Source organism: Tamandua tetradactyla, chromosome 5 (assembly GCF_023851605.1).
Source record: "Tamandua tetradactyla isolate mTamTet1 chromosome 5, mTamTet1.pri, whole genome shotgun sequence".
Taxonomy (NCBI): domain Eukaryota; kingdom Metazoa; phylum Chordata; class Mammalia; order Pilosa; family Myrmecophagidae; genus Tamandua; species Tamandua tetradactyla.
Window position 1 is genome coordinate 122266167 of NC_135331.1, and position 137029 is coordinate 122403195.

The window sequence follows — 137029 nt, forward strand, 5'->3', positions numbered from 1 at the left end:
ACTCTGCTTTTTTGTTTATAACATAACTAGACATCCATGACCTTACCCTGTGAGTTTGCAATGCCTCCCACTAGAATACCTAGACTAAAATTCCTTGCTTCCTTATTTGTTGGGCTTCTGATTTCCTTTCTCCAAAGAGATGTGAGTAGTAATAGTACACATGAAGACTTTCAATGTGGTGAGAGATTTGGCTTGGCTTTTCAGAATTTTTTATCTTGGCCTTGAACAAAGTATATCGCAAATAACCTTTGCTCCTTCACACTAGGTCCTGGAATAAAGGACTAATGAAATAAGCCCAAAGTTTCTTCACTATTTTTTTTCCATTGTCACTCCTCCTTAATGAGACATTTTAGGCATTTATTTTTTTTCTAATTATCACCTGATCGTGAAATTTTAATGGCACAGATAAACTCTATATTTGTTTATATTAGTGGAATTTGGCTGTTACTCATTCTATTATCTAAAATTCTTTTGCCCTCCCACCTAGAACCAATGTTCACCACATGGGGGTGAAATTGCAGGCATTAAGAATGCATAACCTAAACGCAACCCTAAGTTCAGAATCCAGCCTTGCGTACTCAAATCCAGCTGAGCCTCATTAAAATCAGTTAAACCATTAGCAATGTATAGAACCAAGACTATGAAATAATATTTTGTTGTAAGCCATCGAAATTTTGGAATTGTTTGTGATGCTGCGATTTTGCAGGAAAACTGGGTAACATATCACTCTGCATTATTACAATACTGCTTTATTCAGTAAATACTTACTGAGAATCTGTAGAGCACCAGGCACTATGTAAGACAATGGATTCAAGGTAAAGTTTACAACTTAGAAGATAAGTAATAATCACATAAATACAATGATTGTCAGGAACCAAAAAAGTACAGTAGAATATGAATCAGTCTGGGAAGAATGTTTAAACAGAGGCCTTTATAATCTGCAGGAGGATTTGGATGTTGAAGAGAAAAAAAAGAGTTTCAGAAAATTGTATTTAAAGAATCTGAAGTTAGAGCAGGGCTCATTCAATGAAAGGGAAAGTAGTGAGATATGAATGAGGATAGCATGTGCAGACTTGTTAAGACATACTGTGGAGTTTTGATTTTATCCTATGAGCCATGAAAAACCATTGAAGAAGTGATTTTTCAAGTAAGTTTAAAAATCATGTACACATAAATAGGTCAATATATGGGCCTTGAATTCACGAATATCCTGGATGTTTATATAAAAGCTTGAGACCTATAAGTGATCTTTAATTTTTTCTTGGGGGAGGAGAGGTCCCTAGCTTTTTAAATATGCATTCATATGGATCTATGACTCAGCTAAGATTAAGACACACTATAAACAAAGTTTTTGTGGGGAGAAGTGTCATATAAAATGTACATTTTGGAAACAATGTTCTGTCCATATTATGCAAAATAAACTTAAAGGAGCAAAACTAAAGGCATTAAAATGAGGCAGTAGCAAATAGATGTCAGGGGAAATGGCAGGAACTATGGAGGTGACAATAAGTGGACAGTCTAGAGAAATATTTGGGAAACAGATTTAATAGGACCTGATAACTTTATGTCTGAGGTTATTTTTAAAATTGGAAGGGATATTCCAATTTTCTGGTTTGGGAGTGTTCCATGTTTCTGCATTCTGCATTGGGAAACTGGGGGGACATAATACAATTGATGTATTTAGGAATTTCTGAGGCTAGGATGTTAATGACGGGGCCAGAATAAAAGCCCGAAGTGAGGAGACTCAGGATGAGTTCATGTAGCCCAGTCCCTAGCCATATGGGCTATTTAAGCCCTAAAACCCCAAGGAAATCATCCTTGTGGATAAAGAAGGCACTAGGAAAACCATCCGTTCTTTACCATCAAGTGAAATATTTCTTCTAACTAGCTAAAGAATATCCTTCTATTTAAGTGAATATTTGTATACATGTGCACCTCATTTTTGCTGACCTTTGGAATCATGGGCTCCACAGAAGCCCAGGGTGATCTTTTTCATGCCTACCTCTCCCATCTTACTTCTCCAAGCCACAGGACTTGTACTCTCTGCTCCGCCAACATCGTACTTCTTACTTTGATAACTGCACCATGCTATTTCTAAACCATGTCTTTGCCTTCTCAGTTTCTCCTTCCTGGATTGTGACTAAATTCATTTAACCTGTATTATACCTCTGAAAATCTAATGTGACAACTTTGATGTGTTTACAAGTTTCACCTCTATCTACTAATAGTAGTTCATCTGTATTTGTATGGCTGAAATGAAAATGCATTGTTATTTTCTGTTTATCTGGTATTCACTCTAAACTGTGATATCCATATGTGCAAAACCCTTCCATAATTTACTTACTTTGGCCTCTCTAGAACAAACTATACATTTTGGAATAAAAATGATAACTTTGTCTTGTTAAATGAATGAATGCATAAGCTGCTGTTAACTGAATGGCCTAAAATGGCTTTCACACTGTGTTCTCCTTCTAAAACCTACCCAAACTCATCTTTCTCAAGCGGCTTTCCAGCCTTTCCTTCTTAGAATCAATCTCTTCTTGACTACAACCTTATAGAAAATTTGGATCCTATATTAGAATTTCTTGCAGTCTTATCTGTTAAAAAGATGTCCTTTTTTCCTTCTCTAGATTGCCAAGTTAAGAGTATGTTTGGGCCTGCCCCTTAAATAGAGTTTTTGGGAGTATATATTGTCAATAGTTAAAACTCAATATACATAATTTCCATGTGAGAATTAATCATATATTGTACATTTATTTTGAATTATTTGTAAAACTATTTTATTTCTATTAGATAAAGTCTGTTAAAAAGGTTCTGATTAATTTTTCATTAATAATTTGATTCCTACCATGCCACTGATTAGTGCTATCACCATTTTTAATAGCATTGATAATACTGTCACCCCTTTATATATATTTCCCTTTTTTATATTGGATTGAAGTTTTGGTGCTTTGTATTTTTATGATAGAAAATGGGAACCGAGCTGATCCTTTTGTTATTTCCAATGTCCTTTTTTATTACAATTGGTTACAGTATTCTTAACTGCAATAAATTTGTTACAGAAGTTTTATTCCCCATACCTGTAATAGGGAATTCTTAATAAAAGTCAAGAAATACATGAAAATTTTCTTTCAGTAGTAAACTAGTATCATTCCAAACTTTCCTGAGATATTCTAACTGGCACATTTCTTTAAGGACCTTTTTCTTCTATTCTTTCTGCAGACATTTTCCCTTTCTCTTTGGTAAATAAATCCACCTTCTCATGCATTACTTAAATTTGATAGTTCGGAAACGAGTGCATTTCTCACAATAGGAAGCTGAGTTTTCCTGGAGGAAAGGATCTATCCTATAACATTAGCTTTGTGAAAACACATAACTCCTTCAAGCTCAAAACACTTAATGACTAAAACATGAAGCTCATAAAGAGAGGTATACTGCCCTTTAGCAGGGACTTCAAAACCGTTGTTTTTAAGACACTACCATTTTTTTTTCTAACCTTTTTGAAAGACTTGCATCTGTAAGCCTTTCTCCTCTTTAGTCTCTTATTTCATTTCAAACACTGCTTAATTTAATTGCATCTCATTGTCATAAATAAATACCAAATATAGTTATTGCTATATTTTCAAAGTATAGGGGGAAAGAAGGATCTTATTTATAACTATTAAAACTCCATTTGCCCTAATAGCCACAAAAAGGGAACTTTCTTTGAGCTTGCCTGAGAAAGGTTTTGTGACTTATGCAATATACTCATTTACAAATTTCTTATTTTTTCTTAGTTACTATTCACATTTGAGTCTTAAAAGAAATGTTTTAAAAAGCATATTTTGGCATATTATTAGAGAATCTATCATTTGGAATAGTGATTAAACTCTTAAAGGATATAAAGGACTCAACTGTTAATGTGTGTTCCTCCACAAAACCTCCCTGGGCTCCATTCTGACAGTTATACTAGGCTCCATTAACCATTAGTTAAATTAGCCATAACTTTTTAACATTATTGGCTAATTGCTTTGTGATTCTGAGGTAAACTCCAGAGTATAGTAAAACTTCATACCAATACAATGCACTTTTACTACACAGTGGGATATAATGCTATTTAAATCCTGATAAATGATCAGCCTTCAGGATCCCAGAGATTGCCCTTGCAGAATCATATAATAAGAACCACAGAAATTAGTGAAAACAATTCAATATGTGATTCTGGCATAAATGAAAAAAATTATACTTAAAGATGACTGCATTTAAAAGCACTCTACGTTTACCTGCAGAAAAAAAAAGGCAGATCTCTTTACTATTAATGAGGCATATTTTTCATGCATTGATACTAAATGTAATTATTCTCTTTTGAAGTATACCTATCATTCAAAATTCCATATAGAAACCATATTGAACCCAGAATTAAAACTCTTGCAGTGCAAAGAATATAAATTTAGTTTTTAAAATTCATTCATAAATATTTACTCATCATTCCACAAATAATTGCTAAAGGCATACTATCCTCTAGACACTGGTTTGTACATTCCAGATGTGTTCAACTACACTTTAAGGGTACAGAATAACTATAAGTGTATATTTAAATGATCTTGAAAACTATGTTTCCTAGTTTGTTTTGCTAGATAAATTAATATGCTGAATATAAAATGGAAAATAAATGAGCTTAATTAGAAGATTTCTTAAAATGTTAAACCTATTCTTTCTTAATAATTTTGCAGAAAAATCAATCTACGTGTCCATTCACTTATTTGTTCAACAAATATTTATTGATTATCGACTATATGCCAGAAAAAATTCAAAGATTTTTTTTCTGGATTTTATTACTCAAAGAGACGTGAGACTGCAGCCAATTCCTTAAAATTTATATTTTATTTTTCTTTTCTAAAATGCTCAAAGTATTTATTTTATTTGACCCTCTCCATATGCCCTGAGGCAGAATAGATGTCTCATAGATACTGAGGTTCTGTGACTGGAAGGTCACAAACCTATGTCAAAGGCAAATGCAGTAACCGACTTGTACTGAATAAGAAAGAACCACTACCACTGAAGGCTTTGTGAGAATCAGAAATCAATTTCCGTGTCTCATAAGGAACTCTTGTATACCACCGGCCTGGGGAAAATAGCTTGAAATTGCTCCAAAAGAATGAGAGTGGGTGAGGAGGAGGGTTTTCAAGTCTTTAGTTCTTCAGTTGAAAAAAAAAAAAAACGATTGCTGTCACAGAGTAGCAGAAGGAAAAATAAAGACATATAAAAGTTCTTACTTAGATGTGGACGGGCTCAATGAAGAGAAGTAAAGGCGTATAAGGGGAATGGTGACTGCTAGTGGAGCTGTATGGCTGAGTATTTTTTGAAGGAATCGTCAGATGAAACCTCACGCTAAGGTTGCATTGGAGCAGAGATCTGTCTGAGGCATATGAAAAAAAAAAAAAATCCTGCAGATAACTGAGGGAGGAATGTCCCAAACAAGTGCAAATATCCTGAGACCTGAGCACATAGTGGTGTTAAAAAGCAATAAGAATATCATTTCAGCAGAATAAGAAAATGAGTGAGGAGAATTGAGTGGTGGATATATTGATAGATGCTGGGAAAAGGTAAGTAGACAAAGGCAATTAATAGAGGTGCACTGAACTAAATTTTTTATTCATTTTTTATTAAATACATTGTACTTTTACAAAAAAAAATCAGACATAAAATACAGATTCTATGTACTCACGTATACTATCCATATAGACCATGTGCTACCCCATTATTAGCATCTTGCGTTAGTGTGGTACATTTGCTGCAACTAATGAAGGAATATTTTTGTAATTGTATTGTTAATTATACACCATGGTTTAACTCTAGGGATCACTAATTGTGGATTTTCTTTTAAACTTGCATTCTTATAATATATATGCAACCTAAAATTTCTCCTTTTAACCACGTTCAAATATATATTCCAGTGCTATTATGTTCACAATATGGTGCTACCATCATTTTACATTACCAAAACTTTTCCATCATCCCAAATACAAGTTCTATAAAATTTAAGCATTAACTCCCCACTCTCTATCCCTTCCCAGCTTCTGGTAGCCTATATTCTAGTTTCTGACTCTATGAATTTATTTATTCTAATTATTTTACATCACTGAGTTCATACAATAGTTATCTTTTTGTATCCAGCTTAATTCTCTCAACATGAAGCCTTCAAGTTTCACCCATATTGCCACAAATATCAGAACTTAATTCCCTTTTATGGCTGAATATCAATACATTGTACATTTATACCATATTTTATTTATCCATTCATCTGTTTTATGCACACTTGAGTTATTTCCATCTTTTGGCAACTATGAATAATGCAGTTTTGGATATAGATGTACAAATATTTGTTGGATTCCTTGCTTTCAATTTATTAGGACATATTACTAGAAGTGGGATAGTTGGGTCATATGGTAATTCTACACTTAACTTTTTGAGGAGCTGATAAACTGTCTTCCACAGAAGCTGCACAATTTTACATTGCCACCAACAATGAATGAAGATTCCTGTTTATCCATATCCTATCTAACATTTGTAATATTCTTTTTATTCTTTTTTTTTTAATAGTAGCCTTCTAGTGGATTCAAAATGGTATCTTGTTTTGATTTACATTTCCTTAATGATTAATGTTGTTAAACATTTTTTATTTATGTTCTGGTCACTTGTATACCTTCTTTGGAGAAATGTTTACACAAGTATTTTGCCCATTATTTTAATTGGGTGCTTGTCTCTTTATTGTTGAGTTTTAGATTTCTTTATATATTCTGGATATTAAAACTCTTATCAGATATGTGGCTTCTCAATATTTTCTTGCATTGAGTAGGTTGCAGTTTTACTTTTGTGGTAAAGTCCTTTGAGGTGAACAGATTTTTATTTTGATGAGGTTCATTTATCTATTTTTTTTCCTTTTGTTGTTAGTGCTTTGGGCATAAAATCTATAAAACTATTGCCTAACACAAGGTCCTGAAGATGTTTCCCTATGTTTTCTTCTAAGAGTTTTATAGTATTATATAGTATATGATACTATAATACTATATATAAACCTAAGTTTATACTTAGTTTTTTGTTCAATATTGACTTGATTTTTCTATATGGTGTAAGGTCTATTTTCATTCTTTACCATATGGATGTCCAGTTTTTCCAGCACCACTTGTGTTTCTGGGTGAGGCATTTATGTGTATATATATGTATATACATATATATATATATATATATATATATATGTGTATATATATATATATATATATATATATATATATATATATATATATAAGCTGCAAGAGAAAAGCAATGTCATGTACAACTGAGTCCCAATTAGATTAAGTTCTAATTTTTCTAGTTGGTTTAAAGTATTATTCAAGTCTTCTATATTCTAATTGATCTGCTGTCTAGATACTCTATCCAATTTTTAAAGTGATGTATTGTCTCCTACAATTTATGAAGAAATGCCCATTCCTCTCTTCAAATCTGTCAATATTTGCTTCATGTATATTGAGGCTCCACTGGTAGGTTCACACATGCATTTATAATTGTCAGATCTTCTTCGTGAATTAATCCCTTTATCAGTGTATAATGACCTTACTTGTCCCTATGTTTTTGACATAAAGTCTGTTTAATTTGACTGATATTAGGATAGCTACTTCAGCTTTCTTTTTGTTACTATTTGCAAGGTATGAATTTTTCCATCCTTTCGCTTTCAACCTACTTGTATCTTTGCACTTAAATGAGATGCTTAAGCTATCTTATCCATTCTTCCAATCTTTGCTATTGACTGGAGAGTTTAATCCACTAACATTTAAAGTAACTGATGATAATGTAGGACTTTCTTCTGTCATTGTGTTTTTTAGTTTTGCAAGACTTATAACTTTTCTTTGTGACCCTCATGATTTATTTATTTTTTTGTATAATACTATATTAAGCCTTTTTCATTTATTTCTGGATGTAATTTTCATTTTTCATATTTTGTGGTTATTAAGAGTTTAAAATTTACTGTCTGAAATATGTAACAATCTTTTTTAAATTTTATACCAACTTAACTTCAAAAGCGTACACATACACCAGTTTTTATACTTGTTACAATTTATATCTCTGTACATTGTATATCCAATACCATAGATTTATCATTACTTTTTATGCATTCGCATTTTAGCATCTTCAGGAAATAAGAAGTGAAGTTACCAAAAAATACAATATAATGTTATTGGCATAAATAATTATGCCAAATAATTATAATGGTCACTTTTACTGGAGGTCTTTTTTTTTATATTATTTTGATCCATTTTTGATTGTCCATTTCATTCTGAATAACTCCCTTTGGTATTGCTTATAGGGCAAATCTAGTTGTAATGAAATTCCTCAGCTTTAAGAGGTGTCTTAATCTCTCCCTTATTTTGGAAAGAAATTCTCACTACATATAAAATCCTTGGTTGGCATTTGTCTCCATGCAGAACATTAAGTATTTCAGCCTACTGCTACATTGACTCCATGACTTCTAAAGAAAAATTGGAATTTAATCTAATTGGGACTCACTTGTACATGAAACGTTGCTTTTCTCTCGCAGCTTTCAGAAATTTGCATTCAACAAATTTACCACCATGTGTCTGGGTTTATTTATCTTCAATTTTATCCTGTTTGCTGTTTAATGGGATCTTGGATGTAAATATTAATGTCTTTGACCAAGCTTAGGAAGTTTTCTGTCACTATTTCTCTGAGTATTCTTTCAGCCTTTTCACTCCTTCTTCTCCCTCTAAGTCTTTCCTAAAGAGTATATTAGTATCTGTGTTGGTGTCCACAGATCGCTTTCGCTATTTTTACCTTTTCTAATTATTTTTTTTATGTATGGTTTTGATGATTTGGAGATGTATGTAGCTCAGAAAATCATGTTCTTAAAGCTGATCTATTCCTGTAGGTGTAGACCTATCGTAGGTGGAATATTTGAATTAGGTTATTTGAGTTGAGGTATACCCCAGACGGGTCATCCTGCTCTTATGGAATCTTTTATAAGAGAATGAGAGACAGAGAGAAACAACAGAAGCTGAGAGAGAAGGTTCCACAGAAGATGAGAGAGGAGGAGACAGAAAGAGAGGAAGCCACTGTAGCCAAAATCTGGAAGCAATGAAACCTGGGAGAAATGGGAGAGACAAGCACAAATCATGTGCCTTGCCATCAATGTCTTGATTTGAATATTTTCATGGCCTCAGAGCTGTAAGTTTATAAGGAAATAAATCCCCATCATTGTCTTTCCATTGCTGGTAATTGCATTTCAGCAGCTTTAGTGATCTGAAACAATGGTCCTCAGCTTGACTCATTTTAACTGTCTTGTCTTCAAGTTCACTCTTTCTTCTGTTTGCTCCAATATGCCATTAAAACCCTCCTTGGAATTATTCATTTCAGTTATTGTGGTCTTCAACACCAGTACTTCTGTTTTAAATTTCTATCACTTTATTGAGGTTCTCATATTGCTCATTCATTGTTTTCCTGATATCTTTTAGTTTGTTCTCTGTATTTTCCTTCCTGTCCTTGAACATACTGAAGATCACTTTTAAGTCTTTTTCATGTATGTCCACAAGCTGCTACTGTTCATTGATGTGTTCTGGAATTTTATCTTCTTTCTTCACATGAGTCATCGTTTCCTTTTTTTATTGTAATCCTTTGGCACACACTATACATAAACCTATCTGAAGTTTTTTCATTAGATTTTTTAATCAGGTGTGCTTTAGACATGTTAATTTGAGATACCTATTAGAAGTCCACCTGGAGTTGTTTTATAGAGTTTAGTGTATGAGTCTGAAGTTGAGTGTCTATTATGTAGAAAAGGTATTTCAAGTCTTGAAACAACCTGAGGTCATCTGCATAATAAATACAGAGCAGAAGCCCAAGAACTGAGACTCAAAACACTCCACAGGTGTTCTAGTTTGCTAGCTGTTGGAATGCAATATACCAGAAATGGAATGGTGTATTCCTTTTTCAAAAAGGGGAATTTAATAAGTTACAAGTTTACAGTTCTAAGGCCATGAAAATGTCCCATTTATAGCATACCTATAGAGATGTCCAATCTAAGGCAGCCAGGTAAAGATACCTTGATTCAAGAAACCCAGTGAAATTCAGGATTTCTCTCTCCAATGAAAAGACACATGGCAAACATGGTCAGGGTTTCTCACATCTGGAAAGGGACATTGCAAACATGGCATCTGCTGGCTACCTCTCCAGGCTTCCTGCCTCATGAAGCTCCCCAGGAGGCATTTTCCTTCTTCATCTCCAAAAGTCGCTGGCTGGTGGACTCTGCTTTGTGGTTCTGTGGTATTCTGCAGCTTTCTCCAAAATAGTTCTTCTTTTATAAGATTCCAATAAACTAATCAAGACCCACTTAGATGGGTGGAGACACATCTCCATCTAACAAAGTTTAATACCCAAAGTTGATTGAGTCACATCTCCATGGAGATAACCTAATCAAGCTTCCAACTGATAGTGCTGAATAGGGATTAGAAGAAACCTTTGCTCCCACAAGATTGATTAGGATTAAAACATGGCTTTTTTAGGATACATAAACTTTTTAAAGCTAGAACAACAGGCATGACCCCATTAATTAGCAAATAAAATGTTGTGATGTGTTAATATGATACCAGTAGAATCAGTTTATTTATTTAATAATTATTTGCTGACTATTTAAAGTGTCCAGAAGACATGGTGAACAAGTCAGGAAAAGTCTCTCGTTTTGTGACACTTGCATACTAGTGATAGAGAATACAGAATACTGTCAATCAATAGTGCCTAATTATTAACAAGATAACATTACTTATAATTGCAGTGATGAAAATGAAAGAGGATAAAAGGGAAAAAAGTGATTATATTGTCCATTAAGCCCTAAGAGGGTGAACTTAAGCTGAGACCTTAAAAGGAAGAAGAAACCAACTGTGAGACGATGTAAGAGAAGACTCTTCTAAGAGTTGGGGTAGACTGGTGTAATGGTTTTTATAGAGTGCACATAATTTTAGATTCCAACACATCAACTTCTAGTAGTTTATTGTATGAATACAATCATAAGAGCATTGAGATGCATATACAAGGATTTTTATGGAGGATTTTTATTATTGGAGGGAATAAATGCAGAAGCATGTTAAATTTTATCAGTATGGTTCTGGCTAAATAAATGATGATTGCCATGCTAATGGGTTAAATGGTAGCCATTCAATAGGATAGTTATATTTATATGTGTTAATATGAGTGTATTCCTCTTTTCTTGGCATTATGTACATTATGATTTCATCTATCATAATATTCCTTTTGCAAAAAAATATTATAAACTCATATTTCTCAAGGATCAAAAGAAACTGTTAACAATGATTATTGAAAAAGAACAAGTTTCTTTTATTTCACTTGACAGCATTCTGAGCTGTGTGGAAAACCCCTATGAGTATATATTTTTAAAAATACAATTCCAAAAAGATTGACTAAAATAAATAGTACTAAAACTACCTAATGCAGGAGCACCAACATTCGTCGCTAATACTTTGTTTCTTTCTATACATTTGTCTTCTTTTCCTTTTTTTTTTTTTTTTTTTGACACACAGTCAGAGATCAGTCCATGGAAAAAGCCTCCTATCCTCATGTCCACATCTTCAAGCGAATAAAATTTAATGGTCCTTGTATTATTTAGATCCAATTTGATCATGTCTGTGATGCTAATGGGAAGTGGTTTGTAATTTGTTACTGAGTGATGGAATGGGCTAGTGCAGTAATCTAGGTGTCATGGCCAGGTTCATGAGTCAACTTGGCCAGCTGGTGGTACCTGTTTGTCTGGTTGGGCAAGTGCTGGCCTGTCTTTTGCTATGAGGACATTTCATAGAATTAAATCATGTTCACGTTGGCTGCATCCACAGCTGATTCCATTTGTAATCAGTCAAGGGGAGTGTCTTCTTTAATGAGTGATGTTCAATCCAATCAATGGAAGCCTTTTAAGGAGGATTCAGAAGAGACAGGCTCTCTTCCTGCTTCGGCCTGTGAGCCTCTCCTGTGGAGTTTGTCCAGACCCTCCATCAGAATCATCAGCTTCACAGCCTGATTTTGGACTCTACACTCCCACGGTTAGTGAGACATTTTTATAAATTTTATATTCATGAGTATTTCCTGTTGATTCTGTTTCTCTAGAGAACCCTAACTAATACACCAGGTTTTCAGAGAAAGCAATGCTGAACTGAGCATAGACGTTGAAATTAAAAGCAGAAACATAAGAAGTAAAGGAGTAATTTGAAAAAAAAAAAAACTAGCAGAATTTAAATTGACAACGAGTATATATATTAGGAATGTCTGGCTAGTGACTGTGTGTCACCTGTTAGATGCCAAGGCTGCATCCCACTGCCACCTTGCCATTCAGTGGCCACTCCCATCAGGCGTTTTTGGCTCTCACTTTCTGGAGTATAAAGAAGAGACCCAGAATGAATAGAGATGTGGGGTATAGAGAAAGAATATGTTAAGGTATTGGGAGTTTCAGAAAATAATGCAATTCAAGGAGTCCAAGTATACAATTGCCAAAACGAAATGTAGGTGATTATCTCTGCAACTCTCCATCCAGGAATGTAAAATGCATATGTTCATGATATATATAATATCCATTTCTCAGGGAGGATTGATAGCAACCTAGTTATATGAATATTTTACTTTTGCAACAATTAGTTTTCATTAATGAAAAATCATAATTTTTCATAGTAATCTTTTTTTTAAGGGAACATTGGGTTTCATCTTTGAAGCTCAGGATTTTGTAACAATAGTGGCATTTTGATTTATGGACATATTTTTCTAATACACAAGGTACAGTTTACTAAACTAATATCTTTTTGACCTGAAACATTACCCAATATTTCCAATGAAAAGGAAATGTACATTAATTCCCTAATCCTTCTAATAAGAATTTCTAGAAAATATATTACCAATTAGAACCCCGAAATTCATAATTTATTGAAATGCTGTCATTTCGCTTAGGATTTAAAAAGGAAATTGTTTTGCCTTTCATTTTCTTATGGTATATTCTCTGATTTGTTCTGTATTTTGAAATATGTGTACTATATTAAAGAAGTATAACCAAAGTGTCAGTAGCTGTTTCAGTGAAACACATTACTTATTTCAATAGTTATTTAGCTACTGTATGTACAATCTCTTATAATTCTTAAAAAGTGACAAAGTATTTGTAAAACTAAAAGAAAACATAAAATGCTGAGCCTTATTAATAGGATATTTTATAAAAATGTAAAATGTATTTGAATCATAAAAATCAAATGAGAGTTTTTCATGTGATGGAATGTGTGACTTCCATAATTACAAAACCCAGTATTCTTCTATGTGCAAGGAAAGCATATCCATAACTTAAAAAGTACTCAATAATATGCTGGAAATCTAAAACATGGAGCAAATGGTGATCCATATGAGCATCATCAATCAGCAACACCTATTAATTTGTTAGAAATACAAGTTCTCATGTCCGACCCAAGGCCTACTGAATCAGCACAAGGGGTGAGACCCAGCAATTTAATGCACACTAAAGATGAACAACTTTTATCTACAGAATAATAACTGAAGGCAATTCAGATTCTTTTTCCTAAAATAACCCAGGAATGGGTTACATAGAGCTATAGGATTAAATTCAATAGTACAAAGCTTTCATTCTGAAATAGTCCAACAGTGTCAGTGCTCCACCCATATCTCCTTTAGACACCTTTATCATTTCCAGCCTTTAGGATGTATTCCCTCTCAACAACCAGCACCTGTTTCTCTTTGTCTGAGGCTATCCTTCAGGCTGCCAGAATTTGTCTGCCTCACTCCAATTGGACATTTATGGGAATTAAAGACACCTGCTCTAACTTTGAGCTGCCTTAACCAAGAACTATAGGTTATGGCATATAAACAGTCCATCCCCTCTTGCTTCTCTATAGACCATCTGGAGGAAGAGCCACAATTTCCAGATCTCTGCTGAGGGCTCAAGCCAACGTGAACTTGCATAGTATTTCGTTTCATGCCCACCCTTGCTTGTTTTCTTTTCTTTCCCCAATCTTTTTTTCCCTGTACCAGTTCTCCTCAGAGTAATTCCTGGCAACTTTCTAATATATGGACTCTCTTCTTTGGGACAACTACTGCAGAACCCAAACAAACCAATCTAGAACCTTATCTCCTGAACTGAAAAAACACAGGGTTTTATGTTAAAATGGTCAAAAAGCATTCTCAACATTGTTTTATTGTTTTGCTACAAAACTGGTTTTCCACAACTGTTTTATAGATAACTTTTTCTGTAGTAGAGAGGTTGTGGATTCACAAAGCAATCATGCAAAAATACAGAAATCCTCTATATCACCCTATTAGTAACACTTTGCATAAGTTGGTACATCTGTTAAAATTGATTATAGGACATTGTTAAAACTGCATTAGTGACTATAGTAAATGATTTAACTAAAGATTCATTGTGTTGCATAGTTTCATGGATTTTTTTTTTAATTTTTCTATTTTAGTACCATATATACAACCTAAAATTTTCCCTTTTAACCACATTAAATTATATCTTTCAGTGCTGTTTATTAGGTTCACAATTGTGGTACCATTAACATCCATTACCAAAACTTTTCCATCACCCCAAGTAGATACTGTAAACAGTTTAAGTCTTAACTCCTTATTCCTTAACCTACTCTGTCCCCTGTTAAACTATATTCTAGATTCTGACTCAAGGAGTTTGCCTAATATAATTAGTTAATATCAGTGACATCATTCAATATTTGTCCTTTTTGGGCATGGCTTATTTTAATCAACATGATGTCACCAAGGTCTATCCATGTTGTCACATGTATCAGAACATCATTCTTTTTTCTGGCTGATAATATATACCACATTTTGTTTATCCAGTTATTGGTTGATGGGTGCTTGGGTTGGCAGTTCCTCAGAAAGTTAAGTATAAAATTACCATAAGACCTTGCAATTCCACTTCTAGGTCTATACCCAAAAAAATTAAAAAAGGGACTTGAACAGATATTTGCATTACTCACAATTGCCACAACCATTTTGTATTTTATAATAGTCTTTATTTTTAGAAAACTTTCATATTTATGGGAAAATGAGAAGGTAGTACGGAGAGTCCCCGATACCCTGCTCCTCATTTCTCCTATTACCTATATCCATATACTACATTTGTCACCATTAATGAGCCAACATTGATAAATTATTATTAACTAACAAAGGACTCCAGTTTTGGTGAAATTCTAGTCATTCTTCAAGACTCAGTTAATGGCCAGCTTTTTTGTTTTTGAGATGAGAACAACAGTATTGCATGAGTGCTCGGTAGTTACAACTCAATTGTACATCTCAGAATCTTATGTTCCTTCTTTTCATAATAGCACTACATTGTAGATGTTAAATTAACTGATTAATAATTAATCACCTTGAGTTTCATTCCTTTAATATGTATTTATATTTAAATCCACTTAAATTTAATTTATTTTATAATTGTACCTACTCATGAAATTTAAGCTCAGGGAAGCTTACTGTATGATTAACAGTTTATTTTTTGGCAAGCTAATAATTTGGATACATTTTAATTGTACTATATTTTATAGTATTAAAAAAGTTCTTGTTGATTTTAAAATTCAAACGTATTTTAAAAGCAAATAAATACCACTAGCTCTTTCTAGTTTATTCCATTTAGATTCCATATAGATCCACTTAGCTGGCCTCAGACATATTTCAAATAAGAGACTACCAGGACTCAATAATCTACTAATTATCTTTATCCCTTCTGAGGTAGCACACTTCCATTATTCATTAGCCATGGGACTGATCTTTGCATAGAGTATGTACTTCTGTAGACAGAAGAATACATTAGTAAGACCATAGCCATGCCTTAGTTCTTTTCCTCAAACGAACTTCCCCAAAGAGCATTTTATATTACTTGCTGAAGTAAGACTATGAGTATTAATGACTTTCTTTGAATTTTAAAAGTGTTGTCTAGAATTTTAAAAATATACTCAAATATTGATCATCCACAGCCATTGTAATAGGAATATATATCTCCAAATAATAGCAGAGTAGCAGAGGTTTTAAATGGTACTTTAAATTGTTGATGACTCTAAGTTTAGGTTACTCTTTTACATTTATATTGCATTTGTAAAATGCTAGAATTGTGATGAATAAAAAAAAAACCTGAACTTAGAAAGCTCACCTTTTTTATGTGGCTAAGCAGAAAACATCCTATTACATATGTATTCTCAAAATATACCTCATGTACTTAGGACCAGAATAGGGTTACATTTTGCAGTGAGGAGCTGCACACATACACCTTCCCCCCTGCCTTGAAGTTATGCTCTTCTCTTCCCAGGAACCTGGGAGAGAGCTTCCTTGCTTATATTCCAAAGAAATGCCTTCCTTTCTTGAGGAGAACTTCTGCTGTGTTGAAATTTGCAAGACGCTTATTTAATCTTTTGTATTCATTTCAATTTTACATACACTGCAAAAGGACAAAGAAGGAGAATTTGTAAGTTTTCTAAAGTAAATACTACGATAATTTGTAGAAGGAGAAAGTAGCTTCCTTTGGGTTCAACAGGGGAAATTAAGCCTTTCTTATTTTCTTATTTTTTATTTGTATTTGTACTTATAATTTTCACGTAGTATCATTGCTGTTGTACTAATATATGTAAGAAAAGTTTTGTGTAGCCAATCACATGATTTCAATCTCCATTTAAGTGAATTTTAAATCTTGCTTCTATTTAACATAGTGCAGTAGGCCTAAATATATTCTCTCTAGAACTGTAAGTGATATAACAATTAAAATAAAAAACAGACCTTTATTCAATGTTGACAAATCTATGTATTTAATATAAAGTTATAGTTCTGTATTAGATAAGGTTCTCTAGAGAAACAGAATCAGCAAGAAATAGCTATAGATATGAAATTTATAGAAATGTCTCATGTAACCACAGGAACATAGAGTCTGAAATCTGAAGGGCAGGCTGTGAAGCTGACAACTCCAATGTAGTGTTCGGACAAACTCCACGGCAGAGGCTCACCAGCCAAAGCAGGAAGAAAGCCTGTCTCTTCTGAATCCTCCTTAAACAGCTTCCAGTGTTTAGTCTGAACATCAGTTATTGCAGAAGACACTCCACTTGGCTGATTACAAATGGAATCAGCTGTGGATGTAGCCAACATGATCATGATTTAATTCTATGAGGATTTAATCCTCATTGCAACAGACAGGCCAACACTTGTCCAACCAGACAGACAGGTACCACCAACGGAACAATTGACCCATGAACCTGACCATGACAGTACACTCCTTGTCAACTTGGCAGCTATACTCATTACCTTAGACCATACCTAATTTCTAAATAGAAAACAATAAAAAACACATTTTTCCCCACCTAACAATACTCAACTGTCCTGTGTCCAACTGGAAACACATTAAATCTCTCCAGAATAGGTTGTGAGTCCTTGGATAATATTCATTCTTAAACTTGATATCTTACAACTTAAAAAAACTATAACATGAACAAAATTACATTACAGCCCTCATTTGTGTAACTGATCATGTGGTTGCAGTTCATATTTATCACTGCCTTCTTCCACTACCCATTCCATTTTCCCATTACACTCAGCAAATACTTCAGCTGGCCATGGTTCTTTACCTGGTAGGGTGACCCAAACCTTCATTCCTGAAGTTTCAGAGCTACTGGTAGTTTTGCCTGGATTGAGTTGTTGCACTTTTCCATTGATTTTAATCACAGGTCATGATAGTACTAAAAGACACCCTTGGGGATCTCCTATATTCTAGGAAAAGTCTTCTTTACCTCCATTGCGTAGTTGCAGTCTTATTTCCTCTGATAGTCAGGGTCAATCACTCCAGCCAGTAATGTAATCCCCTTCTTGGCTTGTTGATCCAGGGGCATGAGTAGCCCAAAGTGACCAGGTGGTAGTCTTAGATTCCAGTTCAATGAAATCATTGTAGTTTCTCCTGGTGGAACTAAAACCTGTATGCTGGCAGAGTTCAAGTTAGCAGGGACAGGAAGCAAAATTTTTCCTAGTGGATCACTAGGGGTGATAGTGAGTGGTGCTATTCCCATTTCCACCCCTTGGTTCCTGGACCCATGTATCCTGGCTATGGGAGAGACACCACCATACAGCGGATGCTGATTCAGAGCATACACAGCTTCCTAGAGAACATTATCCCAGCCCTGCAAGGTATTCCCATCTAGTTGGCACTGTAATTGAGTTTTCAGAAGGCCATTCCACCATTCTATCAATCCAGCTGCTTCTGGATGATGGGGAAAATGGTAAGACAGAGAATTCCATGATCATGTGCCCATCCCCACATTTCATTTGCTGTGAAGTGTGTTCCTTGTTCAGAATCTATGCTGTGTGGAATATCATGACAATGCATAAGGCATTCTGTAAGCCCACAGATGGCAGTTTTCACAGAAGCATTGTGTGCAGGGAAAGTAAATCCATATCCAGAGTGTATGTCTATTCCAGTTAGAAAAAATCACTGCCCCTTCCATGAAGGGAGTGGTCCAATGTAATCAACCTGCCACCATGTAGCTGGCTAGTCACCTGGGGGAATGGTGCCTATAGGGTGCACAGTAGGGTCTTCAGCTGCTGGCAGATTGGGCACTCAGCAGTGACTGTAGCCAGGTTAGACTTTGTGAGTAGAAGTCCATGTTAGAAAGTCCATGCATAACCTCTGTCCCTACCACCATAACCACTTTGTTCATGAGCCCATTTGGCAATGACAGGAGTTGATAGGGAAAGAAGCTGACTGGTATCCACAAAATGGGTCATCTTATCCATTTGATTATTAAAACCATACTCTGATAAGGTCACTCTCTGGGGCACAGTCACATGAAACACAAATATCTTCATGTTTTAGCCCAGTTAGAAAGGTCTATCCATATAATTCTTCCCAGATCTCTTTGTCACCAATTTTCCAATTATGTTCCTTCCAAATCCCTGACCATCCAGCCAAACCATCAGCAACAGCCCATGAGTCATTATACAAACACACCTCTGGCCAGTTCTCCTTCCAAGCAAAATGAACAACCAAGTGCACTGCCCGAAATTCTGCCCACTGGGAGGATTTTCCTTCACCACTGTCTTTCAAGGACACCCCAGAAAGGGGTTGGAGTGCTGCAGATGTCCACTTTTGGGTGGAACTTGCATATCATGCTGAACCATATGGAAACCAAGCCCGAGTTTTCTCTTCCTCAGTCAATTCACTGTAAGGAACTCCCCAAGAGGCCATAGCTCTGGTCTGGGAAAGAGAAGGTAATGTGGCAAGAGTGGAGACCATGGGCATTTGGGCCACTTCCCTTCATGCAACTTACTTGAGCCTTCAGGACCTGTTCTTGCCCTATCTTGTATACACCATTTCCATTTTATGATGAAGTACTGCTGTGGATGCCCAACTTTATGGCTTTGTGGGTCAGATAACGCCCAACTCATGATAGGCAACTCAGATCTCATGGTAACTATGTGGTTCATAGTTAAGCATTCAGTCTCTACTATGGCCCAATAGCAGGCCAAAAGCTGTTTCTCAAAAGGAGAGTAGTTATCTGCAGCAGATGGTAAGGCTTTGCTCCAAAATCCTACGGGTCTGCATTGTGATTCTCCTGTAGGGGCTGCCAAAGGCTCCAGACAGCACCTCCATTTGCCACGGACATCCCCAGCACCATTGGATCTGCTGGATCATATGGTCCAAGTGGCAGAGCAGCTTGTACATCAGCATGGACCTGTCACAGAGTCTCCTCTTGCTCAGGTCCTCACTCAAAATTAGCAGCTCTTCTGGTCACTCGATAAATGGGCCAGAATAACACAGTTAAATGAGTAATATGTTGTCTCCAAAATCCAAAGAGACCAACCACGCATTGTGCCTCTTTTTTGGCCATAGCAGGGGCCACATGCAGCAACTTACCCTTCACCTTACAAGGGATATCTTGACATGCTCCACACCACTGGACACCTAGATATTTCACTGAGGTGGAAGGCCCCTGTATTTTTGTTGGCTTTGTCTCCCATATTTTGACATGCAAATGCCTTACCAATAAGTCTTGAATAGTTACCACTTCTTGCTCACTAAGTCCAGTCAACATGATATCATCAATATAATGGACTGGTTTGATGTCTTCTGGGAGTGAGAAATGATTACGTTCCCTGTGGGCAAGATTATGACATAGGGCTGGAGAGTTGATATACCCGTGAGGTAGGACAGTGAAAGTATATTGCTGGCCTTACCAGCTGAAAGCAACCATTTTTGGTGGTCCTTACTAACAGCTATTGAGAAAAAAGCATTTGCCAGATCAATAGCTGCATACCAGGTACCAGGGTATGTATTGATTTGCTCAAGCAATGATACCACATCTGGAACAGCAGCTGCAATTGGAGTTACCACCTAGTCGAATTTACAATAATCTACTGTCATCCTCCAAGACCCATCTGTTTTCTGCACAAGCCAAATAGGAGAATTGAATGGGGATGTGGTGGGAATTACCATCCCTGCATCCTTGAAGTCCTTAAGAGTGGCACTAATCTCTGCAATTCCTCCAGCAATTTGGTATTCCTTCTGATTTACTATTTTGCTAGGTAGAGTCAGTTCTAGTGGCTTCTGTTTGGCCTTTCCCAGCATAATAGCCCTCATTCCAAGAGTTAGAGAGCCAATGTAGTGATTGTATCTGTTGCTCAGTCTATTCCAATTATGCATTCTGGAACTGGGGAAATAACTATAAAATGGGTCTGGGGTCCCACTGTGAGACAAAACTGAGCTAAAACTCCATCAGTCACCTGACCTCCATAAGCTCCCACTCTGACTAGTGGACCAGAGTAAGATTTTGGGTCCCCTTTAATTAATGTCACTTCTGAACCAATGTCTAATAATCCCCAAAATATCTAATTATTTCTTTTTCTGCAATGCACACTTACCATAGTGAAAGACCATCGAAATCCTTGGGAAAAGCTTGGAGGAAGATTAACAGTATAGATTTGTGGTAGTGTAATAGGGTCCTCCCCCAATGGGACCTGGCCTCCGCTTTATTCAAGGGGCTCTGGATCTGTCTGAAACATGGAAATTGATTAAGGGGCCCTGACTCTCCATTTTTGTAATCCAAGTTAGACTTCTGTTCACTTGACCTACAACTCTTCTGTTTATGCAGCTCAAACAAAACTTTAGTAGTCTGCCCATCTATTGTACTTCTAGGTACCCCATGATTTACTAGCCAATGCCGCAGGTCTCTGCATGTCAGATTATTTTGACTCCTGCTTTGAGTCTGCTGTCTATTACAATAGCCACACTCATTTTTTCTATGGTGATTAAGTGCCACCACCTGGCTTCTGCCAACTTAGAATCTGGTTGTCCCCATTGTGTTTCAGGATTCCAGCTCAGTGACAATAGTTTCCCTAGTAATATCTGACCTACAGAGAAGAACAGCTACAGAACTCTTCAGGCATGATGGCTCTAGTCTCACAAATTTATTTCTCACTGTTCTGGTAAAAGATGAATCCTCTGGATATTCCTTGGGTATAAGAAAAGGTTTTGCCTGATAAATCCACTCTAACATTCCAATCTCTCTGAGCCTCTGGATTCCCTCATCTGCATTATACCAGGGCAGTTCTGGCATTTCAATCTCAGGTAATGTTGACCACCTTTTGATCCATGTTTCAGCCAACCAAACTGTTAATTCCTTTTCTGACTCCTTGAGCTATAACATTGAATGCAGAATCTCTGCTTAGTGGGCCCATATCTATAAATACAGCCTGATACAGCTTTATATTCCTCCAACCAATATCCCACACCTTTAAAATCCATTGCCACACATATTCCCCTGATTTCTGTCAACAAAAATTGGAAAATGCACACAGTTCTTTTGGAATATAATGCACCTCCTCATGGGTGGTATTTTGCACCTTACCTTTAGGGTCCTGTTGGGACTTTAGTTATCGTTCTGGAAGAAATGAGGTGTGGTAGGTATGGGTCATGAAAAGATTTAGAAGTATCTTCCAACCCATTTGCTTCAGAGCATTCATTTGCAGTTTTGTCTGGTGAGACATGATTAATCACTCTAGAGCTAATCCCTTCAGGTGGTGGTTGGGTGGACCCCTCTTCAGGGCAGGCTGGAGGTGGGGTGGCTATGTCCTCAGGGCAGACTATTATAGAGTTATCTAGAGAAGACTCAGCATGACCTAGGATTTCAACCTCTCCATGAACATCATTGTCAATCCATATGTCAGCATCCCATTTTTCAGCATCCCACTCCTTTGCAATCAATGCCCTCACTCTAACAGCAGACAGCATGCAAGATTGAGATTTCAGTTTATGTTGTAAAGTTGCTGCTCTAACAATAAGATTCTGCACCTGATTTTCAGAGTTCTCAAGTCTATGGCTACAGGAAATAAGATTTTCCTTCAGGACACTCACAGAAATGCCTACATCTGTCAGCACTTAATCTTCTCATTTGAAACCTTATGCCCATCCCTTTCATTCATTAATGTATACAGTGTATTTAACAATAATCAGCCAACATCCCTATACATTCTATTTCCATAAAACTCCTCAAAGGTGTCAAAAACATTATCCTCCAGAGCCTGGCTTCGTACAAGTGAAGCATTAGAAGAATTTAATGGTGATATTTTGATTATCTCTTTTGCCAACTCATCTCATGAACTAGCAGCATCATTCTGATTACAGGAATCAGAGTTCTTAGTGCCTTTGGGTCCAGTATGAGTAGAGAATCTATCGTAAAAAACATTTTTAAGATTCTGTTTCTTAAGAACTACCCCACTCTCAGTACCAAGCTGCATTAGCTATGGTTCTCTAGAGAAACAGAATTAGCAGGAAATAACCATAGATACAAAATTTATAAAAGTGTCTCACATAACCGTGGGAACATAGAGTCTAAAATCTGTAGGGCAGGCTGTGAAGTTGACGACTCCGATGAAGGGTCTGAATGAACACCACAGGACAGACTTGCCAGCCAAAGCAGGAAGAGAGCATGCCTCTTCTGAATCTTCCTGAAAGGCTTCCAGTGATTCAATTGAACATCGCTTATTGCAGAAGACATTCCCTTCGGCTGATTACAAATGGAATCTTCTGTGGATGCAGCCAACATGATAATGATTTAATTCTATGAAATGTCTTCATTAGCAACAGACAGGCCAGTACTAACCCAATCAGACAAACAGGTACCACCACCTGGCCAAGTGGACACATGAACCTGACCATGACAAGTTCTTTCTCTCATCAATTAGTTTTTCCATGTTGCAGTAAATAAATATTCACACTTGTTGAACTCCAAGTGTGTGCCTTGCCCATTAAAAGTTGCTGAAAAAAAGCATTTTATGCAAAAGAATAATAGAATTGTTGCTGTTAAAAGAGATAAAAGTCCTTTATATTATACAATATGCATGTGTCTGTATATGTGGATAGATTTATGATATTCGTTTGACATCCAGTCTCTTTAAAATGCAGAGGAGGAATGATTTCATAAGTTTGAGGGGTGCCCATCAGGAATAAGGAACATCTTTTGTATTGACGTTAGAGAAAAATCACTGTATCTGAAGTATGGAAAATGGATTGGAGAACAGTGGAAAAAACACTATCAGGATCACAGTTAGGAAGTTATTGCAATAATCTAAGTATGGTGGTGGAAATAGATGAGTAGAATTGAGGATGAAGTGCACAGACTAAAGAGCCTTTTAGGGGGCCAAACCAAAAAGGGAAATGAAGGAAGACAGAAAAAGTCAAATTACTTTAGCTAGTTCTTGTTACCTGGGACTATCAAGGTAATGCATTTTTCAGTTTACATTTTTATCTCTCCTTTAAAATTCTGTGAAATGGAAAAATCACTCACCACTCACATGACAGTGATTTCTAGGTCCTGTTTTGTCCTTAGCTTGTGCTGTTAAATCAGGTCTTCACTAAATTTCAAAGGCATCACCTTGAAAATGCCCTGAGCATTTTTACCAAATGGATTCCTTGAGCATTCTGCTTTACAATATGGGGAGGTTCAGTGAAATGATGTTTGTGACTTATATGCATGTTGAATATAATTATATACGGTTGTCTATCTCAAAGCAGAAGAAAATTTAATAAGATAAAGAATAAATTGAATTACATTCTAAAAGATTCTGAGGAATAGAAACTCGTAAAAGATCTTAAAAATCCAATTGTACTCTTCCTCCTTGTGTTCTCTGGGATATTTTTCTTCTTCTAACATATGCTAATTTACTCTAGTACTTTCTTGCATGAAAAATGATCAGAGTTATTTGGATAAAATGTTTTGAAATATATGCATGGAAATACATGATTATATACAATAAGTGTATTACTCTAGCAGAAAGGTAGTAACACTAAGCATATTAACATTAGAAAATTTATATTTGTCTTCATAAATGGGTATATTTCATTTATTCTTTTAAATAAATGCCATTTATTCTTTCTAAAAGCAAGTTAATCTTTGGCTATCCAACATTTACACCAGCATGATTTGAAAAAAATATATAAAAGAGAAGAGAAATGTATATCAAATTTGGACTCCTGAGATTGAAATTTGACAAATTTATGATATTAATGAGAATACAGAAAATTCTATGAAACCAAATCAAGGAAAGTTTTTACATTGGCAAATGTTATAATAGAAGACTAGATTTATAGTTAGGCATAGTTCACTGCAATCTTGAAGTTAACAGAGCTTATCAATGATTTCTAGTACAATTTTATATTTATGTTTCAATAAAATAAGCCAGAGCTATATAGCTGAATAGAAAGTTTTTAAAAAATCTTTCAAATTATTTTTTAATTCTGTATTTAGAGAATTATTATACTAATACCTGGGGAAAAAACCTCAGCTTGAAACCCTCAGAAGATAATACCTTCAGAATGTGATTAATAAAAACAATAAGAAAATAGCTGTCAATATTTGAGACTGACATACATAGCCAAGAATTCAAAAGGCAGAAGTTGATGCTGTTGCCTGACAAACAATACTCCGAAGCAAGGCAAAAATATAAAAAGATTTTAAAACACCATTCATAGACACGGTGACTATAAGAAAAAGGAAGAGTTTTAAATTCATACATACAATGCATAGAAGATAGGAAATATTTTATAAAATTTGTAGTGAAGAATGATTACTGAAGAAATGGTTGATTTAATGGAAGAGAAAAATCCATTTCCTTGTAAAAGAAATAATAATATACTCATTAAGTTAATTTTATTTCATTTTTACTTTATTTCAATTGAACCAGGGTTGGATTTAGAGTATATAACTATCATTTTCAAAATGCAGATCCATCATCAATCATTGGAGAAATAATACAGAAGTGGGGAAATGTGGGTCATAGGGGGAAATTTGTATGCATGGCTAGAAAGACCCCATTGCATAGTCTGAGTCAAATTCAATGTAGTAAACTAATTATGAAAAAAGACAAATAAAAACAAAATTGACTGGGGCCACTTCTGCTTTCTAAGGTGTTTCAATAAATTCTCAAAGGAAAATAAAGCTCCTTTGGCATCTAAATTAGAATTAATGACCCCATTTATGTAAGGATATTAGCTATATATTTTGGTTAATATGTGTATAAGAAATAAGATGAAAAATACTGTGAGCAATTGCTTTGTTTGGTAAAAGGTATTGACCTACTGACATTATATTCAGTCTATGAGATCCTTAATTTAAAACTGATTATGGACATTGACAGGAGAGCAATAGGCTAAATGCCATGCTTCATTGGTTCATTGGTACCCCTTGCTGATTATTCAAGCCATTTTCCCAGGTCTCATCTCTTGCTTGTCATTTAAACATCCCTCTTGGGCTCTACTTCTGTATCTCTCAAACTCTAGGATGAAGAATTTGATCCAGACTCTCTTCCTATTAGAGTGAAAGATCTTTATAATAAAGAGCTGTGTATCTTTCATTGCTTTATCTCCCATGAGATCTGTCAAATAACTTGAATGACAAATACTTAATACATAAATATTAAAATTGAATTTCTACCTACTCCTTTATTCTAGCTTTAGGATTGTTGATGTCCAAACACATGTTTATTTTTATAATTGACCTGCCTACTTTGAGAATGACAACTTCACCTTACCATGTTCTCTAAACCTAGCTTTAAATGACTTTCTTCTTCTGATATACCCTGACTTTATTTTGGCATTTTTTGAGACTCTTTTTTCACATGTATTGAAAGTCCTGATGTTGGCCTTGTCTCTGGCTTGTCTCTTGAATTCTGAATAGTTGCCAGACAATCAAAGAGATATGTGCAACAAGCCCTTGGTAATTAGGTAACTATCAATGATTATGAATTTGTATTCATAGATTTGAGATGCTGTAGGCATTTGGAAGGTCATATGATAATCATCATCACCATTACTGTCAGTCTCACAGTCATCTTCATAATTACCATTGCTAGCTACCATTTATTTAGCACTGGCCATTGTCTAGGTGATTTGTTAGAGATTTTATACTCAATTGCTTTAATTCTCAGAAAACTGCGATATAGGTATTTCCCCATATTGAAAGAGAGGGCATGTAAGTGACAGGCCCAAGATCGTTAAAAGAAGCAGATACAATATTCAAAGACAAGTCTCACACAACCCAGGTTTAAACCTAAGGAAAATGGAAAAAAAAATAATAACAATTTAAAACAGTTTAATTGCTTAAAGGAAGTTACCTACTTACCAAAGTGCTTGGAATGAAAAATTACAGCCACGCAATTAATTTCATTAAAAACATAACACGTTAGGCACTGTGTAAAACAAAATCTTAAGTAAAATAATAAATTAGAAACTTACAAGAATGAAGTAAAATAAAATAAGAAAGTGGTACACACTATTTCTTGTGTTAAGAATAAAGGCATGAAAATTGGAATTGTTTCCTTTCTTGGGATCATTCACACTGATTCAATGAAGTATTATTTCTAAGTAGTGCAAAAATATGACGTCAATATAATTAATTTAATGTAAAATTTGTCTATGCCTCATGGTAAACTCTATTATCTGAAGAAATCTGGATGTAATTAAATGAAATTTCAATGTGTTATGTGAAGAAAAATAATATGCTACTTCACATTTTATTGAATGTAGAGAAGACAACATAATTCAAAGAAATATAACAATGAGAAGATAAGGAGAAGGAGAAAAGGAATAAGAGTTAAAAACCAAATGCAGTTGAATGGTTAGACTGTGGATTTAACACATTCTATTTCTCATAGAGATCAAATATGACAACCAAGCCTAGGGTTCAAGTCTTGGCATGATGATCATTTTTTAAAGCAGAACACAAGTCCAAACCAATGAAAAGATAGCAACTATTGTTGGAATAAGTTTATCATTTGATTTACAGTTGTGAACTGAGATTTACTGTCTCAAATACCACCCATAACTACTTACCTGACAATTTAAAGATTATTTAATCCACAGGTATTTTTGTGGCAGAGGCAACTGTGACCCTTTTACAGAAATTTTCTGAAGAATGCAAGCTGAAACAGCATTCTACAACTTATTTATATCAGAGATGTGAAGATTTGGCTTGGAAAGTCCTATCAAATTCAAGAGAAATCAATACCCTATTCTATTCACATGAGTGTGAATAAGAATTTCCCAAATTGGCAGCTTCTTCATTTTGATGTAGGCATAACATGTCATTAAAACAATTTAAAAGTGTTTTGATTTTATTTGTTTGTTTTTGATGCTCTTTGTGGACTGCCAGATTACTTCCTGCTTATTAAATGAATGGAGTTATTCATACAGGAAAAGTCACTTTCCTATTAGTATTATCAAAGAAGAACTGAGGAACTTGAAAAGAATATGGCTATGGTATGAAAAGTCTTGTAGATAAAAAATATTTTATTTAATTTTAGGCAAAGATATAGGTTAAATATTACCAAATGAAATATTTTTTGTATTTTTAATTCTCATCAATATCATAGATGCATGAGATTTAGCATGAATATAAAATCACCTGAAATTTAAATGCTTGAATTCAGTTGTAATGGAGAAAATATTTTACAACTTCTGTTTAACAACCAGAAAGAGGATTATTTGAGGTTCAGAAATTGATGCAATGACAAGGGATTAGCATACTTGAGTTCTTATCTGTTTATGCCTTTAAATTGTTATTTAGCATTCAAAAATTAATTTTCCAAATAAGTTAAATAGAGAAGTTGGATTAAAGGCAGTTCACACATTTTGGAGTTAGAGTCTCTCAATTCAAATTAAATGGAACAGAGTTTCAGTTCTGTTGGGATGGTGTCTTCCCAGCAATCTATTCTTCCCACTGATAACAACTACAGACTGGGAAGAAATAGAAAGTAAAACTGATTGACAAATCTGAAAAGTAAAGAAAAGCAAAATTGTGGAGAAAAATAAAAATTTGGAGAAGTATTCTGTATATAAGTATGTTTCTTTTTCTCTCTCTCCCTTTCTTTTGAAGCTTTGCTCAAAAGACAGGCTACAGTTGTTATGTACTGTGGCATAGGAGGCTAAAACTCTTAATAGAAACTACATTGTCATTTTGGTTAGATACATCTCAGAAAGAAGTGTAAGGATAGAAACTAGATGGAAGAAAACCAGAGAATAAAACTTGCACAAGTCTATCCTTCCCTTTCACTCTCTCATCGATGATTAGACCCAGACCAGTGCAACAGGATTTGAGAACTAAAATGATATCTAAATCACTCTACTCAAGCCAGTAAAGGAGAATGCAAAATGAAGTATCATTTCATCTATTTTTATTGCGATATCAACAGTGGAAGATGATACTTGAAAAATAACGAATGCTTATAAAATTAAGGAAGAACTATAAGAACATGGAAAAGTGTTTAATTACACTGGGAAAACTCTAGAATAGTTAAAGAATGAAGTCCGCAGGTATTAAGTATGTAAATCTCAAAAATAATATTAAGGTCTTAAAAATATATAAACAGTTTAATAATATATGTATATAACCTTATAAACCAACAAGACTTAATGTTAGGGATAATGACATATGTAGTAAAATTGTAAAAATATTTAAAATATACAAAGGAAGAATATACGCTAACTTCTGTAAATGGTGAGGGTGGTAGTTTAAATGTTTGTGCAAAATATGTTCTTAAAGCTAATGCATTCCTGTGGGTGGGAACCTGTTATAAGTAGAACTTTTGATGAGATTACTTCAGTTAAGGTGTGATTCAGCCCAATCAGTATGCCTCTTAATCCCATTCTGGAGTCCTTTATAAGCAGAATAAAATTCAGAGAGAGAGAAGCCAACAGGGAGCAGCCAGAAGCTGAAATGCGTTGGAACCCGGAAGAGACCAGAAGAGACCGAAGATGCGGCCACGTGCATTATAATGTGACAAAGAAACCAAGGACCAAGGATCTGCAGCAGTCAGCCCCAGAATGCCATGTCTTAGGGGACAAAGGCTTGCCCTGATAATAATGTTATTTGGACATTTTCTCAGCCTTAGCACAGTGAGCTAATAAACTCCTTTGTTTACCCAACCCATTTCATGGTACTTGCTTGATCAGCCTAGAAAACTAAAAACAGTGAGTAATAGGATGACAAATATCTGTTGACTTCATTTATTTCTACAATATCTTTGCTTTTAATTTGGCTTGATTTAAACAATTTGTAAATTTTGATGGTGGTACACAGGGCATCTGTTTTGTTTTTGTCTTTAGATTATGCACATTTAATTATTTTATAGTATAAAAAATAAAAGAACTAGAATCCAAAATGTGAAATGAAATCCTTGGTAATGGGTTAATAACATATTGAATTATGTGATCTGTACCATAGCAAATGCAATCAAATATACCTAAACTTCTGGATATTTTAGTAAGAAAATGAGCCATTTTTTTAAACACTGAAATATCTTCAGGAAATGCTAGCATAGCTTTTTGAAGACAGAGATAAATAATGATAATGGTCTCAAATGACAATGATACATATAACATTTTTACATATAACATAAATAATAACTCTGGGTAAAGTATATATTAACTATAAACTAGCAATATATTATAGGTGTCTTCAGTTTATCACCAAACCTGTAAAATTAATGAAAAATCAATGTTACAGTATTTGAGACTTGAAAAATATTCAAAATATAAGATTCAGAGGTCAAATTCATTCAACATTCAGAACAAAGCATTTGCATCCACTGAGATTGGATGCTTTCATGTTCCATTAAATAAATTTTGGAGTTAAATAGAGTGCCATTCTTTTCACAAGATAGAAATTGAGTGATTTTTACATGTAACTATCACTGAAAATGATTTAGAAACTTGGACCTTTTTGTAGCTTACATTGTTATTTACAATGCTTCCATTTAATGATGCTCCCAAATCAAACATGCATTTTTGAACTGAAGTAAGAAAGGGATAATTTGAAAATAGGATGAAAATCCAAACAGAACTAGAGCCTACGTGATTAACTGTTGCCATCTATCCTGAAGGCGAACAAGATGTCTGAGGTTCAAGCTGTAGAAGAAAGTTACTGGTGTTTATGATCATCACCAGAGCTCTTTAACTACGCTGTACAAAAATTTAGTTAAATGTTTTTCTGGTTATTTTAATGACCCAAGATTAAATTCTCTCAATAATTCCACAAAAAATTTTGATGCATCGTTTCTTCTACATTTTTGGTCTCCAGTTTTGCTTGGTCTAGAAAATGTTGACCGAAAAGAGAGAAAGAAAGGGAAAGAAAGAAAGAAAGGAAGCAAGCAAGAAGCAAGGAAGGAAGGAGGGGAGGAAGAAAATATAAGAGAAAGAAAGAGAAGGAAGGGAAGAAAGAGAAGAGAAAAATAGACAAACTTGCCAGCATTTAAAATTTAGAGGTGCCACATGAGCATTTGAATTTCTGGCTTCTCATGAAAAAATTGCAACAACTGTCCATACTAAGGCGATAGTAGTAAGAAAGGAACAAGCAGCTGGTCCTTCATATCTGAGAAGAGCTTTTCATGACTTTATAGAATGTGCTGTTAGCCATTGTCTGACTCACATGTATGTTTTTCAATTTCCCCAATATGATGCCCTTTGGGCTCAGCTGGTATTTGTTTACGTGAGTCATGATCTCTATAAAATCACAGAGACTTCTTACTATTTGAAGTCCTTTATAAAATGAAAAGATACATATCAGTCCTTCCTTCTGTCTTGCTCCCAATGATCTTCCTTTGAGCTTGTTTCTGAGTTCAGCAAAGAAGGCAAATCATGCTTGCTTATTTTCCTTTTTTAAATTTATGAAATTTACAATCAGCCATTGTTATGGTTTAAATAAACCCAATTATAAAACAGTAGCAAAAACTACATGAATAAAACAAATGCTCAGAATTATCAGTCCAAAACAAAATCCTGGATGAAGCAATGCAGTGTGAAAATCGTATTAACTCTTTCAAGCTAAAAGCTATTCAGTAGCTTGCTTCTGCTGTACTCTTATTACATTGTAAAAGGGTTAAGCTAGCTCTGCAGAGTATAATATATTTGACCAATCACAAGGCCAATTAAATCAAATCTGCATTTAAAACAATTTAGTCCAAAGTTTGGGATAATTTAAATAAAGTAACTCGTTCAATTCTCAAACATTTCAATAGGTTTGATATAGTGAAACTAAATCCTTAGCCAACTTGTTACAGATTTAACAAGTACATCTGAAAGCAAATTTGACAGATGATTATAAAATCGCATTATCAACATGCACAATGCAGTTAGTTGTTTTATGAAATATGAAAATATTCTGGTGTCAGCTTTTTTTTAAATCATCGATCTGTGCATGGGCATAAAAATGATGCAAATAAAAGTGATGGGAGGAAAAAAGTGTCAAAGATACAGCTTGCAAAAGCACTACTGCTTTATTTTCACTAAGCCATTCTTCTTGAAAACTGATGACATATATCATTAGTTTTTAAATGAAATAACTAAAAAAAAGATGTGGCACTGAAAAGTACTTGTAGTATGAAAACAATGCTATTGCATAATTTTGATATTATTGATAATGCATACACAAAATAGATTCTAATGTTGATTTTAGTTGTGCTAGTTAGACATTTTTATCTCCCCCAGAAAAGCCTCTTCTTTCAATACTGATTCAACCTTGTGGCAGCATTGATGTTCTATAATCCTGATTCAATATCGTAGGGCAGATCCTGTAGATCAGATGTTTCCATGGAGATGTGGCACACCCAATTGTGAGTGTGACCTTTTGATTAGATGAAGATGTGATTCCATTCATTCAAGATCAAACTCTTGATTAGTTTACTAAAGTCCTTAAAAGAGCTGGCAAAGAGAAACAAGGAAGATGTCAGGAGCTGAGAACCCACAGAAAGCTAGACAGGAAACAGAACCCACCAGACGTCACCATGTGCCTTTCCATCAGAGGCTAAGCTAAGAGATGAAACCCAGAGTTTCGCCCCAGAGCAGCTAAGTCAGGACCCACAGACACCTAAAGAGAAAGCCACTGGAAACAGAAGCTAAAGGCAACAGAACTAGGAACAAGTACCTCAGACATCAACCATATGTGACAGACATTGGCCTTTCTTCAGAGACAAAGGCCTAGTTTGGATATTTTTAAAGCCTTAGAACTGTAAACTTGTAAGTTAATAAATCCCCTTTATGAAAGACAACCCATTTCCAGTATATCGCATTCTGGCAGCATTAGCAACTAAAGCAGTAGGTATGACCGAATTTAAAAAAGTAGAATCTGGAACCATTTTCCAAATGGCCTAAATCAAGAGTTAAAAATATGTTTGTGACATAAGTTGGAGTGCTTGCATCACATAACTAGCATTTTTAAATCAGGAATAAAAATGTAGTTTAATATTTGATATATTATGTATAATATATTTATGTTCATTATAATAAAGAATTGTACCATATATAAACTTTGATATTAAAGGCTTATCCTTGGGTGCCTTGCCAGCTCAGGATCCCTATTTTCTAAGAAATGCGTTGTCTCTATTCCCTGCTCACTGCTTCCAAAATGGGGAGGCCTCAGAAGTCTTGTTATGCTATAGGTCCTTGTTTCTAGACTGTTTCAGTGGAGAATAATTGACTTAAGTCAGAGAGTCTTTTTCCAGAAAAATGAAATTGAGTGCCAGGGAAGCTACTCGGTCTGTTTAATCGCTAATTCTGGGGTGCACGTGACTATATGGTGTGGTTAGCACCTTTACAGAAATAGGCACTGCAGCCCTGGTGGGAATAAGAAACAGGTAAGAGCCTAAGAGAGTCTAAAATGATGACAAAAGAGCAGTATGATACACAAAGTTTGTAAACTCGTGAATAATCACACCAGTCACTGATCTCTATCAACTCAGGAGGAAATGGGCATTATGTAGGAAAGTGGGCTCTGAACACACTAGCCCTCTGGCATTGTATCCATATATATTATCTGGCTGTGGATAGAGGGTAAAGTGTTAACCCATTGGAGAAGAGAGAATGTAATTTTTGTTGTGAAAGGGGTTTTTCAATTAGATTAAATTTCAGTTGTCTCTAGATATTAAAAATTGTTAACTGCAGCCAAGGGGTCCATGGTACTGCATAGTCAAATATTTGCATAATTGACTCAACCCAGTTCTTTCCTTACAAATTCTACAATTACCTTAAAGGAGATGGGCTCCAGTAATCATATATTGTCTATATGACTAGCTATTCTAGCAATAGTTGATTGAATAAGGTGTAATAAGTTTTTCACGATTAACCGATGTGATTGTCTTTCCTGAGAATTTATTTTGGGTTTGCGAATGTTAGTCTTTTTTTCACTTATTATTTCAACTGCAGACTTGTAACTTTGGGAGCTGTGAGGGCAACAATATAATGTCTTGTATAGAGAGAGAACAAGTGCTTATAAATTCACAGATTCCTGGGTATTCGAGTTAAAACTATTTTTTTTTTAATTGGCAGTTTTTTTGTCTATTGAAGTCATAAAAGTTATTTCTTGGTCAATTTGGAGCATATATATCAGGGTTTTCAAGTGTGGCTTGGGTTGAAACCAAATTGTGCAAATTTTTATTTGTTTTTACCTTCTCTCTTCTGGTTTTCTGGAAGATAAAATGAGGAGGAAGAACTACCCTGAAACATGCATACAAGCCTTATGGAAATCTTTATTTAGGAAATGTCATCACTTGTTCTCCAGTTGCACAATAAGAAACATGGAATTCATTTCCTCTCCTTTGAATTAATTCACTTTCCTTTAAACACACATCCAATCATTCACAGATCCCTTTCCTAAATATCTTACCAAGCTGTCTAATTACCTCCCCTTCCACTGGTACTAATTTTCACCAAATCATCATTAGTTGTCACCTAGATTACTAAAATATCATGAAATATTTTATATATTAGCCAAAATAATCTTTTAGAAATTATGTCACTCCTTTGCATAACATTCTTCAATTATTTCCCATAGCTTTCATCATGAATTCTAAAATGATGTGGTTACTACCTAACACTCCAGCAACATTTCATATCTTTCTTTAGCTCTCAACACTCTAGGACAACATGGGTACTGCTGACATTTTGAATTGGTTAATTCCTTTTCGGGGGAGTGAGGCATCATGTTCCGCATTGTAGACCAGCGTATTTAGTTTCTGCCCACTAGAAGCACTGGATGTTAATAATTTCCTCCTACTTGTGACAAAATGTCTACAGATATTACCAAATGTTCTATGAGGTACAAAATTGCTGTAGTTAAAACCACTGCTCAATGTGTATTGCCTTTCTTTTATATACTAGAACAATATTCTTCTTTTCTAGCTCAAAACTTTTGGATTTGTGATGCCTTATGTCTGGAATGTTGTATCTGCATTCATACAGAAGATTTAGGTCACTGATTTAAAGTAATTTCCCCTAATGCTGTACACCAGGTTAGTTTTACTCTTATTTTTGCTTTTTCTAAAAAAAATGTTTTAGAGAAGTTGTGGGTTTACAGAACAATCATACATAAATTACAGGATTCCCATACAGCACCGCATTGAGACCAACTTGCATTGGTGTGTAACATTTCTTATGATTGATGATAGCACTTTTGTATAATTGTATTCTTTTTAACAGTATTTACCTTTGTTACAACTGAAGAAAGATTATTAAAATAGTACTATTAACATTGTCCATAGTTTACACCGGGTATATTTTTTCCCATATACCACCCTATCATTAACAATTTGTATTAATGTCAATTAATATTATACGAGGTGTTATTACATCTGTTATAATTCACGAAAGAATATTCTTTATGCTTGTATTAATAACTATAGTCCGCCATCTAGAATGTGCTTGATTGCATTATACAGTCCTATGTTTTATATTTGAATTTTTATTTGAGTAACATATGTGACCTAAAGTTTCCCCTTTATCCACATCAACCTACATAATTCAGTGCTGTTAATTTCACTCATAATGATGTGCTGTCATCACTACCATCCATTACTAAACCTTTGCAATCAATCTCAATAGAAATTCTGTACAAATAAAGCATCAGCTCTCCATTCTCTAAACTCAATCTATCCCCTGGTTACCTATATTCTAGATTCTAACTCTGTACTTTTGCTTAGTATAATTAGCTTACATCAGTGAGATCATACAATATTTGTTCTTTTATTTTTTGTTTGATTCACTCAGTATGATTTCCTAAGGTTCATACATGTTGTTTCATGCACCAAGACTTCATTCCATTTTATGGCTGAATAATATTCCACTGTATGTAAATACCACGTTTTTGATTATCCATTCATTGGTTGATGGACATGAGTTGTTCCCGTCTATTGGCAATTGTGACTAACATTGTGCTGGTTTGAAAGGATTTATGTACCCTAGAAAACCCATGTTTTAATCCTAATCAATTTTGTGGGAGCAGCAGTTTCTTCTAATCCCTACTTAGCACTATAGGGTGGAGACTTGATTACATTATCTCCACAGAGACATGACTCAATCAATTGTGGATATTAAACCTGATTAGATAGAGACTGATCTCCACCCTTTCTATGTGGGTCTTGATTAGTTTACTGGAATCCTATAAAAAAGGAGACATTTCGGAGAGAATTCCCTTTGAGAATGAGGAGAGAGCAGCAGAACCACCACAGAAAGACAAAAGAACCACAGAGTTCACCAGCCAAAGACCTTCAGAAATGAAGAAGGAAAACACCCCTGGGGGAAGTTCATGAACCAAGAAGCCAAAAGAGAAAGCAAGCAGATATCACAGTCTTCACCATGTGTCCTTCCAACTGAGAGAGAAACCCTGAATGTCTTTGGCCTTCTTGATACAAGGTATTTTTCCCTGGATGCCTTAGATTGGACATTTCTATAGCCTTTGTTTAATTGGCTTTAGGACTGTAAACTTGCAAATTATTAAATTCCCCTTTATAAAAGCCATTCCATTTCTGGTATATTGCATTCCAGCAGCTAGCAAACTAGAACAAATGTCAATATGAATATCAGTGTACAATTGTGTTTTCACACATCTCTGCTTTCAGTTCTTCTGAGCATAACTCTAGAAGTAGAATGGGTGGGCCATGTGGTGGTACTATACTTAGCTTCCTGAGGTACTGCCAAACCATCTTCCATAGCAGTTGCATATTTTACATTGCCACTAGCAATGAATGAGCATTCCTCTTTCCCACATCCACTCCAACACTTGCAGTTTTCTGTTTTGTCAATAGTAGCCTTTCTAGAGGATGTGAATTGACATTTTATTGTGGTTTGAATTTGCATTTCCTTAAAGACTAATGACATTGAGCATCTTTTCCACTGTTTTTAAAGTATTTGTATATTTTCTTTGGAGAAATGTCTACTCAAGTCTTTTGCCCATTTTTTTTTTTAATTGGGCTGTTGGTTTTTTATTATTGAGTGATAGGATTTCTTTATATATTCAGGATATTAAACCCTTATCGGATACGTGGTTTACAAATATTTTCTCCCAATGATTAGGTCATGGTTTGTCCTCGAGAATGATCATGGACATGAGAAGAACATATATCCTGCTGTTTTGGGGTGCCATGCTCTGTATATATCTGTTAGGTCTAGTTCATTTATCGTATAATTCAAGTTCTCTGTTTCCTTTTTGGAAAACTGTCTAGATATTCTATCTATTAATGAATGTGTATACTGAAGTCTCCAGTTATTGCTGTAGAGATGTCATTACTCCTTTCATTTTTGCCAATATTTCCTTCATGTATGTTGGGGCACCTGGTTAGGTTCATAATTATTTACTATTGCTATTTCATCTTGGTATATTGTCCTTTATATTAATATATAGTGTTCTTTATCTCTTATTAACAGGTTTGCATTTAAAGTCTCTTTTGTTTGATATTTGTAAAACTACCCTAGCTCTTTTTTTGGTTATTATTCACATGGAATTATCTTTTTACAACCTTTTATTTTCAACATATTTTTGTCTTTGGGTCTAGGATGAGTCTCTTGTAAGAAATATATAGCAACATATAAGCAATAAAAATTCTGCCAATTTGCATCTTTTGATTGGGGAATTTAATTCAGCAACATTCAGTGTTACACTGTAAAGGCAGTATTTACTTCAGCCAGTTTGTTCTTTGGTTTTATGTCATATCTTTTTGTTTGTTTGTTTCTTTTCCATTATTGCAGCTTCTTATTCTGTACATTTGATCTCTTATGTTGTATTTGACTTGACCACTTTCCCATTTCTATTTCTGTATATATTTCTAAAAATTTTGTGGTGACTCTGGGGTTTGTACAGTACAATCTACCTTTATAATGTATTAATTAAAAAAATACCATCTAAGCTTCAATCGAATACCTATTCTCTGCTCCTTAATCCCTCTTTCTCCCCTCTTTATGTTGCTTTTGTCTCACTTTTCCACTTTATATTTTGCTACCCTAGCTCGTTTTTTGTTTATTATTCACATGGGGTTTGTATAGTACAATCTACTTTTATTTCCTATCAGGAAATATGCCTTTTTCTTGTTCAATTGCATTCTGACTCTAATATGAATAAGAGTAGATTTGTATATCAAGGATGCTCTATTTTACCCATATTGATAATCTTTATTTCTTCATACTGCTCCAAGCCATTCTCTCCTGACTTTTCCTTTCAACCTGCAGAACTCACTTTAGTATTTCTTGTAGGATCTTTTTGTGAACAAACTCTCTAAGTTTCTGTTGATCTGTGAATATTTTAATCTCTTCCTTATTTTTTTATTTTTTTATTTTTTTAGGGAGAGGAGGAAAATGGCCAAAGAGAAGGAGAAAGGAGGGAGAGAGAGAAGGAAAGAAGAGAGAGAGAGAGAGAGAGAGAGAGAGAGAGAGAGAGAGAGAGGGAGGGAGAGAGAGAGAGGAGAGAGAGAGAGAGGAGGGAGGGAAAAGGAAAGAGAAGGAGTGGGACAGGGAGAGTACTTAAAACGTGTACTCACTTCTTCATCACCATACTTCCTACTGGATGTTTCCAACATTTATATTATTTGTCAGCTCTCTGGGGGCATTTCATTTTGATTATTAATCTAGAGCAAATAAAGGATGACTAAATTTCTCCTCCACCAAACATACCTTGAGAAAGGTTGTCCCTTCTTGGTTATCCACTCATGGCTAACCTATTATCTTTATTTTTACTTTTTTATTGTATAATATAACATATACAAAGCAAATAAATAAAAAAGCAAAGTTTTCAAAATACTCTTCAAAAGTAGTTACAGGACAGATCACAGAGTTTATCATGGGCTTCCATACTATCCTCTCAGATTTTTCCTTCCAGGTACTCCATAATATAGGAGGTTAGAAGTAAATATTTTTTTATCATCACAATCATCTTTTTTTATTTTTTTATTTTTGAAAAATAACATATATACAAAAAAAAATAAATTTCAAAGCACAACACAACAATTAGTTGTAGAACAGAATTCAGAGTTTGGTTTGGGTTACATTTCCACAATGTTAGGTTTTTGCTTCCAGCTGCTCTAAGATACTGGAGACTAAAAGAAATATAAATGTAATGATTCAGCAATCATATTCATTTGTTAAACCCTACCTTCTTTGTATAACCCCATCTTCAACTTTGATTTTTCTATCCCACTCTTTAGGGGTACTTGGGCTACAGCCATTCTAATTTTTTCATGTTGGAAGGGTCTAGTAATATGGGGTAGGGAGATGGAACTCTCTGATGTTCTGGAGAGACTGGGCCCTCTAGATTTCAGGACTTACCTAGTACAGGGACCCATCTGGAGGTTCTAGGTTTTTGGAAAGTTACCCTAGTGAATGGAACCTTTGTAGAATCTTATGTATTGCTCTAGGTGTTCTTTAGGATTGGCTGGAATGGTTTGGTTGGAGTTTGCAAGTTATGATAGGTAACAATGTCTAACTGAAGCTTTCATAAAAGTGGCCTCCAGATAGCCTCTGGACTCAATTTGAACCCTCTCAGCCACTGATACTTTATTGGTTACAGTTCTTTTCCTCCTTTTGGTCAGGATTGAATTGATCCCAGGTACCAGGGCCAGACTCATCTTTGGGAATCATCTCTCATGCCACCAGGGAGATTTTCACCCCTGAATGTCATGTCTCACATAGGGGGCAGGGTAATAGTATCATTTACAGATTTGGGCTTAGAGAGAGAGAGGCCACATCTGAGCAACAAAAAAAGGTCCTCCAGTGGTAAGTTTTAGGCATACCTATAAGTAGGCTAAGTTTCTCCACTATGAACAGAGGCTTCACAAGAGAAGCCTCAAGATCAAGGGCATAGCCTACTGATTTGGGTGTCCCTAATGTTTGACACATTATCAGGAGTTTCTCCGGTGGTAAAGTTTAATAGTTGTATATTTTTCTCCCATCCCTCAAGGAACTTTGCTAATACTTTTTGATTATCTGCTTAATATACTCTAGAATGTATCCAGGCATTATTAAGTTATATGGGATTAAAGGCCATCATTCTTATTCTGGGCTCCTTGTGTTTCGATTGTTCAAATGAGCTATCCAGACACGGTTGAGTTAGATTATGTGCTACAGAAAATTTAGGTTCCAGACAAAATAAACCTTTTTTCCTTTAGTCTCAAAGAGTAGTACAGCTCTATAATATGCACAATGTCTTCCTTATCCCTTTGTTCTGAATTACCTTAATCCTGATCTGATCAGCTTAATTCTTATCTCTAAATACCAGGTTATACATATATAAAACAGTCTCTCAAAATCCATAATAATTACCACTCTGGACTAAATGTGTCTGCTATAAGAGTTTACAAACTAGGCTGCTGTTTTCTTATAAGCATTTTCTAAAGGAGACCATACAATAATTGTTGTGTTGTTTCTGGCTCATTTTGCCTCACCAAGTGTCCCACACATTCAATCACATCATTGTATGCCTCATGATTTCATTCCTTTTTGTAGCAGCACAATATTTGATCATATGTGTACACCATCATTCACCAGCACAATATTTGATCATATGTGTACACCATCATTCACCAATCTATTTCTCAGTGCACCCTTCAGCCACCTGCATTCATAAAGCATCATGTATAGTACCCAAAGTCCACAGTCCATCAACACTCTCAATTTTAGTTCTTTTCATTGTTTCCAAGAAAAAATGACCAATAAAAACATTTTCACCAAATAAGAAATCTAAACCTACCTTAACTCTTGTTCCTCCCCCAATTATTTACCCCTGCTGTTGCTGTGGTAGGTCCGATGTTTTCATGTTAAGCATAACCCATAGCATGCAATAGCAGTTTTCCCCCTGGACTTGAGCACTCTTTGTACAAGAATCATATCTTTGAAGTAGTTCTTGCAATAACTTATTTTTTAATTTATTTACTAATTAAAAAAATAAACAAAATAAAACAACATACATAATCAGTAATTCACAATATCATCACTTAGTTGCATATTCATCATTTCTTAGAACATTATTTTTATAGAACTTATTTATATTTCTATTGTTAATCAGGGGAATGCATAAGTTCATACATCCACTTTCAATTATCTTCACCTACAATATGGTAATATTCCTTATAGACCCACTAGAGAACTGCTTTCATTTCTATCTATTCACTTCTGAGTTCAACCCATTAACTAACCATTCACCCATCTATAGCATCTATGCATTTCTAAGTCCCCTATATCCTATATTATAAGCCTCTGATTTTACCTTTACCATGGTCATAAAAGTGGAGCCTTATAGTATCTTTCTTTTTGTGTCTGGGTTACTTTACTCAACATTACATCCTCAAGGCTCATCCATCTTGTCATGTGCTTCAGGACATCATTTCATCTTACTGCTACATAGTATTTCATTGTATGTATATACCACATTTTGTTAATCCACTTATCTGTTGATGGACATTTGGATTGTTTCCATCTTTTGGTGATTGTGAATAATGCTGCTAGTGAACATTGGTGTGCAAATGTCTGTTTGCATCACTGCTTTCACTTTTTCTGCGTATAAACCAAGAAGTGCTATTGCTGGGTCATAGGGAAACTCCATATTTAGTTTCCTAAGGAATCACCAAACTACCTTCCATAATGGCAAAACCATTACACATTCCCATCAGCAGTGCATAAGTGTTCCAATTTCTTCACATCCTCTCTAACATTTATAGTTTCCCGTTTGTTTAATAGTAGCCATTCTTAGAGGTGTGAGGTAGTATCTTATTATAATCTTGACCTGCATTTCCCTTATAGCTAATGAAAATGCATCTCTTCATGTGCTTTTGAGCCATCTGCATTTGCTCTTCAGAAAAATGCTTATCCAACTTTTTGGACCATTTTATAATTGGGTTGTCTGTTCTTATGTCTTTGAGTTGTATATTTTTATGTACACAGATCTCAATCATTTGTCCAATGTGTGGTTTCCAAATATTTTCTTTCATTGAGTTGGCTGCCTCTTCACAATTTTGACAAAGTCTTTTGAGATGCAGAAGAACTTGCTTTTGAGAAGTTCCCACTTATCTATTTTTTCTTCTGTTGCTTGATTTCTGGGTGTAAAATTGAAGACCTATTTATTACTAGGTCTTAAAGATGTTTTCCTACATTTTCTTTTAGGAGCTTTATGGTGCTAGTTCTTATATTTAGGTTTTTGAGCCACTTTGAGTTAATTTTTGTATAGGGCATAAGGTAAGGGTCCTCTTTCATTCTTTTGCGATTGATATTCAATTCTGAAGTTCCCCTTTAATGATAAAGACTATATTGTCCCAGTTCAGAAGATTTGGGGATCTTGTCAAAAGTCAGCTGACCATAGATTTGGTGCTCTACTTTTGCACTCTTGATTTGATTTCATTAGTCAACATTTCTTCATGCTGGTATCATGCTATTCTTACCACTATAGCTTTATAATAAGTTTTCAAGTCAGGAAGTGTTAATCCTCCCACTTCATTCTACTTTTTTAAGATGCTTTAAACTACTGGGGTCTCTTTCCTTTCCAAATGAATTTGTAAAGTGGCTTTTCCAAGTCTTCAAAATAGGTTGTTGGAATTTTGATTGGCACTGCACTGAATCTGTAGATCAATTTGGGTAAAATTGACATCTAAACTACATTTAACCTTCCTATCTATGAGCAGGGAATGTCTTTCCACCTATTTAGATTTTCCTTGATTTCTTTCAGCAATGTTTTGTAGTTTTCTGTGTACAAGTCCTTTACATCCCTAGTTAAGTTCATTCCTAAGTACTTGATTCTTTTAGTAGCTATTTTAAATGGAATTTTTTCCTTCCTCAGTTTTGACTCCTCAGTTAGGTCACTGCTTGTATATAGAAATGACACTGATTTTTTTCTTTTTCTTTTTTTTTTTTTGCTTAGCCTATCCTTTGTGGAGATAAGTTTCATATGAACAAGTTCATATGAAAAAACAAACCCCAGGATTGAGGGTTTGGCCTATTGCTTTGATTGTCCCCACTGCTTGTGAGAATATCAGGAGCTCTTCACATGGAAAAATTAAATTTTCCCCCTTTCTCACCATTCTCCCAAGGGAACTTTGCAAATACTTTTCTTTTATTCTGTTCAAATCACTCTGGGAGTAATTTTTGCATGTTGCTTTTATATACTGTCCCCTTGCTGAATTTTTTCATTAGCTCCAGTAACTTTGTTGTAGATTTCTCAGGATTTTCCAAGTATAGTATCATGTCATCTGCAAATAATGAAAGTTTTACTTCTTTTTTTTCCAATTTAGATGGCTTTTATTTCTTTTTCCTGATTGCTCTAGCTACAACTTATAGTACAATGTTGAATAATAGTGGTGATGAGATCATCCTTGTCTCATTCCTGATCTTAAGAAGAAAGTTTTTAGTCTGTCTTCATTGAGTATGATGTTGACTATCATTTGTTCACATATGCCCTTTATCATATTAAGGACATTACCATTGATTCTTATCTTTTGAAGTGTTTTTAACAGAAAAGGATGTTGAAGTTTTTTGAATGCTTTTTCAGCATCAATCAAGATGATCATGTGGTATTTCCCTTTCGATTTGTCAGTGAGTGTGCTATATTACACTTAATGATTTTCTGTGTTGAACAATACTTGCATTCCTGGTATAAACCCCATTTGGTCATGCTGTATCATTCTTTTAATGTGCTGTTGGATTTGATTTGTTAGTATTTTGTTGAGAATTTTTGTTTCTGTGTTCATTAGGGAGATTGGTCTGCAGTTTTCCTTTCCTATAGCATCTTTACTTGGTTTTGGTATTAAAATGATAGCTTCATAAAATAAGTTAGGTATTGTTCATTTTTCCTCATCTTTTTGGAAAAGTTCAAACAGGATTGGTGTTAGATCTTTCTGGAATGTTTGATAAAATTCCCCTGTGAAGCCATCTGGCCCTGGGCTTTTCTTTGTAGAAAGATTTCTGATGACTGATTGAATCTCTTTACTTGTGATTGATTTGTTCAGATCTCCTATTTCTTTCTGAGTCAGTGTAGCTTATTTGTGTGTTTCCAGGATTTTGCCCATTTCAACTATTTTGTCTAGTTTGTTGTCATATAGTTGTTCATAGTTTCCTCTTATGATTTATTTTATTTCTTTGGGGTCTGTGGTAATGCACTCTTCTCATTTCTGATTTTATTTATATGCATCATCTTTCTTTCTTAGCTTGTCAGTTTTGCTAGTGGCTCATCACTTTTATTGGTATTCTTGAAGAAACACCTTTTGGCTTTATTGATTCTTTCTACTGTTCTTTTGCTCTCCATTCATTTAACTCTGTCTTAATCTTTGTTATTTCTTTTCTTCTATTTGCTTTAGGGTTAATTTGCTGTTCTTTCTCAAGTTCTTCCAAGTGAGCAACCAAGTCCTCTTTTTGTTTGTTTGTTTGGTTGTTTTTCTGTTTTTTAGGTGCATGGTCCAGAAATCGAGCCTGGGTCTCGTGCATGGAAGATGAGCATTCTGCCACTGAACAACCTATGCACTCTCTTTCTTGCTCTTTAATATAGGCATTTAAGGCAATAAATTTCCCTCTCAGCACAGCCTTTGCTGAATCCCATAAATTCTGATATGTTGTTTCCTCATTTTCACTCATCTCCAGATACCTACTGATTTCTCTAGCAATTTCCTCTTTGACTTACTAGTTGTTTAAGTGTGTGTTATTTAATCTCCATATATTTGTGAACATTCTTGTTCTTTGGTGGTTATTGATATCCAACTTCATTACATTGTGATCAGAGAAAGTGCTTTGAATAATTTCAATGTTTTTAAACTTATAAAGAGCTGTCTTATGTCCAGCATATGATTTATTCTGGAGAATGTTCCATGAGCACTACAGAAGAATACATATCCTGGTGTTTTGGGGTATATTGACCTATATATGTCTGTTAGGTCTCATTCATTTATCAAGTTGTTTAATTTTTCTATTTCCTTGCTGATCTTCTGTCTGGTTGTTCTACCTATAGAGGAGAGGGGTGCATTGAAGTCTCCTACTATTATTATTGAAACATCTATTGCTCCCTTCAGGTTTGACAATGTATGTCACATTTACTTTGGAGCTCCTTAACTTGGAACATAAACATTTATGATTGTTATTTCTTCTTGGTAAATTGTCCCTTTGATTAATATATAATGTCCTTCTTTGTCTCTTATCATGTCTTTACATTTAGAGTCTATTTTGTCCAATATTAGTATAACTACTCCTGCTTTCTTTTGGTTACAACTTATGTGGAACATCTTTTTTCCATACTTTCACTGTCAATCTATTTGTATCCTTGTATCTAAATTGAGTCTCTTTTAAGCGGCATATAGCTGGATTATACTTCTTAATCCATTCTGCCAATCTATATCTTTTAATTGGTAAATTCAGTCCACTAACATTCAGAGTTATCCTGAAACGGGATTTCTTGAAACCACCATCTTATCTTTTGGATTTTATTTGTCAGATCTAAATATTATTTTCCCTCTTTCTCTCTTTGTACTCTAAGTTACCCTTACTGGTACTTTTCAATTCTGTGCCCTCCTTCAGACCTCCATCTCATGTCTTTTTCTTTCAACTGAAGGATCTTCATTTAGTATTTCTTGAGGGCCAAGCTCTTGTTGACAAATTCTTTCAGGATTTGTTTGTCTGTGAAAATTTTAATCTCTCCATCAGTTTTGAGGTACAATTTGGCTGCATACAGAATTCTTGGCTGGAACTCCTTCTCTTTTGGGATCTTGAATATATCATACCACTGCCTTCTCACCTCTATGGTGCCAGTTGAGTAGTCTAAACTCAGTCGTATATGGTTACCCTTGTATGTAATAGATGTTTTTCTCTGGCCACTTTCAGGATTTTCTGCTTCTCTTCAACATTTGGCAGACTGATTAGTATGTGTCTTGGGGAAGCCCTGTTTGGATTTATTCTATGTGGAGTTCATGGAGCTTCTTTGTCTTGAATATTTATGTCCTTTATAAGGGTTGTGAAGTTTTCCTACATTATATCCTCAACTGATCTTCTTACTCCTTTACTCTTCTCTTCTCCTTCCAGGACACCAATGGTTCTATCTGTGTGCTTTGTTTTGTCCATCGTTTCCCTAAGATCCAATTCAAAGTTTTACATCTTTTTTTGCCACTTGCTGTTTTGAGTGTTCAAAATCAGTTGTCCTCTTCTCTATTCACTTATTCTTTCTCCTGCCCCTTCCAAACTGCTGTTGTGTGTCTCTAGTATGTTTTTTATTTGGTGTGCAGAATATTTAATCTCTGTCATATCTGCTATCTTTCTGTTTATTCTTTCAAATTCTTCTTTATGCTCTTCTAGTGTCTTCTTGATCTCCTTTATCATTAGCTATCCCATTAATTTTATTCAGTGGAGTTGTATATACACCATTGCTTAGTTGTTCCAATGTCTATGTTTCCTCTAGTGTTTTAATTTGGTTGTTAGGTTGGGCTATATCTGTCTGCATCATGATATGCTTAGTGATCTTCTGGTGTCTTCATGGCACTTTATTAATTTTATTGGTTTATTTTTTAAGTTGATTTCCTTCAGTAGTCCAAAGCCTTGTATTTGCAGGATGGATGTGGAACAGGATGCAGGGCATGTAGCGGGGCACAGCAGTGTGGTGATGCACTGCAGCACAGGTATGGGCACAGACTGAGGATGTTATGTTGGTGCCCGTGAGCATGGGCACCCAGCAGTGGGGAGGGTTTCTCTCCCTTACTTTTGAAGGACAATTTTTCTACAGAAAGAGTTCTTGGCTGACAGTTTTTCTCTTTCAGTGCCTTACACATATGCATATAGCACTGTTCTGACTTCATGCTTTCTTATGATAAATCAGCACTTAATATTATTGAGGACCTTTTGTATGTAACAAACTACTTTTCTTTCGTAACTTTCAGAATTCTCTTTATTGTTGGCACTTGACATTTGATTAGTATGTGTATTGAATTTGGTCTATAAGAATTTATTCTGTTAGGAACATGTTGCACTTCTTGGACATGTATATTTGTATCTAGTATAAGAATTGGAAAATATTGACTGTTATTTCCTCATTATATTTTCTTCACCTTTTCTCTTCTCTTCTTCTAAAATACCAATAATGCATATGTTTGTTTGCTCAGACTGTCATTCAAATCCTGAGACACAAGTAATTTTTTCCTGTTCTCTATCTGCTTTTCCAACTGCGATTTCAATGGTCTTCTTCACTAGTTTGCTGATTCTTTTTTCTGCCTATTCAAATCTGCTGTGGTAAGTCTGTAGGGTATTTTTAGTCTCTGCTATTGCACCTTTCATCCCCATAATTTCAGTTATATTTCTTTGTATATTTTCAATTTCTTCTTTGTACTCATAAATGTATGAGTACAAAGTACACTGAGTATCTTCTTAATATTATTTATCTCTTTATGCATATTTTATTTTCTCTCCTTGCATTGATTTAGGAGATTTGCTTGAACTTGTTTGACTACTTGTTCCAAGTTCTATGTCTCCTTTGAAGTTTTAATTTGTTCTCTGGACTGAGCCATATCTTCCTTTCTTTTAATATGGCCTATACTTTTTTGCTGATGCATAGGCATGGGAGTATCTTGATGAGATACATCTGAAAGTTGGTTTCTCCCTCTTGTCTACTGTTTTATTATTGATTTGCTTTGTGTAAAGACTCTTCTTTGATTCTTGGTCCAACTGATTCTGTATCTTATAGCCCAAGTTTAATCAGATTTTCTCAAGTTCTTCCTCAAATGATTCTTGTCATGGATATGTGGTACAATTTTTAAGTTTCCTATTTTGTATAATTATTTCACCTCCAACAGAAAACTTCCTGTACTCTCTTCCTTCTCTGAAAATCTTGATCTGTTCTGTTTTTGTGCAGAATTTTCTCCTCAACACTTATGGCACATTGAAATTCTCTCCCTTACTTAGGGTCTCATTTCCTTATACTTTGCCATTCTGGGACCCTCCTGCTTGTAAGAGTTCAGTTTAACTGCCCTCCCCCCACACACACCCACACTTTCTGTTCTCTGTGAGGCTTTTCTGCCTCTAGTTTGTTCCCCTTCAGGGTGTCCCCCTGCAGAAATCCAGATGGGTTCAATCCAGAAAGGGGAACCCACTCCAGAAAATTTGGTTTTGGTTTTAGATGGTCCAGCTGGCAGTAACTGGATGAGTGAGTTCACCATTTGGCAGCCACCATTCCTCCATGATGAGGAGGGATTCCTCCTCATCCCTCTCTTCCCACCCAGCTCCCTGGAGGTCCTTTTGAATGTTGCAATCCTTAGTGGCTGTGTTCTGCCCTTGATCTATATGGGCTTGGGTAATCTGTGCCTCCTTATATGTGGGGTTCCAGCTCACTTTGTAATTCTCTGTCCTCAGTGGGAGGGAAAGATCATGGCAGCTGTCTCTGAAAAACTTCTAAGCTGTGTGGAACTCAGTGAGGGGTAAGGATGAGGATCAGTGGTTCAAGACATACGTTTCTTATCTGATATTTTTCTCTTTCTTTGATTCAGCTTTTGTGGAGTCCTTCTCCAGTCTCTATCATCCTCCAGCATTCTGAGTAAGTGGAATTTGTTCTTTTATTCACTGAATCTCTGGGAAGGTCTTTTAGGGATGTCTTATATCACCATGTTGATGATGTTACCTACTCTCATAACTTTTTTAATAACTTAGCCCCTGCCTTCAATTCCCATGCCATTTTATCTGTTTTTCCAAAGTGCCACATTCCTGTTCATCACTAGTCTTTTGCTCATTCTTTTTCAAGTTTTTTTTTTAGAATTCCTCTACCTTTTCCCATTAATATCTACTCATCATCTGCATCAGTTGTTCAAGGTAAATTTCTTTAGCACCACAGACCAACAACCTAATGTGCAGGCTTGGAAAAACTAGTTATCAAATTTATTTGGAAGGGAAAAGGGGCTCAATAGCCAACAACATCCTAAAAATAGAATGACGTGGATGGACCCACAAGTCCCAACTTTAAAGTGTATTATAAAACAAGAGGGGTCAAAAACAGCAGATATTGGTGAAAAAGTTGACATGCTGATTAATGGAACTGAATTGAGAGTTCAAAAATATACCCTCAGATACATGGTCAATTGATTTTTGACAAGGCCTCCAAATCCACCGAACTTGAACTAAATAGTCTCCTCAAAACTTTCTTGTTAATATGCCTTTGGAAATTGTGTTTCTTCTGTGCACAGCCCTTGCCTCAGTTTGCATATTTTTCTTTATTTGTAGCATGATTTGGCTGCATATTTCTCATCAACTAATCTATGTGCTCAATGAAAATAAGAACTATGTTTGGTTTTGCTTACCTTTTCTCCCCATTATCTACCACAGAATCTGGCACACATGTGATACTAAATAGATATGTGTTGAATAAGAATTTATGAAGTATTCAATAATAATTGGATACTTGTCTGTGTAATTATGCTTCCAATTTGTATTACAAGCTGCCTGAGAGCTGGAACTTTGTCTTTGTCTGGAGTCACCATGTACACAACAGCTAACGCAAGTTCTTAATATGTATTTTTTGTTTCCTGAAAATAACTAATGTTTGGTGGAAAGCTAAAGATGCTGAAATAATAAAAAACAATTTTTTTTATTAAAATGTGGCCTTTAGAAATCTGCTGGGTCATTTTGTTCATTTTAAAGAGGATTGTGCACACACAATGCAGTGCACATTGATGATAGGGAAATCCTAGAATCTGGTCTCTTAACACATGCTAAACATTACTTTTCTTACTTGTTTATTAGCAGACATCAGATGTCTTTGAAAACTACAACATATTCTGTGATGTTTGTATTCAAATTCTTGCACAGATATCCTGAATTAACAATGTGCATTATTACTTTTCTATTTAATTTACCTGTCATTATTTTGCTTTCCTAGTCAGTCTTTATATAGCTTGAAAATAGTATTACTTTATCTTCTTGCAAGGTTTTAACGTCACATTGTCTTTATAAAATCAACAGAGTTTTGTTCATAATGCAATTTTTGCGCTTACTATTGTCATGTCATGAGAACTATTTAGCCAATTTTGAAATAAGTATATAACCTCCACAGAAGAGGAATGGGCTCCATATTTTGATATAAGATCACTAATGTCCAAGAATCCTTCTTAACCAGTCACCATTTGGACTGTATGGAATATGAATCAGAATGCTGTCTACTTATGTGTTTTTGGACCATCAAACTAATAGATGGTTCTCTAATGTGTAGATGAACTAATGATTCATCCAGTCTCAAGTACTCTAGACAACTAGAGCCATATTCCCCGTGAGAAAGGCTTTAACTAAAGCAACAACAACAAGACAAACAGATCCTAAGGAAAATACATGTATCAAGAAAGGTGAATTATCCCATCTCCATGTAGTTCATACTTCAAAGCTGAATTTACAAAGCATGTTTATAACTTCCACTGTACACAAAACACCACATAGATAAACAATTCCAATGTCAATGTACTTTACTTGACAAGCTGATGTGGGGATGCCATTTCCTGAAAGCAATTCATTAAGTTTGGCAGGAATAATCACCGCCGACATTACAACTGTGAAAATTATGCAGTGCAGGCCCTGTGGGGTGAAACATTTCTGAGAGAAGCCTGTCTTCTAAGCTTCACTGGGCTAGGATAAAAACCTGTCTCATACCAACAATATGTTTTCAGGAGGTTGCTGTTTGATTCAGCAGAAGCTTTTTATAGAGCAAATCTTGGGGGCCTTAGATACATAAATCTTCACAAACCATTGACGAATATTAAATCTAGAAGAAGGACCAGCATTCTTTCAAATGAAATAACTCCCCAAGTAGAGATCAAAACTTTCCTGCTTTAATATACTTATTTTACTACAAGAAAAAATATTTCAAAAATGTATTTTTCATTTTAAATACCTGTATAACATCAAAAAGGATGGCTTTAAAATAAAATAAAAAGCTCTTGTGAATTGATTGCCAGGAATTTATGAAAATGTTAAGTGTCATATTTCCTAAAGTCTCATTTTTTAAACTTAAAATATTTATATTTTACTTTTGGTGGTTTCTTGCTCCAGATACTCAGAAAAATTTTATTTCATCAAAAATTATTTATAATCAAAAATTAAAGAGTGGTTGATGTTGGTTATAAGGGACAGAAATAAATTCCTCATTTGCCTGAAATGTTCTTCGTTACAAAGACCACAAATTCAAAGAATCATAACATGGTTATTTAGAAGTCCTTAATTGTAACCTAAGTTTTCCCAATAAGTAAATATATAGTTTAATTGAGTTATCTCATTGGATTTTGGTTATTTAAGAAAATGAGGACATTTTAGAAAATGTACATTCTGACTTTTTTACCCATAATTAAGGAGCAAAAATCATATTTATCTGGATGAATGCAATAAGCTAGGAATAATATTATAATTTGAAAACTATCATTATGATGTGATATGCTATATTAAGGAACAAAAGCATTGATTTAACTTTAATAAAATTAACAGAGAGTTCTTAGTGCAGGTACAGTTCTGACAAATATGGGCTAATTCTTCATCAATAACTCACTTGACTCTCTCTCTTAAGGTCCAGGTATTCTTTTTCTGCCTCTTTTGTCATTTTGAGTAGATGACTGTTGCTGGAAGTTAGGCCAGCCTGGGCACAATGCCTTGATGCCTGCTTTAGTAAGGATTTCTTATTTTGTCTCTTCTTTTTTTTTTTTTTTTTTTTTGTTTATTGTAGCTATTTATATACCTATCTATTTAACTTTGAACATATTTATCTCATTTTAGAAACACAGTTCCAATGTCCCTTTATATTCAATCTTTAAATTTATTTTAGGTCCTTCAGTTCTGATTTCTATTTTATTTTCATAGTTATATAAGCTGTTCACTTTCTTAGTAACCTTTTCTGCCTTGTATTTCACATCTTTAGAATTTAATTCTTGCACCTTGTTTTTTTTATTTTTTAATGTTTATTATATTTAAAAATGTCCTTATAGTAGACATCCTCGAATTTCACTTTTTAATTCTTTTTACTAATATTTTTTACTTATTTTTATTAATTAGAGAAATTGTAGGCTTACAGAAAAGTCATGTAAAAAATACGATGTTCCTATACATCCCCATATTGTTGACAGTTTGCATTAGTGTGGTGTCTTTTTTAAAATAGATGAAAGAATATTAAAATATTACTGTTAACTATAGTCTATAGTTTATATTAGGTGAATTTTCCCCGTACACCACCATATTATATTTTCATCACAGTCCTCTCTTCTTTGATGCTCATTGATGCTCTCTCCCTAAGCATTTTCACCCAGTAAAGCGGCTGCCAATGTGTTTGCCATTTTGGTCAGAGTTCTCACTTTTTTTATTTTGGTGTCTAAAAGAATCACAAATTTTACATTGTGCAAATAGAGGCTTATTTCTCCTCAACTTACTACATTTTTCTGTCTTCAGATGTGCTATCATCTGTTACCCCATAAGGCACTTTTATTCTCCTCCAAATATATTTCTATAGACTGATATCATAAACAATCAGATAGTCCAAAAGGAAGAAAATGTATATTAGGACTCCGCGTTTTAGTTCATATATGTAAAGAGCTTGGAAGCTATCACTTCCATCCTTACAACACGAAGAAAGCTGGACAAACTGAAATCAATGACTTTTGGAAAACTGAAGTATTTCAAAATTTGTATATTCAGGCACATGCAGAGATCTGCAGTCCAGAGCTCTGAACTTTGAGCAGAAGCTGCTGGAAGCATAAACAGGTAGGAAAACTAAAATGGTAATTTAGACAAAATGCTGGGGATTGAATAGAAAGATGGGTAAGAAATTCATAGGGTCTTCAGTGTTAGAAAAGCCCCAAACTTTCCTGGATTTTACCTGCAGGTACCACACCAGGTTCTCATGTCAAAGAGTCAAGAAAGACTTCAGCATGGATCTAACAGGTGGAGAGAAATGGAACAAATGTGATTTATGTCCAGAGAACTACCTAACATCAAAGGCCTATTGTCCAGGGAAAAGTCTTTATCTGAACCTTATCTCACCTAGGGGAAGAAGAGTTCAAATCTTTAGCACTTCTGTCGTTTCTTTCTTTCCTGAGGATGAGGGAACATTTTTGAAGTTCCAAGTCCAAGGACACAAGCCTACTAAAAACTGAGATTTAATCATAAGATAGTAGAACACTTCTTCTCCCCCCACTTTATAAGGATACCAGCAGAGGTTAAAATACATTAACAGTGATTTACAGCTGCAAAATCTGCCAGACTTCTTCTGTCAAAGAAAGAATTCTTAGATAATGCCAAAGATAAAAAGGGAGGCAAAACAGGTTCACTAGAAGGATTAGAATGTTCTGGCACCTAAGCTACAGCAGATATTAAAAGTATCCCAGTTCTTAGGCATTAACATAAAGTCTTATTCTAAAAGCCCATTTATCTCACTTTCTATTACCTGTCAGGTTTACAAAAAAAAGCGCAACACATGCTAAAAGACAACAATACGTACTCTGAAGTGACAATATCACACTAGGATTTGACATGTTTCAGAAATATTGGGCAAGGAATTTGAAATTAACTGTAACTAATATAGAAAGGGTTATAATGAAAAAACACACAACATATAAAGACAAAGATAGAAATTCTAAGAAACAATCAATAGAAAATTTGAAGGAATTTTTAAAAACTGTAAAAAAAATGAAGAATGTTTTTGATGGGCTTATCAGCTCAAGGAAAAAAACCTTTATCTTGAAAATATGTCAATAGAAACTTTACAAAATGAAAAGAAACGAGAAAAAAATGATAAAATACAGAAAATAGACTAGAACACCTAAGAACTTTGGGACAATTTCAAAAAATTTAACACATGTATGATTGGAATACCAGAAGTAAAAAAAAGATAAAATGAAACAGAAGAAATATTTAAGTACTCATAGCTGAGAATTTCTCTAAATTAATGACAGACCCCAAACATTAGAAGAGGAAACTCAGAGAACACAAAACAGGATAATTGCAAAAATAAAAAATAGAAATCTGCACTTAGGCATAGCAGATTCAATTTGCAGAAAAAACAAGGTGAAAAGAAATCTTGAAAGAAACAATAAAATGAAATACAATGGATTTCTCATCAGAATCCATGCAAGGAAAAATAGGTGCAATAAAATACTTCAAATGTTGAAAGAAAAATCCTTACTAACCTAAAATCAATATCCAATAAAATTTCCCTTCAAAAACTAGGAGAAACAAATAATTTTTCAAATTTTTTGAAAACTAAGGGATTTTTTTTTTGCCAGCAAATATGCCCTGCAACAAATCCTAAAAATACTCCTTAAAGGAAAAGGAAATTAACATAGATCAAAAACTCAGGTCTACATAAGGAAAGGAAGTATGTATGCTTTTTCTGTAAGCTCACAAATCTCTACTACAAATAAGAATGTATAAATGAGAAAAAATGTTAAAATGAACTATTTACTTCTCTCAATTGATCTAAAAGATAGCTTTGTTTAAAGCAAGAAGAGTGACAATGTGTTTTATGATTGTAGCATATGGATAAGTGCAATGAATGACAACAATATCATAAGGGACAAGGAGGAAATAGGAATATGCTGTTATAAAGTACTCATACTAGGTGTGAAACTGTGTAGTATTGTTTGATGATGACCTCAACTCAGGTATAAATGTAGATTAAGAACCCTAGGGTAGCCACTAAAATTATTTTTAAGTAAGTATTAAGATAGGATAATAAATGAAATCATACAAATGCTCAATGAAAACTGGAGAAGACAAAATAGAGGGGGTGAAAGAAACAGAAGGGGGAGAAAAAAGCAATGAGCAGGAAAACTATGAACATGATAAATAGTAAAACCATGTCAATAGTCATTTTAAATGTGACTGGTCTAAATACACCAAGTAAAAAACAGGTTGTCAGAGTGGATTGAAAAAAAAGACCCAATTACCAGTTGTCTACAAGAAACGCACTTTAAATATAAAGACTTAGCTAGGTTAAAGTAAAAGGATTGAGCAAGTATAACATGCTCACTAATGAAAAGAAAGCTGGAGTAGCTGTAGTAACTTCATACAAAGATAATTTCAGAACAAAGACTGTTATAAGGAATCAAGAGAGTCATGAGATAATGGCAAAAGGATCTGTTCTCCAAGAACACAGGCATCCTCAACATGTATGCACCTGTTCTAGTCTGTAAACTGCCTGAATGTGATATGTGAGAAACAAAACAGCTTTTAAAAAGGGAGATTTATTAAATTGCAAGTTTCAGTTTGAAGACCATGAAAACATCCAAATTAAGGCAAGGTTATAAAAATGTCCAAATTAAGGGATTCAGGGAAATATACCTTGGTTCAAGAAGGCTAATAATGTTTGGTGTTTCCTCTTAGCTGGAAAGGCTCATGGCTACATCTGCAAGCTTTCTCTCCAGGTTTCTTCAACAGTTTCCCTGGGGGAATTTTGTTTCTTCATCTTCAATGGTCTCTGGCTGTGTGGGCTCTGATGGCTCTGGTAGCTCTAAAGCATTTTCCAAAATGGTTCCCTCCTAAAGGACACCAGTAAGCAACCCCGCCTTGAATGGATGGAGACACATCCCCATGGAAACCATCTAATCAAAAACTATTACCCACAATTAGGTGGGTCACATCTCCATGGAAACATCAAAAAGATTTCACCCAACAATATTGAATGGTGATTAAAGGTTATGGCTTTTCTCGGACACATAATAGCTTCAAACCACACAGTACCTAATACCAATTCATCAAACATGAGACAAAAACTGGTAGAGCTGCAAGGAGAAGTAGAAAAACCCACTATTTCACTGGAAATTTCAATATCCCTCTTCAGTAGTTGATAGATTAATCAATGAGAACCATCAATAAGGTTATAATTAATGTGAACAACACCATAAATCAACTGGATATAAATGATTTTTATGAAATACTCCACACACACACAAAAAGGAGAATACATCTTCTTCTCAAACTTATGTGAACATTCACCAAAATAGTCCACATTCTAAGCAACAAATTAAAAATGTGAAAGAAAAATAGAAGAAATCATAGAAAGTGTATTTTAGGAACCAATGGAATTAAACTGGATTTCAAGACCAGAAAGATAGTTTGAAAATCTCAAATATTTAGAGATCAAATACAGTAGTTCTAAATAATGCATTGGGCAAAGAAGAAATAGCAAAGGAAATTTCAAAAAGTTCTGAACTAAATGAAAGTTAAACACAACTTATTGAAACTGGTGAGATCCAATGAAAGCAATGCTGAGAGGGAAATTTACAGCATTAAAGGCATATATTAGAAAAGAAAAAAAAAATCCAAAATCAATAATCTAAGTCCGCACCATAGAAAACTAGAGAAAGAAGAACAATTTAAACAAAAGGCAATAGAATAACATAAATAGTAAAAATTAGAATAGATATCAATAAAATGCAGAACAGGAAATCAATAGAAAAATCAGTTTAACTGAAATCCGTTGTTTTTTTTTTTGGAATATATCAATGAAATTGATAAATATCTAATCATTATATAAAAAGAAGAAATGAAAGCAAAAATATAGAGAGAAAGAAGATACATAGGTTATCAGATAAGACTTGTCATCACTTTTGATTCCATGGACATTAAAAGGATAATAAGGGAGTACTACAAACAAGTCTATCCCCATGAAATTAATAAATTGGGTAAAATGAGCAATTCTTTATACCAACCAAACCTCACACAAGGAGAAATAAATATTCTAAATAGGCCTATGTCTATCAAAGAAATTTAATCAATAATCATAACTTTCCAAAAAGAGAAATCAACAGACTCAGATCATTTTTCACTGGTGAGTTCTATCAAATATTTAAAGAAAAAAATACAAATTCTTCACAATTTTTTCAAAAAATAAAAGCAGAAGAATACTTCCTAACTCATTCTATAAAGCCAACATTACTCTAATATCAAAATCATAAAAGGACACTACGACAAAGGAAAACTATTTCCATGGACATAGATGCAAAAATCCTCAACAAAACATTAGCAACTTAAATCTAACAAAATATAAAAAATTATACTCTGCAATCTAATGGGATTTATTCCAGGTATGCTAGGCTGGTTAAACATCCAGGCATTACAATCATTACAATCACTCTAATCCACTGCATCAACAGGCAGACAAACTCATATGATCATATCGATTGATGGTGAAAAAAGCATTTGACAAAATCCAACACCATTTCATAATTAAAAATTTTCTTAAAATATTTCCAGTTTTATCGTTTTGGTCATTATGCCTAGAATGATAGCTAATATGTTTCTGTTTCTCTCTCTTGATTTCTCATCTGTAAATAAATGTTAGTTGTTTAGCTTTTCACATGAAGGACTAAATAACGTAAAATAATATCACTCTGAAAACATAAAAATCTCTTCAACCACTTCCTTTAAAAGAAAATAATTTCCATTTCTGCTTATGTAATAGATAGAGCCCTCTGTTATTTTTATTTCTTCTTATGCTTTATTTTACAATGGTGAAATAATCTCTTTTAGCCTGTCCATATGATTTAGTTCATAGGCTTCACAGATGTGTATTTTTTAAAAATTTTTAAAATGCAATTTTACTGATGTACATTATATATTCACATGCCATATAATCATCCAAAATGTACAACCAATGATTCACACTATTACTATATAGCTGTGCATTCATCACAATCAATTTTGAACACTTTCATTACTCCAAAGAAATAACAATAAGAATGAAAATTTTTAAAAGTAAAAAAGAACACCCCAATATACCCCACATATCCATATTATTAATTTATTTTTTGTCTTTATTTTCTTACTCATCTGTCCATACTCTAGATAAAGGGAGGGTCAGTTATAAGGTCTTCACAATCACATGGTCACACCTTAAAAGCTATGTAGATGTACAATCATCTTCAAGAATCAAGGCTATTGGATTTCAGTGTAACAGTTTCAAGTATTTCCCTCTTGCTCCTCCAATACACCAAAAACTGAAAAGGGATATCTATATACAACATGAGAATGAACTCCATAATGACCTCTTGCCTCTTTTGAAATCTCTTAACCACAGAAACTTAATTTTGTTTCATCTCTCTTCAAGAAAACTTTCTCAATGCCATGATGCCTGGCCAGGCTAATCCCTGGGAATCACATCCCATGTTGCAGGGAGATTTATAGCCCTGAAAGTCAAGTTACATGTAGGGGGGAGGCAGTGAGTTCACCTGCAGGGCTACATATGCACAACAAAAGAAGTTCTCTGTAGGTGAATCTTAGGCATAATCATAAGCAACTCAATTTTTTTGCAAGAAAAAGTTTCATAAGGGCAAGCCCCAAGATTGAGAGCCTGGCCCATTAACTTGGCTGTCCCCAATGTTTGCAAAGATATCAAGTCTTCCCCAAGTGGGGAAGTTTATTAGTTACCCTTTTCCCCCAGTCCTTCAAGAAGACTTTGCAAACACTTTTTTATCTGCTGCCCAAATTATTCTGGGATGTATCAGGGATTCACACTAACCTGTGCAAACCAACAAGATCTCGCTCATTATTGGATGTTCCATATAATTATGTATTAATTATAAACTGACCATACAAGTCAAATTAGATAGTGTGCAACAGAAAACATAATTTTGTGGCAAATAAACATCTCTAGTTTGGACTCACATAAAGGAGAAGTTTTAATTTACAGTCAATGTCACCCTTTATCCTTTAATCTGATTTACCACTGTCCTAAGATGAGTTTCATTCATATCTCTAACTGAAGTCTTATTTCTTTTTCAGTGTTTGTAACAGTTGCTATATGGGGCAATGCTGAACTTCAAAGTTGCAGAACTCTAGCTCAGAATTTCAGGTGTCACACAGATACCCGAAATTTTCAGGAATGACCAAGTTAAACACAAAGAGCTGAACATCTCAGAATTTAGAAATAACAGTTACCACTCCATAACAGTGACTATTGTACAAGCTTACAATCAAGGAACATGTGCAATAGGTCTTCCCCCGATAACCTGTGCTCTTGAATTCAGTTCTCAGAGTTTGTGCATTATGGTTAGCCCATATTAATGAGGCATAATATCTATCTTTCCCTTCTTGACTTATTTCACTCCACATACTGTCCTCAAGTTTTATTCACCTACTTGTATGTCTCACAACTTTATTTCTTCTTTTCTCTATGCTCCATTGTATGTAAACACCACAAATTTCCCCTTCCATTCCTCATTTGATGTAACTTGTGGCCACCTCCATCTATTGCAAATCACAAACACTGCCAATATAAACACAATGTGCAAATGTCCATTCATTTCTCTGCTTTCAGTTCCTTTGAGTATACGCCTAACAATGGGGTTGCAGTATCATACAGCAACTGCAAACCTAGCCTACTATGGAGCCATCACATCGCCCTCCAGAGGAGCTTCACTATTCTACTTCCCTACCAACAGTGAATAGGTACATCTCTCTCCATATTTTCTCTAGCACTTGTATCTCTCTGTTTATTTTTAAACAGTTTTATTCACACACCATACAATCCAAGCTAAGTAAAAAAAAACATGGTTCCCACTATAATCATATAGCCCCGCCTTCACCACCAAAGTCTACTAGAGGACAATTCCATTTCTTCTGCAAAGAATCCCGTATCCCTCCCCTATATCCTCCACTTATTGACCTTTAGCTTTGGCATATTGCCTTTGTTACATTCAATGGAAGCATATTACAATGTTACTGCTAATTATAGATCCTAGTTTGCATTGATTTATTTTTTCCTTATACCATCCCATTTGCACATCTTGCAATGTTGACATTCATTCATTCTTCCTCATACAAAAACATTCTTATATTTGTACATTTAATCACCATGATTGTCCACTCTATGATACTCTAAATTACACAATCCAAAGCTTTATCCTCTATATTTTCTTTGATGTCATACATGCCTCCAGACTTCCTCCTTTAATCATACTCACATTCAGCTTCATTCAGTGTAATTACAGTACTGTGCTACCATCAGATATTATTGCACTACCTACCCACTTCTGGAACTTTACAATCAATCCTGTTGCACATTCTGTACTCCCTCAGCATCAAATGCCCAATCTCTACCCTCTTTCTATGTCCTGATAACCTGTGTTCTCAGCTTTAACTCTCAACGTTCACTCATTAATATTAGTTTATATTAGTGGAAGCATCAAGTATTTGTCCTTTTGTTTCTGGCTAATTTCACTCAGCATGATGTCTTCAAGGTTCATTCATATTGTTGTCTGTGTTGATTTTATTCTTACAGATGTATACCACAGTTTATTTAGCTACTTGCTTATTGATGAACATTGGAGCTGCTTCCATATCTTGGTATTCATGAATAATGCTGCTATAAACATTGGTGTGTAAATGTCCATTTGTGTCCTTGCCTTCAGTTCCTCTGAATATGTATATCTAGCAGTTGAATTGCTGGATCTTATAGCAATTCTATACTTAGCTTCCTGAGGAACCACCAAACTGCCTTCCAGAGTGGTTGCACCATTCTGCATTCTCACCAACACTGAGTAACTGTGCCTTACTCCCCGCATTCTCTTCAGCACTTGTAGTTTTCTGTTTCTTTGATAATGGCATTCTCTAGTAGAATATCTAAGAATGAGATGATTTCTCATTGTGGTTTTGATTTGTATTTCCTTAATAATTAGTGAGGATGAACACTGTATCTTTGTAATATGCTTTAAAGTCAGCTAGTGTGAGACTTCTCACTTCATTCCTCTTTCTCAAGATATTTTTTAGCTACATGGAGCATTAATGTATCTGTTCTTCCAAATAAATTTGATTATTGTTTTTTTCTTTTTCTGCAAAGTAAGATGTTGAGATTTTAATTGGTATTGCATTGAATCTATACGTAAGTTTATGTAGAATTGACATCTTACACATCTTTAGTCTTCCCTCCTTGAGCATGCTATGTCCTATATATTTAAGTCTTCTTTGATTTCTTTTAGTAATTTTTTTTTTTGGATTTTCAACGTATTGTATAGTGTCATTTGCAAACAATGAACACTTTCCTCCATGCCCTCCAATGGATGCCTATTTCTTTTTCTTGTTTAATTACTCTAGCTAGAATTTCCAGCGCAATGTTGAATAATAATGGTGACAGTGAGCATCCTTGTCTTGTTCCTGAATTAGAGGGAAAGTTTTCAGTCTTCCCCCTTTGAGTATGACATTAGCTGTGGGTTTTTCACATATTCCTTTTGTCATATAAAGGGTGTTTCCTCCTATTCCTATTCTGTGGAGTATTTTCATCAACAAAGCATGTTGAATATTGTCAAAACGCCTTTTATGCATCAATTGAAATGATGATGTGTGTTTTCTGCTTTGATATATTGATGAGGTGTATCACATAATTGATTTTCTTCTGTGGGCTGGCCTTGCATACCTAGAATAAATCCCATTTGCCCATGGTGTATAATTCTTTTAAGGTTTATTTTGTTGAGGATTACTGTATGTACATTCATTAAATATACAGATATATTTTGACTATAGTCAATATTATAAAGCCATCAGATCAATGAGGCTTAGATCTGACCACTAACTTTTTTTGTCACCTAATCAAGCAAAGAATCCCATCTTCCTGAAGGTTGTTTCACTTGATCTCTATCAACCCAGGTCTCTGGCATGGCAGATGCACAGTTAAGGAAAGGTAACTTCTTGTGTGGAAAGATAAACAACTAGAAGTGAAATTTCCTTCTTTCACTCTTGATTCCAGAAGCGTAATCTTTACAACAGCCTAGTCAGAGGAAGATTTTCTGGAAGCCCTAGAGAGCTAAATTAAACAATGCCTGCTGCAGCAAAACCCAATTTTTTTCTTGCATGGTTTGTTTTTTGCCACTGAATACAATCTTTCAATCACAGTAAAGCTCTGCCAGCCTAGCAGTCCTTGATAATTAGTGAATGAAAAAGAAGAATTTTTAGTAAATACGTCAGAAATTGAAGACCTTAAATAAGCCAAGAAGGAAGTGTGCTCCGAATCTTAATTACTACTGTCCATGATCTTCACTTTCACGGAGAAAGATCAGATGTCTTGTCATTGCTTTGGAGTGAAAAAAAAAGCTAATGAAGTTACTGGATTTCTACCAATTAGCAGAAAGATAACTTGGTACAAATTCAGAATCTTTCCCTGTCTGACAGAACTGCCTAAATAAATTACTAGAGTAAAATCTCTAGAAGGTTTATTTATTCAAAAATTGTAATATCAAAGAGATTTTTACAAGCATTACCAAAAGGGTTCAGAAAAGAAAAGGTATTTAACAAAGAGAATTTTTTAATTTAGCATAGCTATGTGCTTAATGTACAGCATCTGGCCTTGCCACTTAGTAGATTCCTTTCAGTTAAGCATTAAAAAGTTTTCTTTTCTCCCTGTCTTGATTATTATTGCATATCTTAATTAACAACAAGTTTTTGTACTTTCAGTTATTCCTAAAAGATATGGAAAGATTAAGAGAATGTAGTAGGGCCCCGTGTCTATTATATCAATAGCCTACTGATTCCTCTGACAGTTGTGTTTGCATATCCTAATGGACCCAATGTGATCACAGCCATGTCACTGATTATATACTCATCAAGCATTCATAGTGAGCCTTTTCTTCCTCACCCTATTATGTTAGATATCTGTATTTGTAGAACTTTGTAGAAAATAGCATTTGTAGAAAAAGTAGCTGAAATCTATTGAAATGTCTTCTTTCCGTAGATGCACTTAAATGAAATCAGTACAAGGTTACATCCATTCTATAATTATTATTAATCTGTATGACAAATAATTGGCCACTCCTAATGCCTTGCAGCAAAGAAGAAAAGCACGTACTCCTTTTCTTTCTATGATGAATCAGCGTTGCTCTGTCTACAGAGTCCAAAGTAAAACAGAGACTTGGCAGATATCTGGGCTAATAGGATCAGTTGTGAATATGAGTTATTTAGAGCATGAATTTTTCATTTGCCAATCCAGTTTGTTGAGGCACATTGATTATTTATTTAACTGTTTAACTTTATAGACATAAAAATTGTATGTCATAAAATATTCAAAGGAAATATTACTTGGGGAAACTGCCAGATATCAAGAGAATCGAAGTTTGAAAAAATCGAATGTTTCCTTACCTTTATTTACATGAGTATACCTACATTCATGATGAATACAAATGACATTTCATTTTATATAGCCATAAAGCCTAGATTCAGTTATGCAATATTCAAAGCTTAAGTTAAAGCAAGCAAATTTGTAAAGAATGAAAGGGATAGAGATGCAAAATTAAGGCGAAAATAAAGCAAATATCACAGAGTGTTCAACTTGAAAATTATTGTACAAAAATTTAGAAAAATAAATTATGGGTATAGGTATTCCTATATTTACTGCTTGGCTTTTATTTATTTGTTTGTTTGTTTGTTTGTTTGTTTGCATCGGAAGGCACCGGGAAATGAACCCAGGTCTCCGGCATGGCAGGTGAGAACTCTGCCTGCTGAGTCACTGTAGCCCGCCCAGCACCTGGTTTATTTTTAAATTTAGAGTTCATACAATAAAGTCTGAAGATCTAAGAAATATAATATGCATTTGCCATATTAAATACAGCACCAGATAATGCTATTTCATGGATGAGAATAGAGATCAAGTGAAAAATTGAAATGTATATCCAGCTAACATTCCATCTTTGGAGGAAATTTTGAAAACGGTGTGCACTTAATTGTATCTATTTCTTGTTTAAATGCTTTTTTGTACTTGTAGGTTAATTATATACACATTTTCATGGAAAATTTTGATAAGGCTAAGTGTTATATGGTATATGAGTATATTTTGATTCACAGTTTTGGCAAATATACTCATCGTACATGCAAGCAGAAGTACAACAATTTTAGACTGATCCATTATTAAATGCATAAACTAGAGAACAAAGCAAAAATTATTAACAATAAAGATAAAGAAATAGATATGTCTCCCATTTGTCTACAAGTCTGAGCAAAAGAACCTTCAGTCAAGCACCTTTACATTATACGATTCTCCTTCAGGATGAATACCCAGCCTCTGATATGAGAGCACACAATAAAAATTAGTCAAAAATTCTTTCAGGATTTAAATCTGAGTGGCTCACTACAAATGTCTTTCTCAGGAGTAAGTAATCATTCAGTCAGCTTATATCTTTGGCTTGGGGTCAGCATTCTCCTGATGGTCAGGAGAAAAAAACCTCCTTTTTCCCTGCCCCATTACAATGGAGAGATAATTTTCTTCTCTGTAGTCAACAAAACCATGACATATTTTTAATAGTTTGGAAAACAATACAAGAAAAATGCCCCAGTGAAACTCAGTGACAGTGTTTTCAGGACAATACCGAAAGACTGCTAATTCTCTGTGTGGAATAAAAAAATAAAAGAATTTGTGCATGGCACCACTGTATGGTGACACAAGGAAATATGAAAATTACATTTAAAGAACAATGTTTTAATATTATAAATTGAATAAAGATATTAAATACTTACAAAAAGGCACATGAATATAATAACGGCAGGCAAACATTCATCATGTTTTACTATATTTCATTCTTTACATTAGCCATTTTTAACAAAAATGAAATTTACCAAATTGATTACCTTTTTTGTAGTGTAGTATTTCTTTGAGAAGCTGATAGAAGCTACAGATTTTCATTCCCAAAATTACCATTTATATGAAGTTTTACAAACAATTTCAAGAGATTTGTGGACACCTTTTCTATCCATTTGTCTCAGTTTAGGAAATTCAGGCATACATAATTTGATTTTTGACCAGTTTGTGGTATATAGCATCTTTTGAGTTTTACATTATGCCCTTCTGCATAATATCCTTGCTTCAGCTTATGCACAGAGTCCTTCCTATGACTATTAATTTAAATATATTTGCACTCATTGTATATTTATATTTTTCCCATTTTCAGTCACTCAGTCTTCCAAATCTAATTGTCCCATCAAGCAATGCGGTCAGGAATTTGGGATACTAAAGACAGAATTTCTGGATTCCAGTCCTCATCCTTGAGGAAACATTAAATTCACATGGCCTTAGCTTCCACAACTGTAAAATGTGTTTGATATGTTTTAAATGTCAGTAATTATGTTATAGGGTTATTGCACCTGTTAAATTAGCACATATATGTAGAGCACTTAGAATAGCAATTAGTGCAGAGTAAGCAGTCAAAAATATTAGCCATTATTCTCATCATCATCATAACTAATACTAAATAACTCGATTGCCATTACCCTTGACGTTCCTTTAAAACTTAAGAATCACACTTCATACTTCAGCTTGTTCAGCCCTTGAGTCTGGGAGAACCACACTGGCATGTTTCTCACACTCTCCATATGGTCACTTTTATCCAATCTCTGAATTAACACACCCAGCCAATTCTTTCCACCGCAACTTCTGTTCTATTACAGGTTCTGTTAAGGAGTAAATTTGATTGATAGAATATTTAAATCTTACTTGAGTAAGATTTCAACTACAATGTGGTTGAAATACACTCCTTGGTGTTTTCAATTAATTGAAATTCTTTTAATCTTTAAACCTACAACATTATAGTTTTATTATACTCACAATGAATTTGCCATCATATTCCTTATATTGCCATAGGCTGATATATTTGTAAATAAATAGTATATTTTAATAATATCTCAGACTCTGTTTATCCTTCTTTCCACCTTGGGAACCATGAGAAAAAAAAACTGTGGCAAATTGTCAATTTAAAATATTGGCAAAATCACTTTGCATAGTGAATCCTGAGCAAACTCAGGGAGGATATAGCACTGAATATTTTGTGTTTGTCTCTAATAGATTAAACCACGTTATTGGTGTTAAAGATAAAATGGTTCCTATGCCAGGCATATCCACATGACCTTGTGTAAATTGCATATTCTGAAAAGCTCACTACACCATTCTGTGCAGTACTGAGCTGTAAGTAATCTTGAGTTGGCTTACATAGAAATGCCAAGTGTGTGCAGTGGATTTTCCTTCATTTTCAAATTTTTTCTCAATTTTTTTCAAGAAATGTTCTCATTTCTATGTTTAACAGCATTGTGAACATAATTAAAAGCACTGAAATATATATATCTGAATGTGATTAAAAGGGGAAATGTTAGATGGTATATATGATAACAGAATCATTAAAAAAATTTCATAGAACTGTTCTACACAAATGGTGAATCCTAAATTAAACCATAGATTATACTTAATAGTGCAATTTAAACAATTGTACAGTTATCATTAATTTAAAAAAATTCCAAACCAATGCAAGGTGTTAAAAACAGTGTGGTATGTAGGAATCTTGTATTTTATACCCACAACTATTTAAATAATAGAAAATGAAAAAAATAAAAGAACAAATCATTGTATTCATATTCATCTGCGATTAAAGTAGAATGTTTGGAAACCAAATATCCTTCATTTAAAAACTGCTATTATAGCCTTCAAACATTGATTTGATAAGTTTATGATATTATATTGTTTATAATTATATTATACTATACTGCATATATATTACATTATTGTATATATATACTATATATATATTATGTTATATTATACTGTTTTAAGTTTGCTCTAAAGAAGAGGTAGTAAGAAATATTAATATATATTAATATATAGTAAATAAATAATGTATATTATATTATTATATATGTACTATATATTATACTATATAATATTATATTATATTATGTTATATTATACTGTTTTAAATTTGCTCTGAAGAAGAGGTAGTAGTAAAGATATATTGTAAAAGTGTGAACTTCTAGAGTGTTTGTGAGTGTGTGTTTTATAATTTTTTGTGTACCTGAGTTAACAATTCCTTTAATTAATATCCATTAAATATGCTATGAACAGGTAAGTTTATACAATTAGGCTTTAGCAAAGGTCAGGATCCTACTGAGTCATTGTTTGGAAATTTATTACATTTGATATAGATGCTCCAAAATAAGTCAATCTAAGTAATTTAAAATCTAGAGCCCTGAACTGTGATCCATCTAATTGAGAATAACGTACTGTTTGTGTATGGGACTGTCCTAGCGTGGCTTGCCATATTTCCCTGGATCCCATAAATAGAGGCATGCTCAGGACCAGATGTGTCAGCCTGGTGAGGAAAAAGAAAACCACAATCCCCTAATAAATAAAGGAGTTGCTAGTAAAACCTTCCCTATTGGCCTGAGCATATGCAAATATTAATTGGGGACAGCCTAACTGAAGTGGACATGCTTTATGGTATCAAGCCCATGCCCTGGTGTTGTATTTGTCCTTGGCGGGGAAGAAGCAGGCTCCTCCACTACAGCACACACACTAGACAGGGCTGCTGCTTCAGGCAGAATGTCTCTTTGTGTTGGCTGGACCCACGGGGCTGGCTGTGGGATACTGGTACAGAGGAAGCTGATCTTCTGTGTGAGCAAATTGCTGTTCCCACCAGTGCTGGATGAATCATACTACTGCTGGTCACCCTGACATCTATGAACTGTGGAGTGGGGTTGAATCCCCTAGGATTGAGTTCCTGGTAGCAGACATTATTATGCTCTTGTTGCCCTCCCTGTACTGAGACTCCACCTGTGGAGGTAGTAACAGGTGTCTCTCTTTCTGACCAACACTATTTTGTGATCATAATCTAATACACTCCAGCAATAATCTAGTAATGATTGGACTTTATTAGAAATACCCAACCAGAACTAACCATTAAAAATGGGAAAAAGAAGATATTAATTCTTTCCAGGAATTATAAAACAGATAGGATAGGTCTGTGATACTCAGCAGAAGTATGATATATGAGATGAGTTCCAAAGTCATGCTAGTGTTCCTCTCACGATACTTTCCAAACCCTAGGAACCATGGGTAGAGCCCAAACTAGTGAGCCACAGTCTGGTTAGGTACTGGGAAAGAGGTCAGATATGGGGGCAGCTCCCAAAACAATCATTTGGAGACCTGAGTATCAGAAATGAGAGTGCTGCACATAGAGAGAGGCCCAAATATCTGCATAATGAAATCTCTGCATTTGACAGACTATTAAGCTGTGCATTCTTAGTGCAAGATTCTGCTTAGACTAACAACAAAAGCCTATGTGGACGTCTGAACTTAATGTGAGATTCCAGAAGTTGCACATTGCTGAGAGATGTTAGAATTCTGACAAGTCAGAGTGTAGAAACCTACTTGATCACTCCAGCCTCCAATCGAGACTCCAGAAAGTCATCATTTAAAAGTAAGGGATTAAACAAGACATGCTGGGATCAGTGCCATCCTATTAAATTAGCTGTCTTCTAGGGGGGAAAAAAACACATTAAAGGAATAAGACAATGCAAGACTCTCAACGATATAGCATCTACAACATTTACATCACACAAAGCCTTTACTAGATGTGAAAGACAGTGGCAAATTGTAACTTCTAACCAGAAGATGGACATCAGTAGAAACACTCAGATATATTGGAATTAGCAGATAAAAACTTTAAAATAGTTATTGTACATATATCCAAGAATTTAAATGACAAGATAGAAATAACTGTTAAGAACTGTAAACACTGTGAGATTTTACCCTACATGTAAGGTAAAAAGCTAGCCTGCTATGGTTAAATGGATGCCGTCAGAAGACATGGAACTCCTGGGACAGAGACAAAAGACTTCATTACTCATGGTACAGTAAGTAGCATAAGCTTTATGCTCCTGCCAGTTCTACTTGCCCCCAAGTCCTATGGGTGTGAAGTATAGCATTCTAGGTGGAATGCTGCATATCCATTGAGCTTGTGTCATAGCCTGGGAACCTAGAGGTTAGGACATACATCTTTCTAATAAGCTACAAGCAAGCCTGCCTGACCTTTGTACCAGAGGGAGACATTACCATCTCAGGCATGCCCACCCACTCAGTCATCAATTTTCAGGGAAAATCTCCAAAGATTTCTAGAGCCCTCTCTCTACCTAAGTCCTTATTTTCCAATTCTCTGCTCCACAAAAATCAGCTGCTCTGAGTTGTGATCACATCTATCTCACCTCAGTGGGACAAATGTGTTCTGCTCATATCTGCATCAGGACATAGCTGGGTGACCTATAAAAGATTTTCCTCTATAAGAAATCTCAATGCCCAGGTGCCGCGTCCTCTTTTTCCTCCCCGGTTTGACACGGTTCCCTGGAAGGAAGGGCCGTGGCAAGGCCTTCAACGCCCCAAAAGAGGACGAGGCATAAAATGGTGTAATAGAAAAATACTGGGATTAACGACACTAATTGTGTGTTTCTTGTTGCTGGTTGTGCTCCAAGCATTATATCAAAACGAATCAGAAAGCAAAAGAATTGGAAAAAATGATACAAATTGTACAAATTGCAAAACCTTGTTAATGACTGTTTGGAAAAAATTAGGTTGGGACGCCCCCATTAAGCAAGTCATGCTGCAGATACAGCAGGCAGAAGTGCTTTTAGAACAAGTCACAGAAAAGTACCCCATAGAAAGTAAACACTTACAATTAAAAAACCCTGCATTGAGCCATCCTAGAAATTTACTCCCGACCACGGCACCGGTCCATTGCTATAAAACAATAAAAAATCTAAGTAAACAATGTAACCTTTTAATCAAAACAAGCTAACCTTTAACCAGATTAAAATAGGTCTTGACATATTGCCTCACTTGTAGAATAATAGGAAAAGAAAGTCTAAACTCAGAAAACTACAAACACAATGTCTGCGGTTTAAGCCAATATCTTGCTGCTATTAAAATCTTGTGTAAATTTTCCTAAGAAAATCAGAACGTGTACTTTCGCTTTGCTTCCCTGAACCTGTAACTTTACCTAAAACGTAAGCCATGACACAACCATGATTCTGTGATACCTGTTTCCTTGCCAAGAATAAGGGTATAAAATCAGTTAAGCAAAAATAAATCTAAGTAACTCTTCTCAGAAAGGAATTCTCTAAGCTGTCTCTTGGTGTTCTTCTCGCGCCGATGACCCTCCACACCTTCAAGCCCGTTCCCTCTGCTGCGGCTGGACCAGCCGCACCTGAGGCACCCAGGCTCTGAAAACAATTCCCTATAGATCTCCTATAGCCCAGGATATGAAAACAATTATCTCATGTATCTTATCTAATTTTATAGTTGTTTTTAGTTGAAAGGCTATTTTATTATTGTAAAAACAAAACTGACAAGTGTTGAAGATATAAACAAAATTGTGTCTAAAGCAAAAAATACAATTTTTGTCTCTTAGGCAGGACAACAAATGTTAATATTTCCATGTATTTATAGTCTCACCTTTTATATGTCGTGTATAGTTATGGCTAATGTATATTGTATGCTTAGGTCAATGTCAGAGTTTTTGGTTAATGCTCTACATTTAGATATTTTATCACATTAAGTGAAATCATCTTTCATACCAGAGGTCAGTGGTACTAAAATTGTGTGGTTTCAAGACCTTTTTATATCCTAAAAATTTATAATCTCATGGAGCTTTGGTTTATGAGTATCACATTTATTGATATTTACTGCATTAGAAAACAAAACAAAATTTAAAATATTATTTTAATAAATAATTTCATATAAATCCACTGTACATTAAAATAAATAATAGGTTTTATATTTTCTTTTTCTTGGCATTGTTTTAAGTTTAACAAATCTCTTTTTATTTTTTCTCTCTCTCTGCATTGGCAGGCACTGGGAATTGAACCCAGGTCTCCAGCATGGCAGGTGAAAACTCTGCCTGCTGAGCCACTGTGGCCCATCTTTGGGAAACCTCTTTTATGTCTCTTTTGAATCTGTTTTATGACTCAAAGAAAATAGCTTCTGCATTCAATATTCTGCAATGATATGTGAAAAGAAAAGAAAATTTAGCCTCATACAGATTTGAAGGAAAATAATTTGAGTAGCATTTTCACGTAATTTCAGATATTCTTGTTTGATACCACACCAAAATGATGGTTCCTAAACGTTAGTTGCAAAACAACTGAAGGGCAAACGGTGATCTATATTTACAGTGGGATACTGAGTGGCTAGAAGAAATTGTGAGGCATGCAACTAGGTGAAAGGACCTTGAGGACAGAATGTTGAGTGAAATAAGCCAGAAACAAAAAGACAAGCATTATAACATCTCACTCATATGGACTAACTGTAATGTGCAAACTCTGATAATTGAACCGGAGAGCACTGGTTATCAGGGGAGGGGAAGACTTACTATAATGGTTCCTAGATTGTAAGCTCTCACAGTAGTCATATCTATTCCTGAGTTGCAATGTTTATTTCTAAATTCTGAGACGTTGAGCTGTTTGTGTACATGCAACCATTCAAGGTATCTTTCTGAGCTAGATTCAGAGTTAGAGTTCTGCAGCTCTGAAATCAGTATTACCCCATACAGCAACTGTTAAAAACACTGAAAAAGAGATTAGACTTCAATTAGAGTTATGGTTAAAGCTGATCTTGTTAGGGTTCAGTAACTCAGACTAAAGGTTAAAGGATGATATTGACTGTCTTTTAAAACATCAACTTCTATGTAAGACCAAAGAAAGAGATGTTTGCTTGGTACATTTGTATTTTCTGCAGCACACTATCTATTTTAACTTGTATGGCCAGCTTATTTGAGCACCATAATTACATGGAAACTTGAAAAATGAGTGAGATCTTCTTGATTTGTACAGGTTAGTGTGATGCTCCAGTACATGCCAGAGTAATTTGGGCAGCAAATAAGAAAGCATTTGCAAAGCCACCTTGAGGAACTTTAGAAAAAGATGGAAATATTAAACTTACCTAGCAGGGGAGTTCCACACATGCTCACACGCACTGGGGACTATCAATTTAATAGACTGCGCCCTCGATCTTCGGGCTTGTCCTTATGGAGCTTAGTCCTGCAGAGAAGAAGCTAAGCCTATTGATGAATATGCCTAACAGTCACCCCCAGAGAACTTCTTTTGTTGCACAGATGTGGCCTTTCTCTCAAAGACAACTTGTCAGGTAAACCATGGTCTTTCCCACTATGTAGGACCTAACTCCCAGGGGTATGAATTTCCCTGGCAAAATGGGACAGGACTCCTGGGGATGAGACTGGCCCTAGCATCAGGGCACTGAGAAACACTTCCTAACTGAAAGTAGGAAGAGAATAAACAAAATAAAATTTCAGTGTCTGAGAGATTTCAATTAGAGTCGGGAGATCATTCTGGAGGTGATACGTATGCATTATATAGATGGCCATTTTTAGTTTTTAGTGGATTAGAACAGACAGAAGGAAATGCCTGAAACTGTTGAATTGTAATTCAGTAGCTTTGATTCTTGAAGATGATTGTATAACTAACTATGTAGCTTTTAAGGTGTGACCATGTGATCGTGAAAACCTTGTGACTGGCATTCCTTTAACCAGTGTATGGACAAATGAGTTAAAAAATAAGGACAAAAAATAAATAAATAGTATGGAGGGGGATGTGGGATATTTTGGTGTTCTTTCTCATTTTTATTTTTATTTTTATTCCTATGTGTATATTTTTTAGAAATGAAAATATTCAAAGTTTGATTGTGGTAATGAATGCACAACTACATGATGATATTGTGAACCATTGATTGTACACTTTGGATGATTATTGATATGAAAACATACTTCAATAAAATAGCCTCAAAAAGTTGTTTGAATGTGGATATGAAACCACATTCATGGTCTTTTCATACATTGTTATGTATGAAAACTAATTTATCTTGCTATTTAAATTAATCCTTTGCCCCTGCAACTTTTAATATCATGCCTTTGTCATTTGGAAATTATATGGTCAACCAAGTTATGCAAATATTCTAATGATGGTGAATTTCATTATTCTTTACCAAACAAACTCTTTAATGTGACCACAATCTCTTCAGAAAAGTCATTAAGCATTGGGAAATTTTCAGCCTAATGATGGTGGATGCAGGGTTTCCAAAATTTTGCTTTTCTTCCAATTTTATTATTGGGAACCAAAGTTGTCAGTTCTTTTAACTTGAAGTGAAAGGCTCACTTTGTTTATTTGGGATAAATGTCTGGAAATATACAAATTTGCACAAGCATAGTTGTGTCTGTTTTCCTTTAAAGTAAAAATGTTGTTCCATGAAAAAAAAGTGGCTAGTCAAGCTTGCAAATCAAACAATTGCATGCGATTTTTCCTCAAGTCAACCATCATATTTCAGTGTGCTGCAGAATTGATGTTTATGTACTTCCCTTTTCTTCACTCAGAATGGTAAAACAGCATGAATTTAAATGTTGCAATTAAATAAAGGGAATCCTTTTTATTGCTTCAAAATAGTTATTAAGTGAAACTGGCATTTTCCACACATGTGCTTAGAGATGAAGATTAGGATTTCTGCCTTGGTGACATTATCATTTTCCTTTCAAAGTCACCAGTGTTTTTACCTATGATTGCTACTGTACTCAGTGCAAATGTCAACATGGTGAAAAAGAAGGAAAAATGTTAAACAATTTTTAAAATAAAAAATATTGTTATAAAAGGAGCTTTGAGATATCTTGAAAGGCTCTCAGAAATTTTAGATTCCATGTAGCATATCTTGAGACCCACAGCTGTAGCATAGTGTTATAATCCATATGTTAAACATGAGAAAAATAAGGTTTGGATGGGTTACTTAATTTTCCAATATCTACAGTTTTCTGATGTCCATGTTCAAGCTCTTAATAATTGTGCTCTATTGTCACAAAAATTAAAAGATTAAAATTAAAAGATGGTGAGATATATATATATATACTTGTGGAAATGCATTTAAATATGAAAGTAGACACATTGATCAATATGAATCTTATTGACATTTGTATTTTTAACGAAGAAATTTGATATAGATTGTCCACACAGTTATAATTGTACATAGCAATATAACATAATTTGAACATTTTTAAAAATCATTAAAATTATTTAAAATCCTAACTTTAAGTGGTTGCTTAATATTACAAAGACAACTCACTCCAGGTTGTTTTCAGAATTTTGTTCTTAGGTATATAAGATTTCAAGGACCAACTTTGAACATGGATCTATGACCATATTTTGTATCTCATAAAAATGAATTAATAAACATGGAATTCTTATATAAATACATTTGTACATTTTTTGGTACTTGATAATTATTGCCCAATGATTTTCCACAAATGTGCTAACTTATGTTTTCATCAAAAGTATGTTATACCCATTAGAATAGATGCTATTTAAAATGGAAAATAAGTTTTGAAGAGGATGAGGAGAAATAGGAACCCTCATTCATTACTAGTGGGAATGTAAAATGATGCAGCCACTGAGGTAGACAGTTTGGAAGTTACTCAGAAAGCTACATATGGAATGACCATATCACCCTGCAATCCCATTTCTAGGTATATACTCAAAAGAATTGAAAGCAGGGACTAGGACAGATATTTACACACTGATGTTCAAAGCAGCATTGTTCACAATTGCCAAAAGATAGAAGCAAGCCAAGTGTCCATCAATGGATGAATAGATAAACAAATGTAATATATGCAGATGACAGAATATTGTTCAACCATAAAAAGAATGAAGCACTGAAAAATGCAACAACATGGATGGAACTTGAATACATCATGTTGAGTGAAATAAGCCAGACGAAAAAGAGCAAGTATTGTATGATCACAATGATTTGAAATAATTAAAATAGCAAACGCATGGAGTTAGAATCTAGAATATAGGTTATCAGGGAATGTGGTGAGTGTAGGGAATGGGAAGTTAAGATTTAAATGATACAGTGCTCCTATTTGGAATGAAAAAAATATTTCGGTAATGGATGGTAGTGATGGCAACACAACACTGTGAACATAACTTACAGCACTGAAAAATGCATGTGAATGTGATTAAAAGGGGAGATGTTAGATCATATAAATGGTAACAAAATACAATTAATTTTTTTTTAAGTTCATGGAACTACACTATACAGTGAAGCCTGTTATTAACTATGGATGATAGTTAATAACGCAATAATAAAAATGTGCTTTTGTCAATTGTAACAGATGTTTCATACCAATACAAGGTGTTAGATAGGGTGATAGATGGTTATCCTGTATTTTAAGCTTGATTGCTTTGTAAACCCACAACGTCTCTCATAAAGAGGAAAGTTTATTACAGGAAAAAATTGTATTATATATATTTTTAAAGTGTATTTATATTATACATAAAGTATATCATCCTAACTGTTGACTCCTCATTATGGCCAACATTGAATTTTATCATTATAAAAATCATGTCCAAAGATATTATTATGACTTGTATAGGTATTTCTCTGGTTACTAATAAAAGGAAACATTTTTCCTATATTCATTGTACAATGATATATTATTTTTAAAATTTTCTAAGTTTAGCATAATAAAACATTATATGTCCAATGTATTAAATGCTTTCCTTTGCATTTTAACTTTTCTCATTGTACTTTCTGATGTAAATAAGCTTTTAATATTTGTTTTTAAATTTGGTCAAAGACTTTTACATCTATTATTCCATTCATTATTGTTATATATTTAAATAAACTTTTATAAATATAATAGGTTTAACTTCTCTATTAAGTTAATTTCAATGAAAATATAGCTATTGTATCAGGGACTTGACTTTAGGTATTTCTTAGTGGTGCTAAAGTATTATGCGTAGTATTTTTCAGGCTTTATGTTCTTAAGTTTAAAAGAAAATTGCTTCTTTAAATAATGCAGAACTTAATAAATTATTTATGAGAATTTATGTCACTATAACAGCATCGAAGATCAAAGGAACTTGGAATCCATATGAGTAAAGCAAAAAAAAAAAAAAAAGTGATGTATAATCCATTTCTCCTGCAATGCTCTTGGTTATACCATGGATTTAGTTGGGTTGCCAATAAAAATATGCTTGCTGTACTATCAGCAATGTCCTTCATGTATCGCCTGTGCTTTTACACAGAGGACATTCAAGTAAATAGAGTTATAGAATGTTAGACCTGCAAAGCACTATGAGATTATCGAGTTCAACATTCTTGTTCTATATATAAAGAACCTGTGTTCAGGGTGGGCCACGGTGGCTCAGCAGGCAAAGTTCTCACCTGCCATGCTGGAGACCTGGGTTCGGTTCCTGGTGCCTGCCTATGTGGAAAAAAATAAAATTGTGTTCATTAGAGATGATTTGACTTGCTGAAGGTAGCAGCTGGTTAGTGGTGCAGTTGAGATCAGAACAGAGGCCCTGGACCTTTGTAAAATGCACTGCCTTACTTTTCACCTATACTGTACATATCAATGGATTCTAAATTATTTTGAAAAAAGAATGAGAAAATTGTGCTTGCCTAGTTTTATAAATGAAGTAGGTAAAAAATATATAGCCACACAAAAATTAGATCAGTAGCTATTTGCATCTACTATTAGGAAGGCAAGCTGGTCCATTATCAATTTTTTAAATTTATAAATTATTTAAAATCATTTATAAATGATTTTATATACATTGTATGCTGAATTAGTGGGATTGTCCAAAGATTTAGATAAACAAATTAATATAAACCTGAAACTGTTTTCTTTGAAGATCTAATTTTATAAAATAAGCTTTACAAAAACAATTTCCTGACTTCTGGATTTGAATTTCGGTGAGCTGGATATGTCTGTTTTGCCCTCCTTCACCATTACATTTAAATATTAAAAATAAAATAAAAACAGTATAAATTTGGAGCAATGATTAAATGCACACCAGTTCCTTGTGGAAATTAACTCTAAATATGATTAATGAGACCTGGATATTTGAAAAGATTGAATCATATAATAATAGACACAAAAAAGAGAACACTTCAGTGTTTGCACTGAATAATGTCCCATTTAAGGATAAGAGTTGAAGCTGTTGAGTGTCACCTAGAATGCCTCAATGGAGTGTCCTTCCCCAAAATTACATCTCTTGCATCCATTTCAAAATGTGATGGACAATGCCTATGAATTCCTAGTATGTGAATTCAACTGTATGTAAAAGCAGAGACAGTCAGAATGTGGTTAACAGCATTTCCTGTATAATTTATTTTCCCTTTTCAACTCTAACAATGAACTATTTCAAATCATCTACATAAATATGATTTCCATTTCTTCAGGATTACCAGTAAAGCATTGAAGGAAAGACCTACTGAGCAGGAAAGAACTGGAAGCAAGCCTGAAGAATTGACATTTTTTGTAAGTAGGTGGAGTGACATTAAAGGATATCAAGTCAATATTCCATAAATAGGAAGGACAATATCTGCTGTGAGTGATAATGGTGATTGGGTATGGCATTTATGAAGACTCATTAAAGTTTAGACTAATCATCACAGGGAAATCACATTATAGCTGACTATGGAAATGCAAATGTTTTGATGACTGCAAGGAAGGGTCTATTGATGTTTGAAATTATACAATCATGGAAGGATCAAACATATGATTGCAATTCTATATCCCATAGGAACAGAGGAGAAAAAGAGCAGAATTTAATTTCACTTCAGGGTGGGCATTTTGCTGGGCTTCTGGGGTGGAGTGTAGAAGAGGAGAGGAATTCAGGATGCTGGTGCAATCATGTGCATATCAGATGACAGAGCAGAATAGAATACCTGTTGAAAATAAAGGGAACAAAACCTAGGAGAAGCAGATAGCATGAAAGAAAATAGAAAAAGAGATTTTAGTGAATGTAAAAAATAAATCTAGAGAGAAGAATAGAAGAGAGAACTGTTTAGAAGCAGAGATGTGGAAATAAATATTCAAAATGTGACCATAGGGAATCCTTTATTTTCACTGAAGAAATAACCCTTGGAGGACAAAATTTCATATAGGTCACCTGCAGAGACAATAAAAGTCACTCAGACTCTCAAAGTGGGGTGAATGGTGGTGTGGGATAAGAACAGAGGCCACATTTTACAGTTAATAAAGTGGCATATGTGCACTACAGTTAAATGAGAGATTTAAGGCAGAATCAGAAGTGTAAAGCATCTATTTTAAAGGAGTATGAAGAAAATTGCAAATGTGTGGAAGAGCAATGCGGAGAAGTGATCCTGAAACATAACAAGAATGTGAATGTAAGCTCTTGATTCCGAGGTAGAAGAATATTGGTCAAATGATTAGTCTATACTCCAGAGAGTTTTAGGAAATGAAAGTTAAGAGAATATACATGAGTTTGCACTGAAAGCACTGAACTTGTCCAAGTCTTACTATAGCTAAGCCTTATTGTTAGGTCCAATATTAAAAAAGAACAGTGTGAGCCTGCCCATGCAAAACAAACAAACAAACAAACAAACAAAAAAACACTCTTTTTTTCCATGCGGCTTTAAGCTCAAACTCAAGTAGAATCACAGGGCTCATAAATTTTGCATCTGATTCATGATAATAGACACTAAAGGCAAAAATACATTGTGAATGGTGAAAGATCTACAACAGAATTGATAAAGTATATAGACCATTGTAGTAATAGCACAAAAGTGGCTTCAGCCTGCTTTTATTGCATACTAACATGAATTATAAATAAATAAAATATGTAAGATATATGTAAGATTGCTCGAAAAATCGAAATGCTTTTATATATTTCCAAGGAAAAACAGAATTTTCAGTAAGTGGTATTGAAAAAATGTAAATTTAATTATTAAAGGAATAAAATACCAAATATTATAATTAATTTTGGAGTAAGCATATGAACAAAATAGATCCCAAGCATTGAAAAACAGAAAGAAACAAAAAATAATTAGTTAACAACTCTTAGGATTGGAAGGTACAGTTGGGTAATAAAAAAAATGAGATCATAAAGAAAAACGATATATTATTGCATATGATGGAATGGTAGCCCATGACAAACTCTGGGATCTGTTCTGTAACTACTTGTTGAAGAGTGCTTTGAAAATTATTGCTTTTTTCTTTCTTGCTTTGTATATATGTTATATTATATAATAAAAAAGTAAAAATAATCAGTAGAGACTCATTATAAATATAAAGTGATTAAATATATATATATTATTGCATAAAATGTTTTGCTTCTAAAACTAAGTATACAATGATGAAATTAAGCTCTTCAACAAATGATGTTTGAAAAATGGATATCCATAAGCAAAAGAATGATGATGGTTACCCCTATCTCAAGCTATACATAAAAATTAACTGAAATTAATAAAGATCAAAGACCTAAAGACCCCAAAATATAAAACTTCTAGGAGAAATGGCAGGAAAACAGCTTAAGGACCTTCTGTTAGTTTCTTAGTTATTGCCCAAAAGTATGAACAACAGAAGGAAAAAATAGATGGGCCTCTATCAAATTTAAAAACTTAAGGACTTTTATTATGAAATCAAAAAGACAACCTATCCTCGTGCCTGCCCATGCAAAAAAAAAAAAAAAAATCTAGAGATTGTGGGGAAAACATTTGTAAACTCTGTGTGGTATTAGATCCAGTTGTCAACTTGGTCAGGTGAAGGTGCCTAGTTCTATTGCTGTGGACATGAGCCAATGGCATGTGAACCTCATCTATTGCTGATTACATCTGCAGTCGGCTAGGAGGCGTGCCTGCTGCAATGAATGATGTTTGACTTAATTGGCTGGTGCTTAAATGAGAGACACAACGTAGCTCAGCCCAAGCAGCTCAGCATTCCTCATCTCAGCATGTGCAGCTCAGCCCAGGCCTTTGGAGATGCAGAAAGGAATCAACCCAAGGAAAGTTGTTGGAACCTAGAGGCCTGGAGAGAAGGCCAGCAGAAATTGCCCTGTGCCTTCCTATGTAAGAAAGTACCTCAGGTGAAAGTTAGCCACCTTTCCTCTGAAGAAGTAACAAAATAAATTCCCTTTTATCAACAGCCAATCCGTCTCTGGTGTTGCGTTCCAGCGAATTAGAACACTGTGTATGTGGTGAGGGTTTAATACAAGACTATAAAGAGAAATCCTACAACTCAGCAGTAAAAAGACAAACAACTTAATGAAAAGGGCAAGATAATCAACTAGACATTTCTCCAAAGAAGACATACAAATTCACATGAAAAGATTCTTAGCATTATTAGCCATTTGGGAAATGCAAATCAAAATGTCAATTATATACAATTTCTGACCCACTGAAATTCTTACTATTAAATGGAAAAGAAAAATTGTTGGAGAGATTATAGGGAAATAGGAATATTTACTCATTGTAGATAGAAATGTAAAATGGTGCAGCTGTTGTGGAAAACAGTTGGGCAGTTCCTCAGAAAGTTAAGTACAGAATGATTATATGATGCAGCAATCCTACTTAGGTATATACTCAAAAGAATTGAAAGCAGGGACTCGAACAGATATTTACACACCAATCATTTCACAATTGAAATTCACAATTGCTAAAAGATGGAAGAACCCAGTCCTTCAACTGGTGAATGGATAAGTAAGATATGGAGGTTACATACGATGAACTATTATTCAGCCATAAAATGGAATGAATGATGAAGAAATATTGAAATAAGTCAGACACAAGAGGAAACACACTGTAGGAACTCACTGGTATGAAATAATTAGAATAAGAAAATTCATGGAGTCAGAAATTAGACTATAGGTTAAAATAGTGGGTGGGTAGGGAATGGGGAGTTAATGCTTAATTGTTACAGAATTTCTTTCTTGGGGTGATGGAAAGTTTGTGGTAATGGATGATGGTGATGGTAGCATGATAGTGCAAATGTAATTAACACCACTGACTTTTTTAGTTGAATGTGGTTAAAAGGGAAAATTTTAGGTTGTCTATGTTACTAGAATAACAAAAACAAAACACCATAGGACTGTACAACACAAACATTGAATCCTAATGCAAAGCGTGGACTATAGTTAATAGTTTGATTATAATATTGTTTCATCAATTGTAACAAAGTTATCACAGTAACGCAAATTGTTTACATAGGGAAAATAGGGGGGGATATGGAAAGTACTTTCTATCTGGTTTTTCTGTAAACCTAAAATTCTCTAATATTTTTTAAATTACATTTTCTTAAATACCTCTAATTTTACTACACTTTGTTCACACCGATTGACCCTCTTACCAACATAGTATGAGAGGTTCTATTTCTCCATAATGTTTTTAAATTCTTATTGTCATATGCCTTCTTTTGAATTATTGTTTTCTTTAATAGGTACAAATTATGTTTTTAAATTCTTATTGTCATATGCCTTCTTTTGAATTATTGTTTTCTTTAATAGGTACAAATTATATCTCACCTGTTAATTTTCCCCTCTGTTTTACTGGTTATTAAAAGATTGGATACTTCTTAATGTGTTAATTTTGATTCCTAATTCTTTTTCTGTGGTTATTTACTTTATAGCATTTTATATTTGTCTACTGGGTGACTGTTGTAGTGATTTGTTGTAGTTCTTTTCAACTTTGTGGATATTCATTTTCTCTATCATATATGAGACAACTATATTAAAAGTCAGCTGATCATCTTTTGACAAAGATTAGAATCTTTATTAAAAATGCCCCAAAGCTCTAACTAATACTTTTCCTAATTTACTACTGAGGCAATCCATGAAATTCAGATACATTAGTTTTAGCCTCCTTCAAGGTAAATTCATAATAATTTCCCAGCAACTCCTGTATGAACAGGAATTGAATTTGGTTTTACATGTGCCAAATTTCTGTTCCACATGCTGCCTTCGCTCCACTCCAGCAGTAGTGAGAGGAATTGGAGTTAATAGTAGAAGGAAGAAAATAGCTTAGAGTTTACCTGGAAAAAGAAAGTATTTCCTTCTGGGCAGAAGGAATTAATGTATCAGTTGTTTTATGACACTATCAGGCGTGCACCCTGCCACCAGCCCAGCTGTAACAGCTTGGAGCTTTGCTAATTAACTTTTTCACGTCCATTATGCATGGGTTATATAAACCTTTTCTTCAACATGTCTCCTAGATGTCTTTTGGGGATGGCCCAGTTTTACAGAAGCAGATACAATAGTAATTTAATAGAGAAATTTTCTATGACCTATTTTTCATATTGGTACAGTTTTAAACTTATGGAAAAGCTATTTACAATTTAAACTATTTTAATCATTAAAACATGTCACATGTAAATGTTTAAAAGCAATTTTTGTGTAATTGTCTTAAATAGTTTTAATGTTATATTGCATGGCAAAGAGAATTCTTTGTAAAATGGAAAAAATGAAATAGATCACGTTTTAATTTGATGTAAACTTTCTCAGTTTTATCTTTTTCTCTGATACAAATGTAATGACTTGAAAACAGTTTATTATAAAGTATTCTTTTTGAAACAGTTAACTATGCTACTAAACAGAGGAGGTTTCCCTGCCTGTGAGAAGAAAAAATAATATACTTGATTCTGGAGATTGCTACTTTTTTTCTTGTGGAAAGATTTTTTTTCTGAGATGACAGTTACAGACATTTTTTCATCTTCAGTTGAAGATAAAGCTGGGTTTCCACCTTTCCGGGAGTCTCAGCATTGCCATCTTCATTCCTGTCCTAGGTTTCCTGCAATGAGATCACACTTGAGAGTCTGCCAACAAAAACCTTATAATTTGGCCTGAGGCTTCAGACAAAGCAAGACAAGATAGTCTCTGGTATGTTTTGTGCTGCCAAACTCTTCCAAATGAGAAAGTTAAAAACCCGTATCTAAAATGTTGACAAATATTTATCCTCCAACTTCTTGCTTAGTATTTGCACACTGTTTTCTCATTTCACTAACCATAGATTTGTATAGCAGTTACGGGGCACTCCTGTCAGTTTTCTAGATGACTTTCCTATTAGACTTGGAGATATAAAATAATTGAAAGAAGAAATCATGTACTGTTTCTTCCTTATTGTAGAACAATTGTATGTACAGCTCCCTAAATGGCAGAATATATAACGGCTGCTACAATTTTGGCAAATATGGATTAAAAACTAGTTGTATCCCAATTTGGTTTCTATTTCATTACGTGAATTTCAAGTGTTTCCAACTCATTATTTCAACAATTATGCATTTGTCCCTGAATCTCAAAACAGGGAACTGAATCTTCAAGCAGGAATTTTTTCTTGTGTTTTTTACTTGCTGTACCACTGACTGATATGTTTCAGTTATTTTTTAGTAAACATTTTTTCCATGGTTAAATGTACATAATCATACACGTATCTACTGTGTTCCCTCAAAATCATATTATACATATTAATAAAAAGGTAATCAAATAGGAAGTTTATCGTATCAGGAGTTTATCATCTACTTACTTATTAATCTCCATATTTTAAACATTGAGCCTTACTATTTCCATCCCATTTGCAGATGATTTTCAGTTTAAAAAATATGAAATATAATGAATTAATGTTTGTAACATAAAGAAATTTTTCTCAATATAGACTGGCATGTGTGTCTATTTGTATCTATAATCCTGGATGTAAAAAACAAATAAATATACATAAACAAATTCTTGGATAAGATGATATTTTCAGAAACCTAAGCATAATAATTATTTTAGATGCTTCCCTATCTGACATGATTGGTACAAGTAGCAAATTAGTCAATAAGCTGAAAAGTCCTATTTGGCAGGAAAATGTGAAAATTGATATAAATATACATAAATATAAAAAGCCATGAATATAATGCATGCTAGTTTGGGGGCAGGTATACAGCTAAAGGAAATCTATAAAAATCCTTTGAATATTTTCCTTAAGCTATAAAACCATGCATTACTAGCTTCAGAAATAGCAATGTTTAACAAGTCATTAACATTTAATGGAATTAGTGTTCCTTCTGGAACAATTTGAAATGGACTCATTTTAGTAAATGTTTTCTACTATGGCAACAGTTCCAGGAGTGTGATTTTATTCAAAATTTCAAAGCCCAGGTATTTCACTTATCCATGGACATTGACTACAATCACGATCTACACGTAAGCACTTCCAGGGAGGCATGTTTGATTCTCCTAGGGCCAAATGATTCATGGCGGAGGGATGCTGTGCTTCAGACTTACAGATCAGCGGCCTGGTGTTACACTTCAAACTTTTGCCTCAGATCCCACATAAGCCTTTATGCTATTATGATCTCATGAACTACATAACCTTTGAGTTCTCCAGGGCACTTGGGATGAAAAGTATGCAGCAGAATGGGTGGTAACTTAGATTGGGAATAAGATGCCCCATGTGTGTTTGAGTCAAGAAAAAAATCAAATTGCCCTTGAAAATTAAACTATTTGTAAATTAAATTGCCCTAGTCTTTGATAGTCAATGGATGCAATGGATTCATGTTAGCAATAACAACTTAAATTTTATAAGCTCCTACCCCAATTTGTTCATGATTATCCTCAACACAACACTTTTGAAATATATTCAAGATGACCAAACTTTCTATACTTACTCATGAAGAGTTCTGGCCCATCATCACTGAAAATAATCAGACTCACCTATAATATCCTCTAGCCTTCAAATACTTTTAATAAGGCATATCTGCTGCACCATGCTTCCTACAAGATACCAAGTATCCCATCATATACCACTGACAATTCTAAATGACAGTAGCTTCTACCAGAGTTGGTGGTGGAGTGCTACTTTTCCTTCCTACTATTATACACTTTTGCTCAAGTAACAACGATAAAAAGATGAATCAACCTAGAGACTAAACATGGAGAGAATCCAAATGACATACAATATATTGTACTGAGAATTGGCCCTGTATGAATGGACTAGGTTTAAAAGCAAAATGAGAGCCACAGAAGTTATAATTGGCACTTCCTTTCAAGTCATCAGACTGTATATTCCAGTGACATTATTAATAATGACCCCACTGCAAAGCTAGATATATCAGACTCATTTATCTTGATGCCATTAAAAGTTCACTTTAATTCCTGTGACTTCCTATAAAATTATATCAATATAAAATATTAAAAATATTTAAAATGCATCTCTTATTTAGACGCTGATAAAGCAAATCTTTAACCATATTTGATTTTATGTTGACTTGCTACAGTGAGCTATTATTATATATATAGATATTTTTTTTTTTTTTTTTTTTTTTTTTTTTTTAAGGAAAGACAGAGAGAAGGAAGGAAGGATAGAAGGAAGGAAGGAAGGAAGAAAGGGAAACATTTTTAAACATTTTCTTGTATTCTGTTTCTCCGTTTTTGTTACATGGGCTGGGGCCGGGAATCGAACCGAGGTCCTCCGGCATAGCAGGCAAGCACTTTGCCCGCTGAGCCACCGCGGCCCACCCATATTATTATATATATAGATATTTTATATATTATTATGTTCATCAGTTATAGTAGGATATTATTGTAAGAAGCTTAATTATATTTTATGTGGGTGCTGTCTATATATCCCCAAAATTCTGAATGCAAACCTTGAGAAGCACTGAGCCAGACTCTACAATATGCTAAATTGGCCAAAAGCCAATCACAGTGGCTGGTTGGAAGTCAACCAGCTTTTCTTTTTCAATTTTAATGCATTGGTTTTATTCATTTAAATATTCCATTTAAATTCTTCTATTTGAAGATTCAATGCCATTACTTCAAATTTTGAATTATGTATATAAGTATACCTACCATGCTAGAAATGTGGAAGTCCCTTTGCCCATTTATCTATTAATGTTCCCATGAATAGTTCCTGTATGTTAGGTCTGGGTGGGACAGAGATTTTGCTAATTGTCATTTGCCTTTGTAAACTTACTAGTAACTGTGTTGCTCCTTCCTTGAAAAATACTAGTAACAATATAGAGACTCTTTGTTCGTGTAATCCTAGATCATGATGTATAATGCATACTTGGACTTAGATGGAAGCAATATATAGACCTATCATTTATTACTTCTCCTGTGGCTATCCAGTGATGCTTTCTTGACTACTGATTGCTGAGAATGCTGGCTTTTCCTTTTTGACTTGGTTAATTTCATCTTTTCAGTTATGACCTACTTTCTTAAATAAAAATTGTATCAACTCTAACTGCCTGAATAAATTCAAGGTTTTGAATATAAAAAGAAAGTTACATTGAAACTATTTGGTCTTGATTTTAACCTCTACAAAGGCTAAAATGATATGTTTGATGGCTAAAAGATAAATTGCTATATTTGAAGTCAGGAGATCTAACTTCCAACATTGACTGCTATTAATGAAATGCTTAATTTTAGAAAGTTACTTTAAATCTCTAGAGCACAGCCATTCATCTGCAGCAGGTTTGGGTTAGATCAGTATTTTTCAAATCAAGTTGCATTCATATGGTCAATGATTCATTTAAATTTTGTAGCAGACAAATATTAAAATTTTGTATCAGACAAATATTAAAAATACACATTTTTAAAAGAAATGGAGAGTAAAAGAAACATTTGCTTCAGCTGATCCATAGACACTGACTTGTGAAATATTAACCCTTATGTTGAGCCTTCTATAAGTGGAAATGTGAATTCTGTGACACTACTGACCCATTATTGTTAGCTTATTATAAATGATACATATATCAAATGATACACTTATCATAAATGATAAATGATAAGGAAGTTTATTGATTTATCCACATTCTCTCATCATATCTTCTTTTAAATAAAAGAATGCCCTCTGATAAAGAGCTTTTGAAAGTACTAGTGACAAAATTTTCATGTACAGAACCGAATGAATTTCTCTTCAACAATGTGCCTTAGATAAATGAGCTAATATGCATATTATCTGTATCATACACTAATGCCTTTGTCAGTAACCATTTTTGCTTTCAGATTGGTAAATGAACTACAATTTGAACGTATTTTATAAAATTTAACTGCAGTACATCAAAATTTCCACAAGAAACCATGTCTCAGAAATACCAGTGATTCCAAGAGATGAGACTGAAACAAAGACTTGAAATTACACAAACAATTCAAGAACTAAAATAATTTTGCCACACTCAATTCTCTATAGTGTACTCATAATAAAAATATTGAATCATTTTTGTTAGTACTTCTTTGTTTTGATATTGTTGTTCATTAAGTTGGTCTATTAAAATCTTAGTGCACTCAAGCTCGTAGATGTACTCTTGTGTCCATGAATGCTAATTAATTATTCCCTTAATTAATTTATCTTTTTCCATCTTTATCATAAAGATGCAACTATATAAGTGAAATAAGCTGTCATTCTACTCTCAAGAGAATACATTTTGTCCAATTGTAACTGAAATTCTAATAGAATATTTTACTATGCATGCAGTTAATTCTCAGTTAAATAGATATCCATGGAAACACATCCCCAAGAAATCACTGGCATCACAGTATTGCCAGGGAGCTTAGTTGATTGGGGCCTTTGCTAATTGGCAGTGGTGGTGATTCTGATTCTTCAATGGATCACTTCGAGTCCCTCTGTGGCAAAGACTATGCCTGTAAACATTGCCAGTCTAGGTTACTGGAACATGGTATCACTCACTGAAAGATTGGGAAGTGCTCAAAGATAGGTCAGAATTAATCTATCTACACTGTTAAAGGAAATAATGCAATGTATATAGATTTTTAGTACTGGGGGAGGCTCTAGAGATTAACAGCTACCTCATTTTACCCTTGAGGAAATTCAAATCCAGAGGTACCGAGATGCTCTCAGTCAGACAGCTAATTAGTGGTAACTCCGAGATGAAAATCCTGCTCTGATTCCTACTCCACTGCTTTTTCCACTTCACCTGCTATACATTCCACTGACAGAGGGTGAGAATTTAAGCCTTGCTGTGTGGAGCGTCACCTTACAATGAACTACGAATATTTCTTTTCATTTTATTTTTATTTCTTACCTTTACACATCATTGAAGCAAAACAAAGTTTTGGATGTTGTTTGCACGCTAAATGACATGAAAAGATTGAGGAAAGTCTTTTCTACTTACGAAGGTTGTGACTTGTAAATAAAATCCAGTCTTGTCTCTTCGAGAATACATAATTGTCTGTGAATGTAGCCAAACGTATTTAATTGACACAAATGCAATAGCTTAAATGCAGGATGATTCTTTTTCCCTTCTACCACATTCTGCTCTTTGAGAAATTTCAAGACATGATGAAATAGTGAATAACGTAGCGTTTTCCTGTGTGTCACACTGATCTCTTCTCCTTTGTTACTGCGTCCCCAGCATCAAGCTTTCTCCCTACCTCCCATCCTTATGTCCAGGAGCAAACACGGAAAGAGAAGCTTAGGCTGGTGTGCTAGGCAATGCTCCTCCTTTTTGCCTTGATGAAAACTACTGAAATTAGGAAGGTGGAGTAGATGTCTTTCCTGACCCATGAACTCTGAGGAAACATTATTCTCAGAAAATACAGAATGGCTCTTTGGTACGTATACCCTTTGTCCACCATTTTAAGACATTTTGCATTTTCTGTCCATTCTTTGAAGTCTCATTTATGTTTTAATTTAGTTAGTATGAAATCTTTTTTTTTTTACTCAAAATTTGAAACTAATCAAGTTGGAAGTGTTTTTCCCCGCAGATACTTATTCCCGATTATCTAGCAAAAAAATTGTTATTTGAAAAATAGGTGTCAGGGTTGTTATGATTTTCTGAATCCAAAGTGCAACATAAGTAAGAACTTTGCTTTTCAAGGTATTTTTTATTCTTAGTAGGACACACAAACTATTGAGCAATTATTAGGTGTTGGGAAATCTGACAGCTGTGAACTTCTACATTTTGTTTCCTCTTAGCTACATTCTTGTCTTCCTTTCCTGAACCTGTTTGTATTTGTTCCATCTTCTGGTAGTGATACCCAGAATATTCAATACCAATATTCCTGTATTTGAAAGACAATTTCTCATAATATCTTTTCTTACAATCTTCCATGATAATTTTCTTCATCACTTTTGCCATTGTATGCCCTTCTCCATGTCTCCTCCCTCCTTTCTCAACTAGTTTCCTTATTCCCTATCCACAGTCCCTTTTATTTTTTCTTTAATTGTTTATATTTAGTAATTTCTTTCCTAAAAAGTTACAAGATTTGGATTGATGTAAATGGAAATATAAAAACTGAAACTGGGAGTGGAAAGAAGGTACAAACCCACCATTATTATTCCAAAAGAAGAATTTAGCCACAATCATGAAAGAGAAAAATACTTCTATTTTTTAAAATAAGCCTAAAAGACAAACTCTGTAAATTGGGAAAAATTTTGGTTTTACTAAGATCCCAGTTGCTTATAATAATGTGAAGCATTTCTAGCTATATGGAAAATATTCTCAGTAGCAACTTTAAAGGGTGTTAAATAATAGTAGGTTTTCTTATAAGAAAAGTACACAAACACTTTGGCACTGAATGTGTAAATCCACAATGTACCAAATTAAAATGAATAAAAAGTGTATGAATATCCAACTGACTATACACAGATATATAATTTGTTTGCCATAAGATGATGTGATCAACAGAATGTAAAATATCTCTAATAAAAAAGAAATGTGTATCATAAATACACAAAGTCAGAGAAGAGTCTCAGGAGCTTGTCCTCAGGAAGTTAAAATAATTCCATTTTCTATTCATTCATTGCATGATTTATTATAACCGTTCTATAGAACAGCACCCAGCAGAGAAGCTATAGTTAAAGTTGGCTTGTTGTTTTCCATCATAAATCCCCCTTCTTGAATGATTTATAACTTGGCTCTTTTCAATTGCTTTTTCCTGAAACTTGGCATGTAGCTATTTATAGTCTCAGTCATTATTCCCCCAAATTAAATATAAAACAAGTTAGTCTTTCCTTTACCTCCTTCCTTCTTTCCTTCCTCTATTTTTTATTTTCTTCTCTTTTCCTCTCTTTTCTTCAGCAACCAGAGAAGCAAAATCTGTCATATGAGATATCATAAATTCTGTTTCTTAAATGGGCAAAAAGATAATAATTATCGTATGTGCATATTTTAAAAATTTCTTCCTGAACAAATGAGTATGTGGAGTTTTATAGGCATTCAGTTCTCTTTCTTCTTATTATTTTTTTCAATTAACAGAGTAATTTGCTCTTTTAGATGATATAACACTTAGATAGTTTGTTGCAGTGTTTATAGGTGGACCTTTCTTTTTATAGTACGTGACAGTGTACACTACTTTGATACATTTGGTACAGAAAATAAGATCCTTTAGAACAGTTATGTACAAGATGTGCAATATTGGATTTACACATTGGAGCCCAGAATGTGATTTACTGGGGGGAAAGAAGTTGGACTAGGCATGTTGAATGAAGGAACCAGAAGTTACAGAATACACAGTAATAATGCATTATTCTGGTTTGAAAGGCAACTGCATGTACGACTTGGCACTGGTGCCTCAGAGGTGAGCTGTTTTATACTAACCAGGTTGGGACTACCCCAAGTAAGTATCATCTCATCCAACATCAGGATATAATTGTAAGGTTTTACAAACCATCCCTACTTTTAACTTTAAGAAATCGATGTTTTCCTAGGTCATCTTAGCATCACTGCTTTTATCATGCATCAGATAAAAAGGACAACATGTATAAATCCCAACTAAAATACAACAATACAATAATTTAAAACTGCAGCTCTTTTTGAATCCTCCAAAGTGTATCTGCACTCTTCTTCAAACGGGCCTCTTCTTCAGATGTCAGAGTCACCCTGCCAAGTCTGAGATTCCATTCTGTCCCAGGATGCAAGGAATCTTAAAGAAGATATCTTTTATTTCATAGAGACCCATAATCATGGTGGAATCTGGAGGTACCCGCCTAGCAATCTTCATCATACTTTCTGCCAAATCTGCTACAAACAGCCCAATGGCCCAGGAGGTATAACATTTCAGTTTTATCACCTCATAAGCACTCTTCACCACCTGTTCGTGAACCTCTTTCCACTCTTCCTTACTGGCATCAGTGCCTAAAACAAGGGTAGATTTTTCAAGGAAACCCCAGCAACATACATTCCATCCATACAGGCACACTAGGGTCTCCACACTCCCAAGGACCCAGTTATGATAGCTTAAAAGGTGATTTCCTAGCCTCTTTCCATTAAGTAAGGCAACCAGGCTGAATCCAGGTTACTTTCAATAACATGGTTTTTGGGAAAGCAACTTATTTTCCAAGCCACATAGGTCAAGATATCCATTAGACTGGAAATAACAAGCAACTTCCAGCCCAGGCAATATTTTAACAACATTAGGAATAATAAATTTAAAGCTGTTCATGTTACCCTGGACTAAACTAAGATGGCTCTCTCCCTCTTGCTAATGTGCCCCAGCTGTGATGAAAACCAGCTTGGAATTTGCAGTCACCCTATAGTCCTTGCCAGAGACAATTTTTGGTGTTCTAAGGAAAAGGCTGCTGTGTTGGAGATCCATCATCTCTCCCTTCAGCTTGTCTTCTTTATGAGGCTTATCTGCCAATTCCTTCATTAAGACAACGATGGCATAGGCCATGCCTACTGCACCAGCCCGACGACTTTGATCTTATTGAGTTGTTTGTTCTTCCTTAAGAAGTTCTGAGCCAGCTGTTCCTCAAGAGTTGCCATTTTAGACTTGGAATGGAAAGGAAAAGGGACTATACATCGATCAGGCATGGCAGCACTGTAGATAGGTCCAGTCTCAGCGATGGCAGCTCTGGGACCCATTTCAGTTCCCTTTCAAAAACCAACTCCTTTATTTCAGCCAATAGGAAATATTTCTGAATAAAATTCACAGCAGCGCAACCATAATTATAATTAAAGACATCAGAAACTGTGAGATTCCAACATAATATCGTCTCTGTAAAAATCCTAATCAAATAGTGACTTGCTCAAAGTTCCAAAACATCGCAAGTATTTCAAAAACCTCTATATTGAATCTTTTACTGCGAAATTTTGTTTTGAAATTGTTCTTCTTTTTTCCTTTGGAGGAAATATATTTTACATTTCCGATCATTCCAGAAAGAACTATGAAAGCAAATCTTACATTCAGCAATGTTCTTCTTTTTACCAAAGTTCTATTTCTGCACATACTTATCATTAAGTGTTGTAAAAATATCATGATAATTAGTTTTTATTTAGGTAAATGTTTTTTATTTAATTAAATATTTAATAAACATTTATTTTAAACTTCGGCGAGTAAATGCAGCATGTCTTCATACGTAAATATTTGTATCTATACAGTGACTTAAAAGACGCGGATTTTCTCTGTCTTGTGAACCGCATCTGCCCTCTGTGGCCATCTTCAGTTCTCTGCCCCTCTTTTATTTCTGTTCTCAAGATTGTACCATATTCTTTTATATTTTAAGCAATCAATCTTCTCGAGCAAGCTCATACTCTCTTCTGATTTCACTTAACGAACGGACGCTGACATCTTCCGGATTTATGTGATTGGCCTAAGTCTCTTCTTTGCACTGCATTCCACTGTACCAGCAACCTAATAAACCCGAATATCCCATAGCCCCTGGAACTCAGCTGGACCAGAACTAAACCCTTTATTTTTGCTCTCCAAAAATTTCCTTTTTCTTTTATTCCTAGTCTATGTGAAAGTCATAATCATGCACGCTATTCCTCAAGCCATTCATCTCAAATCTTTCTAGGTATGTACTCAATCATCGGACTCCTAAAGGAAAGCATTTCTCAAAAAAATAATGTGATCCTCTAACACCTTGTTTGAACTTCAGCATTCTCTTAATCTCAGTGTATTATCTTATAATAGAGTCCTCCAAGCTTGCAAAAAACGATCCCTCAATACAATGCTGAATAGAAGTGGTTAGAGTATAATTTTTTTTTAATGCTATATGGCGGGGTCACATTTCATTATCTTTCCATTTGAGAATCTCTTTATTACAGCACCATTTGTTGAAGTTTTGTTTGCTTGTTTTGCTTGTTTGTTTGTTTTCTGGGAAAGTGCATGGATCAGGAATCAAACCCGGGTCTCCCACATGGTAGGTGAGAATTCTAGTGCTGAACTACCCTTGTGCCCCAACATTCTTCTCTCTTCATAAACTTAGTAGAGATATATTCATTGTTTGACCATTAATTATAATATTAACAGTAGCATTTTGGTTAATGTTTCCTTCTATTCCTAATAAACTGCAATATTTTTTAGGAACAGGTATTGCATTTTTTTAAATGATCAATAGAGATGATCATGTTTATTATTTTTAGTTTGCTGATATGGTTAATTACAGAGATTTTTTTTAATGTTTAATGAACCTTGCATTCCTGAGATAAAACTCCCTTAGTCACACTGCATTATCTTTTTAGATATTGTTGGAGTCACCTAAAATTCTGTTTAGAACTTTGGCATTTTTGTCTATCAGTTATGTTTATCTATACATTTTTTGTAATGTTTTTGCTCTTGGTATTCCATCCTATTTAATTTAATGGAAAATTTTGCATAAATTTGAAGTATTACTTCTATAAATGTTTGATAAAATTCACTAATGAATCCATTTGGGCATAGGAACTGCATGAGCTTCAACTATTTGAATGAAAGATTAAAATTAAAATTAAAGTATTTTAATAGGCATATGGCTACCTAGGTTGCCTATTCCTTTTCAAGTGAGCATTGGTTGCTTTGTTATTTTCAAGGATATGTTCATTTATTTTAATTTCTCAAATGTCTTGCCACAGAGTAGTTCAAAATAGCCCCTTATTGTCCTCTGATATCTGAAGACTCTATAGTGATTCCACGTGTTTCATGTCAGAAATTATGATCCCTCTCTATTATTTCCTAATTAGCTTCATTAGAGGTACATGCATTTTATTTTTCTTTTCAAAGAATTACCTTTGGCTATCATTAAATTTTCTCAATTATTGTTTTATGTTTTCTATGTCAGAGGTTTCTGCTTTGATCTTTATTATTTCTTTCTTCCTCATTTTTAAAAAGAGAAACTAAATGCTACACATTTCTCTGTAAATAATGCTTCAACAGTGTCCCACAAATTTTGATATAATTCATTTTTGCTCTGTTCAAAATGCTTTTCAATTGTACTTTTGAATTTCTCTTTTTACTGCATAGATTATTTAGAACAGTGCTTGCTATTGTGTCTGCAAATATTTAGTACTAATCCAGAGACACATATTTTACTGAGTTTTAAGTTAATTCTATCATGGTCAGAGAGTGTAATTTGCACAACTTGACCTTTTTTTACAATTTTGAGGCTTATTTTATGGCCCAAAATATATCCTTTTCCAGAAAGTCTTCAATGTACACATGAAAGAACATATATTCTTCTATAATTGGGTGGAGTGTTCTATATATTTCAATTAGGTCAAATTGATCAATAGTGTCAAGTCCTCTATATCATACTAATTGATTTTCCGCCTACTCAGTCTCTTGATTATGGAGGGATGAGAATTAAATATATTCAGACAATACTTTTGATTTACAGCTTTCCTTTTTCACTTCCTTCAGTTGTTTCATATCTATTGGAACTCTTTTATTTGATGCATAAATATATAGGACTTTAGTATTTTCTTGATAAATTTTCTCCTTTATCCATATGAAATTATTTTCTTTATTACAAATAATATTTTCACTCTAAAATCAGCTTTGATTATTATGAACAAAATCATTGTAGCTTTCTCTTTATTTTTGGTATGGTTTATCTTTTCCTACTTTTTAAATATTTTTTTCTTGATATTAAACTGTATTTCTGGTAGGCAACATATTACAGTTGATTTTTGCTTTTATATCCAAACTGACAATATGCCTTTTAATTGGGTTGTTTAGTCCATTATTGATATGGTTGGATTAAATTTATTCTCTCACTGATTTTAATTTGAATCAACTGTGTTTTGAGGATGGAGGAAGTATATAGAAAGAAAGAAGAAAAGGAAAAAAAGGAAGGAAAGAAGGAAGAAAGGAAAGAAGGGAGGAAGGAAGGGAGAAAGAGAGAGGAAGACAGAAAGTCATATATAATTTTACAATCCAGTGAAAACTGCTTTTAAGGCCTTCATGCAGTCATTTCATTCCTTAAATATGTGCATATACAGGAAAATACATTTGATTTTTAGAATATTATTAACAACATTCTGCTTTTTTATACATATTTTATTTAAGCATTTTATAATATACTAAAAGATTTTGAAGACATTATATTGAATGAAAATCAGACAATCAAACCTTATGTTGTAATTGGCATTAATATATATCCTTATCTCCTATTAAATTATTTAGCTCAAATGCAAATTTTTATTAGTGTAAATAATGCTAGAATCTAGTATTCTTCCACATAATTCATAACCTCATATTTTCTTAGTTATGCAGGGCAAATCTTCAATTACTAAGTTACTAGTGAAAGCTTTGAACCTTCTAAACTGCCCCAACGTTTTCATTATTAAAACACAAAAAAAACAAAACACAAATTACTTGTACTATTGTAAGGACCCAGCGCCCAGGCCCGCCCCCTTCTCTATTATGAGAAAAAGTCACTGCACACAGCACCTGCATGACTGGAAAGACATTAAATGTCCCCTCAGGAAAAGAATGCCATTAAAACTTCCCTCCAATAATCTAATCTCATAAGAACTTGGGGATCTCCACTGTCACACGCTGTGGACCTAAAGCTTTGCAAACAGCTCCTATGGCACTCCTCCATCTCCTCTTTGTACAGACGACTGACTTCCATTTCCCTACCAGCCACCAAAGGGAAGAATCTTCTCTTGTTCGTAAGTCTCTAATTAAACCCATGGGTCACTCTGTGCCACTCATGTTCTTTGTTCTTGGGGCTAAGTTGGGTTGGAACATCTGGTGAGCCAGCCAGGAAACCAAAGAACTGCTGGCCATAAAAGCCATGAATTCTGGGAAGGCCTGCACATCTATATGGGGAGGGGTGGCTACCTACCTAGATGAATAGGGACTGCAGAGGGAATATGGGGATGCCCAGGACTTCCTGGTCATTGTGAATACTCCTGCAGCAGGCTTCAAGACAGTTAGGACTTGGTAAAAAAAAAAGGAGAGTTGTCAGGCTGCTGTGGCCGTCACATGGCTCCCATCAGGAGCTGCACATTTGGCCACAGAAGAGGTCCTAGCTGCTAAAGCTGTGGTTCGTCACTTAAAAGAACATAAGCTAGAAAGGAACTTGGATTTAATCCAAGCAGATTTGAGGGATGCTTGAATGAAAGACTACACCATGTAGATTAGAATTTAGAAATATTGGCATGCCAGTATGCTAGAGTAAGAAGATGTAGGCTTCCCAGGGGATACGTGAGGCATATCCTGAATGGAATCTTAAAATAGAGAATCCTGTTGATTTCTCTTCTGATGATGATGAGCCCTAGTTTGACTGGGATATTGAAACTGAGAAAAGGAAGATTATTCATCCTCTCATCCAACAAAAAGTTAAGTCAGAACAAATACAGCAACCTCATCCCTGTGGAGGGCCAGGAGGAATCAATCAGGCCCAAGCAGGGAAAGTCCCCACAACATTAGGGCGGAATGTGCCCACGAGTTAATCAATAACCAATGTTAAAAAACTAAGAGAACGGGATGTGCTTTGGCAACAGCTAACAGCATTTTTCTGCTTTTATGATAGTCTTGCTTGCTAGCAACTGCAAAACCCCAACATAATTTTAGCCTTTATAAGCACACCTTGAAAACCTCTAGGTGCTGCTCTCTGAATCTTCCTTCTTGGAAGTTTCTGGGGCAGTTGCCAGCCAGCTAATCAAAACTCCAAATTGACTTGCAGTTTTGAATTATATGGTCTCTCTTTCGGTGCACCCCATGACAATCCCCAGTGGTGGAGATTGATGCTGAGGGTGCCGTTGGCACTGCAGCTTCTTCAGAACCCTCTCCTCAACAAAAGATCTTAGTTACCATGTGGAAATATAATGCCACTGAATTACATGAAATGGGAAATTGATACAGAGAAAAACCTAAAGAAATCCTATCAAATTGGCTACTACTTCTTTGGGACACTGGTGTGGATGGACTATTACTTTCAGGGAGAAAAGTAAGCAATTAGCCTCAATTACTGCACACACCTTCCTCCACTAATGCATTTATACTCTGGCTACGAGGCTAGAATCCAATTAGTTGTTAAATTAGCTTATAACTCAATGTAGAGTAACATGGCCCAAAGTGGGAGATGCACCACATGCTGCTCACCATAGTAATATGCTAGATGAAATGCACAATGTATTGAGGAAACTAAGAATGAAGCATGCCATTTATGGCATTATTTTTGATGGACCAGAAGATGAAACCTTCACAGTAGGCATAAAGAACATCATTCTGCATAGTACCTCCTGTCAGTGGTATCAATCTCTTGCACAGATTTTTAGCCCAATAGTAGCCCATTTCAAAGGCCACCCAAATTGCAACCAATTTAGGAAAGTCAGAAAGCTTATGGTGCAGAGGGGCTGAAGTAAGAGCTACAGATGGTGTCCAAGGGGCTTTGCAGTCTAAGCCATGAATCACACAGGTAGATGTAGACAGACTTAATAGCCACACCCACTAAAATTGAAGTTATTTATGGGCAGCCAAATACAGTACTTGTTAGGCTCTGTAGTAAATTACCCAAAGAACAAAGATATACAAAACTTGAAATTAGATCATGCATGAGGGGAGAAACTCAGGCCTAAAGTTCCAACCTTTAACACTCTATGGGGCCCTTGCTCCTCCTTTTGAGGAGGCTTGGCAAGCTCTTTTCCCCTTGCGTGGGGGACTGGCCAAGATCCCCAAATAAAAGCTGTATACAGGGAGACTGGAGATCAGAGGTCACATTTTTAAAAATATGTTTATGCCCGGACTGAAAAAGCCTACTCAGCCACAGAAGCCCATCTCCCTAAACTATCAAGGTTATCTGGGGATAAATAACCAAAATTGGTTATATGGAAATGTCATACTTAAATATTTGATGTCTTAAATCTTCAGCATTCTGGATGATAGCAACTACTGGGTGACCAGAAACAGTGCAGAACAGCTCCCGGGGCCATGGCAGGGACCAGACACACAGCGTACCCCAGTCTGGACTGGCTAGACCAGCTGCGAGACTCTGCTGTGGTGAGCTCCCTGAGCGGCGCGCGCTTACCGGGCCACGGCGGCTGGAGGCCGGTGGCCCTCCCTCCCTCCTTCCTGGACCGGCTGAGAGTCTCAGAGAGGCAAGTTCCCCAAGCCGCGGCGGCCGGCGACCGGCACCCCTCCCCCACAGGTGTCTTCCTGGTCCAGTGGCGAGTCTCGGATCAGCGAGTTCCCCAAGCCGCGGCGGCTGGTGGCCGGTGCCCCTCCCCCACAGGCAGCTGCCCGGAGGGAGAGGAGGGAGTCTCCGACAGTGGTAGGGACTGAGTCCAACCAAACACCAATAGTGGCATTAATAAAGGAGCCACAACATCTTTTGCTGCTGGGACCCACAGACAGACAAGCGCCACATACTGGGCAGGATAAAAAAAACAGAGCCCAGAGACTTCACAGGAAAGTCTTTCAACCTGCTGGGTCTCACACTCAGGGAAATCTGATTAAATGTCCAGACACCAGCAAAAAATAACAAGTCACACCAGGGAAATTGAAGATATGGCCCAGTGAAAGAAACAAACCAATAGTTCAAATGAGATACAGGAGCTGAGACAACTAATTCTGAATATACAACAGAAATGGAAAACCTCTTCAAAAACCAAATCAATAAATTGAGGGAGGACATGAAGAAGGCAAGGGATGAACAAAAAGAAGAAATGGAAAAAATAAATCACAGAACTTATGGGAATGAAAGATACAGTAGAAGAGATGAAAAAACAATGGAAACCTACAATGGTAGATTTCAAGAGACAGAGGTTAGAATTAGTGAACTGGAGGATGGAACATCTGAAATCCAAAAAGAAACAGAAACTATAGGGAAAAGAATGGAAAAATTTGAGCAGGGGCTCAGGGAATTGAATAACAATATGAAGCGCACAAATATACATGTTGTGGGTGTCCCAGGAGAAGAGAAGGGAAAAGGAGGAGAAAAATTAATGGAAGAAATTATCACTGAAAATTTCCCAACTCTTATGAAAGACCTAAAATTACAGATCCAAGAAGTGCAGCGCACCCCAAAGAGAATAGATCCAAATTCTCCAAGACACTTACTAGTTAGAATGTCAGAGGTCAAAGAGAAAGAGAGGATCTTGAAAGCAGCAAGAGAAAAACAATCCATCACATACAAGGGAAACCCGATAAGACTATGTGTAGATTTCTCAGCAGAAACCATGGAAGCTAGAAGACAGTGGGATGATGTATTTAAATTACTAAAGGAGAAAAATTGCCAACCAAGACTTCTATATCCAGCAAAATTGTCCTTCAAAAATGAGGGAGAAATTATAACATTTTCAGACAAAAAGTCACTGAGAGAATTTGTGACCAAGAGACCAGCACTGCAAGAAATACTAAAGGGAGCACTAGAGTCAGATATGAAAAGACAGAAGAGAGAGGTGTGGAGAAGAGTGTAGAAAGAAGGAAAATTAGATATGATATATATAATACAAAAGGCAAAATGGTAGAGGAAAGTATTACCCAAACAGTAATAACACTAAATGTTAATGGACTGAATTCCCCAATCAAAAGACATAGACTGGCAGAATGGATTAAAAAACAGGATCCTTCTATATGCTGTCTACAGGAAAAACATCTTAGACCCAAAGATAAACATAGATTGAAAGTGAAAGGTTGGGAACTGATATTTCACTCAAATGACAACCAGAAAAGAGCAGGAGTAGCTATACTAATATCCAACAAATTAGACTTCAAATGTAAAACAGTTAAAAGAGATAAAGAAGGATGCTATCTACTAATAAAAGGAACAACTAAACAAGAAGACATAGAAATCATAAATATTTATGCACTGAATCAGAATGCCCCAAAATATGTGTGGAATACACTGCAAATACTAAAAAGAGAAATAGACACATCTACCATAATAGTTGGAGACTTCAATTCCCCACTCTCATCAATGGACAGAACATCTAGACAGAGGATCAATAAAGAAACAGAGAATTTGAATATTACAATAAATGAGCTAGACTTAACAGACATTTATAGGACATTATACCCCACCACAACAGGATACACCTTTTTCTCAAGTGCTCATGGATCATTCTCAAAGATAGCCCATATGCTGGTCACAAAGGAAGTCTCAACAAATTTAAAAAGACTGAAATCATACACAACACTTTCTCAGATCATAAAGGAATGAAGTTGGAAATCAATAATAGGCAGAGTGCCAGACAATTCACAAATACATAGAGGCTCAACAACACACTCTTAAACAATGAGTGGGTCAAGGAAGAAATTACAAGAGAAATTAGTAAATATCTCAAGGTGAATGAAAGTGAAAACACAACATATCAAAACCTATGGGACACAGCAAAGGCAGTGCTAAGAGGGAAATTTATTGCCCTAAATGCCTATATCAAAAAAGAAGAAAGGGCAAAAATTCGGGAATTAACTGTCCACTTGGAAGAACTGGAGAAAGAACAGAAAACTAATCCCAAAGCAAGCAAAAGGAAAGAAATAACAAAGATTAGAGCAGAAATAAATGAAATTGAGAACATGAAAACAATAGAGAAAATCAATAAGACCAGAAGTTGGTTCTATGAGAAAATCAACAAGATTGATGGGCCCTTAGCAAGATTGACAAAAAGAAGAAGAGAGAGGACACAAATAAATAAGATCAGAAATGGAAGAGGAGACATAACCACTGATCTCACAGAAATAAAGGAGGTAATAACAGGATACCATGAACAACTTTACGCTAATAAATACAACAATGTAGATGAAATGGACAAGTTCCTAGAAAGCCATGAACAACCAACTTTGACTCAAGAAGAAATAGATGACCTCACCAAACCAATCACAAGTAAAGAAATTGAATCAGTCATTCAAAAGCTTCCCAAAAAGAAAAGTCTAGGACCAGACGGCTTCACATGTGAATTCTACCAAACATTTCAGAAAGAATTAGTACCAACCCTGCTCAAACTCTTCAAAAAAATTGAAGTGGAGGGAAAGCTACCTAATTCATTCTATGAAGCCAACATCACCCTCATACCAAAACCAGGCAAAGATATTACAAAAAAAGAAAACTACAGACCAATCTCTCTAATGAATATAGATGAAAAAATCCTCAACAAAATTCTAGCAAATCGAATCCAGCAACACATTAAAAGAATTATGCATCATGACCAAGGATTCACCCCAGGTGTGCAAGGATGGTTCAACATAAGGAAATCAATTATGCAGAGAAGGCATTTGACAAGATTCAACATCCTTTCCTGTTGAAAACACTTCAAAGGATAGGAATACAAGGGAACCTCCTTAAAATGATAGAGGGAATATATGAAAAACCCAGAGCTAATATCATCCTCAATGGGGAAAAATTGAAAATTTTCCCCCTAAGATCAGGAACAAGACAAGGGTGTCCATTATCACCACTGTTATTCAACATTGTGTTGGAGGTTCTAGCCAGAGCAATTAGTCAAGAAAAAGAAATACAAGGCATCAAAATTGGAAAGGAAGAAGTAAAACTATCACTGTTTGCAGATGACATGATACTATACATCGAAAACCCTGAAAAATCCACAGCAAAACTACTAGAACTAATAAATGAGTACAGCAAAGTAGCAGGTTACAAGATCAACATTCAAAAATCTGTAGTGTTTCTATACACTAGCAATGAACAAGCTGAGGGGGAAATCAAGAAATGAATTCCATTTACAATTGCAACTAAAAGAATAAAATACTTTATTCTTAAAGTATTTTAAGAATACTTTAGGAATAAATTTAACTAAAGAGACAAAAGACCTATACAAAGAAAACTGCAAAAAACTGTTAAAAGAAATAGCAGAAGACCTAAATAGATGGAAGGGCATACCATGTTCATGGATTGGAAGACTAAATATAGTTAAGATGTCAATTCTACCTAAATTGATTTACAGATTCAACGCAATACCAATCAAAATCCCAACAACTTATTTTTCAGAAATAGAAAAACCAATAAGCAAATTTATCTGGAAGGGCAGGGTGCCCCGAATTGCTAAAAGTATCTTGAGGAAAAAAAACGAAGCTGTAGGTCTCACGCTGCCTGACTTTAAGATATGGCCATTATCAACAAAACAGAAAATGACAAGTGCTGGAGAGGATGTGGAAAAAGAGGCACACTTATCCACTGTTGTTGGGAATGTCAAATGGTGCCACCACTGTGGAAGCCAGTTTGGCGGTTCCTCAAAAAGCTGAATATAGAATTGCCATACGACCCAGCAATACCACTGCTAGGTATCTACTCAGAGGACTTAAGGGCAAAGACACAAATGGACATTTGCACACCAATATTTATAGCAGCATTATTTACAATTGCAAAGAGATGGAAACAGCCAAAATGTCTATCAACAGGCGAGTGGCTAAACAAACTGTGGTATATACATATGATGGAATATTATGCAGCTTTAAGGCAGAATAAACTTATGAAGCATGTAATAACATGGATGGACCTAGAGAACATTATGCTGAGTGAGACTAGCCAGAAATTAAAGGATGAATACTGTATGGTCCCACTGATGTGAACGGACATTAGAGAATAAACTTGGAATATGTCATTGGTAACAGAGACCATCAGGAAATAGAAATAGGGTAAGATAATGGGTAATTGGAGCTAAAGGGATACAGACTGTACAACAAGACTGGATACAAGAACTCAGAAATGGACAGCACAATACTACCTAATTGTAATGTAATTATGTTAGAACACTGAATGAAGCTGCATCTGAGGTAGTTTTTTTGTTTTTATTTTTTATTTTTTTATTTTTTCTCTCTATTATCGTTTTATTTCTTTTTCTGTTGTCTTTCTATTTCTTTTTCTAAATCGATGCAAATGTACTAAGAAATGATGAATATGCATCTATGTGATGATATTAAGAATTACTGATTGTATATGTAGAATGGAATGATTTCTGAATGTTGTGTTAGTTAATTTTTTAAATAATAAAAAATATGTTTATTACAAACAACAAAAAACATACAGATATTCTTGACATACAAACATTCTTGAATGGCTTCACTCAATGGCTCACAACAGAATCACATAGTTGTGGATTCATTACCATAATCATTTTTTTGAACATTTGCATCTCTCCAGCAAAAGAAAGAAAAAGAAAAAATTCATACATGCCATACCCCTATCACTCCCTTTCATTGACCACTAGTATTTCAATCTACTCAGTTTATTTCAACCTTTGTTTCCCTTATTATTTGTATATTTCTTATCCATATTTTTCACTCATTTCTCCACACCATAAATGAAAGGAACATCAGACACAAGGTTTTCACAATCACACAGTCACACTGAGAAAGCTGTATCATTATACAATCATCTTCAAGGAACATGGCTACTGGAACACAGCTCTACAGTTTCAAGCACTTCCCTTTAGCCACTCTAATACACCATAAACTAAAAAGGAGATATCTATATAATGCATAAGAATAACCTCCAGGATAACCTCTAGACTATGTTTGAAATCTCTCAGCAACTGACCATTTATTTTGTCTCATTTCTCTCTGTCTCTTTACAGCCAAGAAGATTTTCTCAATCTCTTAATGCTGAGTCCCAGCTCATTCTAGAATTTCTGTGTCACATCTCCAGGGAGGTTTTTGCCTCTGGGAGTCATGTTTCATGTAGAGAGAGGGAGGGCTGCAGAGGTCACATATTGACTTAACAGTCTTTTGGTCTTCTGCTAACGGTCATAGGGTTTTGGCACTCATGGACACTGGAGCAGAATGTACCTTTATGTATGGGAAACAACTCCAATTCTGTGGCCTACATTAGCCATTGCTTGGTACAGGGTCCAAAGTATTAAGCAACACAACAACTACTAAGTTAGATTGGCAGGTTGCCACCTCAAAAATGTACAGTGTACATATGCCCTATTGCAGAATATAATTGGGAATTGATATTTTGCAAAACGTCGCTTTGCAAACTATTGTAGGTTAATTCTGTCTCGGGTGCCAGATGGTCAAAACTATTCAAAGAGAACATACTAAGTTATCACCAGTAAAGTACTGTCATGGCCAGGTTCATGTCTCAACTTGGCCAAGTGGTGGTACCTGTTTGTCTGGTTGGGCAAGTGCTGGCCTGTCTGTTGCAATGAGGACATTTCATAGAATTAAATCATTATCACGTCAGCTGCATCCACAACTGATTCTATTTGTAATCAGCCAAGGGGAGTGTCTTCGGCAATGAGTGATGCTTAATCACTGGAAGCCTTTTAAGGAGGATTCAGAAGAGACAGGCTCTCTTCCTGCTTCAGCTGGTGAGCCTTCTTGTGGAGTTCATCAGACCCTCCATCAGAATCATTGGCTTCACAGCCTGCCCTGCGGATTTTGGACTCTGTGTTCCCACAGTTACGTGAGACACTTTTATAAATTTTATATTTGCGAATGTTCCCTGTTGATTCTGTTTCTCTAGAGAACCCTAACAAATACAAGTACCCTCCCTCAGATGCATGAGGCTATTAAATGGGCTAATTTAATAGCCATTTAATAGCCCAGTCTGCCCAGTGACAAAGCCTGATGGTGCCTGGTGAATGACTATTAATTATAGAGAACTTAACAAATTAATTCCTCCTTTGTCTGCAGCTGTACCAAACAAAGCTACTCTGTTTCAGGACATAAATACTCAATTAGGCCAATATCATTTTGTGTTGGATCTTGCTAATGTTTTTTTAGTAGTACTTTAGATGCCCCCAGCCAGCCTTCACATGGGGAGTACAACTGTCGAAATTTATTGTACCACCATCAGAATATCTTCATAGTCCCACTATCTGAAATGGCTTGGTATCCCAAGATTTAAAAATGTGCAAACTTCCAGCAGAGGTCACCCTTTTTCATTATATTGATGCTATGTTAACCAGTAACTCTTGCAGAATTGGAAACCACTGCTAAAATGTAGTCACCAAGGATGGAAACAAAACAGAACAAGTTACAAGGTCCTAAATGCTCTCTCAAATTCTTGGTTGTTGTTTGGTCAGAAAAGACTAAGACTATTCCCTTTGATGCTGCTATTGATAAAGTATAAAATTACTCCACCCCACATACTCTTAAAGAGCTCATGACTTTCCTTGGTGTGTTGAATTATTGGAGACCATTTATACTTCATTAGCACAGGTACTAAGTGAAGGACCAGGAAATGTCAGCCATGTGCCTTCCTAGCTGATGGAGGTGTTCCAAATGCTGGCAGCCTTTTCTTCAGATCTAGGTATCATCTTGTTGATGGCTTAAATTGACCATTTTCATGACTTTAGAACTGTGAATTTGTAAACTAATAAATCCCCTTTATAAAAGTCTATCCATTTCTGGTATTTGCACTTTGGCAGCTTTAGCAAACAAAAATAATAGGTGATACAAAGGTAGGGGCAAATGGATCCTGAGCACATTGTAAACAACCTCAAGCTGTTAGAGAGGCTAATATCAAATCTGCCCAGCTTTACGTGAAAAGAGACATTATCTTTTTTTATCTTGAGTTGGAACAAAATCTGTCCTCTTACACAAAATTAGATCATATACCTATCTTCTGAGGCTATTCACTGTACAGATATACTTGAAAAGATGTCAGGGAACAAAATTATCATAAGACATACAGGAATGCAAGAAACCCAAGAAGATTTGTCTTCCTGTAATTTAAAAGTCTGTTCAAAATAAAAATGGGGGCATTATAATTTTATCTATTTAATCTTTGTTTTGCTGTTTTTACTCTGTTATTCATTTCTGCTTTTAACTTTTATATTTTATGATGTATGAGATAAATTGATTATTTTTTGACAAACTTCTAACTTTGCATCTTTTGTTCATTAACTTCTGTCTTTTAAATCTTTAAGATAAAATAAAAGCCATGCATCTTACTCTAAATATTGCTTTAGGTGCTTTCCTCATGATAATGTTATAGGTATTCATGTCATAAATATTTTTTAAGCTCTATTATTTATTTTTTGAATTATGAGTCATTTTGGAGGATTTTGGCTTTTTTGCTTTTATTTAGCTAAATTTTCAACTTAACTTCCTGTGGCCATAAACTATAACCACATGATGAAATATATTGTTTGATTTATTGCCTATTATTTTGCCAATATGCATACAAGTCACATGTGTGCTTGATAAGAATGTATGTTATCTATTTGTGGAATGCAGAGATGTTCAAATAATGTCCTTTTGATAAATTTATTTTCTACTTATAAAAATTATTTTCTTTGCTTGGACTTAAGAATTTAATTGATATATATTTATCTACATATATTAATATATATATGTTTATTTTTATTCATATCAACTATGAACAATATGAATGAAAAAATTTATTCTGTGGTTCCTGCTGCCACTAAGGTGAACTAGCTTTCTATGTATGTCTTTCTTGATTAAAGATAGGCCAATCAAATGTTCCAGCTCTCAAAAATTTGGAGTGAAAAGGAATTTTTCATGAATTTCTCAAAAGTACAGGATAAGCAAATTTCTTTAATGGATTTTCTTAGACATTGGATACTGTAGCCACATTTCAAAGGCAAAGTATAATGAAGTAAAGAAGAAAGATGACTAAATAGGTTAGATTTATAGCACAATAGTTGCTATTGTGGAGATAGAGAAAGAAATATCATTTCAGTTGATGAATTCTAGTCGAATGTATTTTCCTTTTTTCTGCACATCCTCAGTGGATAAACCCATTTGCAGCTCTGTAACAACTGAAGAAAAAAGAAGAAAGGTCTGAATTAATACAATTTGTTATGTTGACTGTAAAGTACTTTAAAATGTAGATTCTTGCTTTTGATAGCTAGATCGTATTTTAGTTGCTACATTTGAGGAGATAAATATAAAGAACTCAGCACACCCTAGCAATTACCAGTCTTCCTAGTCTCATACATTTTCCACTGTTCTTGTATTTTTCTGTCATTGAGTAATATAATTGCTATACTGGATGTTCTTTATTTTATGAGAAGTTATCCTTCATGTCCTGCTTTGCATTGCAGTTGAAAATATCTTGATACATTGAAAATGCTCAATATAAAATGAATAAATACAAACTAGCTGATTTTTAAGGATGAATAAAAATACGTCTTCAATAGTATGATTTCAACTTGTATGAATTAGTCCATAATGATTATTAAAAGTTATCATGCTTTTATTTTAAAGAATATGATTAGCAAACTAAAAATTAGAAACAGGAAAATACGAAGTTAAATAGTTACGTGAAGTTTAATTCTGTTACTCTGTTTAATAATTCTATATATGCTTTAATTTTAGTAGTAATTGTTATACAAATTCTCTTGAAAAAATTAATTTCCATTACTTGACAACTTGGCACATTTGCATTTGTTCCTAGTCTGTAAATTCATAATTTTCAAGAGATATTAAAGGGTAATTTTGTTATAATTTTCAGTTCATCCAGATATGTCCTAAAACTATTGAGACAGATGAGTTGTCAATAAATATTTAATAGCTCTCTGTTTCTCTAATTTTTTTTTAATGTAGCATGTTTACCAGGAAAAAAAAAGGTGAGAGGATTGTACTGTGATAGCTAATTTCCCCTCCTACTTGTTTTTCCAATCTTCTATGCCACCTACGTTTTGTGTCTTTTATGAAGTTAACATACTCTATCAACCACAATTTTTGCCTACCAAATATCGTTGAATCAACACTGTTTCTCTACAAAGACATAAAAAAGAGGAGTTTATGATTAAAAGTTGAACTTTGTGAATAAGCATTAAGAAAGGAAATGTGTTAAAAATACTGTAATGAGTAATCATTCTTCTTGTCACAAAAATATTTCATATATAAAAATTGACACATTCTCTATTACTGTGGACTGATAAAACTATTGGTAGTCAAGAAAGGGGGAGTATCAATTGAAAGTCCTACAACAGTAGCAATTTCCCTTCTCATAATGGGTATATTGATGTTTCTGTTTTGTTTTGTTTTTCTAGATGTAGGCTTAAAACACTTCTGCAGATGTTTGTTAGGGAAGTCAGAGACTCCTATCAACTGGCCATCACCCAGATCTCATTCACCCCACCTCCTTCTCTTGTAAAGCATGGGCATGTGCCAAGTGGCCATATCCAGCCTTCTGCCTATACCTACCATTTCCCTCACCTCCTCCTCTTCTATTGTGCTGATTCCATTCCATAACCTAGAGGAAATGTTAAGTCTAATAAAAAGGTTGGTATATACCTTAAACCTGGAAACCAGCAATAAGCAATTCCAGATACTAATCAAGGCAAGAATTCTCAGTGGCATGTTCCCTACCCCCAGGAGTGGATAAATACCAGTCTCAAACTGTATTGATTTATCTCTCTTTTCTGCCATGAAGTGTAGTATATGGAGCTGACATCGATTGACCTCAACCCAGAGGAATTTTCACCAACCCTGGGAAACCAGCTGTGATGCGAATTCTTCTTCCTTCTTACACCAACAGGTTTGTGGATTAAGACTGAAAACATCTTATTAGGGATACTTAATTCAATTTACCACATTCAGCTTACTAAAGATTCCTGTAAATTCAGTTAATGTTACCTTTTTAACCATATCGCTTCAATGAGGAACCATTATTTAATCCTTTTACAATCATAAAATTTCCTTCTTTTTGGAGTGTTGACAGCCTTCTCTCAAATCTTTACTGTAATTATTATTATTGCACCTGGATTTATTTTCCTTTTTTGTCTTTTGAAATCTAAAAATCAAGCTTTTCTGAAAAAAGCTAAAACAAAGTGTTTATGGTCATCACTTATGTATCTATTCGCCAACTGAAAAAAGAGTCAAAGGCTCAATGGTTAACAAATTTTTCTTTAATGAGTAGGACCATGATGCACTTCAAAAACAGGAAAACTTTTATGACTGTCTCTCAAAACTTTCAAACATAGGAAGTCTCTGAAGTTCATTTTTTAAAGGAGAATAATGTGAACAATAGTTTCCACGAATAGCACTGTGTAAAAAATTAAAGAGATCATTTTCCCTCACATTACCATTTAATATAACAGATTTCATTAAATCAATCTTTATTTTCTTTTATGTTATCTCTTCCTTTTCCCTTAATGTTCCAGTTTATCTCTGAGACTTTACCTGCATTCCCAACTTCACTGGGAGTTGTTCACAATTTTATATACATTATAGCAGTTTGGCTCTGATGACAAGAAAACAGACTATTTTTTTTTAATTTAAGTCCTTAGATTATGAATGTACCTAACAATTTTCAGGACTAACAAATCTGTTCAATGAGACAAAATATGTAGATAGGAATTTGAAAATGATGTGCCCTTATTATATAACTTATCTTTGACAATTGAATAATTCACATTTTTCTATTAGCTGACTAAGAGTCTGCACGACTTTTCAATCTGTCATAGATTTTCACTCAAGTTACTTTATTTAAAGGACTTATTACACAAAAATCTATGTATTTTATCATGCACACTGTTTAAATATCAACCAATCTTTATATTGCTTCTCGTTAATTTCTTACCTATTTATATAACCCTATTTTATTTTATTTTTTGTAGGAATTAAAATATTGAACAATACTGTAATATCAGCCCATGAATATTCTCCTGAATCCTGGAATATACTATGCAATTAAAAGTGGTTTTGTAAATGGAATTGCAAACAGTATTTCATAATGAAATCTCTTTTCAGTAGGATACTTTATATATCTATATTTGGATTGTTTTTTCTTCTTACATCATAAAGGTCAGAATACAGTTTAGATTAGAGCCTTCCAGTGAAAGCAAAATTCTGAAAAATGAAATCCACATTTATTTAAGTTCTATTATGGCTGTAGTAACAAAGGCAAAAACAAAACACAACAAAATGGCTTGAAACAAACTAGAGTAGAGTAAATTAATTTAAAACTAAAACAATGGATCCCAGTGTTGATGATCCAGATTAATTTTTACTGTATTGTTTTGCCATACTCCGTAGGGGGTCTCATTGCATAGACTATGCAAATCTAATCATGATGTGTACAGTCAAGCAAGTGGAAGAACAGGAAAGGGCAGGGAATATTTACTACCCTCCTTTAGGATGAGAACTCAGTGTTGGCATATCTCACTTTCAGTCACATCCTCAAGATTTGGTATCTTGATTATAACTGACTAAAAAGTAGTCTGTGTAATTCATCTTCAGCTTGGCTAGCATATGCTTATCTACAAACCCTATTGTTTTAAACAAAATCGAGGATATAATTGTCTTTGACTTCATGTAAGATATTTATGTATATAATTTCCCAAAGAAGCACTTTGCAGAAAGAAGTGTTTTCTCACCAACCTATCACCAGGATATATCCTAGTAATATACCCTGCTAAAGAGAGCATTACATGGAGAATTCAACTCTAGCAATTCTCTCTTACTTTCATTTCACAACTGCTTTTTAGTTTCTCAGCACCAACATAACTGTGGTCTTAAGAAATTTTTTTCTAATTAGGAAATTTATTCAGTATTCTTACAGAATGTTTTGCTAAAGGTTAAGTCATAAAGGCACAGCTCATGTATCCTGTGCATTTTTTCCCCCATCATCGAGACTTTAAGCATTCTGGCTTAGATAAGAAGTATATATGGACATCCTCTTTGCCAGGAGATGAGCAAATGCTTTAGATCTTTAATAGTGAAAGCTTTAAGAGTAATAATAAATGGTGCCATTATTTATTCATCTCAGTCACTGATTGCTCACATTTTCTGATCGGGCCTGTCTGCTATTAGGGCATCAAGATTATAGGCCAAGTGGCAAATAAATAGTTGTTTAAAACCCTTAAGATTATATACAGAGGTAAGATTTATTTACCAAATATAACCAACATTTTTTTCAGGATATAAGTTATCTTAATAGGCAATTCAAAGATTGACTAAAACACCCTAAAATGGTAGAGTGTAAATCTAACAAAAATATTGAAAATAATATATAAAGTGATATATGAAGCTTCTAATAAGAGAACAATAAAATGTGCAAAAGCATAAACAAAACAGTTATTATTTCTAGTTATAGATATATGCAAGAATTATGTAAATGCCCTTTGAACAAGGCCCTGCAAGGCAGAGTGAAGGAAGTTGTGGTAGTTGGAAGCTGAAATGACCCCAGAAAAGATCAGGCTTTTAAAGCTAATCCATTCCAGTGATTGTAGATTTATTCTGGGTGGGATCTTTTGATTAGGTAATTTCAGTTGAGGCATGCTCAGATGGGTCTTAATCCTCTTACTGGAGTCCTTTATAAGAGGATGAAATTCAGAGAAAGTCACAGCAAACAGAAAAGATGTCATAGAGGCTGAGAAAGAAAGCCACAGACGGAGCAGCCAAAGCTGAAGGCAACAGAACCTGGGAGAGAAATACCAGCAGACCCCGCCATGTGCCCTGCCATGTGACAAAGGAGTCCAGGATCATGGAATCACCTGTTGATGCATTGATTTGGACATTTTCATGGATTCAGAACTGTAAGTTGTTAACTAAGAAATCTGTATTGTTAAAAGCCAGCCCATTTCTGGTATATTGCATTTTGGCAGCTTTAGCAAACTAAAAGAGAAGGGAATCCTAGAGTTTAGAATAGCATGTACCGAAATACAATCTATTCTGTATGCTAGTAACATTTGGTTAGCTCATGACTGATATTTTAAATAAGGAAATCTGTTATATAATACAGAAATCATGTTTGCACCTGAGGACGAGTCTTAATTCTCCAGGACCCAGAAACCTATTCACTCGTCTTCTTCTAGGCTTGTATTCACCATGTGCCAGCTATTGGAGTCTTAGCAAGAGCTAATTGAATCTTTGTGCATTTTGTCATTATTTCTTTACCTCAGAAAACTGAACTTCTTAAAATCTTTAACTATCTTTTTTTTTGAATTGTCTAATATTTTATTAGAATTCTTGTTGTTTTGACTAGTAATCCAGTTGCTAATTATATGGTTTTGAGTGGTCCAACCCATTTTTTTTTCAAAAAGCCCTACTGTATTTTAAAATGAATATGTTATATTAAAACTGGAACACCATTACACAGTGTATTTGGAAAGTATGGGCATTTCACTATAGCCAGAATATTTGTTTTCCATTTTCCTATTAATTAGATTAATTAATATGTCTTGAGCTTAACCATGCAGAAAATGCATCAAGGGAAAAAGAATTTGGATGTATAAAAACTCGTTGGGATATCTTTATAGTACAAGTGAGACTGTACTGGTGTAAGAGTGGAATATCTACGGTAAATTAGGCCTTTGAGACTTTGTTTGTTAAATATTTATAATCAATAAAGACTTGACAATCAATTAAACTTAGGTGTGTGTGATGGTGGCAGCAAGAGCAGAGATTGGATTCTGACTGTGCTCAAGTTTACGTATTTCAGTTTTGGCTACAAAGAGAGAATATAAAGAAGGAAGTTGGTGAATGGGAACATTTTGGGTTAATGAACTATGGGGATTTCTCCATAATAAATAACTATGACAGTTCCAAGCAAATAAAATTTTAAAGAACTTGAAGTATGCTATTGTTCCTTGTTTCCAGATAGGATAATCAGAATTTAAAATATTAACTCCTTCATCTTTGTATATATATTTTCATAATCATAGCTTTTGGCAAACACTTCAAAAGAGTTAAAAAAAAAAAAAACTAAATCAGGCTTAGACAAATGGATTATCTAGGCTCCCAAATTAACCAAGGAATGTACCAGAATAGAAATAAGTCTATAAATATGCTTAAACAAATATATATATTTAAATAAATAAAAATATTCATTAAATATATTTTGTTTATTATGCATATATATATGTCATTAGTGGTCATCCTCTCATTATCAAGAAATCCAGATAAAGAATTACAATAGGTTCCAAAACAGATGGAGTTGAAATATTTTTCCACTAATAAATTAATAATCTTATTTAAGTACAAAATAGGTTATCTAGTTGTCCAGAAACTACACATAAACAGCTAACAATACAGCATTTCAAAATGCTACCTTTGAGGTTAGCCCTTCCATGTAGACTAATGGAAAAAACCAGATCATTAATAGAATAGTATAATTCTGGAGGAATTAGTTGCTCTTAAGGAGGTATGGAATTTATCTCAGCTCTAGTTAGGAAAGAGCATAATCAAAAGAAAGAAACATATCTTTTCAGCACAACTAGATGGAAAAATGTGATATTTGAACTGGAGACCAAATTAAATATAAATGAATTACCGGACTTTATGAACACAGCTGGACAGGTTTGTCATTAAGGGGTTCAAAGATGCACTATTTGAGATTAATCACACAATCTGCTTTTCTCTACTTCATGATTTTTAAAACTAAACCCAGTAAATTATAAGTGAAGAGGTATATATACATATGCATAAACTTTGGTCATTTTTATTAGAAATAACGCCACAGGCACCTGTAAAGAAAGTCGCATAAAGTCGCAGAAAGTAGTATTCATTTCACTCTGCCTTTGATGACTTGGAACTGATTGTAAGTATAGGTGACTTAGCAGTGAAAGAGCTCCATGTGGGTAAGTGTGTGTGCGTATGTGTGTGTCGGTGTGTGGCCTCTACATTCTTTTGAGGTAACCTGGAAGATCCCAATCTCTATTCCCTTCCTGAGAAAAGCCTTGTTGGCAGTCATGACAATTGAGACCAGGGAAACATTCAGCCTTACCCTTCACTAGAAAATACACTATATTTTGAAACAGTCCAAAATCTAGCTTAGTCAAAGGAGGCAGATCTCCTCCATGCCTGCTCTGTACTGCAATATACCAGAATGGAAACTAAAATAAGGTACAGCACAACATGAGAAAATATGTTGTCAAATGGACTTTGGCTGAAATCATAGAAATTTGGCTTCTATTTCCACATACGAAAGTTTTTCCATGCTGGACTTGTCACTAACAAACTTGTAATAAACTTTGTGAAACTCACAAGCACTAAGGAAATTCTATTATTATGTCTTCAAAACCAGTAAAGCTTGTAAAAACTTCCTGCTCCCAAACAAACCTGCCCATAGTTTTTCTTTACGCTGTCCATGTTTGATTAGGTGCTGTTGTAACCAAGGAGTCTTGAATAAAAGGCAGCCCTCAACCCCTTTTCCTCATTTACTGAGACTCTTGTAGACTTGTTTCAAACCTAGCTCTATAATGCATTATATGAACCTCTGCCCTTATTTGTTCATATCACTGCTACTAAATGTACAAGCAATATTAAATTTCCTTCAAATCTGATCAACTTTCTCCAGATGATATGCATAGGAATGTGACTACATGTGTTTGTGTGTGTGTGTGTGTGTGTGTGTAGTAATTGTTTCTGATTTTTTATATTTTAAAAACTATTCCAAAAAAAAGAGAAAAAATGAAAATAAATTATCTTACGTTTTTTTAACAGAACACCTACATTTGTTTTCTTATGAAGATGCTGACTCCCTCTGTACCTTCCAGTGATCTTTAAAATTTGGTAAAACAAACAAACCCCCAAATACATTGTGCTAATATTTGGATTTTTTCCTCAAGATTTTCCAACAATCATAAATGTATCTTCCATTTTCAGCCTATAATTCATTTAAAGACAAAAATTAGAGTAATATTATTTACGGTCTTTCTCATATCTACATTTTGAAGGAAATGTTGCAACTTACTATTGAGAGATTATGAATAAGTAGTTTTTTTTTATTTTCAGGTATTTTACTATTATTACTCAACTGTTATATTTAGGACTTTATTTACTTGTATTTAAGTAGGTAGGCTGCCAGTAATTTTATTTCTTGCCTTTTATTGAACATTCCAGTCTTAAATAATGCAATGGTAGTATAGATATCCTAATGTTTAAATACTCATCTTTCTTTCTGGTTTTAATATATTATTCTTAGCTGGGCCTTAGACATAAGTTCTGAATAGACTCCCAAATTGATTTTTAAATGATTGCACAAGCAATGAATATGCCACCTTGAATTAAGATCGAAAGAACATCTCTTCAAATCAATCAATTTGTTGCTAAAATATATTTGACTATAAGAGTAAATCATTCTCAAGATAATAACTGTAGTTAAGATGCACACTAGAGGAACAAAAAATTCCAATTTTTTTCTCTTCAAAGTTTCAATCAAAGCTAAACATCTGAAGTACTAGGCTTTCTGCCAGAACTCTGCAGTGGATGTTCTCTGCAGCTCATATCACACTCAAATGACCACTTACTTATATAGCACTTTAAACTTTAATCCTAAAAAAAAATATTAACTCCATCAATGAACCTCTGCTTATTCCTTTAATCATTCTGACCTCTAAAAATTTTTACATGGTTCTCAAGTATTTAATGCGTGTCTCTGCAGTACAGTTTCACACTAATTGCTTTAGACCATTACTATGACTTGTATGTAGAAACATGCATATGAAGAAGAAATTAGATTTCTAATTAAGTGGTCCACATTAAGGCTGTCTGCCAGATGTTAATTGGTCTTAAGAGCTTTTACAAAGAGATGTTTAAGGAATATTTGTGTCCATATTCTCACTAGCCAGGCAATTATTCAGCAAAGTTCCGACACAATTCCTCTACCATGAGCAAGCAGATTGCAGCTTTCCTTATTTGCTTGTTTTCAAAGGCCTTTAGCAACTAAGTGGGTTTATGTATTAGTGATTTAGCTCTGAGGAGTAATTCTAATCAAAGAATTTCAGAAGAGATAATCAAGGGCAATGATGCATATCATCAGTGAATGGAAATTTCAAGCAGGTAGAAACTTTCCAAACACTGTAATGTGAGGATTAGGCCAATTTAAAGATGGTTTGATTTGACTATAGTTTTGATTTCATCCCAACCCCCCAAAAGAGACTGTTATAAACTCTGGCAAATTTGGTGGCATTCTGCGTCCATTAATCTAAAAGAAACTGGGAAGCCTAGTGTCTATTTCCACAATTATTTTCCAATAGTCTATGTTCTAGTCTGCTAGCTGCCAGAATGCAGTATACCAGAAACAAAATGGGTTTTAAAAAGGGGAATTTAACAAGTTGCTAGTTTACAATTCTAAGGCAGAGAAAATGTCCCAATTAAAACAAGTTATAGAAATGTCCAATCTAAGACATCCAGGGACAGATACCTTGGTTCAAGACGGCTAATGAAGTTCAGGGTTTCTCTCTCAAGTGGAAGGGTACATGGCGAACACGGCGTCATCTGCTAGCTTCTCTTCTGGCTTCTGGTTTCATGAAGCTCCCCAGAAGGCGTTTTCCTCCTTCATGTCCAAAGGTCTCTGGCTTGTGAACTCTCTGCTTCATGGTGCTGCAGCATGCTCTGCTCTCTCCCAATCTCTTTCATTCTCTAAAATGTTTCCTTTTATAGGACTTCAGAAACTAATCAAGACCCACCCAAATGGGTGGAGACACACCTCCCAGCTAATCCAGTTTAATAATCATTCTTGATTAAATCACATCTCCAGGGAGATGATCTAATTACAGTTTCAAACATACAATGCTGAATAGGGATTAGAAGAAATGGCTGCCTTTACAAAATGGGATTAAGATTAAAACATGGCTTTTTTAGGGTACATACATCATTTCAAACTAGTCTATTACTGATATCATCAACTATATGATTTAGAAGTTTGCTTGTTTCTTTCTCTAAATTACCCCATGACACTGCATTGGTGAGCAGATTTTAAGGTAGAGATATTGTTGAGACGAATAGAAGAACAAATATAAACTCAAAGTGGAATCAATTATTTTGTTGACAGGAGGCATTAGAGCAGCAAGGGAGTACTTGATGAGCTGTGTACGAAAAGGACGCAAAAGGAGTAAATTACAAAATGAGAGAGTGTGAAAATAAGAAAAAAATGCACTTACTTTAAAACTTTGTTAGAGGCACACTTCACAAATGAATGATGACACCCATTATGATAAATTATTTTTTAATTGAATGCAAAAATTGATTTTAATATGCACCAGTAAGTTCTTTTTTTATTTTATTTTATTTTTACATGGGCAGGCACCGGGAAGTGAACCCAGGTCCTCTGGCATGGCAGGCAAGCATTCTTGCCTGCTGAGCCACTGTGGCTGGCCCTCAATAAGTTCTTAAATCTATTAGCATTCACCTTGCTTTTATATAAGTAAAAGCATTAAATCTTTATTGAATCTTGATTGGATGATTGAAAGCATTAAAAGCCCCATATTACTTTTACTTTAAGTCAAATAATAGATAATTCTGTCTAATATCTAATTTCATGTTTACAAATATTCATTAAAAGCATATGAGAAGGCGTGCCACGGTGGCTCAGTGGTAGAGTTCTCACTTGCCACGCCGGAAACAAAGGTTCGATTCCCAGTACCTGCGCATGCCAAAAAAAAAAAAAAAAAAGAAGAATATTAGAAAATAAAGATATACCTATTAAGATATAATACAGTCATGCATATGTATATGACCGTAAAATAACTTTAAATGCAATAGTCTAGACATATATGAATTTTGTACTTTAGTAAATTTAGTGACAGTTAATTCGAAATTAAATTAAAATTGAAAATTCTTCTGAAACAAACATTTTTGGAAATTATCCCTTGGCTATGTTCAGTCATATAAGAAGAAAGTAATCTGATATAAAGAACTCATATGAACTAGTATTTATTTTATTTCTTAAAAATTTAGTAAAATACTTAAAAAATAATGATCTATTTACGTATATTGCTAAGTGTTCTTTAATTTTCTATCCTCTGTCCAAGTATTATTTTTTCATCCGTTACCATTTGATAAGTTGTGGGAGTCATTGTAAATGTAACATAAACCTCAAAGACCTTTAAAATTAGAGATCTGTGTTACATTAGTTAATCTACCACTAAAAATTTCTGCCCACAGAGCAAGGATATTTCCATATATTGCCACTTACCCATTTGCATAACATAAGGCATGAAAAGAAGCAAAATACTCAGCATGCAAAAGATTATCCAAACCAATCATAGATGTTCTCTAAGTGACTCATGGAATTTCCATCAGCATTGCTGAATAACTTGTAATTTTCTCTCTCTCTCTCTGTCTCTCTCTCACTCTTTCTCTCTGTCTCTCTCATTCCCTTTTATATCCAACATTCAATTTATAACTTGTTACAATTACTCTTTCCTTCACGACATCCTTTGAGTCTCCTACTATCTATTTTTTACTCACTGGTTAATTTAATTTGATTGCCTCCTGGGTAGGTCTATTTGTTATAACCTCCATGGCATATACATTTGCACACATTTTTGCTCCACTTTCTCAGCTATGGCAAGAATTTTATGCCTGCCTGCAAAAATTTGCTATGTTTATTTGCTGTCATCAAACATCTTCAAATCTTCAAATTCTCCAAGTACTGCTTTAGATAAAACTAGCAAAATCTGCTTTTCACGAAAAATATCCCACAAGAAGCTACTTCTGGAGTAAATTGGTGACATGCTCAAAAATGTGTTTGTGATTACACAGATTTATAAATCTAGAAAGAAAGGAGAAGTATTTTTCCTTAATGCAGACATTTATATGCTGATGCATATTATAAAAAAATGAAATAGAAAGAAAAGAGGGAATCAAGTGACTTTCCCCCAGTTTTTTGCTTATGGAAATACTTTATTCATTTCATGGCACACGATATGGGAATCGTTGAACTACACCTAGATAGAATGAATCTGCGTTCTTTTAATAGTTACACATGTAGTTCTTAGTATTACAATATTAAATTTGCTTGCATCATTCATGTCCTCCTGTGTGTACACATATGGGTATGAGTATCTATGTGTATTGCTGAGTAAATAAGATTATTTTGTAAACAAAGGACCCTTTCATACCAATGGGTGAGAAACAAAGTTCATCACTGGGTTGGAATTAACAGATTCACACATACTGATGTTCTCATGATAATGGCCATGAAGTTAGGTCACTATGTCATAAATATTTTATACAACACATCAGAAAGAACAATAACTTATCTTACCTTCAAAAGATTAGAAAAGGATCCCCCTTATGACAGGGTATGAAAAGTCTCAAAAACCCTGAGCTGATTCTAGAGGTATGTTTTTTATGATATAGAAGGTTATTCAGCCTAGATTCTTGGAATATATTTTCTTTGAAAAACTGAGAACTACCTTAATCCTTAGAGGGATTTGTTTCTATTCCAAAAGTTAAAGTAAAGTCTCATATTCACTATTTTATCAAGAAAACATTCTATGAAAAGGGGGATGGGAAAGATAGTTTCATTGCTCTTTATAAATGGAGAAAATTCATTCATCCTTACAGTGTTTCTCTGTTGTTCCACAGCCTGTAAATTCAGCAGACAAAATGAGCATTTCCTTGAATATTTTTTCATAATTTTGCCTGATTCTGCCAATTTATTTTATCTTCTGTGTAACTGACTATTACAGTTTGGTGTCATGTTCTCTAGGTTGGGCGATAAATATTGTATAATAAATCACTTTCTAAAGGAAATTTCAGGAAATCCTTATAGTAAAAATTTTTTTCAAATGGCCTAAGCATAGTATAAATGGGCAATAAATCACTGCCACATTAATAAAGAGCTACTATATTTCTGGTAATATTGGATTATTATTTAAAGTGTCATCAGATTGATGGTAGGAATTAATTCAGTTAAATGAATTTCTTACACCACATATTCTGGATTAAAATTCCACAATGCATTATGAATGGTGAATCTTTCAGACTAAGGGAAATCACCCATTTAAGTGTGTATTAAACTGAATCCATAACAAATAATATTGAGTTAAAGAAACATTAATTAATGTTCATGTTTCCTATGCTATATGTTCTTTTTCTTTAAAATTTAATTAATATTAGAATGTAGCAATTGTAAATGCATTTAGTTTGCTGATGAGGAAGCATTAGACCAAGAAACAAGCAGCTAGAAATTAAAAAGATCTGTGATTTTCTCTGTATTTGTTGACATAAATATTACAAATATTGTAAAAGTATGATTATAAAACGAACATCCATAAAGTTTTAGGAACTTCACATTCTGAGGAAAAAAAATGGATTCAAGGTCACTCATTTTTCAGGGAATGAGGAGAGAGAGAAAAAAATCAGGTACCACCAATTACAGAAATTTAATTATCTTTTGACTAGATATGCAGAGGTGACAAAGTTAACTGAAAATAAGTCATCTATTTAAATTTTTAAAAAAATGTCATCTAATAAGCCCTTATAACAAATTGAAACCAGAGTATAACAACAACAGAGTAAGGAATTAAATACTCCAAAACTTAAAGATGATCCTAAATTGTACAGCTACTACCAGATTATTCTACTCTACATTCATATTTTCATAATAAGAACTGATATCCAGGTTGGAAATCTTTAGGAGTGTCAAAAGGGCTTATTGTGAAATGCGATTCCAGAGAATAATGGAACATTGGCAAGGGTCAAATCTTATGTTTCATGTTAGTATATTGGTGAGGTCATAAAAGTGGCAAAGTATAAAAGATTTTAAGGAGAAAGGTAGTCTAACTGCCCACAATACCAGACATTTCTTTGAAGTTTGAAATTTCCATTGCCGTTCAAAGAATATTAAGTGAAATTCTTTCCCGAAGGATTCATATTTATGGATTAATCTAATTTCATTCCTTGTCCCAATACCATTTTGATAAAAAATTTGAAGTGCCAAAATTTGGCATTTTCTACCTCATTTCATCTTTGGGTTATATATGAGGTAACACAGTCATTAATGATTTTTTTTTCAAGGCTGTGAGAACATGAAGAGTTTGATTCCTGATTGCTTTGGGAAGCAAGGTCCAATCTAGATTGCAGCCGATTTTTCTGCAGGTCTTCAAGGAATAAATACGATCTGGAGAGTGTCATAACACTGGTGGAGAAAATTATGCTTTGAATACTTAAGATAAAAATAGCATTTAAATGAGGCTCATGGAATACATGAAGACATGATTTCTTCTGCAGAAAATATAATCTGGGTGCTAACCATGTGTCAGAACATGTGCTAAGTGGAATGGATATGAGAATAAATTAAGTGCAATCTATACTTCAATGCAAGTAAGAATAGGGGGGTGTGAGCAGGATAGACATATAAAACAGATCATTACTTTCAATGTGCTAAGTAATACCGTAGTTATAAACAAATGCTAAGAAAGATACTCTGAGAGATTAAATATCCATGAGGATAGCAGGGAAGTAGCTCCTTAAGAAGTGATGTTAAAAAAGGGTAATAAAATATGCGAGTTCTGAGTCAAAGAAAGAATATTGAAGGGAAAAAGTAATTCCAAGAAGAGAGAATATACATGATACAGAAATATAAATTTATGTTTTTTTAGAGTCTCTGAAATAGGACTCCATGATGTCCAGATCTTAAACTATAAAAGTTTTACCAAATGTATCCTGTTAGCAGGGAATTTGAACCAGAGTATTTATGATGACAGCCTTGAAGATGGATTTTTCAAGACACAAATATTGCAATGAATCATCTTTTGCCTTTATATCTATTTCTTCAAAACTGCAACGACTTATCTACTGAGCTGCAGTGTTCAGGACTCTTTTCTGTATGTTTGTTTGTTTAATTGACTCATTGTTTATCGAAGGGATAGCCATTGCCTAAAGACCAAATCATGATCTTCTCCTATTTGTTTTTGCTTCTGAGTCAGAGATTCAATATCTGGAAGATTTTGTGTTTAATAAAAAAAGTTATAGTCAATGAGAGTATCTTTAAAGTTTTGACTCTATTGAAATTAGTGAAAGTGTTTTAGTTTTGAACCAAAGTAAATTATGACTGAAAAAAAAAAAAAACATGGAGAAGTATGGGAATATAAATAAACTATGTAGATGGTTTCTCTGTGGGATATTTTGTGGCTTCAAATAAACCTTGGCTTTTGTCAAGATCTATGATTATTTCTGACCACAAAATTAATCATTTTCCATTCAAGGCAGAGCTAAAAGAACTAAATTATGTCTCGAAATTCAAACAGAAATATAGAAACCTGGTATGTCTGGCATGTGCTCCTGTTTTGATTAAGGACACATACATGAATGCCTTTGGAATACAAGCTACAAAATGTTAATAATAAATACCAGTATTTTAAAAGTAATTTGCATTAGAATTGCAGTTACAACAAGAGTTACCTGGAACAGGAAGAAAAGATTAAAGATTTGATACAATCTGCAGTCATCATAGTACAATAAATTATTACCTCTTTTCTTAATGTAAAGTTTCAAATGTACTTAAAAACATTGAAAATCCATCCAAAATAATGGATTTTCAAGATCTCCTTCTTGCCTCTCCACTGCAAAAATCAAAGGACCTCCCCTTGATTACTTCTTATTTAAGAAATAAATTATTGAAATTTCAAAAATAATGTTTCTTGTCTCTAGAAAATCATTTTAAACTAATACACAATCAATACATAGGATATTATGAGAATGGTGAATTCAAGTTATTTTCTCTTTTGAAAGTGTACTTATTGGATATGTTCATTTCATTTGGACATTGTTCATTGTACCTATAAAAATAAATTTATAGCAAATATATAATGAGCTGTATATTTGTATGATTTACAATTAACAAAAATGGAAAAAGTATCAACTGAAAAATGTTAAGACAAGAACATTTGCCTTTAACTCTAATCTTTTACCTTTTGACTCTAGGACAAATGTTAAAGCACTGACTTCTTTAAGAGAAATAGTTCTTTTTAAGAGAAAAATTCAGTATTCCAAAGGTAATTAGGAAAAAAAATGCAGTTAAAAAAATAGATGAGTGGTACTTGAATACATTCTTCTTAAAAATTCTTATAAACATATAAATATTAACAAAATTTCCTTTTGACTTACAACTTGCCTCTCCACTTGAACAAAATCAGGTATCTGACAACAAAACAAGACAAAATTTAAACCTCATTTTCAAGAATACATACAGGTATTTAGTCCCTTTTAAAGAATTAACCTCTTTTCATAAACAGAATTTTCAAGGCAAAGTAAAAATAATTAATGAAGCAAAAGAATTATAATGCATATGCATAATGTTTCCCAAAAATTTAATTTTTGAAATAGTCTAGGATTAGGATATTTGTAATGCATTTTCCCAATCTAATGATTATCTCATTTAAATCTTCTAAGCACTCTGTGAGGTACATGTTATTAGTACTTCTAGAATAAATATCAGAAATTAAGGGGAGTGTGACAGTGGCTTGCAGCAGAATTCTCACCTGTCATGCTGGAGACCTGGGTTCAATTCTTGGTACCTGCCCATGAAAAAAAAATTCAGAAATTAAACTTTAAAAGATTGGATAAAATTGAAAGAACAATTGGATTTATAAATGGTGGGGAATATAGGATTAGAATCAATTGTTTTCTTTCTTTTCTTTTTATAACATCAACATGGCATTGCAAAACTCCTCAGTCTGTAAAAGATTTTTGGATTAAATGTAAAACATTATATTAACACTTAAAAATTGCACATTTTCCTTATGTGTGGACTTTTGTGAGAGACTCCAATAAGTCATTCACATTTTAAATCCTGATTTACCACTATAGTCACTTTCCAACCCCAAAGATTTTTTTTTACAACAAAGTTAATTCATCTTTGTTTTGTTTCTATAGTTCAAATGGCTGTTTTTATTTGACGAGTTAAACACTTCAGAATTTGTTATTGGATCGTGATGATGTGATTCCATTATAGCTCTCTCAGTGCCCCTATAAAAGATAAATAGTATTGCAGTTTGAAAACTAAAGCTGAAAAGTTAAAAGCATTGTTAATATGATCAAGTAGGACGTAGTAAATAATGATGTTTCTTAAAATGAGCGATCACATATCTTTTTGGTTTCTCTTCATAAAAAATAATTCCCAATATACAATTCTAATTAGGAATCAGAATTAATGTTTACATAATAATATTGAACCTATTTCAACTGTCTTAAAATACATATTTATATTTCAAGGTTAAAAAATCAGTTATGGAAATAATTTTATTGAGAGATGTATATAAGAATCTCAAATTTCATATAAATTATTGAAAAGAACTAAAATGGTCACAAATAAAACTAACCAAAAGTGCCTGAATTCTTAAGATGAATTAAGTTGATAATCCCTTTGGATTGTGAGTTGAAATAGTACAAATTGAACTAATTTTATCCTTGAAAATAGACCAGAGACTAAGTGGTAAGAATATAAATATGAAGCAGCATTTTCCAAAATATAGCCTCATGAAATTAATTTCCTCTATTATGCCCTTCCTTTCCTGCCCCATAGTGTTAAATAGTTTAAAAAGCTTAGGAAATACTCTAAACAATATTTCCTTTGGATAGTCAAAATACAATAAGCACATTAATAATTCTGAAAAGTCTCATATTGTTTTTTTAATCTTGCTTAATTGTTTAAATCAAGACCATTTGCTGATTAAATTTTTCTTCAATAGCATTCTTAAATTCCTATAAATATTCTATTTAAAACATTTTCTACTATAGACATATGTGGTACAGATTAATAATGATAAAAAACATTAATTTAATGAGTAAATATTTTGTATGTTGCAAAGTGATGTGTTGAATATTTCAAATAAATTTCTTATTCAACATACAGAGTGTTAGGTCCAAGTCATTAAGGAATCCACTCAAGACAGTGAGTCAAAGCTTAACAGATTTATTGGGGGAGACAGCAAGGAGAAAGTAGGTGGAAGCCAGCAAAACTGTCCAGTGAAAGGAAAAGAAATGGCTTCAGCTCTCTTTCTGAGAGCTGTGGTTTTAAAAGAAAAAACATGTCAGGAAGGGAGTTTTATCAAGCAGAAACAGGCCTTGACTGCATGGCTGTTTATTAAATCTTGTCTTGCTTCATTCATGTCCTGGTGAGTGTGGCACTGGCATGGCTGATGATTGTTCATCTTGCCGCCACAACTGGTTCTGCCCAAAGAAGCTGAGGGGCCCTCGAATCAGAAAGTCCCTTTTACATGTAAAGTTTTTTTTTCTGAGACCTGAAATTCCTGCCTTTTTCTCTTAATACAATTGAATGAAGCTGGGGTTGAGATTGGGTTAGTGCCTTAGCTTAGCTTGGAGCAATTTTTAGATGGGGGAAGGGCATTGTGTTCTTTCTTTGCTTACAGCTAAATATGGGAATAGTTTGGGGGGGGACACAAAGGCAGGCATTACTTCAAGCCAAGAAGGGGCAGTATTAATTGGAGTTTTGGATATCTTCTGTTGAAATGGGCTGATAGCAATGTTTCTGTTGCAACAGGAATAGATTTTCAAATTTCTGTTGTGGCAGGAGTATGTTTTCAGAATTTTGCTGGTTGGTCATAGCTCCTATTGACCTGTGAACAAACTTAGTCAAACATCATAAGAGTCAAGGGGCTAGGATGAAAATTAACAAGAGGATAATTAAGAGCCCAATGAGGGGGAGCAGAATAGATCATAAAAGGGTGGAGAAGAATGAAAGAAAATTTTAGAGAAAATTTGCTAACCAAGAAGAGTTTGCATTTACTAAGTTGTTATTTGGTATGGCCACATTTTATTTTAATATTTTTAAGTTTTGTTCTTATGAGGTGTATATTGATTATGAAGTTTATTATGAAGCTCCTTGGGGTTGAGTTGGTCACCTGTACAAAGTACTTGAAGCTCCATGGGTTTGAGTTGGCTACCTGCACTAAATCCAACATTTTGGGGAGCTATCTGTTCGGGTTGGCTACTTGTAAAATTGGGTTGATCATTTGCATAAAGTGTAAATCTGTTATGAATCTTTCAGTCATGAAGCTCTGTAATATTATGGGTTGGAGACGTTGCTCTGGAGACAGCCAACCCATTTTCCTCATGTTGTGAGGATTATATTATTGTGAATGGTTCTGTTGCTCTCAACAGAGAGGGGCTTTCTGGCTTACCCTATCATACCCAGGCATTAGCCACACCATGTCATCCCAAAGTTGCAAATGCCCCTTTTTCTCTTTAACAGTTAAATGTTAGCTTTATCATCTAAACATTTTGCGTGTCAAATAGCCCCTTCCACTGTCCTGTTATATGAAAAAGAAATGGCACATCCTGACATGCTGGAATTTGATATATTGTGACAGTTTGCAATATCTAGCTAAAACTTGCAGAATAACCTTTCGACTCTATTTGAAATCCCTTAGCTATTGAAACTTTATTTCTTTCTCTCCTTTCCATCAGTTCATCCATGATATCAGGGCCAGTCTCATCCTTGGAGCTTATGTCTCACAGTGCCAGGGCCAGTTATGTTTCTTGCTGCCAGTGCCAGGCTTATACCCCTGGAAATTATATTCCACATTGGAGCGAAGCTCAGAGTGCGGCTTAGAGAGAGTCCACATTTGAACAACAGCAGGGATTTTCTGGAGATGTCTCTTAGGCACTAATTCTAAGTAGGTTCAGTTTGTTATTACAGACATAAGTTTCATAATGGGAAGCCTCAAAATTGAGGTCTAGGCTTATTAAACTCGGAACCCCTCTTTCTTAAGAAAAATGTTAAGGGTGGACCACAGTGGCTCAGTGATTGAGTACTTGCCTGCCATGCTGGAGACCAGGGTTAGATTCCTGGTGCCTGGCAATGCAAAAAACAAAAAGTCTGCCTACCTATGAAATTCCTTATATTTCTTTCTTTCCCAGTTCCTCAAGGGACTTTGCAGGTACTTTTTCATTTTCTGCCCCCAAATACTCTGAAATGCAGAGCATAAAACATTAACTTGTATAAAACATTAAGATTTTGTTCCTTATTCCAGGTTCCACATTAAATAAAGCTGAATTAGGTTGTTTAACTCACTAGACAGATTAAATTAGATAGTACAAATTTTGGACAAAATGAACCTTCTTTTATCTCACACAAAAGTTAAGGCTTTAACAGGCAAACGATATTATGTTTTCTCTTGTATATTGATTTACCTTGGTTTTAACCAGATCAGTTTCATCACATCATTAATTGGAGTTTAATATCTTTTAGTTTTTTAACCATTGCTGTGTGGACCAATGCTAAATTTCAGAGTTGGAGAACCAAATATGAGTTTTCAATGTCAAACAGACATTTAAAGTTCCAGGGAACTAAGGGGCTATACAAAGAGTAAAAGCATCTCAGAATTTAATGATAATAGTTAATGCTTACAATCTGAGCTTTAATTTTTATAAGGATTTTTAAATGAAGCTTCTTTCAGAAATAAAAACATTGGACAGTTTTTTACATTAAACTGTAGCAGAGATTTTTGTCCTATTATACTTTTATACATGTACCAGAGTTGTGTTATTTAACAGATAAAATATAATATATAGATATTTATTCAACCTTTCTTTCAAAGTTGAGCATATATACTTTTAGAAAAGTATTAGAGCAAATCAGTGCAACTGACAATTTGGCTGTTTCTATGATCTGCAGCTTTTTTAGAATAACTAAAGCCAACTAATAACACCATACCATAACATTATTTAATATCATACAGATTAGTACCAAGATATAGTCTTAACAATGAGAATATTGCCAAATTTTTAGGAATTTATATGATCTTCAAATGTATGAATATTTACTTATTTGAATTTAGCTAGCAACAAAGTAGAAAATCCCTTTTAACCATTGCAATATTTCCTACCACTTCTTATGTAATTGGTTAAGTTATTTTAGCACCTTACTTATACAAGATGAAGGAACAAATTATTTGTAACAGTTTTTCCCTTACAGTGAGAAGACTTGTCTTCTGAAATAAAGGATAATACCAACATGAACATTAACAAGAATATTATTCTGATGTTCACTTTATTTTCACAGGGAGAAAACTGAACTTTAGTTTTGTATGAATATTCAGCTTAACACAAAAGCTTTCTTTTATTAAATATATGATATAAAGCTTTTAAAGCTGCATGTTTCCTTCCAATAACAGTATTCATGAAGGAGAAAGAGACAGAGATATTATAAAATAATGGAGGAAGGGAAGAAATTGATGCTTCAGTTTAGAACATAGCCAGGCATCTATATATTTTATACTCAGAACACATAAATGATTAATTTATAATACATAAAATCTTTCAGTCCAATTCAGCACTATCTTCAGAGGTCAGGAAAGTCCCAAGTTTGAAACATAATCAGTTTTTTGATATTTAAGGAATTTAAATCCAGAAAAAAAATTCAAAATTTTCTTACCAATACTCTCAACTGTGAAACAATGCCAGGAACATGTTAATTCACAACTATGTTATGGTTTCTAAAAATTAGTTCAGAGTTCTATTTGTTTAAATGCTACATTCTTATTTAAAGGTCTTACATGTGTCATTGCTATGTGAACTTCTTAGGTCATTCTTGATCTCTCTGCTTTTTAAATTCTTCCAGCATTTCTATTCCTTCATTGTGACTGTTCTACACTATGCCCCAATACAAGGATATTCTAAATAGAATATAAACTTTTTTAAAGCCAAGAATTAGGTTTCCCCTATTTATGACAGCATTTACTAACAGAACTATTCTGATTAAACTTAACAAATTCACTACTAATTCAGATTTTTTTCACATAATGATGTAACAGATGGCCAAGTAACCAAATGCCAGATTCTTTGAAATTTAGGTAATCAATGTTATAAAAAAAATCCATTTATATTTTTACTAAATTTAATTGATTTCTTACATAGAATATTTGAAGCATTTGTCTATTTCAATTTTATTATACTTTATAAATATTATTAATATCAGGTACATTGATCAGTTCATGCAACCTAACCTATCTAGTAAGGCTTTTTTAAGAGGAATTTCAAGAATGTATTTGCAATATTAGTTAATTTATCAGTAAGCTTATATAGATTTAGGGAGAACACACCCAAACTGAATAAAATTGCATTTGTTCAATTCAAAATGTATAATAGGATGGGCCATGGTGGCTCAGCAGGCAGAGGTTTGGCCTGCCATGCTGAAGCCCCAAGTTCAATTCCTGATAGCTGCCCATGCAAGAAAAAAGAAAAAAAAAAAGTATATATATATAGTATATATATATATATCATTATATATAATATATATATAATTATATATATAATTATATATATAATTCCCTTTATCCAAGTTTGAAAAAAATTTGTTTTCATATTTGAAAATACAAATAATTTTCAGAGTACATTGACTATCAGGTTCTAGAAAATACACTTCAATTGATTAATTCCTTAAATAGAAAGAGGGAAGGTGTGGGAGGGGAAGAGCTGATAAGGAGGGAAGGGGAGTGGAGGGTGTGGAGGAGGACAGTGAAGGGAGAGTATATTTAGGAGGTGGAGGGTCAGCAGGGTCAAAGAAGGAGAAGCAATTAGAGGACTCCTCAGTATTAAGGAAGTTTGCGGAGTGGTACAAGGCTTAGAAGGTTTTTCATGAAAGACCCCTCAGTGTTAAGGAGGTCTCCTGAGGGTCAGAAAGCTTAGAAAGTTTTTTATGAAGGAGGTAAAGTGGTAGAGTGGTAAGAGAAGGTCGAGACCTGAGAGTCCAGAAAGCTTGGAGTAAGGAGCTTCAGAACATTTGCCATTGTGCTAAATAAAATTATTGGATTTAGTGTGAAATTGGCAATTGAAAGTGTCATTTTCCAGCCAACATTTCTGTTGCTCTAAAGGGTATTGGGGACAAGCCATATTACAGAGAAAACAGTTTTTTGTTTGTTTGTTTGTTTTGTTTTGTTTTATTTAACCTTTTAATTGGAGCTTATTGAGATTATGGAGTAAACATCCAAGGGGAGTATATTAAGGGGGAAGAGTAGTTTTAGAATCATTGTGAAGTGACTGGGCATTACCCATGATTGGATGAGAAAGGGAAGACTTACAGAGATCTGCTCATGGGAGGCTTACGTGAGATCTATGATCTCCCTGGGGACATGAGACTGATGTGTTTTTTGGGTCCTTGCTCATGGGAAGCTCATGGCCAGGAGGTCTGGATGTCACATTAAAGTGGGCTGGGTCACCACACTGGGGCAGGTGTAGGTGTCCCCAGGACACTGGGTATTAGTCCACTTTGAGGATTATGAGGCTACCCAAGATGTAGCTCATAGCTCAAGTGAGACTAACAACCCAGATCCATGATCCTTCATGACAACAAAACAGTCATACTCAGTTTGTCCTTGGGGACCAGGAAAATGGTACAGTCTTTTGCTCAAGGTGTACCCTGAACTCTCTGACTGCAGCATAAGGTAAAAACACTCCCAGAGTATTGGGGAGTTTTTTCTGAGCACTCAGATATTTGGCCAGGAGGCTAGGATGCTGCATTAAAGTGGGCTGGGGTACCATACTGGGGTAGGCCAAGGTGTCTCCAAAGAAGAAGATCTGGGCAGAAAGATGCCACTTATCTAGGGACAGATTAGTTGTAGATGTTTTTAGAGCCATGGGTATGAGCCAGTGTCATGTCAAGATGGTCTGAGCCAACAGACTCAAGCCATCAATCACATAGAAACCTGAGTGACTGTGCAGTTTGATGAATGAGATTGACTAAAAGGCTGTTGCTATAGCCTCAAGGGGCCAGAAACTCAACCCTCAATCTAATCTCTGAAAGAGATTGACTGGAAGGCAGTCCTGTTGCCCCAAAAGGCTGGAAAGCTAAGCCCCAGTCTGACCTCCATTCCCAGGTTTTGGCACCAGATATTAGGTCCAAGTTATTAAGGAATCCATGCAGGCCAGCAAGTCAAAGCTTAACAGATTTATTGAGGGGTGAAAGCAAGGAGAAAGCAGGTGGGAGCTAGCAAAGGGAAAGAAAGTGGCTCCAGCTCTCTTTCTGAGAGCTGTGGTTTTACAGGAAAAAACATGCTCAGAGGGGAGGATTATCAAACAGGAACAGGCCTTGACTATGTGCCTCTTTATCATATTTGGTCTTCTTCATTTGCCTTCTGGGGGGTACAGTGCCAGCATGCCTGGTAATTTTTCATCTTGCTGCCACATCTGGTTCTGCCAAAAGAAGCTGAGGGGCCCTAAAATCAAAAAGTTCTTTTTATATGTAAAGTTCTTTTTCTGAGACCTGACACACAGTAATCCCAAATAGTAGATTTTTGCTACTCCTATTTTCAAAGGCAAGAATCTAATGCTATGAGAGGTGAAGTGACTGGTCCAAAGCAATGCTATTATTTCAAAAGGATTTGTAAATCATCTCTGAAAGGTGAACTTGAAAGAGAAATTTATGCAGGTTTCTTTATTATAGTAAATAATTTATTTGAATGATACTTTAGATTGATGAAAATCCATTGGGCATGCAAAAACATGATGCAATTTTCAAGAACACTTACAATGAAGAATTTTCATTTACTACTATTTCCAAAAACAAGAGAAGAAAAAATATTCCAAAAATTGTTTTAGGAGTCTTAGAGCAAACATTAATTAGAAGATGCAAGTTCACAACTATATTTGAAATGATTTAGGATAATGAGTTCTTATGGATGGTTGAAATTACAACACAAAGAAATGTGACAAATATTATCATTTATTCATCTCAGAGGCTAAATCATATTGGCAAAGACAACCTTATTTTCAACAACAAATGTTCCATGTGATTAAACACACCTACGATTTCTATTTCTTCCTTCATATTTTCCTTGCTAGCATCTAGTTAGAACCCATATTATAACTGACAATAATATACCTCCCCATTTACATACTTTACTCTCTCCATTTTTCAGCCTCATATCTCTGGAAGATTCTAATTCATAAACAAATTACTGTCAGCAGAGACCAGTTATAGCCCTGTTCCTTATTATAATGCTAATTAGAACTATGTGGAACCCTAGTGCTCATGTAAACCAATTCATTTTTTGTTGTTTGTTGTTTGTTTTTGTTTTTTGTTTCTTTTTTAGTACCCAATTTTAGCATACAGTTTCCAACACATAGAAAATGCTGCAGACTAAGGGCTAGAGTCAAGTGCAATCCACTAGGTCACGTGATCTTTCTTCTGTACGATGCTGGTTTCAGCTTGGGCATTCTATCTCAAAAGGGGTCATACTTTAATCTTAAAAATCTGTTTTACACCTCATATTGAAGTATGTAGGATTGTGAAAAGGCTTTCAGTGATTAGTTGAAATATGAATAGAAATTAAAATAACATATCTAAGTTGTCTTTTACAAGTGTTACATTTATAAATGAAATGTAATATTAATTATTCTGCTGATGAATAGAGTAATCCCCAAAGAAATCTCTTTGATATGCAGTATTCAACATTCGTTTTAGTTGTATCTTTGGAGTTAATTACTCATTTAAATAATTTCTTCTTCTAATGTATTGCATTTATGTATCCTTCTAAAACATCACAGTCATGAAAATGTTTGTCAACTTGGATTATAGTATAGCTTTTAAAATTCTTTTACATGAAGAAATATTGAAAAATTCCTATGCCTTCATGGAGGAAAATGGTAACTAAAGATAGTCTAGGCATCATTATAGAAGAGAAATAGGCAGAGGTCTTCTAATACCTCCATGGGAATACCCTGCTGTTTTACCAATAATTACATTAATTTAGATGACTGCTTTACTAATATTATATCACAAATATATATATATATATGTCAATATATTTGTGATATAATATTAACATGAATTCTGGATGGACAAAAAGATTAACTCTATGTAAATGGAGCGTGTGATATTTTATTACAACCAGGAACTAATACATATGTGTATATTGGGATTAAAAATAAATATCTCTTACCAATAAATAAAATTTTTAGGTAGCCAGGTGTGGATTAGATATAATTAAGAATTAAGACATGGTGACCCTCCTGTTGAAGAAAATGCAATGGGAAAACACAATGGAATGCCTCCTTTCCCCTTTAAATCCTAGTTTAATGTCAAACAAATGGTATCTAAAGCAGGAAACAAAAGAATAAATGAGACAAGATCAGGGAGAAAGAGCAAGAGGATTTTAAAGAAGGAATAAATAAAACATTTACATTTAAAATTGTGATTATTGGAAAGCTGAAGGAGTGAGGTAAGCATGTTATTCTTTTAATGATGTCTGGAAAAATATAACTTCAAATTATGAACTAGCATTATTCTGATCAAAATAACATTTACCTTAAAGAATAGACACAATTAATACAAGGATCTTACTAAAGAAGAAAACATTCAAAGAAAGGTGAATATTGTCAATCTTTGAAAAATACTTCATCATTTAAACATAAAGACTCCAAGACAAATGAAATATGGAATAAAAGTATTTACTTTGCTAGCAGGCTAATTTTTGGAAATTCTTACTTATTAAGTGGTTGAAATAATTTTTGTGATACTTGTCTTCAAATATATGCAATTATGTGCATAATAAGTAAATATTAAAAATAAATTTTGAAAAAATAAAATGAAATAATTTTTTGGGGGGTGCAAGGGTAGTTCAGTGGTAGAAGTTTCACCTACCATGCAGGAGACCCAGGTTTGATTCTCAGTCCATGCACTTACCAAAAAACAAACAAATAAGCAATATGAATAGATAAACAAAAATTCAACAAATGATGCTCCAATAACAGTATACTCACATGGAAAAATAATGAAATGTGACCCTGTCATGCAGCATACAAAGAATAATAATAATAATAATAATAATAATAATAATAAAAATGAAATAAAATAAAATAAAATAAATATTTTGTCAATTATTTAAGGTGGCCTGGGTTGTTGTGATTATAATAAAATGTAATTCTAATTGATATTATTTTGCTACTAATATATAAATATGTATATATGTTCTGATATATATCTATTATTTATAATAGCTCTGATTAATATGATTACTACTCTCATATAAAATTTATATTTTTTAAACATATATGCATTATTTTCTGATAAATTTTAGCCACTTGTTAAATGAGTTTGTGGATAGATGTCCCAAGATAGTCATTAGTGTTAAAAAGAAAAACATAGTAATCACACCAAGAGAGATTTCTTCTTTCCTGTTGAACACAAAAACCAACATTCCAAGACATAATGTCTAAACAAGATAGGTATTTCAAATTTTCTGTGAAGCAAAGTGCTCACACATTTGAGTTAAACAAGCAAATGAGAAAGTATTAGTCTTTCTTGTGAATTAGGTCATTGAAAACGACAACAAAAAAGCAGTTCTTTTGGCTTTATTCATTTCATCTGAAGGTATGAACCATCAATAGATCCTCTGTTAGGAATATGCTCATTTATTTGTAGCTCATAAATCATATTATATTTATTTCATGATACTTTGTATATTTTTAATGGTTAATTTAAACACTCCCAGATATGTTGATCCTTATAATGTTCATGTTCATGCAAGTGAAATAATATAATTTGAGTGATTTTCATTTGACCAGTACTGCATTATATATCTTCATATGTCTTATTCATTTGATTTCAGATACTTCAATGAGATTGTCATGAACAATCATTTGCAGGAAGCCAGCTTCACAAAATGTCTCACTCTCTCTCTTGTGGTCAGTAGCTTTCTGGTTAGTCAGCAATCCTTGGGTTCATGACTTTGTGATCACTTAGTGATATCTTCTCCTTTCTTTTCCAGATTGCATTAATTTCAGCTTCTTCTCCAAATTGTTTTCTCTCACAGGTGGAAAGTTTTTTTATTCATTTCAATTTTTTCTTTATTTCCTATCATAACATGATTCTCTTTCATATGTCAGATTTTGTTCACACACTCCCATGTTCTGCTTAAGTATAGCACATATAGACCATTTATCCTTACTTTTCTACCAACATGGGATAAAAACTTACACCATTTCTAAAAAAAAGTACATAGTCATATAAAGTTGAACAATTTCATGTAAATCTTTTAAACTGCAGGTTATATAAAGCCTAATATTACTAGTATACTCTCCAAAAGTTGACAGGTAAAATAGTTTCATGAAATTATCTCACCATGGAAACCTCACAGAACACCTTTGAACAGCTCATGGGACACCATGTGTACAGGCCCAAATTAAGCTCATATAGAGCCCAGGAGGGGGCAGCTGCTAGGCTGAAAAACAAGCCAGGCATGGAAGTAGACATTTGTTTACTGGGACTTAGGAGAAGGAGAAGTGTCCTGGTGACAGTGAGCTGGATGTTTAGCCCCCTGCAGAGGGTACAGAAATGCATGAATCAATATATAATTTTAGAACAAAGACATTCCATACTGGATAAGGGTGTCATGTCTCTAGTATAATCATTAAAGGGGTCTAAGATCTGATGTTTAACTAAAGTTAGTGTTTAAGACTAAGATATAGTCAATGCTCTTTTTTCATCTTTCCCCTCCAGGGAGATTGTTCACTTTCTTGACCTTTGTCCTTGACTTAATCAGGTATGTTCTGGGCTTTTAGGAGGGAGCTGATTATCAGACCACCACATTCCACACCCCCATAACAGGCTACATTGGCCATAGGACAAACATCGCATCCATATACCACAGCAACAATATAAAAGACAACAGACTAGGGATAATCCAACACACAGGGCAGATACTCCTATGAAGAAATCCTGCTAAGACTGGGTAAGAGAATGAAATGAAGTAAAAGGAGGTCAGTAGATAATTGATCAATACTGCGTACGTACTCTTGCATATGATTTAAAGCTGGTGAAACATTATGTGAGTGATCAGAAATATATACACAGGTTCCACTTGTGCTGCAGTTAAAATGTGTAAAGCCATTCTGTTTTGTAAGACAGTTTTTCACAATTGGGTGATCTCATCATCAAACAAGATATTGCCCATTTAGATTCATTAAGTGCTTGGGAATTTTGGTTGGCTAAGGCAGTTATATTGCTTTTCAATAACCATAGCAGCTTCCCCTGGAACAAGAATTGTTAAAAGATAAAACCATAAGGCGGTATGTTTCACTTGATATCTGAATTTAACCATTTCCCAATTGCTAGGACTGTGTGATAAAGAATCATATCATGTGGCAGGGACATGACAGCTGCCCCATGTGCAGTGTCTTGTCCAAATGTAAGATAAATAAAGCCATCCATATTGTCCACAGGTTCACAGCCACCCTGCAGGACAGGATATGCTCATATCTGTTGGAGGCACTTTGCCATTGGAAAAGGTTATTTTGTAGTTTAATGATAAAATTACACACTACTGAGGGTAAGCCCACCATATCTCAGTTCCCATTAAAATGTTCCATGCAGGCAAGTGTGATACAATCCAAGGTTATTGCTTCTGCTGTCAGCCATTATATCCCATCATATACAGCATACCCCAATACAGACTACAACTTATTTACCTGTTCCCTCACAATGGAAAAGATATAATCCTAAATCTTATCATGAGACAGTAAATGGATTTTAGTCTTAAAAGAGAAAGTTTCACTCCAGATTTGTCAGTGCATCAAATTCTGCCATGTCAACAGGGTGTTCCCTGTAGCCCAGTTAGCAGGAACTATGGTCCTGGGAATGCTGGTAGCACCTGAATACTGGCAAATCCATGCAAATCCAACATTGGGTTTGATTGTGGGCATGGGTTGCTGCTAAAGCCCATTGTAGAAAGGTGTTTGCTAGGGTGTCATGGGCAAAAAGTAAAATATTTATAGGGAAGAATAAGGGATAAATCTTGCTAATCTAGTAATAATATACGCAAGAGTTCTATTGGTAGATAGTAAAATACCAGGCAAGTGGACATTGTGGGGAGGTTCTAAATACCAGATATGTTCTTCCTGTAAATCTTAAGAGTCTTCCACTATAATATCACTTGTTAGTCCAAGCATAAGCAGGGTCAACATAGCTATACATAAGGTTCTGGTGAGAATAAGATGCCCCTGATTGGTGATAAAAATTTTAAAGGCATTTTTTTGTATAAATGATGGTCAGATTATAATATTTTGGGTGACTCCTATTCCCCATGGATTTTAAGATACCCAACCAGCATGGCTCATAGGTCATACCAAGGCCAAAGGACACCATTTCCCTCATTTATATGGTCTGAGACATAGGCAACAACAAATTATTATTTTTCCCCCTTTTAGGCTATAAAGTAGCTGACCCTTTAATTTGTATTCTCAATGCCTGTATTGGTCTTACTGTTAGCATTTCAGTAGGAGCTGGGACTGAGCTAATGATGTGGAATTTAGGTCAGTTAGCACTTGATAAATCTTCCTAATTCATTTTTGTAGAGATTTATTATCATAATTTAATGATTCCTTTAAGAGGTCATTCATTATTTTTATAAGGTCTGAACCTGTGGGGTTATTAGGTACATGAAAAGTCCACATAGTTCATAGGCCATGTTTGGGTTATTTGTCCAGTGAAAGGGGTTCCTCAGTCACTGTTTATTTGTGTAGGTATATGGTAGAGGGCACTTACAAGTTCTAGACAGTGGACAGTGACTCTCTGATTAGCTTTCCCCATGAGAAAAGTTAACAGAAGTCCTATGGGTGTATCTACTGCAGTGAATGCATAACTTGCCCATTCCAAGAGCAGAAGGGGGCCAATGAAATCCTCTAGCCACCGGGTCATTAGGAGCCTGTGATCAGCTGATGTGTCCCATCTGATGGAGCAATCAGCATGGTTGTCACAAGGAACATGACAGGCACTCCTGTGTGATGTCTTTAAGTTGTAGGCATGTGATGGGTAGCTGTAACTGCAGGGCTAAATGCCGTAAGGTTTGATACCCTCAGTGTCCACTCTCTCAATGAAGCCACTCAGTTGCTTCTTGAGTTTCAGCAGTGTGGCTCTCA

At 34.4% G+C, this 137029-nt stretch overlaps 1 long non-coding RNA gene across 1 annotated transcript; it reads left to right on the forward strand.

Annotated features, from left to right (window-relative positions):
* The first annotated feature begins 21449 nt into the window (after positions 1-21449).
* Positions 21450-107946, forward strand: LOC143682718 (uncharacterized). The gene is made up of 5 exons (XR_013175250.1): positions 21450-21655; positions 34754-34863; positions 76836-76914; positions 82174-82267; positions 107850-107946. It is a non-coding gene; the product is annotated as an uncharacterized LOC143682718 (long non-coding RNA).
* The last annotated feature ends 29083 nt before the right edge of the window (positions 107947-137029 follow it).